This window comes from Dipodomys merriami, unplaced genomic scaffold (genome assembly GCF_024711535.1).
Source record: "Dipodomys merriami isolate MVZ:Mamm:240054 unplaced genomic scaffold, mDipMer1.0.p SCAF_37, whole genome shotgun sequence".
Lineage (NCBI taxonomy): Eukaryota > Metazoa > Chordata > Mammalia > Rodentia > Heteromyidae > Dipodomys > Dipodomys merriami.
In genome coordinates, this window is record NW_027205270.1 from 259,340 (window position 1) to 403,518 (window position 144,179).

General features: G+C 43.0%; 3 protein-coding genes and 1 long non-coding RNA gene across 8 annotated transcripts in view; 1 reads left to right on the forward strand and 3 right to left on the reverse strand.

Annotated features, from left to right (window-relative positions):
* Positions 1–977: 977 nt before the first annotated feature.
* On the reverse strand, positions 978–111,118 carry Add2 (adducin 2). Of its 5 annotated transcripts, none has more exons than XM_069988920.1 (16): positions 110,796–111,118; positions 47,888–48,005; positions 41,200–41,419; positions 39,491–39,629; positions 33,965–34,116; positions 33,459–33,539; positions 31,256–31,405; positions 27,975–28,118; positions 25,701–25,799; positions 22,136–22,312; positions 17,520–17,777; positions 16,565–16,684; positions 15,160–15,249; positions 13,136–13,283; positions 11,764–11,889; positions 978–7,187 (listed from the first exon to the last, which is right to left on the reverse strand). In XM_069988920.1, exons 3-16 carry the CDS (start codon positions 41,383–41,385, stop codon positions 6,883–6,885), a joined length of 2,175 nt encoding a protein of 724 aa, XP_069845021.1. In that variant the 5' UTR covers positions 41,386–41,419; positions 47,888–48,005; positions 110,796–111,118; the 3' UTR covers positions 978–6,882. The 5 variants fall into 5 exon arrangements, with proteins under 5 accessions (XP_069845021.1, XP_069845018.1, XP_069845020.1 ...); XM_069988917.1 differs by having other exon boundaries at positions 978–7,190; XM_069988919.1 differs by lacking the exon at positions 110,796–111,118 and adding an exon at positions 93,400–93,419 and having other exon boundaries at positions 978–7,190.
* LOC138804611 (uncharacterized) lies at positions 41,216–69,558 on the forward strand. Its single transcript, XR_011365306.1, has 3 exons — positions 41,216–41,289; positions 63,300–63,542; positions 65,691–69,558. It is a non-coding gene; the product is annotated as an uncharacterized lncRNA (long non-coding RNA).
* Positions 111,119–126,890: 15,772 nt separating the features above from the next.
* Figla (folliculogenesis specific bHLH transcription factor) lies at positions 126,891–132,558 on the reverse strand. Its single transcript, XM_069988909.1, has 3 exons — positions 132,337–132,558; positions 128,501–128,653; positions 126,891–127,034 (listed from the first exon to the last, which is right to left on the reverse strand). The coding sequence occupies exons 1-3, from the start codon at positions 132,556–132,558 to the stop codon at positions 126,891–126,893; spliced, it is 519 nt and encodes a 172-aa protein (XP_069845010.1).
* Positions 132,559–137,207: 4,649 nt separating this feature from the next.
* Positions 137,208–144,179, reverse strand: part of Clec4f (C-type lectin domain family 4 member F) — an 11,682-nt gene continuing 4,710 nt past the window's right edge. The window contains exons 3-6 of the mRNA XM_069988922.1: positions 143,700–144,179; positions 140,240–140,391; positions 138,649–138,767; positions 137,208–137,623 (exon numbers count right to left, since the gene is read on the reverse strand). The exon at positions 143,700–144,179 is cut by the window's right edge and continues 636 nt beyond it. Coding sequence (XP_069845023.1) covers positions 137,473–137,623; positions 138,649–138,767; positions 140,240–140,391; positions 143,700–144,179 — 902 coding nt within the window. The 3' untranslated portion in view covers positions 137,208–137,472. The remainder of the gene's footprint in view (positions 137,624–138,648; positions 138,768–140,239; positions 140,392–143,699) is intronic.

Sequence of the window (144,179 nt, forward strand, 5' to 3'; positions counted from 1 at the left end):
TAAAAAGAGCTGAGGGCATAACTCAAGTGGTAGAGCATCTGCTAGCAAGCACAGGCCCTGAGTTCAAATTCCATTACTGGAAAGAAATTTTAAAAAAACAAAGAAAACTTGCATTTGAATTTAGGATTCACAACAGATGAATTTGTGGCCCAGGAAAAGGCTTCTTATTTTGGAGCTTGGTTCTCTTCTGTAAAGTCAGTAGTTCTAACAGAATCTCCCTGGAGTTAAGTGGGGTTAAATATGGGGTTAAGAGGTCTTGGTGATATTTTGTTCTAGCATGTGTATATGTGCTCAACAAATCCTGCGTGGTGTGTGTTTTTTAAATAAAGAAGACTTGAGTAGCCAGGTGCCGGTGGCTCACGCCTATAATCCTCAGGAGGCTGAAATCTGAGGATAGCCATTCAAAGTCAACCTGGGCAGGAAAGTCCATGAGACTCTTATCTCCAATTAACCACCAGAAAACTGGAAGTGGCGCTGTGGCTCAAGTGGTAGAGCACTTGCCTCGAACTGAAGAGCACAGGGACAGCACCCAGGCCCAGAGTTCAAGCCCTACAACTGACAAAAAAAAACAACCCCCAAACCAGAAGACTTGGGTAGGACCAAAATAGACTCTTTCCTCTTTTCTTTCTTCTGTTCTCCTGCCCCATTAGCCCCATTCCCCTTCAGGGTGACATCTTACCTCTCCCTAGTTCTCTGATGCAGGCTCACCACTGCATTCCATTCCAGCCCACATATCTGCCAATGACGGAGGCTCCCACCATGTTTGTTTCTGAGTCCCCATTTCAACCCACAAAGTCCCTCTTCTTCTACCTTTTCCCTTCTCAGAGCCTAGAGAGTATTACTCAGTTTTCCACATGTGAATACTGGACATGAGGGCCCAAGGGCCCTATGTGGCCAACGTTTCCATAAATTGACTTCTGCTCCCCTAGGAGCCAGAAGAACCGAGTAGCTGACAGAGCTGAGTCACACACACTGGGGAGCCAAGCACGTTCGATTTACTAGGTAATATCCGCAGGAAGAAGAACAGCACATACATACAGAAATCCACGGGCAGAAACACCACCCTGAAACACAGTCAGACACCAAAGCATCAGAAGGGCTCAGGAAGTGGCTTTGGAAAGTTCTCGTGAAAATCAAAGGGCAGCTTTGGTGCTCAGAGATTCAAACAGAAAACTATACAAAACCAACCCATAAATATATATTATATATGTGTATAGATATATATATATAAAATTGCAAAATAAAAGCCCAAGAGACTAACCATCCCTCTGCACATCAATGGCTCAAAAAGTGTTAGCGTCGAGAAAGGCAGAACTGTTTGTGGAAACGATGCATGATCTGGGGAGCTGGCATTTCAATAGCAGAAAGAGTATTTACATGGAACCCCTATTTGAAACCTCACAATACTGGGAAGAACTAAACACAGACAATGTATGTACAAGGGAAGACAGGAAGTAGTACTCTCATGTGACGATTGTCAGACACAGACATTTCACTGAAACCACCCACTGAACACTCCCTAGCTAGACTGGTTCCTGTGGCCCTGCCCCCCCACAGACCATCCCAGGCTCTGAACTGCTGTGTCCCCCACCCCCACCCCCTTGCCCCTTCCCAGGAGAGAGTGAATATTGGCAATCAACACTTGTAGCAAACTGCAGTAATTTAAAGGTGGTCACTATTGCCTTATCAAAGAATCACTCATAAAGCAGGACCAATAGGCATGAGGTGGAGTTAACATGAGGGGATGGGGTTCCCTCAAATGTATTCCCATTGTACATGTAGTCTCTCCATCCTTGATCCAACTGTTAGCTTCTGAGTCACATTACAAGGGAAAAGCTGGCCTTCTAGCTTGTAAGAGTTATGCAAAATTATTTTCTAGAGGGGAAATGAGTTTAGGGTCTTCCTATAGTTCATCTCTTCTCACCTCCTAAACTCTGGTAATAACTACACTTCTTAGAATGAAGGGAAGTGTGCTGTAACGGTCAGCCTCATTCTGTGCTTGAGAAAATTAAGAATGGAGCCGTGGACCTAAAAAGACTACAGTACCTTCTCACACCAAGACTAACTCCAGCTTTGTCCCCAAACCCCACCTGCATCAGACAGGATCATCCTCCTCCATCTCCAGGCCCTGAAGTCTTAGTGATTGTCCATCTTTGGAAAAAATCTTGAAGGCAAGTGGCACCAATCATCAATTTGGCAAAACTTTCTACCACCCAAGTCTGCAAGACATATTTCCAATTGGAGATTCTTCCTAATGCTACGAGAGGCCTACCTATCCTGGAAACTGTCAACATATAAAGGTAAAAGGTGCTTTCTTATCTAAAGGATGCTCAGCCTAAAATCCTCACACTGCCTGCTGGGTGAGTATGCTCCCAGGAGGCCCAAGATATAGCTGTGCCTTGGAGACAGAGCACTATGTGTGGTCTCTCATTTCCCACAAAATGCATGCTTCATCGAAGTAGGTTGGTTAGACAAGGCTTTGGGAAATGATAACACTAATAGGTATGAGTTTCCACATTGAAACACAAGTCGGAGTGTGTACAGATAACTAGTGAGCTTACTTTATGACTATAAAGTCACTGCAGGCCTCTTCTTTTTTGTATGAATTCACCCTTAGGTTCTCACAGTAAGGACAGGTATGATGATGTCCTGTTGGGTTTTAACTTTTGGGGTGATCTGTCCTTACTGTGGCAGCAGAGAGGATATTATCCTCTCTCTCATTCATTGAACTTAAGTCTTGGAAATTCAGTGAGAAAGTTCAATGAGAAATGTATAAACACTGGTTTCTCTATGCTGAGTCATCTGTGACTCTGCTACCCAACCAAGGGATTTGTAGACCCACACATGTGCATGAGTAAGGGCTCTCTTCTCAGCTGTCCAGCAATCAAGAATTGATTACTCTAGGCCTAGAACTAGGACAATTTTAACCTGAAACAGAAGAGCTGGCACACTGACCTATAGTGGGCTATGTATTCTCTGCTTATGCATACCTTTCCAGAAAAATCCAAACTTAAAATTTTGGGGAGCAACTCATGCCATTGAGTGGATGATTCCTTCAAATCCACAGCAATCAAGAAGTGGATTTATAGCATTTCTGTGCATGCTGACAAGAGCAGGAGCCCTCGGTTACTGCATCTGGGAAGTCATCTTGCCACATCACTGTCCCATAGGGGCCAGGATTTCAAGGCTTAGTCTTTATGAGGTGGAGGCGGAGGGAAAGGAAATCGCTTTACCAAGAGGTTATTTCTGTGAGAACCTAGTGCTACTCATCCAAATCCTCTGCATCCTTTAAAAGAACATTGCTGTCCACAAAGGCTACCTCTCATTTTATTTGCAAGCATGTTGGTGGGGTCATTTTTATGTGTGTAATCCAGATGAAGTAGGAGAATTACTTGGGTTAACTGCAGACCAGATGGAAGTCAGTCTGTCAGGATTGGGGTGGAGGGTTTCCCTTGACAGTGCTTTTTATAATCTGGGGAAGGCCACATGGTTGGTTCCCAACATCACACCTGGACACCAGCTACCAGTGCTTGAAGAGCCATCAGAGCCAAGCTTGTCTCTGTAACCGTTTACTCTCTTCTCCACTCTACTCCTGCCCACTTTCCCACAGAAATGGTTCAGAAACCTCTCTGTTCCCAGATCAGGCAAACACAGTACAGGATTTTCTTATTCTTCCCTGTGGCAAAACCAAGCACCATGGCTCAACTAGACATGAACCCTTTGTTTATACATTCTGAGCTCACAGATTTTCATTTTTTTCCAGTTTGATATCAACCTTTCTGCTAAATTTTATGGAAAGCTAAAAAATTACCTTTCCTTCATACTAATAGTCTGGGAGTCCTGCTGCTTTGGGGAAGGGAGAGATTACATTTTGTTTCTATGGCACCGGGCATGTATCCTCTAGCCTGGTGCTAAGTGCATCACATCCTTCATGTCCAAGGGAAGAAGAAATATGGCAGAATAACTCAACACCTTTCCCAGCAATGCTACACCTAGACAAACTGCATACTAAACTGGAACTTATTATTTGAATATTTCCTTCTCCTTGCTCTCATCAAAAATCTCAAGCTATTTTATCAAAAAATGTTGTGGCAAGGAATTCTAGGAGGGAAACTCTATTTGTCATAGAGGATAAATGCAGCATGAGGCAGGCCATCAAACATGTCAGTGTTTGACATTTTCGAAAATTCTCATCATATTTCACACATTTCCCCTTATTTCCAGCCCCATCTCCCTTCAGTCACCAAAGACATTCTTCCACAAGGCCAGTCCTCCATGGCTCCTGAGTCCTTACATGATAAAACCCAACTCCTCCGTGCTTTCAATAAATTTCCCTACCAGCCAGTCCTGTGTCTAGGAAGCAAATGCCCCCCTGCTGAACACTGTGCCATGCAACCTACCAGGGTGTTGCCATTCCCTTGCCGTGTGCATGATCTTCTCCCAGCATGGAATACCCTTCTGATGCTCACTCTTTTTCTTCTGGAAAATTTCTCTGTTTTGAAAACCTCACTCAGTCACTGCTCTTTCAGGAAGATTTCTCTGGCCCCTATAGAAGTCAGTCATTACTGTCTTACATTTCCTTTGTTCCTTTCCTGTTTTATAATTTGTCTACATGCCTCCTATGAATCTCTTGAGGACAGGAGCTGTGTCCTATCCTCATGGCTGTTCCAAAACCCAAGATCAATGCTTACTTTCTGAATATGTGAGGAATGAACACACTGGTAAATTATGAGGTGGACCCATGGCATGAATTCCAAGGATGATGTTCTAGCAAGGCTCCAACATTTTCACTTAAGTGAGGGAGGCCTCGCTGCCATGAAGGGACTAAGAATTTGTTGAGTGGGGGACATCTCTGAGCAACAGCCACTCACACACACACAACAACATGTACCAAGCTCATGTGTGTCCACACCTCCTTTCTCTCAACATTCTTTGCCACTTAGGATCCTAGTTACAATGGTTGATTTTTTTCAATGTCAGCAGAATATGACGGATGCAAAGTGGATGTTTAACAAATATTATGAAGGAATGAATGTAAAATCTACTTTTTTAAAGAAGGCATCAAAGGATTGGCTTTTTTTTTTTTTTTTTGCCAGTTGTGGGGCCTGAACTCTGGGCCTGGGCGCTGTCCTTCAGCTCTTCAGCTCAAGGCTAGCACTCTACCACTTGAACCACAGTGCCACTTCCGGCCTTTTCTGCTTATGTGGTGCTGAGGAATCGAACCCAGGGCCTCATGCATACAAGGCAAGCATTTGTATGCCCAGTAGAGACCAGTCACAGAAATGGCTCAAGGACTAGAACAATCACCCTTAAAACTGTCCATCTACCATAGCTGTTAAGAGCAAGAACTCAGGGCTCAGAACCTGGGTTCAAATCCAGACTCCCGCTCTCTCTGAGCAAGTCAATGATCTTTGGGGTTAGAGGGTGAGTTCAGCTTCCTCATCAAAAAACAGGAATAACTTTACCCATCTCACAGGATTATGATGGGGGTTCGTAGGTATATGTGCAGTGTCTACAGATAGTTCTTAGAATGGAAAACTATGATGAAGAGCTTTCAAAAACATTTTAACAATAATTAGGATAAAAAGGAGATATATTCTTTGAAGACACTGTCTTTCAAGAGAATGGATTGTCTTGGAGCCAGAAATGTTCATTAATTAGTGCCCCAATGGAAGAAGATAGAGAAATAGTATGTCCAGGCCCCAGGATGGACAAAGTGAGAGAGCTGGGGACAACCAACTATTTCTCTGAGAGCTGATTCACAAGGGTTAATCCTGAACACATTTCTGATTCTCCCTCTGCTGGACCCAAGTGACTCAGAGTTGGAATCCTAAAGAAGCCAAGCTCAAGATGCCAAGATTAAGATGCTAGTTCTGGTCAGAGAGCAAGTGCTCCTGGGTTCAAAGGTAGGGTTGTAGGGGAGGCGATTGACCATAGAATGGATGTAGCCATACTGCTCCATATAGCATGCGAAGCTAGACAGACAGAGCATTTCCAATGCTACTTGCATCTTTGTATGATTCAATGTCAATGGGTTTAAACATTCCAAAATTTCTGCCCTGAGCATGAGACAACTTTTTCTTAGACTAATTTAGTATTTGTTTTGGAGTATTTGAGATGCACAATCCAAACAGGGCAAGTTGCTGGCCTCTTACATCAATTAAAGAATCCCCAATCTCCAGTCTTACTTGGCTTGCCCTTATGTCTGTCAACTCTTACAAGCTCTTCCACCCATCATTCAAGAGGTTCCATGAAGAAAGCTTGGGGTTAGTGTCTGGGGAAGTATAAGCTAAGCCATCAGCCTTGGGATCAAAGGGTAACTTCTTCTATGGGAGAGGATGGGTCAATTTGTCTAATTACTTGGAGCAACAGGGCAGGGTTCCCAAATGGAAAAAGAGTAGAAAGGCTTCTTAATGTGAAGACAGCTCCATATGAGATGGGTTTCCTGGGAAGAAACAGACCTTACCCCTGGGAAAGCCTTGACAATCTGATTCCATCTGGGCCTGTGAGAGTTCACAGCCCATTCCTGGCCTTCCTGCCCTGGGCTCAGATTGGAGGGCAACACCCTAACAAAGGTGGCCCATGACTAGGCAGTGTTGTACAGTAGAAAGAGCACTGGACTGGGAGTCAGGGGGCCAGAACTCTAGTGCAGGCTTACTGCAGGCTCTGCCGCTAACCAGCTGAATGACCTTGTATAAGTCACCTGATTTCCCTGGGGTAACTGTAAGATGAGGGGTTGGTGTGGTGATCTTTAAGGTCCCCCTCTGAGTATAATCCTGGGTCCTATTCTATCCCTCCTTGACCCTGTGCTTCAGGGACAGAGTTGGGAAAAGGAAAGGGGAGGCGGGAGAGGAGGCACAGGGGAGTCCACAGTGCCACCCATCAGGACTCCACTTTCTCCTTCTTTTTGCTCTTTTTCAGGAAGGAGGGGGTTCGGAATTTCTTTTTCTTCTTTGAGGGAGACTTGGAAGGCGAGCCCTCTGGGGACATGGGACCGCTGGTGACCGACTCGGTTTTGTCCTTGGAGGTATCCACATCCGTGTCGGCGTTGGTGGTCATCTGGCTGAGGCCTTTGCTGAGGATCTCCTCTGCGGTCTGCTCTTCCTCCCTCCCGTTTACCACCACCCCTTCTGGCTGGGCTGTTTCAGGTTCTGTGGTAGCTTTGCTTGTTTCTATTGGTTTGGCATCTTCTAGAAAAAGAAAAAAGATATGACTTGTAAGGTTTTATTCAGGTGAGAGTGTCCACTTGGGATCAATGAAACCACTTCTAGGCAATTTTGTTTGCTAAGTCTAGAATTATGGGTGGGGCAGTTATGGGTTGAGAGCAGGGTTCTCAGGCAGATGGAAGGACAGGGTTCTCATCCAAACCTGTGCTCCTTCTACATGGCCAGCCCTGGGGCACATGGTGTGGGCAAGGCAGTAACTGTGCTCCTATCTACACACTTAGAAATGTCCGAAGGTGTCAGGGGCCCAGCCAAGACTCAGTTCAGAGTAACTCTAGGGGAAGAGAGGGGCTGTTGGAAGGGGAGAGCATGTCATATTCACCTTGATGGATGCATCTAAGAATCATAAGCAGCTCAGTTCCACAGGTGAAACTGGTGTAGGAATGAAATGGGTTTCATTCCTACACCAGCGAGGAACCTAGGAAATTTCAGAGTATCTTACCACAAGGCATGGAGGTAAAGGCAGAGGGAGGATGAAATACCCTGGTCAGTATAGACTTCACATTTCATGATATAGATGTTGGCAAAAGGGGCTTGGACCATTTTAGTGCCACCAGGGCCCAGGTCTTATTTTGCCTGGAGATTTTCAAGCACCGTGTTCAAAGGCAGAGCTGCTTAAACTCCAAAAAGGAAATCCTCCACCCACCCTCCACCCACCCTGTGTCCATGCAAACTTGGAAATGCCTGAGAGCAGAGGGAGGAAGAAGAACTGTGAAGCCTCAGACTTTGAACAGTAGAAAGCAATGTGAAGCTCCTCTGGCTCCTTCCTGCCCATCTCACGGCTAAAATCAGAGCACACCTGTCCAGTGGTTGCCAGTGTCATGACTTCCTGTCCAGTGTCCTCATCCTAAGAGCTGAAAGGTGTTTCAGTATATGATGTCTGAGAATGTGTTGTGAAAAGCATTTCAGTATATGATATGAGAACGTGTTGTGTGTGTGTGTGTGTGTGTGTGTGTGTGTGTGTGTGTGTGTGTGTGTGTGTGTATGTTTGTTAGAGAGAGTGTGGGGCATGTACTGTGAGTGTGCTGTGTTACCAGGGCACACAAATGAACCCCATCTGCTCCACTACATAGGAACATGGGCAACAGGGAAGATGTAAGATAGTCTATTCCATTTCTACCTGCCAACCCCAAAGGCTGGCTCTAGCCACACTTTGTGCATCTTCTCCTGATTCGACCATTTTTAATACATCTTCAGGTAATTATAATATAAAAGGCCTATTGGCTACACACTGAGAGACGTGGGTTAAGAATGACATCTTTTCCTACATTTGCCTCTCTGTAACTCCCACTCACTCACTACTGTTGAGTAAATTTGACAACACAGTTAAGCACCTAATGGTATTGCTGATATGCAAATATGGCCTCATGCATAGCGCCCTTAGATCTTCACATGCTTGTGTGGTCTCCTCCCGTTCTGAATCCAGGCTGGCCCAGAGGTTCACTAGAACCACTAGAATACAGACAAAGTACTTACAGCCAACTTTGGATCAAAGACTAAAAGTTCCTAGAAACATCTGCTTTGATCATTTTGGAAGAGTTGGGCTGCCATATAAAGTGTCTGACTGCCATAATGAAAACAGGTGTAAGGCCACACCACATGTAGAGAGAAGGAAGAAAATTGTAGGAGAGGAGAGGAGAGGAATGGTGATGGGTGTGGGGTAGCACACCAAGAGCCTTCTGGCTGCTGCTGGCCAGGTGCTAGACATGTGAATGTGCTATCTTGGAAGTTCTGGCCAAGTGAAACTCCCAGTCAACTTCAGGCCCCGCTCACATCACAGGGAGAGAGGAACCATCTAACTAAGCCTAGTCAGCTCTAGTAAATCCACAAAAGAACTAACTTCTACAAAACTCATTCCTACAAAACTCATATTATGAGTTAATAATTATGCACTATTACATAACAAACCACCCCCAAATTAAAACATCAAGTAACATATGAGTTCTCGCAATGCAAACACGATAGTACATAATAACTAATTGATGGAAGCACATTGCAGAGTGTTTTTCTATTCTTTAGCTCATTTCATGAAGAGAATGATCAGTAAGCTATGGAAAGCAAACATCCATGTGATTCTCCTGTTTCTTTCACTTATTTGAGATAGATAAATTATTTAGTGGCAGAGTTGATTGGCTGATGTCAAATACAGGGACATTTCTTGACAGGTTCAGCCCTTGGACTTCACTGGGGGTTGGACTCAGAAGGGGCAGAAGCAGTCAGGGGACAGTCACAGAGATGGAGTTAACACAGTAGCCAGATGTAAAATGAAGAGGAATGTAGGAATCTCCCCAGAGAAGGTGATGGAATAGGAGCCAGGACAAATGAGGAAAGGCATTAAGGTGGCTTCATCTTAAGTTTTCACAAGTTACTGAATTGCTTTTTTTAAAAAGCCACCCCCTGATCAGATGGGTAAGCTCTTTATGAGATGTTGCCCACAAGTGGATCAGCCCTATCTGCCTGGGGAACTGGCCAAGGTCATCCACCCTCACCCCACACTGATCACTCCACACCACTGCAGCCCTTGCCCTCATCATCTGGGGTCAGCTTCATTGTAGCTATGCTCCCCAACTCTGTCTGTGGCATGAGAAGATCCTCAGAGAAGACTATAACTTTTGTTATTCTAACATCTCAAGATGTTATTCTAACATTTCAGTTGCCTGGACTAAGTTTTTTAGGTGGTGGGTGAGCAGTTGATCTACCTATACACACTCTGCTCCTTTCTTCCTCCTAGAAGCTGATGACAAGTCACCACCCTTTATCCTATTCCTCTCATCAACCTCATCTCTATCTCTGTGTTTCATTTCTACAGTTGGTACACAAATCCTAAAGACAGATGCTGAAGATCCTAGGCAGGCCAGGACCCCTGCTCATCCCGAGGAGGAAGCTGGCATCCAAGGGTGATGGCCGTGGTCCATGGCCCTAGAAGTGGCTATGGGTTCCTTAAAGGTATCTGTGCATTATGAGTAGAGACAGAGGTGAGTTCTATCACAGAGGGTTGCTTCCGGATGTGTGCAGGTTGTGTTTGTTCATCTATGTGTTATCCAAGTCTCTAACATCAAAGCCTAGTCCATGCATGATGCAGGTGGAACTGGTCATGAATTTTATATCCAGGAAACCTCCTGAAGGCAGAGTTGTGAGTAGTAAAAAAAAAAAAAAAAGGGAAACTATATTTCTTTTGAAAACTCCTCCCTCCCCCGTTGCACAGGTTGGAGTGCATTAGTAAGCAGCCTCTCTATACTTACTACAGAGACAAGTATTCAGAATCGGAGGAAACTCCTTTGATGAAGGCACAAATGGGAAAAGAAAGGAAGACGTTGTGGAGACAGGTAGACAACACAACATCACAATGAGACACAGTGAACACACACAGTTGTAGACATCCACTTGGGGCTCTGGCCTCAAGCAGATGGGTTTCCTCTGGCAATGTGGGGCTGGTACTCTGAGCAGTGGTTGGTAGGGTGGGAGATCAGGGGTGGAGAGTCTCTGCATTAAACATCTGGCCATTTCACCCAGGAGGGAGAAAGTTCCAGCAAGCCAACCAACTTGCTGCTCTCTAGATGGAGGTACAGCCCTCTCTGATGGGGTACCTGTGGGATGAAGGGAAGGAGTCTTCTAGTTCAGGAGAGAGTCTAGGAGCCCATTGCATGCACTTTTATGATTTAGTGGGCAGAGACACAACAGCATCATTGTCCCACTATATGTAGAACCAAAACTGTCATTAGATCATACAATTAAGTTATGCTTTTAACTCTTTCAAAATATGCTTTCATCAACATTTCCCTTACACATATGAGAACCTTTAGGAGGAAAATATGAGTAGCCCCTTTTGATGGACAAGGAAAATGAGGCTCAGAAACTGTATCTGATTTGCTGAAATTAGCAGTTCAGTTGGGCCTTGAATTTATCTCTCTATACTAGTGTCTCTAATGAAACTTTCCCAACCTGGCATGCACTTAGATATTCCCAGAGAGATTTTACAACTCCAACCTGTACTCTGTTCCCACACTCTCCCTAGATGACTTAACTCAGAAACAGGACCATAACACCTTCCCTGTGTGGCTCTAATGTGTAGGTGAAGTTGAGAAAGATACTATCCACCTCTTCCAGGGAAATTCAGGGTCTCAGGTCCCATCCCAGACCTAATGGGTCAGACCTTCATTTTAATAAGATCCTCAGGTAGCCTCTATGCAGGTAACAGTCTGCGAACCAGGCTAGCACATCTGGAAAGGGCTATCAGCCAGTGTGTCTTAACTGGAGATGAGAAGGGTACTGGGCAATCATTGGCTCATTCATCATTGCTTGGCAGGGGTTACGCTGTAAGGTGTACTGCCATAGCTTTACGTGGAACAAGTTGCAAACTTGTTCTGATCCCACAGAAGTAGCAGGGGAGAAAGCTTTTCTGAGGGCACAGGCAATACCTATTGAAAGGCAGGTACCTGCCATGTGCAGTCTGCAGTGTGCAGACCTCCTCTGCTTCCTTGTAGGTACCTTTCCCAGAAGGATGCTCTTCCCTCCCTCCCGCATGCTCAGCTCCACTCACCCTCTACTGATTTGGTAGGAGAAATTGCAGGGCTCTTCGTCTCTGCCTTTGTTGGACTCTGCACTGGAGAAGCAGGTGTAGATTTTACAGGTGAGCCAGCCTCTTCTGTGGCAGTATCCTTCTCTCCTAAAAATACAGAAAATCACTTTAGCATGGGGTGGAAGGGGGAGGAGGCAAGAGGGAGGGAATAAAAATGATTTTTTTTCTACTTGGTCATTTCTCTCAGCTGAAGTTAGCTGTGTCTCCTAAGCTTTTAAAACTTCCTCAAGGAAAAATAGAACAGAAAGAGGCGAGAGTGATAGCACATTTCCCAATGAACTATGTCACCCTGATCTGGAGGGAAAGAGACAGGAAACATCCATCTGAACAGAGCCTGGCTCTACTCTATGTCTACCTCTGAAGAGGATGCACCAGACAAACACCTTCAGCCGATGAGAGCAGAGCCCCAAACAGTCAGACTTCCCTTAAAAATGTTCATGGTTTGTTTTCGTGGGACTTAGAAGTTAACTTAGCTAATTTGTACTTTCTACTCAAATAATGTCTGGCAATTAAAAAGCCATAGTTTTAAAAAATATGTTTGCAGTTTGCACACTTGAATTCCAAGCCAGGAAGTGTTTTGTGTTGTGCCTAGATGACCAGTCCAGGCTGAAGACAGATAGTAGAGGTGAACTGTGCCCTGGGAGAATGATGGCTTACCCTAGGGGACACAGCCTCAAGTTGGATTATGTATCTCAGACCCTAGGTGCTCTTGAAGCAAGAAGAGACATCTCAAATTGGGTGTGCTAGGGAGGCCTTCCTAGCAGGAGGGGGACTTAGGGTGGAGTTTGCAGTGATGATGACTTTTAATCATGCTAGTCAAGAAGGGAACAGTGCCAAAAAGGCACAAAAACATAAACCAGGGCTTGATCAGCCTATCTGGGAGTCAACATGAAAACAGGATTGACTGAAGACTCTGAAATAAAGGAGGAATGAGAGAAGACATAAAGGTGTAAACTGATTTCTAGGCTAAAAGGTTTACACCAGCTATAGTAAGTCATTAATAATAATTACCATTACTTTATCTGTCTTATTACACCTACCATTTATCTGGTGTTTACCAACCTCACCTAAGCCATAATTACAGACACTATTCTAAGTACTTTGCATTTAAATAATAACTCCTTTATTCCCAGGTGAGAAAGTCAAATGAGGTCACAAAGACACTGTGTAAATGTTAGGTACAGAGCAATAAAGGGGCATTATTGTGGTTAATGATATTCTGCTAATAGGATCTTTTTGGTGATGGAGCAGGAAAATCCTTGATACATTCATTGTCTGATCCTCCCCTACAGCCTGGGAGGTTCTGAAGCCAGGGCTCCCCAGAGTTATTTACCTTCCAGTTCCAGTTTCTTCCTCTCCACCTCTTTCTTGTACTCCTCCAGCTCCTGGTCAGTGAGTTGGCTGAAGGGGTTGGGCACCGTCTCCTCTGAATCATCTTTGGTATCTGCATCACCCTTGGACATCAGCTGGCTCTCTGTAGACTGAAAGTTAACCACAGAGTGTGTGTTGCTCTCTGAACACTGTGGTGGGGGCCTGGGCCCACACTTCCTTTCAGATTCAGGTGGCTGCCAGCAGTCTTGTTAGGAATAGCGTGGCAAGCAGCTCCTTGGAAACAGCTCAGGGCCTTGGGGTAAGTTTTGTTCATTCCTCACCATTGCTATCTTATCCTCAGACCCAGACTTTGCAACTACCTGGATGAATGCATGGGATCACCCTTAATCCCATGAAATAAAATCAAAGGATGCTGCCAAGCAGAAGGACACACACCTTTATTACAATCCCCTTCTATGGGTACTTCCAAGCCATCACTATGCAAATACAATCAGTGGCCCAATATCAATCAGCCAAAGTCCAGCAAGCATAGCATTAGCTCAAGCAAGCTTCATGCCAGCAATTCCTACCCCTCCCCACCCCTCCCCTCTTCCACAGCAATGCAAGCCACAACACACAGCATTAAATTGTATGCAAAACACAGCAGATTCAGCATTCTCAGTCCAGTGATTAGTCCTGTTTTGCAGTCATAAACGACAAAGGGGCCAATGTCCTGAATCTCAGATCTTCAACCTGCCTGTTCTGCAGGTCCCTGCAGGGATACTGGTAAAATCACATCATTTCATGAACTCTGTGGGCCTCTGGTTCTGGGGAGATGGCCAGTTGGACGCTGTGTAAGCTGTGGGAATCCTTTAGCCCCTGTAGCTCAAGGTAATGACTAAAATTCAGATTCTAAAACCTTCCCCCCACCCAATGTAGCATCCTCATCTTGGTCTTTGAGAACGAAGCGCTCTGAAGCTGAGAGGAAGCAAAGCAAAGCCAAGGCAAAGTGAGCCTAGATTGGCCAGGTCTTCTGATGACAAGACCACACTCCTTGCAAAAGGGAGGCAGCAACAGGTCTACTGCAAAGAATCATGGGGTCAAAGGAAGATCCAAGATCCCAGGGAGAGGGTCTCTAAGGAAGATTTTGGTGTAACTGGCCAGACGCAGGTTTTAAACAATCTTGCTCACTATGGTGATTGTTCACCTCCCTTAGAATCATGGGTAATTTTGTGCTTGACCTTGTGGCATATTCACCCTGAGTGGGGTGGATAGCACGGGTGTGAAGATCTAGTGCTCACACTTCTCTTAACAGTGGGCCCCCACCTTGTGGGCTGCAGCCTGATCTAAACTGTCTCCTTTTCTCCATTTGCTCTACAGAAAGCAACATTGCCTGCAGTTCTGAAATTTTACTGCTAAGGAAAACATCATGCCCATTGCTGCCTTGCCATGACTAGTGAGGATTTCAAACACAGATTAGGATTTTGAATTTTACCCTGGCTGTTAAGCACAAGGTGAGACAACATTCTAGCTCAAGCACAGAAGTTCATGCTTTCTAACACTAAGCAGGCCTGTGCAGGTAGCTAGGTGTCCCTCTTGTCTCTACATGCCCCTTTCAGGGCAGGTTAGGAGTATCTTTTCAGAGCTGTGGCTGAATGATACCATATCTATGCAGACAGGTTGAAACACTCAGAGCTGGGCAGGCCCAGGGCACCTGGGAGCCACCAGCCTCAGTGGGGCACTAACAAAGGGCCACGTGGACTTCCACAGTGGGAAGTATGGAGTTTGGAGCCGGCCAGCGGCACTCCTGTGGGCAGCTGGGCTCTGCTCCCCACCCCATGCCCACAGGGGCAATTAGCCATTGTCCTTCTAGGACCTGGCAGCCCCCCTGCGGGTGGATCTCTATTTTATAGTAGGAGCCCCGGTGCCCAGACCACAAAGGAATGTGGGGATAAGGACTCAGGGGTCCTGCTGCCCAGTCTCAGGCATGGAAGACCCAGGAGGCAAATATGCTTCCCCTCCAGCCAGGGGCGGACTCTGCTGTACCGGGCTTCGGCTCTTCTCAGCAATGACGCTTGCCAGGAGCTGGGACTGCGGCCCTGCTGACTTCACATCTTGTCGGTTTTGCTCTCGAATCTGTGTGGAAAAGGGAGAGGGAAGGTTCATCATGGAGTGTGAGTGGGTATGTTGGGGTGCAGTGTGTCCTGTGGCTGGGATCTAGAAAGGCCCTCAAGTGGTGCAGGATCCTGGACACAACCGATCTATCCTACAAGATGGTTTCCAATTATCCTCTGGAGTGATTCCTAGTTCATGCAAAACCCCAGACATGATTAGCTTTAACAAGTGTTTGTAAGAGGTAAATACTCCTAAGGAGCTCCTGAGGATTTTTTTTTTTCAGTACTACGGTATAAAGTCAGGGTTTTGAGCTTGTTAAGCAGATGCCCACTGCTGAGCCATGTCTCCAACCATTTTTTGCACTAGTTATTTTTTTTGTCGGTCATGGGGCTTGAACTCTGGGCTTGAACGCTATCCCTCTACTCTTCAGCTCAAGGCTAACACTCTACCATTTGAGCCACAGCACCACTTCTGGTTTTCTAGTGGTTTATTGAAGTAAGAGTCTCATGGACTTTCCTGCCCAGGCTGGTTTTGAACTTTGATCCTCAGATCTCAGCATCCTGAGTAGCTAGGATTACAAGAGTGAGCTTTGCACTAGTTATTTTTTTGACACAAGGACTCTCTCTCTCTCTCTCTCTCTTTCTCTCTCTCTCTCCCCCTCTCCCTCTCCCTCTCCCTTTCCCCCCCCTCCCTTTCTCAGGTGCATGCCTAGACTGCAGTGCTACTATTTAATGATTTCCATGGTAGCAGGAACATCAGGTGTGTACCATCATACCTAGCTTCTTTCATTGAGATGAAGTCTCACAAAATCCCCTATTCAGGCTGGCTTGGAACTACCATCCTCCCAATCTCAGCCTCCCATATAGTTGGGGTAATACGTATGTGCCACCATGCCCAGCTGTTCATTGAAAAAAACGTCCTGGAAACATTTTGCCCAGGCTGCCCTACTGAAGGTTGTCTATTACAACTCAAGTTCTTAAAAGTCTCATTAAAAGTATAAGGGAGTGAACTTTCAGGCAAAGCTCCAGAATAATTACAAAGGATCTCACAATCTTGAACATAAGCCAAAGGAATACAGCATAGAACTCATAAGAACTTGTTTTGTTTCTAGGTCTTTCAGGTGTACGTGTAAAGTAAGTGTCAAGGACAGTCCAAGACTATGTAAGTCTAGCTCCCAGGACAGTGTCTAAAACATGGTCTATGCACTATCATTTCTTCCTCTTCTGATACATGGGGGTATTGGTGAGTGACGCCTTTCCTGAGAGCTCAGCTTATGTTTGCAGGACCGCAATCCCCTTGCAGGCAAAGAGGGTGACACAAATAACCACCACCTTACCTTGTTCCTCATGTCCAGTACTTCTTGAGGGTCGGTGTAGAGAGGCACAAATTGGTTTGGGTTTTCAATCCGTATTGGCATGCCACTGCTGGATTTCTCTACCTCATCAGCTTTCATCCACTGCACAAGGCAAACCAGCTAGGTAAGGAAAGGAATAAGACCTCTGGCCTCCCCCTTGAGATCTGGGCCCACCAGCCTATATGGAAGGTCAGAAAGACTATTAGAGATGTTCTCTCTTCTTTGGTCCCTTTTGAGATCAGTCTTCCAGAACAGATATGGGTGACAGATGAACCAGCTGCTAAACAAGGCCCTCATAAAGAAGATGGGAGAGCAGGGGACAAAACCTTAGTGACCAGTTTCAACAGGAAGCCATTTGGGCTTCAGGATGAATCCAGGTAGCTGGATTGGAGTTTCAAAGGACATCATGAACAACTAGTTTGTTTTGCTGCCAGTTACTTTTATGTTAGTGAAAAATCAAATTGAGAGTCTGTATGTGAGAGGAAGTAAAATAACAAGAAGATAACTTGGTATAAAATGGCAAGTGCCCATTTCCTGAGTTTGAGTAAGACTTGTAGCCTAAATGTTGGATGCCCATCCCAGGAATTTCTCAGAAGCTCTCTGCCTCTGGACAAAAGAGCAAAGAAGCAAAGAAATGACTGTCCCAGATCTTGTGCTGTGGGAATAGACTAGTCTGACTTCCCTCTGAGGAGAGCTACCCTGTAACTGCCTCCAAACAGTGAAGAAGAACAAAAACAGGTGGAGGAGTTTGGCAGAGTTGAGCTGCTGCTCCCAGAGGCCCAACAGGAAGCCTTATGAGGAAACTATACAATCTTAGGCAAAGGGAGATTTGCTCCGTTCCCTTTGTAAAGTTGCTTATTCTCTCAAGTGGAGCCAGTCTCCCCTCAACTCCTCCCACCCCCATGTCTCCCCAGGCCTGTCCTGGGCTCCCCCTTACTGTGGTCTTGGGCCTGGGACTGCCCATGTTCCTCTGGACCTCATCAGCCACATTGACCCGCAGGTAGGTGTTGGGTGTGTTGAGCCAACGAGTCTTCTCCTTCTGCTGCTTCTGGGCATGCTGACGCAGAGCAGGGACTGGGGCACCATCCTCTTCAAATACAAAGGCTGTGACTGTGGCTGGGATTTCCACTTCACTTTTGTGTTTGGCTTTCTCTTGGACAAAGGGATGGCGGTATGTGTAGCCTGTTCTGTAGCCCTAACAAAGACAAAATCAGAAGCACTTAGTGGGGAGGAAACAAAAAGTATATGCATATGTTCACACACATTCACACTTTATATCCTTCTAGTTAAAAGACTCAGTTTAAACCCAAATCTCCATGAGATAACTTGCCACTCTTATGGCAGATTTCAGAGCTATGTCCTTCTGGTCTCTAACTCAAGCTGTCTGATCAGGACTGAGAGTCCCTAGAACATAGACACAGGCCTGATCTGTTCTAGTGTATCTTGAAATTATCAGAGGAGCTAGAAAAATGCTGATGCCTGAGCCCCCACTTCAGAGTTGCCCACTTAATGGCACAATGACATGGCCTAAGAATTGTTCAAAGCATACAGTTGATTCAGTCACCTCTCCCTTCCTTAACTCTAGACATTCTCAGCTATTTCTCTCTAGGAGCCCTGAACCCTACTCAAAACTCAAAGCAAGACTCACACCCTTGAAGGCAGAGTGGATGGCTGTGCAGAGAGAACAAATGGGAATTTTGGTACCTGTTGGAGTAACACTTGACTCTCTTTTTCCTTCTTTTATTTTTTTAAAAATTAAAATTGCATTAATGTATTTATCTAATTTTGAATGAAATATAAGGTCATGTGGAAAACTTAAGCAATATAGAAAAATACTTGGGTAAAAATAAATGTTAGGCAAAAGCTCACCTCCAAATCAACCACTAAAAATCTTCTGTCAGCTCTGTATAAACATATGTGTGCATGTGTACTTAATTATATGTAAAACTGGATAGTTTTAATTACATATAGTTGTCACTTGGTTCTCTTTCTTGGTAAATTGTTTTATGTTCTCAGCCCACATTTCCACTGAGATGGTTTTCTTTTTCACACGGATATATATCCTTTTCACATTAAGATTATTAATCTTTAACTGTCAACTGATGCTGCAAATATTTTTCTGCACAACATATCTTTTAGCTTTATTTATGGCAAGGGAGTGGATTACAGAAATGTAAGTTCTGAATTTTTAATGTAACGATATCTATCAGTATTTATCATTACCTTGTCATCCTTTTTGAAATTTACCTTACTGACAAGGTCTTCCCACTACCAAAACACCATAAATATAAATCCGTGTTTTTTAATAACTCTGTTTGTTTTTTATGCTTTAATTATTGAGAGGAAAGTGGCAGCCATTTTTACCTCGCTTTCTTTTAGAATGGCTAGAGGTCTATCTTTTCCATGCTTATTTATAAAATATGTACTTACCCTGTGCAAATTCTCATATAGCCTGGGTCTATTTATGGATTGCCTCAGCTGTTGAATGGGTTGGCTGTCCATTTTGCTAGTGTCCTACTGCTTGGTTATTGAAGTCTTGTCACATTTTACCATGGAGTGAAATTAAATCCCCAGTGATTTTGTGCGTATGAGTGTTTGTATTGATTGTGGGGCTTGACCTCGGGGCCTGAGCACTGTCCCTGAACCCTTTTGCTTAAGGCTAACACTCTACCACTTTGAGCCACAGCTCCATTTCTGGTTTTTAAGTAGTTAATTGGTTATAAGAGTCTCACAGGGACTTTTCTGCCCAGGCTGGCTCTGTAGCATTTTCCTAGCCATTCTGAGTTTCATGCTAGAAGTGTATTGGCTTTTTTTGTCATTATTATAGAAGTATATTTACTTAAGTCCTTGTATCTTCTCTTTCTCTCTCTCTTTTCTCAATCACATTGAGATTATACATATATTTGGGGTCTATGACTTCTTTAACCTTCTTGAAGCTTTTAACCAAGAACAAATTATACCTCTTCATTGATTGCAAATTTTCTCTGATTTCTATTAGAAGCTTTATGGTTTCCTTAAAATGAGATTTGCTTAATTTTTGTAGCTTTGCTGCATTTACATGTAAGATTATTTTCTCTGATGATTGTTTTTATTTTGCAGTGCTGGGGTTCAAACCCAGGGCTTCACACATCATGCATGTTGGGAAGGTGCCTCTGCAGCTGGACTATGCCCCCAGCCCTTGTTATCTTTTCAAAACAGTTAACATTAAGATACTGATTTTTGTATATGTTTTCATAACTAACTGCCTCAAGATGTCTTCATTGCTTCTAATTGTTTTCCAGTTGATTTTCTTGGACTTCACAGGCTTGTAACTATATTATTTGTAAAGATTAGCAACCTTATTTTCCTTATACTTCTTACCGTTTTATCATACTGCCTGGGTTTCAGTTTCAATATTATTCCAGAATATCCAAGAATATTACTAAGAGTAGGAATCATTATTTTGTTAAAGTTTAATGGAAATACTTATAGTAATCCCATACTTCTACTGGCTCTTGTTTTAGGGAAATCATTTTCTTCATATTAAATAAGTATTCTCTTCTAGTCAGTGATGATGGTTTTTATAAATTGATGTGAAATTTTTGTCAAATATCTAAATTATTTTTTGTTATTATCTGGTTTGAACTCAGGGTCCAGCCTTTGCTTGATTGGGCTTGCTTGATTGGTATTCTATCACTTGAGCCACATATCCAGCCCTGTTTTGTTGCTGGTTATTTTGAAGACAGAGTCTCAAAGACTTTTCTGCCTAGGTTGAGATCTTCAGTCCTCTAGATCTCAACCTCCTGAGTAGCTACTAAAGTATCTAGGACTTTAGGCAAGAGCCAATGGTATCTGGCTCAAATTATCTTTTGACGTTTATTAAAATGATAAGAGCCAAGCATTCGTGGCTTACTTTTGTAATCCTAGCTACTTAGGACACTGAGAGTTGAGGATCAGGAAAGTCTTTAAGACTCGTATCTCCAATTAATCAGCAAAAAGCTGGAAGTGGAGCTGTGGCTCAAGTTATAGGGCACTAGCCTAAGCAAAAAAGCTCAGGGGCAGTCTGAGTTCAAGCCTCGGGACCAGAAAACAAAAATAAGAATTTTTTTTCTTTTGAATCTCCAAAATAATGAATTATATCTAAAGGATTTAGAATATTAAGCCATTTTTGCATTCTAGGTAGGAGGCCTTATGTGGTTATTATATAAATCAGGATTCTAATATTATATGGATGTTGCTTTCCAGTTTTTAGGTGGTGTGTGGTATAATTGCCATGGCTTAGTAATGTTTCACTCTTCTCTAAAATAGTGTCAATAGCATAAAGGTTTGAAGGAATTCCTGTATGAAACTATCTAGTCTTGGTGCTTTATTTAGGGATAGATTTTGTAGCACACAGATGGTAACAGGAACTGCAGTTTTACTGTGGACTGCATCTTTTCTCCCTATAAAGTGGTCCTCATGGTCAGCCTGGTAATAATGGAAAGATGTCTTGGAGGAAAGAAAGCAGAAGAAAAGTATTGATCACTGCAATCCTTGACATAAATAGTATTAATTGTTACAAAGATCTCAGGGCAGTAGCAATGAAGGAGGGAGAGAGAACCCAAAAGAAATGTTATGAAGATTGCCGGGCACTGGTGGCTCATGCCTGTAGTCTTAGCTACTCAGGAGGCTGAGATCTGAGGATCATGGTTCAAGGCCAGCCTGAACAGGAAAGTCCATAAGATTCTTATCTCCAAATAACCACCAGGAAACCGGAAGTGGTGCTGTGGCTCAAGTGGTAGAGCACTTGCTTTGAGCTGAAGAGCTCAGGGACAGTGCCCAGGCCCAGAGTTCAATCCCTATGACTGACACAAAAAAAAAAAAAAAAAAAAAGGAAAAAGAAAAAAGAAAAGAAAGAAAGAAATGTTATGAAGATAGATTCATCTTCATTTTCTGAGCAACCTAAGAAATGTTAGAGGTTTCTTTTCCTTATAATTAGCTTTTCATGGTTTATGCTTGTCTTTTGTTTTTTAATTGTCTCCTGATTATATCCTATGTCATCGACTAAATTAATAGCTCCTGGAGGAAGGAAAAATACCTAGAAAAGTTTTGGATATCTTTAGTGAATCAGACCACTTCTGACAGCAGTTTCTTTATGTGACTCATTCATTTATTCATTCACTTGTTCCAATAAGATATTATCATGAAGCTGCTGCCCAGAAATAAGGAAACTGGTGTCATTATGTGCTTCCTGCATTGAAGTCATAACACTTCAGAAAGAAGGCAGGATTGATTACATAAGAGGCACAGACGAGGCTTCAATCTGAGAGAGGCTCCGAATGTAAGAGGTCTTATTTCACTGGATTACTACTTTCCCTAGAGCACTCAGCAGGTATGGCTAGAGGTCATAGTAAGTGGTGGCAAAGGCTATCACTTAAGACAACTCAACTACTGTAAGAACAATTACAAATCCTCAAAATGCTTATCAATGGGGCCTTCAACAACCTAGCTGTGACACTGGCAGTGTTCATGACCTCTCCCCTAATGCCTTCGAATGAAGGCTAAACTTCCAAGGACTGGCCTCAGAGGACTCACCAAGTTATCCAGCATCCTCATGAGGGCCTCGAACTCATGCTCACCCAGCCGGCTCTTCTGCATAGGCCCGAAGGTACTCCCAGCCCACTGCACAGAGCCCACCTCATGGGGCCGGTGTTTCTCCTGCTCCAGGAGGATAAGGTTCTCCACTCCTCCTGCACTGGACAGAGCCGACACCTGCAACAAGGAAAAGATGGCCCATGGGGCCTCACCTTCTCATATGCTCCTGCATGCAACTGAACAATCACCATCATGGAGGAGAACCAGAACTCAGGAAGTTCTGGGAAACTAAGAAAAACTATCCATATTCAGAAAATGCATTATTAATCATCCTTTTCTGATCATAGTTCTTAGAGACCTCAGAGAAGAAAAAAGGAATAGCAAGGGTTAAACCTTAGGAATAAAACAGTGTAGAGGACTGAAAAGTTCCGGGATAGATCAACTTAGAATTGTTATTATTTCTAGGGAGGAAGGATGAGATTGGAAAGAGCTCCAAAGGGGACTTGAATTTTTCTCTGTAATGGGTTCCTTCTAAAGCTATTACTATTTGTTCAATCTGAATGGTGGGTGCTCAGGATGCCTATTATGTTATTATCTGCATTTTTCTGCATGTTTGAAATCTCAGTCTCTACTCCCGCTCCACTTCTCTTGTAACTTGATAAAAACAGGTTGACTTTTAGGCCAGTGGAATGTGCGTGTAGCCATATGGAAGGTTTAACAGGCCTAAAGGTACAATGCATCTGCCATGACAGGATGAGCCAGTCATGAAAACCCAGGAAAAGAAAAACAATCATATGCCCAAAGTAGTGTTTAAGGGCTCAGACTTGGACACCACGATGCCTGCGTTTGAATCCTGGCTCTGACATTTCTTCACTGAGTGACTTTCAGCTACTGTTTACTATCTTTGTGCCCCAATTTCCTCATCTGTAAAATTAAAATAGTAATACCCACTTTGTGAGGAGTCCTTCATATTATGGTTGTGAAGCAACAGAATAGCCCTGGTATCTTCAGAATGCTAAATGAATGTGGCTGATATGTGAGTTCTGAGCTGCCACTTACCCTGGGACTGGCCATTTATGGAGAAGGAGAGAAGGAAGAAAATAGTCTACAATCTTGCAAGAGCTGCGTCCTTCCAACTCCCCCTTCTTCTTCCAGTTCCCATGGTGATGGGTAGCAGATGGAAAACTGCCTGCACTTGGTCCCATCTGCCTATCAGCAATAGCCTGCCTTTGTCAGGTAGAGATGACACAGTTTCCTGAAGCCCCAACTTGATGGGGAATAAAGAGAACACTGTACCCAGGAGAGCTTAATAAGCACTTGACCTGGAACCATAACATGTTCATAGTCACGTCTGCTTTCAGCCAGGGTCATTGAGAGAGAAGACTGGGCTCATGATGGAAGCAGAGCTTTAGGGATGGCTGCTCTGCCCAAAAGGACCAGGTGCAATTCCAACAACACTTGCAGATTGAGCTACCTGTGCTCTTCCATGATCCAGCCAACCGGCTCTGGTTTAATCTTCCACATCTTCTAGAATCATTCATCTCTCTAGGAGCCCCTCTAACCCATTGGCTGTTCAAAAGGCATTGGAATGTTTCTAGGGGCTGGCTGCCTACACTGCCTAAAGTACCTTAACAAAGTCATATTAAACATATCCTGAACAGAAAGTGGCAGCAACCAGAAGGTCTGACAAAGTTGGGAGCTGGCATCTCTGCCCTTTGATCATAGATGGTTATTCTGCCTTTCATTAAATTTCCAGTGGCCACTTTTGGGGTCTGGAGCCTAGAGGAGGCCTCAATTACTATAGGGAAGTAAGGGGACACACAATGTCTCTCTCCATTCATGTTTAGGTTCTGGGATATCTCTGCAAATATATGAGGTTTTCCAATGATCTGTTTTACATGGAAGCCTCTTCTCCAGAGGCCCTTAGGGGTGCAGGTATGAAGCAGGTGCTAGTGGCTTATATCAATCCTTGCTACTTGGGAGGCTGAGGACAGGAAGAAGGCCAGCCCAGGAAGAAAGTTTGTGAGACCCCATCTCAGACCATAGCTAGGTGCAGTGGTGTGTGACTGCCATCCTAAGCTATGTGGGAGGCTGATGCTGGGAGGATCACAGCTGTAGGCCAGCCCCAGCAGAGAAGTCTGTAAGAGTTCATCAAAATGGAGAGATGCTAGACTTAGTGGTATGTACTTGTCACCCCAGCAATGATGGGAAGCTAAAATAGGCAAATTACAGTCCAGGCATATGTCTGGGCAGAAAGACTAAATCTCAAAAATAACCCATGAAAAACAGAGCTGGAGGTATGGCTCAGGGATTGAGCACCTGCCTAGCAAGTGTGAGGCCCTGAGTTCAAACCCCGGTAGCTCCAAAAGACAAAGAGTCTGGGCATGAATAGGTCAAGTGCCTTCTCTCATTGCAGGAACTCCAACAGATCCTGCTGCCACTCAGTGGTTGGGAGGGGGGAGCACTCCATCAGACAGAGAGGCATACCTGAGTCCTGTGTCTCCCTTCCCCTGGTCTCCAGTTGACTGCTGATGTTCAGGGAAAGAGGAGGCTCACACCATTTCCTATAACACCTCAGCACCCCTGGCTTCACAACTCTTTTTATATCTCATTCGTGACTCAGAGAGGAAGGCAGGCAGCTCTCCACAGAGCACCGCTCTGTCAAGCCAGCCAGAAGAGGGCAGATGGGGCACCAAAAGGCCCTGCAAAGAACTGACTCATCCTGGAGCAACCAGCCTCCCCTTCTGTCCTAAAATACCACCCACACCACCTCCCCCTGTCTGAGAAGCCTCGTCCTCACAGCAATCTTCTCTACGGTACAAGAAATGGGTTCATGGAGGACAAGTCCTCTCCCTAAGGACACACAGCCAGAGCTGAGGATAATGGAGTACACTCTACCTGCTAACAAGTCTTCTAGGACTGGGTAAGGCCTTCCCCACCACAGAATCACACCCTCAGTGGTCGGGTGTTCCATAGCCTCACAACCACCTTGTTGTCTACAGAATACCATTTGTTTTCCTGTTGCTTCTGCACCAACTGCTCTAGAGGGTTCTATAATCTCTAATGGTCTCCAGCTGCATGATGGGCCCCCTGCATACACCTGGAGGCTGCCCTGGCTGTTCAGGCTTCCATGTCAATACTCCAGCTGGCCTGCTCCCACTTCTCTTCCCGGATTTAACTATGTTCTTGGCCTTTACACACCCCCATCCTCACTCCACTCTCTTACACAAAATATGCAAACAAACAAACTCACTTTTGTGCCTCCACTGGCATAAGTAGGTGGAGCAGGCACACCAGATAATGCAAGAACACGGTAAGGACTTTCATGTGCCCCATGACAACTTCTCTGGACAAGCCCAGGCAGCTTTCTGGGCCCCCAGAGCTGGGTGGTAGTTGTTAAGACAATGGTGATCCAGTTTGCCTCTGCTTAGAACTGACTCTATGGCAAGTGTGAAGATGATATTGAGGCAGAGAAATAGCAGGTCAGGCTCAAAGGCTTTCACCTTGTATCTCAGACTCACAGCCAGTGGAGCTATCACCAGCATTCCCAGAGGACGTGGCTCACCTGTATCTCACATGCAGCCTGCAGGTGGAAGACCTTATAAAACGCCTCCTCCACGGAGTCGCCGAGAGCAACCACACCATGGTTTCTTAGCACCAGGATCTGTGAAGGAGAAAACAGCCAAGTAAACGTCAAGCCTTCAAAACTTTACTGTGGAGAGAGCTTTCATTTTATTTAGATTAATTCAATATCCAAGCCTAGAACCTCTCCCTCAATTCTGTTTATTCTCCCTAGCCAAATACCCCAATAATACCTAAAGCATCAGAGGGTTTTTGGTTTTGTTTTCTCTGTACTGGGGATTGAACCCGGGGCCTCAGAGGTGCTAGGCAAGTGCTCTCACACTTGCAACCTGTCACCAGTCTGTTTTCATTTTTATTCTGTTTCTGCATCAGGGTTTTATTAACTTTGCTTGAGTTGGCCCAGAATTCCTGATCTTCCTGCCTCGGACTCCCAAGTAGCTGGGATTATAAACATTTACTATTATACAGGCAGTTTTAAACTGAGACTATATAGCTTGGTTGATTTCTTTGGGCAATGCATAGGTTTTCAGGCCTTGGAGAACTCAGAACTCTGAAAAACTGGTATGTGTTATTAAAGTGAATCGAACTATTTAATGTCCAATACAAGGGTCCAACCTAAAAACAAAAGAAAAATCCAACAATCTTTTGGCAGAGCTTTGGTGGCTTACACCTATAAATCCTAGCTATTCAGGAGGCTGAGAGCTGACAATCGAGGTTCAAAACCAGCCCAAGTAGGAAAGTCCATGAGACTCTTATCTCCAATAAACGATCACAAAAGCAGAAGTACAACTGCAGCTGAAGTGGTGGAGCACTAGCCTCAAGGAAAACCAAAAGAGGAGCTCAGGGACAGTGCTCAGGCCCTAAATTCAAGTCCCAGTACTGGCACAAACAAAACAAAACAAATCTTTTGTCTCTCTGACTTGGTTGACTTGGGAGCAGTTCTCTGAGAAGTAGCTCTATAGAAAGATGTGATCGCCTCCCTAGGACAGAGGCCTTGTGAGCTTCTAATGTACTTGATTTTACAGGCAAGGAAATAGAAGTTTAAAAAAAATGGAAAGTCTCTCAGCTAATTAGAGGTAGACTCCAAACTAACCAGCAACAGCAGGCATATGAAAAGGTAAGGGGGATCAGAAATCAAGGATCTTCTCCTTGTAGAACCTGGGCTAGGGCTTTGTGGCTCAAAACACCACATCCACACTTGTTAAAAACAGCTAGTTTTCCCTCTCAAATGCCAAAGAAAGAGACAACTCTCATACAAAAAAATAAAAATACTGGCAAACAACAAATACCTATCTCAAATCCTTGTAGTCGTAGATGTAGATACCTCAGCCCAGCACTGCTAATAATATTCTGGATGTCAGAAGAGAAGGGTGATATTTCTTGGCCCAATTAAAAATAGGGAGATGAACTCAGACAGCAAGTGACTTGAACAGTAAGTGATTGCCAAGATGGCAGCAAGCGACCACCATTCCAGGCTCAATTTCAACTGCTGAGCACTCCCAATTTTGTACCGTTATAAGGTAATGCTTTTGCATTAAGCCAGGCAATGATGACTTCCCATTTTTTCTCTCTAGCAAGTTGACAATGAATAAATAAATGTGATAACACTCAAGTTTAAAGAGACTGCAGAGAAATAGCATTCTTTACACTAGACATGGGGGGGAGGGAACAATCTTTGTGGATATATTTGGGCAACATGAATTAAGGGTTCTAAAGTATGTGTCTACAGAAATCTGTTCTAGGGAAATTGCAGTATGCACAAAGATTTAGCTGAAAGGGTTTGCAGCAATTTTTATTTATAGTATAAGATGCAGGCAGCAGGGCCCAACTACCAAAGGATTGTTCAGAGGAGTGGTAGCAGAGCCATTCACAAAGTGAGGTCTAATTTAATCACTTAAAATAGTGACAGAAAGGGTGGGATGTAGCTCAGTGGCAAAGCACTTGCCTAGAAAGCGCAATGTCCTGGGTTCAATCCCCAGTACCAAAAAGAAAAAACAATAGTGACAGGAAATATTTAATGCCATACAAAGTTGTTTACTGTATATTGCTAAGAGAAGAAAGAACTTATTTTACCATCCCAGTTCTGTATGTACATGTGAATAAATTTGTAACATGCATTAAGACTTCAGTAGTGTGATAGGGTATTTATTTCATTTCCTTTTCTTTAAAAAACACTCTAATGCACACAAGTCACATAGGGGGTGTCAGTTCTGGACAAGGCCCTTCTATATCATCTCCCCAGAATTGCTGAGCAAACCTTGCAGGTGGGTCCAAGGCACTTCTGCAGGTTGATGCGATCGGCTTCCTGCTCCATTTCCCCATTGAAGTCATAATAGGCCATGTCCCCCACCAGCAGGGCATTGTGGGAGACAGGCAGGAGGCCACACTTCATGGCTGACACCTGTAGAGAAACAATAGCTGCTAGTGTCTGCAGCTTCAACCCCACAGCACAGCTGCCTTCCCCTCAAAGTAACATAGGCCAGCTCTGCTCTGCAGCTAGTGGGGTGAAGGGAGCAGGCACAGGAGAAAGGCTGTTGCCCTTTCCTCCACTTCCTCCTCTACTGACTGGTGTATGCTTTCATGTTGTGGTCTCCATGGCTTTCCATCACTGCTTTCATAGCAGTTGACAGAACTGATGGAGAGAATGAACTCAGGAGAGCTATTACTGCCACCCGAAGCTTTCTCTTCCTTTGTGATTCTGGGAAGAAACAAGGGTGGTAGAGTCTGTATCAGGTTGTGGTGAAACAGGATCCACATCCCCTGGAATGGGTTTTTGGAGACCCTCTGCCATGGTTTCAGTGCACAATGGCCATGTTGCCTCACTAACAGAAAAGGCCCCATCTCACGGCAATGGGGCAGTGTGAGCACCAGAGACCAGGCTTAAAACCAGTCTATAATCTCTATTCCTACCTCTGACCCTAAAAAGCAATGTGCATGGAGAGGTGTCAAAGGGCCCTGACCCTCCTTCGCTCACTGTGCCCCATGTATCAGCCCGGGGCTCTGCAGAGATGCTAAACACAAATTCATTGTAGCAACTTGGTCTCAATTCTGTGAGGTCCCTGTGCTCGAGACTGCCGTGCTTCCCTAAGGAAGCAGCAGGTTTGTGGCAGGTCTGTTGGATTGTTGTCATGGTCTGGGAGCAGTTGGAAGGTGTGTTGAGGCAATGTCCAGAACTGGCTGTCTACTAACTCTCAAGTGACAATACAAGGTTTTATGCACACATATGAGAAATGGCCAGTGACTATTTGGGGACAACCTTGCCCATTTTATGATTTGTTTGTTAGATTTGGGAGGGGTTAGTTTCTTGAGTTCCCTGTACATAATGGATATTAGGCTCTTGTCTGTTATATTGCTGGTATTTTTTCCCTATTAGTTGGTTTTCTTTCTAGTTTCATTGCTATTTCTTTAGCTGTGCAGAAACTTTTTATTTTAAGATAGTCCCACTTATTGAGTCTCTCTCCAATTTGTTGTGACTCTGGGACTCTGTTCAGGAAGTTCCTGCCTGTGCTTATAAGTTCAACTGTCTCTCCAACTCTGTCCTGCAGTAGATTCAGAGTATCAGGTTTGATGTTAAGGTCTTTAATCCATTTTGATGTTGGTGCATGGTAATAGGCTGGGGTCCACTTTTAGTTTTCTGCATGTGGCCGCCCAGTTTTCCCAGCACCAGTAGTTGAAGAGGCTGTGCTTCTTCCACTGTATGTCTTTGGCTCCTTTGTCAAATATCAACTGACTGTACATATGTGGTTTTATTTCTGGATCTTCTAATCTGTTCCATTGGTCTTCGGGTCTCTTTTTGTGCCAGTACGATGCTGTCTTTGCCTTTATAGTAGAGCTTGACATCCGGTATCATGATCCCTCCTGCATTCTTTCTTTTGTCTAGAATTGCTTTGGCTATTCTAGGTATTTTGTTGTTCCTTATGAATTTTTGGACTGTTTTCTCTATTTCAGTAAAGTACATCATTGGGATTTGAACGGGAATTGATCGAATGTGTATATGAATTTTGGCTATTTTCACTATATTAATTCTGCCTATCCAGGAACATGGGAGGTCTTTCCATTTCCTTGTATCCTCTATGATTCCTTTTTTTAGGCTTTTATAGTTTTCATGAAATAGATCCTTTACATCTTTGGTTAGGTTAACTCCTAGATACTTTTTTTTGAGCTTACTGTGAATGGGGTTGTTTCCTTGATTTCCCTTTCTGCTTGTACATTGTTGGTGTACAGAATGGTGACTGATTTTTGTGGATTAATTTAGTATCCTGCTACTTTGCCAAAGTGGTCTATAAGCTCTAAGAGTTTGGGGATGAAGCTTTTGGGATCATTAAGATATAAAATCATTCATCTGCAAAAAGAGATAGTTTAACTTCTTCCTCCCCTATGTGGATCCCTTTAATGTCTTTTTCTTGCCTTGTTGCTCTGGCTAAGGATTCCAGAACTATATTGAAGAGGAGTGAAGAGAGTGGGCATCCTTGCCTTGTTCCTGTTTTTGGGGGGAATTGGTTGTAGTTTTCCCCCATTAAGTATAATATTGGCTACTGGCCTGTCATATAAGGCTTTTATTGTTTTAAGGAATGTTCCTTCTATTCCTATTTTTTTCCAGAGCTTTTAATATGAATGAGTGCTGTATTTTATCAAAAGCCTTTTCCGCATCAATAGAGATAATCATATGATTCTTGACCTTGGATCTGTTGATGTGATGGATTCCATTTATTGATTTATATATGCTAAACCATCCCTGCCATTTCTGGTATAAAGCCTACTTGGTCATAATGTATTATTTTTATATGTTTCTGGATTCTGTTGGCTAGAATTTTATTGAGGAGCTTTGTATCTGTGTTCATCAGAGATTGGTCTGTAGCTCTCTTTTTTTGTTGGGTCTTTGCCTGGTTTGGGGATGAGTGTGATATTGGCTTCATAGAATGAGTTTGGGATAGCTCCCTCTGTTTCTATTTCTCTGAAGAGCTTGAGGAGTATGGGTATTAGTTCCTCTTTAAAGGTCTTATTGAATTCCTTAGTGAATCCATCTGGTCCTGGGCTTTTCTTTGTTGGAAGACTTCTGATTGCTTCCTCTATCTCATTGCAGGTTATTGGCATCTTTGATTGATTTGTTTCTTCTTAGTTCAGTTTGGGAAATTTGGATTTCTCTAGAAATACATCCATTTCTGCTAGGTTTTCCTTCCTTAGTAAGTATAGAGTCTGGAAATAGTTCTTTATAATTGTTTGGATGTCTTGGATGTAATTTTTCCTGTGGCATCCCTGATCTAAAAAGCTGCTTTAAATAATAAGATTGGCTTGGAGGGGCTCTGTGGCTCAAGTGGTAGAGTGCTAGCCTTGAGCTGAGGAGCTCAGGGACAACGCCTAGGCCCAGAGTTCAGGCCCCACGACTGATCAAAAAACAAAATTGCTGTATGTCAAGTGACTTATGCATCTGACTTATGCCTTCCCTTAGAGAGAATGCAAGGGTACCCTGGATCTGGCAGTCATGTATGGGATGTGATCTGAATGGAGGGCTCATGGATCTGACAGGGCCCCACTCACCGCTGCCGTGGCTGGTGTGTGCAGGTGGATGATACAGCGCACGTCGGGCCTGGCTGCATAGATGGCTGAGTGAAGGCAGAAGCCCGTGGCATCCACTGGGAAGCAGCTGCTGCCCTTTTCCACCACCTCTCCCAGGATGTTCACCTTGATCTAGGAAGGGTGGAAGAAAGGCTTAGAACAAGAAGGCAGAAAAGGAACTTCACTCCTCTCCCAACAAAAATATGAGCCCAACATTTGTTTCAGGAGCAATGGTTGGTCTCAGCCAATCCAGGGACAACGACCAGCCCTGCTCTCAGAGTATATATAGTCTTTAGGGTTCACTGGTGGTTACAGTGCAGTAGAGAAGTTTGATAAAGCAGCCTTTCTTGGATGACTATGCATGGGAAATGACCTGGGGAGCCTGTCAAAATACAGATCTGACTCACAGGAGAGTCTATGTTTGTTTCCCAAGTGGTACCCATGCTGTGGCCCATAGATACTACTGTGAGTAGCAAGGAACTAGAAAGGGAGTCATTTATAGAAATCCCTAAAAGCAGCTAGGAAGAACTGGGGTTTTGCTTGTTTTGTTTTCCTTTTAGGGCATTTGGTTTGTTTTGAGGCTGGCCTCACACTCACGATCCTCCTGCCTTTGCCTCTCAAATTCTGGGATTATATGTATATGCCAGTGTGCTCAGGTATGAGGAATCTTCAATTCCAGCAGCATAGAACACTCAGATGCTTCTCCAGAAGAAGTCTGGTCTAAGCTGAGCCATTTCTTTTTTTTCAACAAGGTTTTTAATCATCTTTAAAGAGAACAAGGGCTGGAAATATAGCTCAGACATAGAGCTCCAGCCTTGCAAGTGCAGTGTCCTGTATTTAAACCTTAGTTTTCTAACCCCCAAATAAAAGGTAAAGAGAACAGTATACTGAACACCCATTTACCACTCATCCAAAACCAGGTCTTAAAAGACAAAGAAAAAAAAATTCACCAGTTGTATCATCTGCCTTGATGTCAAGTGGCCAAAACAAACCACATGCTTATGTGTGCATGCATGTATATGTACACACGCATAAGACAGAACAAGAGGAGAGGGGAGGTGGAAAGAAAGATAATAGTTGGTCATAATGTTTCCTACTTAATATAACCAATTTCACAGAACATTAACATCAGAGGTCACTTTATGACTATCATACAAATGACCACTCCTTAATTGTCTTTAAGCCACAAAAACAACACTGTGCAAGTAGAAAGATGCCAACACTCCCCTCTGCTGGCTTCCAGAGGAATTGCTATTTGCTAGCAAAGACAGCTAAAGCCTCACTCCACAGACCACCATCACGCCACCACCATCCCTCTCTTAGATAGAAACTGGTATAATATCCATATAGCCAATCTTAGATCGTCATGTTATCTTCACAGCACATATTCAGGGCCAGACCCCATGAGAGACCCAGATCACCTAACATAGGCCCACAGGTTATGCTGCTGGCTAATCTATATACTACAGCTGTCTCTGAATAAGCTGGGTTACAGTTTCTAAAAACCACATAACTTTGATCCTAAGAATGAATCACCTGATTTTATAAATCACCCTCATACCCATCCTAGAAAGTCCCACAGACCAGATAGGGACCAAAGGAAGGAGGAAGGATACATCAGGCCCCTGGTGTGAGGGAGGAACATGCTATTGGCAAGAACTAAAGCAGAAGTGAAAATAACATTCTCAAGAAGTCCTCTTAAGAATTTGGCATGAAGTCTACAAAACAGACATGACTTTGAAGTCATGCTCTGCTTCAAGACAGTCCTTTCACTCAGAAATCTTTCCTTATTGATATCACTTTCTGTAAATCTCTACCCACCCTACTTAAGTGGAGTAGTCTGAGAGAGACCCAGAAGCAATCCCTAGCCTGGTGATAGACAAGTTTTGCACTGCTTTGGTTCTTGTTTTAATGGTGGCTCCATATCTAGGACCCCCCTATTGCCAACTTGTATGGTCCAATCTCAGACTTAGCCATCCTATGAGTCTTCCCAGCGAACTCCAGGCCTGTCTCTTTTTCCTTCCTGCTGTGCTTGCTGCCTGCACCTGCTTAGTCTCTGTAACATTCCATGCAGTGTGCATACACATGTTCATGTGTCTTCCCTGCTCCACTAGGAACAGGACAATCGTCGCTAATTTGGAGATAGCCTGTCACTGTAAGAGCAGAGAGGGTGGGCAGTACTCACCAGGCTGGAGGCTGTGACTTCACTGCAGGAAACACCCTTAGGGCTGATTAGGAAGTGGTCCTGCTCCTTGCTGACTCTCAACTAGAAGAAAGACACACCTTCTCAGGGGCAAATAGGGGTAGGGGACATTTCTGAGGACAGTGTGTTTGGATTCTTTCTTCCCCTAAATACACTGTACCCATCTTCTCCCAAAGAACTCCTACCTGCCCCTAAGAGATAAAAGGACCTGGCCTTTTTTTGACTTGAAGAAATGCAGCTCCAAGAGGAATCTCACAATGTTTGAGAACAGCCCCTATATACAATGGCCAGGAGTTCCTCATTCCCGTCCGAAGAAATCCCTACTGCATAAGTTGTTTATTTTTGTGACTATAGTGACTAGAAATCTTGGAAAAGTTCGATGTAGTTTGATGACAGGCCACCAACAGGGCCCTAGCTATGAGTTCTCTCTCTGGATTGTGTGGGGGCCACAAGCAGTGCCCCACTCTACTGCAAGGTGCTCTCCTCACCGTGACATAGGTATCGCTCAGCTGGGCCCAGCCATAGAGGTCCAAGAGCCGGTAGACACTGCTGATCTTGCACCGCATGAGCCTCTCTCCTTTGGCCAGGTTCAGGGAGTCAGCAGTGTGGAGATCGTTGATGGGCGTCATCATGGAGAAGTCTGCAGGGACAGTAGTGGGAACAGTGCAGCGTTCTCATGGTCAGGAGAGTCCATCAGCTCCTCACCCCTTCCTGCCTATTCCTTGCTGTAGGCTTCTCCAAATTTCACTAGCATTACAACTGGCTAAGAACCATCCCTAGGCTGGAAGGTAAACATTCTTTATCTTTAACTCAGGGGGAAAATGGCCACACAATGGATATTTGTGCCTAATATAGTCTTCTGAATATTTGAGCAAACATGAAATTGCTTTTGATTGAAAAACAACATGCAAAATTCAAGGCCATAGACTAAAGCATGTCTGAGATGCCTCATGTCAGGGCAATACACCCAAAGGGCCTTTGTGAACCAAGATATGACACCCCTCCAGGACATGTGTCCATTAAACATTGTTGACAGAGAAAGCAGCAGTCAAAAGGTCTAGTTAGACAAGAACAGCAATACAATTTCAAAATCAATGATTTTTGAATACAAATTGAATAGTCTTGGATCCTTTCCTTCTTCTGTGAATCTTAATGAATTCTTGTATGTCTTGTCTCTTGACAGTTATGGCCAAATGCCATGTTCATGGCACAGATCTAACTGGGTCATTTATTCAAAGTATGTAAGAAGATATAGAGATGAAAATTCTCAATCCAATGAAAACTAATACTAAAAGACCCATGAATGAATGAATAAATGAATGAACAAATGAAAGAAGTGAGTTCTAAGGCAAATGAAGAGAGAACATCTATTTGGCATTTAACTGATGACACCTTAAACTTCCTTTCTCCAAGCCCTTGCTTTTAAGATCCTAGCTACATACTCATCATGAGCTATAATAAATGCTTAGGCTCTGAATATTTCATCAAGATACATAAAGCAAAAATGATCACAAATACAAAATAATGAACAGATATCAAATACAACTTTCATTTGTGACAAAACAAAATGAAAATGGAAGTAGAGATTAAATGCTATGTTGTAGTGATTGCGTATGACTATAAACAATTAGACCACAAAAAACTCAATAAATCTCCAACACAGAAATTGAATATTAGGGCACATTTTCAAATACTTGGAAATTATAAAACATACTCCCTGATAGCCTTTAGAATAAAAATAAAATAGGCTGGGTGGAGAACTCAGTAGCAGAATATGTTCATAGCATGTATGAGACCCTGGGCTTGATTCTAGTACCATCAAAAATAAATATGTAAAAATACAGCCAAAGTATTTACTGCAAACTATGTAGAAAATAGCAACAAAGGAAATAAGATGGATCAAAGTTCATAGGATGAAACCCAAAATCCCCCCCCCAAATCCAGAGCTTTAATGTTTATCGTTAAACTTAAAAAAATCAATTAACTTTGTTTTATTCAATTCTGTAAAAATGGAAAGAACAAAATAATCAAAGAAATGTTACAGAAGAGAATAAATAGAGTTGGAGTGGGGTACCAGTAGCTTAGTCCTGTAATCATAGCCACTAGGGAGGCTGAACTCAGAAGGACTGTGGTTCTAGTCTTACCCAGGCCAAAAAGGTGTGAAATCACATCTCAAAAGAAAAGGCTGGACTTGGTGGTGTGTACTTGCTATCCCCACTGCAGCAAGAAGTCTAAAATGATGAGGGTTGAAGGCCAAGATAGCCCAGGAAAGGAGGCAAACCGTATCTCAAAAATAACCAGGGCTGGAAGTATAACTCAAGTGGTAGAGCACTGCTTGGCAAGCACAGAGCCCTGAGTTCAAACCTAAATACCACCAAGTAAACAATCAACGAAATAAATAAATTGGATGTGGTGGCACACATCTGTAATTCTAACACTTGGAAAGTTGAAGTTAGACGGATCATGAGTTTGAGGCCAATCTGAGCTACAGAGTTACTTGGAGACCAGCCTGGGCTATATAGTGTCTCAAAAGCCAAGTTGGCTCAGTGGTAGAGCGCTTGCCTTGCATGCCTGAGGCCCTGGGTTCAATTCCTCAGCACCACATAAGCAAAAAGAAAAAAGCCGGAAGTGGCGCTGTGGCTCAAGTGGTAGAGCACTAGCCTTGAGCTGAAGGGCTGAGGGACAGTGCTCAGGCCCAGAGTTCAGGCCCCACAACCGGACTAAAAAAAAAAAAATTAAAAAAAAAAAAACAACAAGAATATAAAGACAAAACTGATATATTAGAAATTAGGAGAAATGATAAGAACCATTAAGTAAATCCAAGAACTGGCATACGCAAGATCCATAAATAAACATCAGAATTAGTCAACAAAAATGTGGGAGTGTACAGCAGCAGGGTGGAGATAGGACATCATCTCATTGACTCTGCAAGGTTTAATACAAAGACTAGATGAAGATTGTCCAAGAAGTGAACTGCTACACAATCATTTGCATGCAAATGGACACAAAAATCCTCAGTAAGGGGCTGGGAAGGTGACTCATTGGTAGAGTGCTTGCCTTGCATGCATGAGGCCCTGGGTTTGATTCTTCAGCACCACATAAGCAGAAAAAGCCAGAAGTGGCACTGTGGCTCAAGTGGTAGAGTGCTAGCCTTGAGCTGAAAAGTTGAGGGACAGCGCCCAGGCCCAGAGTTTGGGCCCCATGACCAATCCCCTTCCCCCCCCCCCAAAAAAAAATCCTCAGTAAAATTCTAGCAAATCAAATCCAGAAGAGTATTTTTAGAAAAAATGCATGAAGATCAGGAGTTATTTATTTCTGAAATTTAAAACAGGAGTTCAATAGTCAGAGGTCTCTTACTGTAACTCATCCTGACAACTGTTCAAGGAAAGAAAAATCAATATGTGCCTGCAATGCATTTTATAAAGCTCAACTCCCATTTCTGAGAAAGACTCATTAATGAACCAGAATAAAGAGATATTTCCTCAACATGATAAAGAATAATTATCTCAAATTCAGTGGTAAGAGAATTTCCATTAGAGGCTAAAACAAGACGAGAATGATTATTCTCTAATCTATTATTAAACAGAGGTCTGAAAGTGCTACAGACATAATGTGAGAACTGGAAAAATACACCAAAGGCAAATGTTGAAATTACGAATAGCCATTTACAGATTATGTGATTTTCAATATGCAAAACCCAAAATAATTTATATATCCCCAGAAGAAAATGAAACAGAGAAGTATTCATTGAAAATACATACTAAGCTTTTTTTGATAGATATAAAAGACAAAATTTTGAACATCCTATATGACTGGAAAGATTTAAAATTCATTCATAATAAATTTCTTTAACCACTTCCTATGTGCCAGTCACTACTCTCAGCTATAATATTCTAGAGCCAAATATACTACAGCCTCCCTAGGAAGCTTATCTTCTAATATAAATTTATAAGTTCTCCACAAAGTCAATCTATTCACCCAATACAATGCCAACCAAAATCTCAAAGAGAGCCAGGTGTGCTGGTGGCTCACATCTGTAATTCCAGCTATACAAGAGGCTAATATCTGAGGACTGAAGTTCAAAAAACAGCCTGGGTAAGAAAGTTTTATCTTCAATTAGCCAGTAAAGATTCAAAAGTAGAGTTTGCTCAAGCAGTAGAGAGCCACCCTTGAACTAAAAAAGCTAAGGGACAGTATGTAGGCCCTGAGGTCAAGCCCCGGTATTGGCAAATGCATGTGCGTTCGTGCACACCCACCCACGCACACATAATCCCAAAGGGGATATGTTAAAGTAGGTGGGGTTGGAGTTTGAAAAAAAATTCTATAAAACAAATATAATTCTAAAATATTTTCAAGAATAAACTTTAACAAACAGTTAAGAAAACTCTTTCCACCGGGTGATAAAATCTGAGGAAGGTACTTTTCAGCATGAGACTCAAAGCAGCACACACAAAGGAAAACAACAATATTATTCAAGTGCACAAAAATTAAAGAGTTCTGAAAACAACAATAACAACAAAAACATCTCACTATGAACAGTTAACAGGCAAAGCAGAAACTAGACTAATAATTATAATACATTTGACATATAATAGGGAAATAGCATTCATTTATAAAGATTTGAAAAGTCTATGAGAAAGATAGATCAATAAGAAAATTGACAAAGACTATAAACAGGCAACTTATTACAAAAAGAATATCATGCCCAATATGTCTCTAAAAATGTAAAAGAAATCCAACTGCATTAGTAATAAAATAAATGCACCTTAAGCCAAAATAAAGTATAAAGTGTCATCTGTCCGATCAGGTGGCTAAAGCAAACGGTGGTTGTACTAAGATAGAACAAAGGAAGAGGACCTCCATGGTATAACTGTTGGAAATGTAACTTGGTTTCCTTTTCTCTAGGATGAAGAAAAGATATAATTTGCCAGCAGGCATGAATCTTTGAACATCTTTGATCTAGACATTCTACTTCTTGCGATTTATCTTTAAGGGAATAGTTGCAGATGCTTTCCTCACTGTTGTTCTTAATAGCAAAAAGGAAGTCCAATAATGGGAAATTGATTAAATGACATGCATCCACCAAAACCTACATTGTAGAACAACATTAAAAAAATGGTTGGATGATATTGAAATTATATGTATAATGTGATTTTTATATGTTTGTTTTTATATTTATTTATTTTATATACATGTTTATATTTCTATTTACATGTTTTTATATTTTTGTATAACCTATCTATGTTAAAGAGAAAAAGTTGACAGAATATATACCAAATGATTAATAATAATTATTTCCGGTGTTTGGGTACACAAGGTAGTGATTTTTGTTTGCCTTTCTAGACTACTTCCTTGGGGCTGGGAAGGTGGCTCAGTGGTAGAGCACTTGCCTTGCATGCTTGAGGCCCTGGGTTCGATTCCTCAGCACCACATAAGTAAAAAGCCGGAAGTGGCGCTGTGGCTCAAGTGGTAGAGCGCTAGCCTTGAGCTGAAGAGCTGAGGGACAGCGCCTAGGCCCCACGACCGGACCCAAAAAAAAAAAAAGAAATCTAGCCTATTTCCTAATTTTCAGCCATCATCCTATATGAATCATATTGAAGTGGAACTTTTTTTAATATTTGTTTTTAAAGGCTGTGGGCAGAGCATCATAGCCTAGAAGCCGCAGTTATGCACAGCCCTGAATGCTCTTTGCATTCATTGATGGTAACAGGTTCAGGTGCCTAGTGGGATATGGAGATAGCTTTCCATGGCCTCTTCTCATCTCCTGAAGTCACCTCTATCCTCCCATTTCTGGCATCACTGATAATTCTCCTACGGGTCTTTAATTCTCAGTAACATCAGAAGCAGAGCCGGGCACCTCCCTGGCTTCTGCTCAGCTCCCCCAGGCCTGCTAATGCAACTGTAGGCTTACACCGTTGCCTGGCAACCATGCTGCTTCATGCTGCTGCTCTGGTTCCCTTTCCCACTCCATCCCTCCTCCTCTGGTCCTGGCAGCTCCCTAGGCACCCACTTACTCATGGAAGATGTTGGGAAGACTGTGTGGGAGGTGCTGGCCATGAAGTCTGCAATCTGCCGCAGGGCCCAGATGTTGGAGGAGTTGTTGCCCTTCTTCATTTGCTCCTGGATGAGGCCTTCCAGTTCCTCCCTGAAAGACTGAAGAAAGCCCCAAGAGACTAGTCCACCCAAAGCCTCTCTCAGAGGAAACTGGAGGTCACTTAACTATAGTTGCTAAATAATGAGCTTTTCTACTCCTGGGCCACCTAGGACAGGGCCCTGCTTGGGAACACCTAGGCCTCAGGGGCAAGTCCACTAAGGTTTCAGGGGCTCCTCCGGATGGCTGTGTGGGAGCACCAAGGACATGCTAGGAATGACTCCCTTTTCCTTGTGGGATGGAATCCAGATTCCAGGTCCTTCCTGCATCTGTATTATGGCCAAGACTCATGTCCATCAGACAAGGCAGAACTTCACTATAGAAATTAAGAAAAAAAAATTAAAAGTAAGCAGAACTGAATTTGAAAAAGTGCCACCTTTCCTTTCCATGCTAGCACACTTATGGCTCTTCTGAGCCTGTTTTCTCATGTGCTTAATGAAAGACTAAGAAGGATCGGATGACCTTGAGGTCACTTCTACTTTTGAAATCCTACTCTTCACCCCACCTCACTTTTCACCCCACCAGGCAGTAAAATTGGCATCTTGGCCACCAGGTGGCAGCAGGAAACACTTGGGAGGAAAGAAGCTGTTTAGAGTTGGAGATCCTATAAAGGACAAAAAGAACCCTTCCCCAGTCCCCACCCACCAGAGGCCCTGAAACCTGGCTGGTGCTAATGCAGCCAAGATCCTTGACACTCTTGGGATCTTCTCAGGGACTCCTCACCCCCAATGCCTTTAGCACCTGGCAGTTTTCTCCAGGCTTCCTACACAATGCCATCCAGACCCCATGTCTATTCTCTACCAGGTTTGCACAGGTATTCCTTCCACAAGCTATCCTGAACCTGTTCTGCTGGGGCAGAGCTAGGCCTAGCCTCCAGAGCCAATTCTGACAAGTAGGCGGGGGATGCCAGCTTTGTCTCTGGGCTTCCCAAGCCTAAAGATCACTTCCCCCCATTCCGCAACCCCCACAGCCCCTTGTCTCCCTCCACTGGTCTTCCTGCCCATCCGAGGGTGGCAGCATCCTCTGCCAATGCAGTACAGCAGGCCACACTGCCCTCTTCCAGGCCTCTAGGATGCGTTCTGAAGCCATGCCAGGCAGGCACCACCTGATCTCAAGTCTGGAGAACCCCAAATCTCGAGTTAACCTTCCTGCCTGGGTCCCTGTCCCACGGCCCCTGTGCCCTCTCCTTCTCACCCCTACATGGAGTCTTACTTTGTGGTGGTCAGTAAAGGGAACCCCCTGCTGGCTCCAGTTTACATGGATTCGCTTGTTCCTTGTTACAGGAGAGAAGACTGGAAACAGGCTCTGAAGGATACCAGAAACAGGAGCCGGTGTCCTGTTTTCCCACTTTCACAGCAAAACTGTTGATGGCTCTGGCCATCCACCAGGGACCAGGGAGGAATCAAACACCCATGTAGCCAGGTATTCTTGCTCAGCAGGCCTAAAATGCTACCAACCCTGAGCAAGGGAAGAGGAGTTACTGGTCTTTCAGGTTCCCTAGAGAGTCAGCCGGCCCCTCTCCCCGCCTCCTTCCCGCCGCCTCCCTCCCTGCCCTCTCCACCGCCCACTCACTGGACTCTGCAGGATCATGGTGACACGCTTCTTCTGCTCCATCAGGTTGAAGTCCTGCCGGAGGTCGGCCGCGCGGTTGCGAAGGCGCAGGTACTCAGGGTCGTCCTCAGAGAAGCGGTCAAAGTAGTGCTGCCCCTGGGTGGGAGGTGGCGGAGAAGTGGCCTCGGGGACTGTCTCTTCACTCATTTTCCTGCTGGGGATGCGATCTGATCACCAAAGCCTACAGCAAAAGGACAGGGCAAAGTGCTTGATGGGTGCTCCCGGTTGGGCCACAGGCTTGGGGTCCAGCAGTATTCACAGTGGGCTGTGCCACTTCCCAGGAGGTATGAGCAAACCATGGTTAGAGCGCAGACACCCAGTGGGCAGGCAGGCTGGTCGGCAGGGGACAAGAAGGAAATCATCAGGTGCAGTAAAACTAAGGGCCACACTGGGGGTGAAGTAGGGCTCCTCAGTGGAAACATGGTGTGTAAAACTTTTTGAGCATTTTTGTGATGCCATACCTACCTAACCTGGGGTGGCTATTCACTGGGATTCATTTAAAATGGGGCTGGGGTGTGGCTCAGTGGTAGAGCATTTGTCTAGCATGCAGGAGGCCCTTGCTTCATATCTGGCATTACTGGTTAGCTAGATAGAGATAGAACCCTTCTTTTAAAAAGTGTCCTCAAAAAATGAAAGAAAACCTAACAGCTACTAAGGACCACTGCTACTAAATGTGGGAAACACTGCTTAGCATTTTCCTTTAGAACTTTGGTATTCCAAATGAAAAATCCAATTCTTCTTCCAAGTTAATAAAGAAGTATGGGCCGGGCACTGGTGGCTCACGCCTATAATCCTAGCTACTCAGGAGGCTGAGATCTGAGGATCGTGGTTCAAAGCCAGCCTGGGCGGGAAAGTCTATGAAACTCTTCTCTCCAATAAACCACCAGAAAACTGGAAGTGGTGCTGTGGCTCAAGTGCTAGAGTACTTGCCTTGAGCTGAAGAGCTGAGGGACAGCACCCAGGCCCAGAGTTCAAGCCCTATGACTGACAAAAAAAAAAAAAAAAAATATATATATATATATATGGAATTTTTATTAAAGGAAAATGTATTCTCCTCTAGACAAAAAAATAACACGATTTGAGGAGAGTCATGTTTTCATGTTCTTTTTGTTGTTGGTGGTGGTTGTGGGGCTTGAATTCTGGGCCTGGGCGCTTTCCTTGTGCTCTTCAGCTCAAGGCAAGCGCTCTACCGCTTGAGCCACAGCACCACTTCCGGTTTTCTAGTGATATATTGGAGATTAGGGTCTCATGGAGTTTCCTGCCCGGGCTAGCTTTGAACCGTGATCCTCAGACCTCAACCTCCTGAGTAGTTAGCATTACAGGCATGAGCCACCGGCGCCTGGCATGTTGTCATGTTCTTGAGTTCCATACATTGAGCCTGACCCCCTGCAGTGAGGACCAGGGAAGTCTTGAGAGTCAAACTGGAGAAAAGCTTGATATATTTCTACTAAAGTTTGCTTTAAAAAAAATGTACAAGAGTAAAAAGGGAGAGAATATCTTCTGTTGCCCTTCTGAGAAATGAGACTGCAGTTTTAGCCATCACTTCCCAGCCACAGGACTTGGGATAAGCCCGTCTCCCTTCAAGTGTCATCTCTGCTTACCATTCTTCTAGCCCTTAAGTGTGTGCCATGCCCCTCCACCACCCAGTGCCACAGAGAAAAGAGCAAAAGGCAGCATATACTTTGGCAACAATAATGAGGTTCTGAATGATCTGTGGAGATACAAATAGCATTAAATGGAATTAGAACTCTGGGTCTCATCTGTAACCTGCCTATCTCTTGCTTTTCTTCTTTCAAAAACATTCTTGGGCTCACATTCTGTGAGAAGACTATGTGTGTTGTTGTACTCTGGGAATACATTCCTCCCAGTTCTGATGTGCACTTGACCTTCAGCTGACTCCTATCTCCTGCAGTCCTGTATGACCCAGCCTCAACCCTTATTTCAGCCAGCAGCTCATACAAAGGAGGCCCTGCTGGTGGCCAGAAGGACTTCTTGTTGTTGAATATGAGCTGCCTGTGACTTCTTCTTCCATTTCTGTCAGGAGCCCACTCTCCACTCTTATAGTATCTTTCAGTGGGGTGGGTAGAGGATGGTGCTATGGAAAATCCAAAGAGGACAAATGAGTTTCTAATTGGGTTAGAATAGAAAACCAGAGAACTTGCCGTTGTTACTGCTGTTTCCATGTTTCCTGCTAGGGAAAAATGACTATCAAGTTCAAGGGAAGGCATGTTGTCAGAGTCCGTCAAGGGTTGGTTGACAGCCTGAACCATTTTCCAGAGCAGTAGATCTCAACATTGGCTGCATACTGGAATTACCAGCAGACTTTAAAAACTAAGAATACCAGAGATTCTGATATAAGTCATCTGGTGTGTCCCGGACATTAGAATAAGGGGTTATGGGGTACTGGGATTTAAACAAAGGGTCTTGTAATTGCTAGGCAAGTACTCTATCATTTGAGCCATACTCACATCTTTTTTGCATTCTCCCTCCTTTTTTGTCCTGGTAGTGGGGCTTAAAATCAGCCTTGCATTCTTACTTAGCTTTTTTGCTCTACACTTGAGACATACCTCCACTTCTGAGTAATTGGAGATAAGAGTCTTTTCAGATTTTTTTTCCTCTGGGCTGACTGCAAACCCAGGACCCTTGGCTCTCAGCCTCCTTGAATAGCTAGGATTACAAACATGAGCCACTAGCACCCTTCTTTTTTTTTTCTTCTTACTTTTTGCCTGAACCAGCTATCTTCCTATTTATACTTCCTGCATAGGTGGGAAGTACAGCTCTTTATTTGTTGAGATAGAGTCTCACAAACTTTTTTTTTGTCTGAGCTGGCCTGGAATAATAATTTTTATCTCAGCCTCTTGAGTAGTTAATATTGCAGGCATGAGCTGCCCCTGCTGACTTGGCATCTGGATTTTTATAAGCTTCCTGGGTGATTCCAGTGAGCAGTCAGTGTTGAAATATTATGGGCTACATGGTTGTAACGTAAAATAATGAAATGCCTACTCTAGGTGCTGGCCATTTCTAGCAAGCCTGACAAAGATGGCCCAAAGTCTCATGTCTCCAAAGTACACTGTATGACACTTGTCCCAGACCTGCCCAGAGTCGAACTGCCACCAAACATGGTATACTTGGTCTGAGACGGCAGCCATGTTCCATATACCACACTGGCCTACTTCTTCAAGGCCACCAAACTGTGACCTCTGATCTTAGTTCTTTAACCTGTCATTTTCTGAAAAACCTTACCAGATTGTTCCTAAAACAACAACCCTCCCTTACCAGTTGTGTTGATATTTGGTAATAAGAGTTGGGAAGGACAGACTAGGATAAAGAAAAGAACTGCTGGGAGCAGTTCTCTGTACAAAGATATTGAAATGGATTTGGCAGGTTGGTAGGGCAATTTCAGGTTGTAGTTAGTAACATTTACATCCAGGCCTTTCATCTAAAAATGGAGAGAGGGTGATTGAGTTGTCGGGAATATTTCTTTGTTCAGGGGTAGATTTGCTCTGGCCCAGAAATCAAATGGCCGCAATCTTGCCACTTTCATCACTCCACAGCTGCATGGGCATGGAGAGGTCATTTCCCCTCTCTGGTCTTACCTTATCCTTCTAAAGGAGGGAGTGAACAGAATGACCTCTGGGACTCCCTTCCAGCTCTGACACTATAGGGTCTGTCGGAATTGGAGACAGATATATCTGTTCAGAAAAGGCAAAAGTTTGGAAGATCTAGGGATCCAGACTGAGAGACCTCCTTGCTTCCTTCATGGCCTGTCCCTCAAGCCTGATGCCCAGATAAACATGTGTAAAGACCACACATGTGCAAATGACAGTGGCCCTGTGGGAGCAGGTTGATCCTACGTATGTAGGGTTAGTTAAAATAACTTCACCTCCATTGTGCTCCTATCCAACCTCATCCCTGGACCTTGGGGGCAAGAAGGGACTACAAGGTCGAATCCAATGGTATTGCATTGGAGCTGTGCCTTCATGTGATCACCACCACGCTCTTCTGGGCAGACAGCACTGCAGACACAAATTCTTCTTCGGATATTGCCCTCATTCAACCCTACCAATGCTTGGCTTAGTGACTCACTGAGGCAAATGATTGTCTTTGGCACTTTCAAAGACCTGAATTTTGGGTGTTATTTTTTGAAACAGCAACAAGCAATTCCCAGTGGGCACTTCTGATGTGAGCATTAGATGTAAGCTCCCTCTGTTCCCTAGGACTTCAGGCCACCAACTCCAGAACAACCCAGACTCTTAGGTTCTCTAATATTGGGCTTGTCTGGGCTAGCATAGTCTCATTTCTGGCCTCAATCCTATCCATCCAGGCAAGATGTTGGGTTCTCTCTTCTTCTTTGTGGAGTGGTTGCACTGCTCAAGAACAGGTTTGGGAAGGCTGGAAAGCAACTCACCCCTCCAAAGAAACAAGATGTTCAAGGCCACACTACCATGTCCATAGACACCTTCCCTTCTTAAAGCTCAGCCCATAGGGCTGTTCCACAGGCACTCCATGGGAGGAGCCCATGTGTAGATGCCCTGATTCCATCACCATGACAACAGGACTTGGTTAGATCCTGTAACTTTATGAACCAAAAAAATCTTTTTGTTGCTTCTCCTTTCCCTTCCTGAAATAAATGGGTTCAAATATCAGTTGTGCCACTATTAGATGGGTGATCTTGGACCAACTAATATAACTGCTTTGTACCATTTTCTCCATATATAAAACAGAGATTGTATTCATTTGCCTCAAAAGGAGGCTGTAAGGAGGATCAGACTTTATGAACCTTAAGTACTTAAGTACAGGGCCTGTGATACATAAAAGGTGCTATTAACCCTTTGCTCTTATTAGGTGTCATTTAGGAGCTACAATCATCTTAGCATTAAGAATTTGAGTAATGAGAGGCTTGTGAATGAGCTGTAAACAGGTACACACTAAATAACAGAAACTACTGGCTTTAGACTCATCCTGTCTTCAGCTATATTAACAAAAAGAGGAACCTCCAGAAAAAGATTGATGAGAATGCCTAGTTTTCTGATCAGGTAATGGGAACACAACAGCCTGGTCCAAAAGAGACCAATGATTGTTAGGCCAGGTGTGGTAAAAGAAAGAAAATACCTGACCTTTGTTTTCAGTTCCTGTCATAGAACTTCAAAAATCCTTAGAGTTTTTTTCTTCTAATGTACACAAGACAGTAGAAATATCTTTTATTGTTCATACTGAGCGCCTTTCAAGGAGACCTGAGTTTCCTACAGTGATTCATGTGGCTGCTGGCCAAGCACATGACTAGAAAGTTGGAACTTCAGCTCCACCCCACACACACTTCACAAATTGAGTTCAACCAGAGAGAAAATGATTTAATCAACCATGTCTCTCTATTAAAGCCTCCTGATTTAAAAAAGTAAAAGCCTACGCACTGAGCTTTGAGAAGCGTCTTGATCGTTACAGCCATTGAGAGAGTGCCAGGCAGTGGTGGCTCAAGCCTGTAATCTTAGCTACTCAGGATGCTGAGAGCTGAGGATAGCAATTTGAAGCCAGCCCAGGTAGGAAAGTCTCTGTGAGACTCTTATCTCCAATTAGCCACTTAAAAACTGGAAGTGGCACTGTGGTTCAAGTGGTAGAACACTAGCCTTAAGCACAAAGAAGCTCATGGACAGCACCTAGGGCAAGCCCCACAACTGACAAAAAAAAAAAAAAGATTATAAAGCTCTGTATGTCCCTATCCCTGCCCAGACCCTGTCCCGTGTCTTCATTTGGCTCTCTCTGACTTTGATCTTCTACAATAAAACTATTTAAGTACAGTACTTTTTATGAGTCATTCTAATGAACTTCTGAACCTAAAGAAGGACTATAGGGGCCTTCCCCAACTACTCTGCAAACCTATAGACAGAAGTGCAGGTGGCCTAAGGATCTAAATTGTGACTGATGTCTGAAGTACCAACAGTTTTGTTGGCAACCTTAACTTTATCTTTTGGTAGCTACTTTGTGGGTCCTTTAACTTGGGCATACAATTCTTCTATTGAATTGAACTATAGAACAACCAGTGGGTGACAGAGAATTAGTGACATCACACCAGGCAACTTCTATTCATGATTTATTTCCATACTCTGAAGCACTCTATGAGAAAGATAATATTGTCCCAGCTTCAGGTAAAGAAACCAATTTAAAGAGGTTAACTAACTTGTCCAAGATTGCACAGGCAACAGTGAATTCATCCAAGATGGTGTCTGACTCCTTGTCCTCACTTCACTCCAGCATACCATCTCTGAACACCTGCTAGGCCATCTAGTGGAAGAGTGATTAGGCTGATACCCTGAAGTCTAGAGAACTGGAACTAGAAAGCCAGGTGATGGCTGCAGGCAGGCAGACTACTGCCAGTGATGGAGAATTTCCTACCCACAGGAACAGCTCAGGAATGGGAGGACAGCTGCTTGTAAGGTAGTAAGCTTTCTCCTGCAGGCAGTACCCACCAGAGGCCCATGCTCTTGCTGGGGATGGAACAGAGCTAAGTGGTAGGGCCTAGTGACTTCCCTGGCTCTCATGTCAGCAGGATAGCGGGAGTGTGGAGCAATGACCTGAGTCTCTGAAAGCTCACCCTCACTCAATGGACCCAATTCCATAGTATGTATCACTTCCAAAAGCCATGACTACTTACCAGGTGGCTGGCCCAGACCCGTCCAAGATTCTGTCCCCTCAGTGCTGCGTCTACACACCCTGCTCCTCGCTCAGGACTGACAGCCACATCTACACAACATCACACGTTCAGGTAGAAACTGGAAAATACAAACAGCAAACATCAGGAATTTTTTAATCTTGGCTTTTCATCTAATTTCTTTTATGGATTGCTAGGAGATGCTTAAAAATGAACTGCAAATGAATTTTTATTTTAACGATAAATGATGTCCATTAAAAAAAGGTAAAGTCACCCTTGTTATCTTTCTAGTTTGGACCAATATTCCTTTTCCATCCCTTTGCTGAATGCTGGCTGCAGAGGCCTAAGATATAAGATGGTGCTCTGTACGGTGGAGGGATCTGAATGAGGAAGTCCTGCAAGAGACCAAGGGAGGAAGGCTAGGGTTGACAAGTTGCTGGGCCAAGAGGTGAGACTCCTTCCTGATAGTTGGGTTCCTGAATTGGTCTGGAACCTCAATTGCATAAATAAAAGAGCCTCTAGGAAAAGTTACATTCCTTTCCTTTCTACATGAGATACCTATAGTGTGTGTTGGGGATCTGAATGCTAGGGTAAAGGGATGGCTAATTGTACCAAAGCATAGGTACCTGTCTGGGAGAGTCTTGAGTAAGGGTTCTTCCCAGTACTACCACCCATCAGCCCTACCAACCCAGAAACACGTCACTAACCACCACTAAACTAACAGAGCTGTCAGTGACTCTGAGATTTATCCCATGAGGTAGAAAGCACCTAAAATATATCATTTCCCAGAAATGGGAAAGCCTAAGATTTAACATAGGTCATGAATTGATGGATTCAAAACAATTCCACCTATAGTTCAAGCAGAAGAAAGCCCTCCCCATTAACACCTAGTTCATAGATCATAAAATACTCCTAAAGGAAGATGTTAACATCTTACAAACATAGGGATGTTGCTATTTTCAAGTTTACTGGGAACCAAGTTCTTCAAAAGATTAATCAGGAAAAATTTTCTTTTTCAAGGGATAACTTTTGTTTTCACTGGAGGGCCCTATGGTTCAGCCTCACAGATGCTGGGGTACCTCACTTCGGGCTTGCAGCACCCCTAACGATCCCCCAAATGTGCCCCTGCCTATAGCTCTGGCTCAGCTCTGCTCCATCCCTGACCTGACGCTATTCCTAGTAGAGTCATGGGGGAGCTTGTCTCACTAACAAGGAGTAAGGAGAATGGAATTGGTGGGTACAAGGTGCCTGTCCAGGTCCTGCAGCTGTGTACAGATTCAGCCTCCTCAGCCCAGATATTCAGTGCATTAGTAATTACTTCTAAGAACTAGGCTCAGCATGCAGCATATCTAGTACTACATGTCCAGCCAGTGGTTTAAATTTTGGCTAGAATAGCTATCCCTTGATGCTATATCTGTCTAGTACTCACCAGCATGGGAGTCCTCCCTTCCAAGTGGGGTTGCTTATATCCCCATAAACACACTACTCTCCCTGAAGACCAGTCCTGCAGCCAGGTGAGTTATCTCAGTTCAAGCACAGCTTCCTCCTCTCATCTGATCTAAGACTGTCCATGTCATAAGCAGCTAAGGCTGGAATTGTTAGAACCTGAGCAATTTCACATATATGTGTGTGTGTGTGTGTGTGTGTGTGTGTGTGTGTGTGTGTGTGTGTGTGTGTGTGTGTGTGTGTGTGTGTGTGTGTGTGTGTGTGTGTGTGTGTCTTGTTTTTTGAGCTTTACTGTAAGTAGTGCTCTTTAATGCATTTTTTATTGTAAGCTTACTGTACAGAGGGGTTACATGAGCGAGGGTAATGACGTCATTTCTTTCTTTCTTTTTCTTTTTGGTTGGTCATGGGGCTTGAACTCTGGGTTTGGGTGCTGTCCCTCAGCTCTACAGCTCAAGGCAAGCACTCTACGGCTTGAGCCACAGTGCCACTTCCCTGAGCAATTTCTTTTGTTTTGTTTTCTTGTTTTGTTTTGTTTGTGTTTGTGTCAGTCGTGGGGCTTGAACTCTGGGCCTGGGCTCTGTCCCTCATCTCTTCAGCTCAAAGTGAGCGCTCTACCACTTGAGCTACAATGCCACTTCCTGAGCAATTTCTTATGTGCAATAATGCAATATTTTGTTCCCAGAAGGAACATGTGCTACTCCTATAAGAGGACAGACATCTTCAAAGCCAGACCAGGAAGGAATGTCTGTGAGACTCTTACCTCCAATAAACTAAGAAAAACTAGAAGTGGCTCTGTGGCTGAAGTGGTAGAGTGCTAGCCTTGAGCTCAAAGAGACTCAAGGACAGTGCCCAGGCCCTGAATTCAAGCCCCAGGACCAGAACAATAGATAAATAAATAAATAAAGGAAGACATCTGTCCCTTGGTGAACAAAATAAAGCACTGGACAAAATAATTCCTATACCATTCTCTATCAATATTGAGATTCCACCATAAGAGCTCCAAGAATAAGGCTGCTATTCTGGGGGCCTCTGATGACTTTGCCTAGGAGAACTCTCTGATTCTACAGCAGAATCAAGCCCAGTGTTACTGCCCATCAGCTTGAGATTTCCCAGCACATACTCTGCTCACCTCAGCTTCTAGCCATTCATAGCTCTGAGCAGAGCTGAGAAGCAAGGCGCAATGTGAGGCATGCATGACGCCCAAGTAGGAAGAACAGGTACCGGATACCCTCCTACTTAGGAGGTAGCAATTAGGAAGATCATAATCAAAGGCCAGCCCAGAGAAAATTGTCCAGGAGACTCCCTCTCAATCAATAAAACTTGGTTCTATCTAGCATGCATCTGTCATCCCAGCTACACAGAAGGCATAAATAGAAGAATCACAGTCAGGCTGGCCTGGGCATAAATCCTCTGATACCCTACTTGAAAGAGCCAGAACTATAGCTCAAGTGGTAGAACAACTGCCTCATAAGTGTCAGGCCCTGAGTTCAAATCCCATCAAATAAAAAAAGGCTCAAGGACTTAAAAGGCAGCCTTGACTCTTCTCAATTTTTGCCCTGTGCATCTAGCTGGTCACCAAGATTTCTGGTTTTATGTCCAAAATTTTTGTTTATCCGGGACCCTGAATCATGACTTCATCTATCCTCCTCTCCTTTGATGATCTCTCCTTTGTCATCCTTTCTCCCACACACTATCCACAGTTTCCAGAGTCACTTTCAGAAAGAACAAGTACAGGGGTTCCTTGTACCATTTTATTAAATTCCTGCTCTCCCACAAGACTTTTTGTCAGGTATGCTTTTGCCTTTTCCAAATGTAAATTCTTAATTCTGAATTTCTGTTTTCAACCCAAATGCATATTTCATGGTAATAATTCAAACTCATCACCCCCCAGTTGAGGGGACTGCTCTCTCTGCTCACTCCCTTCTCTTTGAGACTGGCTACTCGTAGGGTGATGGCCCACTGGCCCACCTTTTACTGCCACTCTGCCCTCTCCACTTGTCATGTTCTGGGAGCTACCTGCAGGACCTGAAGGTGCCACATAGATTCCCTGTGGGCACTGGTATCCACCAGGAACACCTTTTCCTCCTTCAGCCCAGGCGTTCTATCTCCTAAGAGACTGTCCTCACAGCCCCCTCTTTCAAGCAGTCACATCTTTGGCTCACCTCTTTCACTCCACATGCAATCTGAAAGAAGCACTGGAGCCCATACCTTAGAGGACATGAACACACAGACACACAGACACACGGACACACACACACAGACACAGACACACAGACACAGACACACACACACACACACACACACACACACACACACACACACACACACACACACACACACAGAGTTTCTGGATCCAAGGTTAGGTTGGTGTTGAGAGGGTGCTAACTGAACTCCATCAATGTAACTAAGAGTGCACTAGGAAATTAGATCTGGTCAGTCCAACAAAATGGGCCTGAGGTCTATCCAGGCTCTGGGTTCCTAAAGAGGAGGAAGGCCTGGGTGAGTTTACAGAACCCCAAGCAGCCCAAGATGCTAGGTGGTGGCATGTGTGCAGGTGACCTGGTGTTTATGTCATAGCTTGCTAAACTTGGTGCCTTTAGGCCCTCCAGCCACTCTTCTACCTTGAAACACAACTCTGACATCTGACCATACCTAATTAGTTCAACTCCACAATGGAACACTGAACATAGGAAGACAAAGTAATAGGTAACATAGCATACCCCATAGCAGGCTCTATAACCATCTGGGCTCTTCAAATGCCCACCTGACCCTCTTCTGTCTCCCCCTCTTCTCCCATCCAGGACCTACCACTCTGCTCAAAGGGCCCCAGAACTCCATTCTGAACACTCATCACCAGTCTAAACACTTACTCATACCTCTTTCTCTCCTCAGCAAAGACCCTGCTTGGCATTCATCCTGGGGCTGTAAGTCATGAACACACACCCTGTCAAGGAGCAATTTCTTCCCTGTACATATGCCCATTGGAGTATGAAATCACATTTTAACAGATTGTTCCTTGTTGCTGTAGAAAGAACAGAAGGTCAACAAGGAGAATAACAGATGCCCAAGTTACCTGGCCTTTTCCTAAAATCTGCTTAAGCTCTGTGTACCCAAGGAGGGGTAGGTGATTATCAACCTGTGACTTCAGTCTCCAGACCTGAACTTGGCACCCACAGCCCCAAAGGAAAGATGCCACAGACTGCCATTTCCCAGCTGCCCACCACTACCATAGGCACAGCGACCACTCTGTGCTGCCAGCCTGTCAGCCTTGCCCTGCCCCCTCCCAGGTCAGCCCTGAGTGAGGAAACACAGTGCTGCTGCAAGTCAAGGGCCTGGAGTCAAAACTCAAACTCACCGATCCTTGACTATGACACTAGAGTCACTCATGGCCATGCTGCTGCTGCTGTTTTACAAAATAAATGGAGGCAGTTGAATAAGGGGCTGGCCACACCCAGTCTGGTGTGTCCAGATAAAGAGGGCCCTCACACCTCCGCTTATCATCATGTCTTCACATGTTTTTGAATTCTTCAGATATTCACTGTTGTGATCATTCAGAACTAGAACTGGACATGAGAGGGAAGACATCTGAGGCTCTGGGAAACTGAGTAACTGAATGTGGGTCACAGAGCTGGTTAAGGGCAGGGCCTGGGTTTGGTTCCAGAGCTTGTTCTCACCTTTTTTCCATCTTCCTTCAAGGGAAGGCAAGTGGATGCCAGGGGGCTGACAGAAGAGTGGGGAATGGAAATCAATAACGGCTACTACCCAAAGCCCAGGCTTAATCCCTGGGTAGATGCCCTGGGGATTTGGTTCTGCTCTTGTCTTGGCAAAAAGTCTCAGAGCTGAGCTTGTCCCCCAACCAAAAAACAAACAAAGATTAAGAGTCAGGCATGGCGGCTCCTCTGTACTCACTCTGACAAGGTGGGCCATGCTTCTGGATGAGGAGGAGGAGGTGGCCCTCCACAGGTGGGTTGTAATGGTGTCAGATGGCCACAGATCACCTGCCTGTGATTCCATGGCTGCTAAGTGAGATGCAAGGTGAAATCTCACTTCTAAGCATTGCTTCATCTGGATTCAAAGACAGTTCTTTCCTTAAATATCTGCTCCAAGCCAGGACTGGCTCACTACTGGGATCCAAGGGTGTAATTCCTAAACCTAGCTCTCAAAGGCCCACAGTGGAGATTGGGACTTTTGGGCAGATAGTTATAAAATCTGATGTGGGGAGAGGTAGACAGTGCTCCAACAAAGGCTCAGGAAGGTTCCAGGTAGTTTCCAACCTAGGGGCTCTAGTGTTGGATTTTAACCCAGGTGGCTCAAAACCAAATTTTCAAGGTGGGAAGATGGCTCAGTGGTAGAGCGTTTGCCTTGCATTCATGAGGCCCTGGGTTCGATTCCTCAGCACCACATAAGCAGAAAAAGCTGGAAGTAGCACTGTGGCTCAAGTGATAGAATGCGAGCCTTGAATTGAAGAGCTGAGGGACAGCGCCCAGGCCCAGAGTTCAGGCCCCACAACCGACAAAACAGAAACAAAAACTAACCAAATTGTCCTCATATCTTCATGAAGGGAAAAGAGGGGGCATTCAGAATGCCCTGGGGATACAGAGGTATCACTGAACAAGCAGGATAGCTGGGCTCAGCCTTCTTATACACAGCCCCTCCAGTGAAAAGGTCAGCTGACCTTGGAGACCACAGAGATAAAAGTTCTGCAAAAGGCTAATTGAGCTGACTGTCCTCTGAAGCATGTTCTCCACTTCTAGATGTCTGCAAATCTAGTCCCAGATCCTTTTCAGCAGTCACCTGTTGCCTCTATGTGAAACTATAACTAAACGCAGTCAATCTGCATGTTGAAAAGTTTGAACTCAATCAAGAATAAACATAAAACAAGGATTCTTCTATTTGGCTCAATCTGAGAATATTTGTTCAGTATGAAAGAAAGATGTGCATCGCACTGAATCATGCGGCAAGGCGGTCCTCACGCCCTTCCATCCCCTTCTTCCCCCCACTCACAACCAAGAAATTAAAAAGCAGCTCTTGGACAATATGTTCCCCATATCTAATGTTATAAACTATATCCTAGCTCAGCAGAAATGGGCCTAGATGCTCTTTTAGCACAGTAAGTGCAAAGTTGCTTGTTGGTTTCATTTTATTTGGATTTAGGAGTATTTTGTTTTACTAATTGGACCCATAAGAAAATAAGACATGTGGCATCTAGGATAGAAGGATATTCTGACTCCATCCTCTCCTCTTTCCCTTGGAGAAGTCTGAAAAGTCATAACTCCAGGGTGATTTGCAACTTGCTGTTTGTGTGGTGGTGGTGGTAGGAGTGGGGGGGGGGTGTAGAGAAAGGAAGGAAGGAGGGGGACAGGTGCTAGGCCCAGGAAATGAAGATGGTGGGAAGCAGGCCTGCTAACTGGCTTGGGTGGGAGGTTCTGAGGGCTCTCATGGGAACTGCTGAGCTGCAGATACCCTTGTGGAGACATCACAGGATGTCAGGAATGAGATGGAGAAAATCTGGTACATGTTGTTGACTTTCCACAGCTCTCCCTGATAAATCTGTAGGGTTTATTATTTTTTTTTACTGTGAGAATATTGGGAGGGGGGAGAGCTATTCCTACCAATGTATATTTTTGAGTCAAAGACAGCGCCATGTGTTCCCCCAAACACTCTTCCTCTTACTTAGGCATCTACAGTCCTTAGCCCCTGTTCTCTCTGGACAGGAGCATATGGAATGTAAGCCATGGAACAGAAGTAGAAGTGATGAGCTTCACCTGATCCAGTTTGGATCTGTTATGTCTCCCAAAGGTCCAAGTATTAAAGGTTTGGGAGAACCTTTAAATATCCAGGACTAATGGGAGCTTTTAGAACACTTGGGGATGTCCCCTCAAGAGTGAAGGTAGAACCTCCACAATCTCTTCTTCTCTTCTGCACCTAGCCATGAAGTGAATGATCTTCCCCCACCCATCATGTACTCCTACCATGATACTGTGCGGCCATAGGGACCAGATCAATGGGGTCAACTGGTCACAGATAAAACCTCAATAACTTACCCTGTTTCTCAGATGATTTCTCTAGAGTAGTTGTTACAGTAACAGAAAGAGGACTAGCAATAAGATCAAAGGTACTGTCTTCACACTCTTTCTCAGGCCTTGGCTCCTGTAGAAGCTCCCAGGCCTGAGAGATGATGTAGCCACCAAATATAAGAAAGCCCACTGAGCATTGCTGTTTCTAAGGTGGCTGTTACGGCACCTAGTTTACAATCACACCTTCACTTTAGCTAGAGATAGTTTACTATTAACTGTATAGTTATTGCTTCCATTCCATTTATTCCACTGTCTTATTCAGGATCACCAATTATCCATGCATTGAATCTCTGATTGATTACTTTTTTTTCTCACTAGTTTCATTGTTGATATTTTTCCTTTCCTTATATGCTAACAATTTGATGTTGTTAGATTTTTTTCCAGACAGTCTCCCTCAAACTCATGATCCTTTTGCCTCTGCCTCATAAATACTAGGATTCAATTGTTGTAATTCAGCAAAATTGCAGTAAATTTTAATTCTTTTGATGGGGCACCACTGGGATTTGAACTCATGGCTTTGTGCTTGCTAGGCACATATTTTACTGCTTCCAGACATGTTTCCAGCCTTAATTATTATATTTAACATTTTATTTTTGAATATTTCCCCTAATCTCTAATTTTGTTTCAGGCCTTTTTGTTTATTTTCTCCTTATAACTATCCTCTTCCATTTTTCAGAAATTATGTTTTCTTACACTATATAAAGACTATCAAATAGTTTCTGACATTTTTATTCTGATTGTTTTAGCAGATTATTATCAGAGATAAATGATTCTTTTGAGTCTTCCAGACTTACTTTCCTCTAAAATTTTTTTTCAAGATACTTCTATTTTCTTTTAGTTTTATTCTCAGATTAGGTGAAATCAGGTCTCCTAAGATAGGACCTTCAAAAAAATATAAGCTTCAGGGAAAAATGGCTTATAGCAAAAGATGATCAGGAAACTATGTGTTTTTAGAAATATAGTGTGATGTTTTATGCAATTTTGGCACCAACATGGTCCTAGCAATTGCCCTAGTGAACAGTCAGACATGAAAGGACAACTACCAAGAAAGCCAGCTTAATCTTACAGTCAGGTAACAAAATTGGTATTTCTTCCACAGGAGACTTAATAAAGTTCAACCAAATTCATTCTAGGTAGTAGAGTGATTGGGCTATTTTAACATCAGATCCAAGGAAATAATTAGGTGAAACCACAAACCTTAACAAATGACCTTCCATTTCATAACTTCCTGAGATGCCACAAACTATTGGTAAGACATAAGGAAGGAATGAAAGATAAACCTTGTAACAATTTGGAACTTTCAGATACTGGTGACTTGATAATGTGGAACTGAGTCAGTGAACACAAAGAAGACATTTGACAGTGAGGGATAAAAAAATAAACACTGGCCAGGTGCTGGTGGCTCATGCCTATAATCCTAGCTACAAGAGAGATCTGAGTATTGCAGTTTGAAGCCAGCCTATGCAAGAAAGTCTACAGGACTCTTATCACCAATAAACTACTCACAAAAAGCCAGAAGTAGCACTGTGGCTCAAGTGGTAGAGCACTAGCCTTGAGCCAAAGAAGCTCAAAGATAGCACCTAGTCCTAGAGTTCAAGCTCTAGGACCATCAACAAATACATAAACAAATGCTGGCACTACCATGTGTTTTTTAAATCTAAGGTATAAATGGATTGATATACCATTATCTTAAATATTGCTAAGAAAGAAAAAATGCTGCCAGTTATATCACTATGATCAGAGGACATATTTCAGTTTGGGAGATTTTATTTAATGCAGGGAACATGTATCTTACAAATGATGAAGTGTAGGAACCCAAGTTAGATGTTAGTGTCATCTTCAGGTCATCTTCAAGGTCAGGAAGCCAAAAGATGACTCAAGAGAAACGGACCATGAAGAATTTGGAGAGCTTCTCAACAGCCTATTGGCAGACATGGTTTGTTACCTGTCTATATGCCTTTGTAGTACTATATTCTGAGATCCTGGATAACAGGTAGACTTATAAACAAAGCTCCCAAACATATTTTCACTCAATGTATATCCATGTTCTGACAAGGAAGGAGCCTCTTCCTTGTGAAACAGGAACATGATGTCATGAGACAAGCCTAGCACAGCATGAGAAGGCCAAAGCTGAAAAGATGAGACGGAAATGCAATGGCTGCTTTACTGGGTAATAAAAGTCTTAATAGAAAGATTCCAGAGGGACTAATACATAGTAGATATTCAACCAATGGTCATCCCAAACAGATATTATCCTTCCAAAAGTCCTCCCAGATCTGCCATCTAATTCTGCTTGTATTTTCTCAATGTTGGGATGCAGGAACTAAAATTAAAAACTACAAAGGATGGTAAATTATTCAAGAGGAGTCCAAAACTCTTCCCACCCTAAAGATCCAGGAAACTGGCTCTACCATGGAGCACCATGGTACGAATCCAACATTAAAGGCCTTGGTTTGGATCCAAGCTCTACATCCTTCTAGCTGTAACTTAATTTTTCCAAACCTCAAGTTCTTCATTTGTACAATGTGAAAAAAAATAGTCCTTCCTCCAGGATTGTTTGAGACAGTATGCAAAAAGCTCAGGCTTTGCACAAGGCTTGAGGAATAGTAAGGACTCAATAGATGTTAGATGCTCCTATTAAATCATTTCTTGAATTACTTATTGATATTGTGTTTTTTTTTTTTTGGTTGGTCGTGGGGCTTGAACTCTGGGCCTGGGCGCTGTCCCTCAGCTCTTTAGCTCAAGGCTAGTGCTCTACCACTTGAGCTACAGCGCCACTTCCATCCTTACGGATATTGTAACGGCTTAATTTTGTAAGTTGCTGCCTGGATTCTATCTTGTCAGCAAGCACACATCTGGGCTGGTTGCCTAGTCGATGTTCTCAAGGGAATGCCAACCTATTTGTGAGATGGAGCTTAATAAAATCAGGAAGGTTAAGCATGTAGCTAGATTTCCGTAATAAACACAGATTTTTGGCTGATGAGCACTTTTTTTTTGAGGTAAATGATTTATTCTTTTTTGTATGTTTTTTATTGTAAGAATATTGTACAGAGGGGTTACAGTTACATGACCAAGGTACCGAGTACATTTCCTATTGAGCATTGTTGCCTCCTCCTTTGTTTTTCCCCTACCATCCCTTCCTTTCCCACCTCCACAACTACCCCTCCCCGACCCCTCACGAAGTTGTAAAGTTCACTTTCAACATAGTGTCTTGTACATCTCATTGTTACAATGGATTAACCTGAATCCTTATTTAAGCATTTTGTTTTTTCCCTTCCCCTCCCCAAATTAGAGAAATGTATATAAAAGATGCAGGGCCCCGACATCAAATACAGTGAAAATGATAAGCATTTTAAATGGTCGGTTCCACTTGCCTTTCTGAGTACTTGCTATTGTTTGAATGTCCCTGCCTCCTGCTGAAATTTAATTGGCATTGTAATAGTATTATGAGGTAGGAGCTTTAAGAGGTTACTATGTCAGAGCACTGTCCTCATGAGTGGATAAGGCCATTATCTCCAGAGTGGGCTCTTGGTAAAAGGATGAGATTGGCTCATTTTTCTCCAAGATCACAGTGCAGCATCTGCTTCTCCTTCTACAACAAGAAGGCCTTTATCAGATGCTGCAAGTATGGTCTTAGACTTCCCAGTCTCTAGCACCATAAACTAAATAAACTTCTATTCTTCATGATATAATATTCTGTTATAACACAGAAAATGGAAGGAGAACAGTAGGCTAGAGTCTCCAGTTGTAGTTACAATGCTGTTTGCATTAGTGGTAAGAATGCCTGGGTTGGGCTGCAGGGTTTTCCAGTAAACTCCTTAATGTCTTTGGCCAAGCCATTTATAATAGTCAGTGAAAGGCTGGTTCAGTCATCTCCTGACATACTCAAGCCTTGAGAGGGGCTTCTGGTGCTTCTTGGGGGACAAGTGTAAAACACAAGAGTTGGGGGTGAGATTGTTCAATCTGAGAAGAAAATAGTAAAGCCTGAACACCAAGACTAAAATTCATAAAGTATGTAAGAAGTGGGTAAATGCAAGGGGGACCCTACCCTTGACCACTCAAAGAAAGGGCAGAGAGCATTTGAACCAAATTCAGTGAGGCTTCATGTACTAGTTAGTAAACAAATGAAATGTGTTAGTCCAAAGAATAGAACAGACCAAATGGGCCAAGTGATAGAGACATATTAAATCCTGTCTAACAACTTCTTTGATGATGCACATTCACATGACATTAGCCATTGCATGCTACCTCAGGGAAATGTGGAGCCACATAGTGTTAAATGAAAGAACCGGTAGGTGGAATAAATGTATACTTTTCAGCATGGGCTATTTCCAGACATCAGGCTAGGGCCTGTCCCATTAGGATCCCATTTGAGTCCACTCTGTGTTATTGGGTGAGGAACTCTGCAGCTGTGTGACCTTGGGCGAGTTTTCCACAGTGTGCATATTTTTACATAGCAGCCCTGGAAGTTGTCTCCTGAGAAATGTCTCACGGCATTTCTGGGTGGTTTCTTCACAGGGGATTCAACACTTACCCTGTCAGCTCCCCATGAAGGTGTATACATGTATAGGATATTTATGTCTCTGCTCTCCAATCCCACACTTGACTCCACATATAGTGCAGGTATGGAGTCAAGCACTGTAGCTGTTACCTCCTATGTCACAGTCTTTGCAAGTGTGATTCAAATAAGGATCTTAATATAATATTATCTAGGTTATCCATGGTAAGTCCTTATAAGAGACAAGTAGAGAGAGAGACAGAGACAGAGACAGAGAGAGACTCAGTACAAATAGGAGAAGATATCATAGAAGCATGAAGGCAGAGAGTGGATGATGTGGCTAAGGAGGTACCAAAGTTAGAAGAGTCAAGGAAGGACCCTCCTGTAGAGCCTTTATAGGGGAAGTGAACCTCTGCTGACATCTAGATTTCTGACTTCTGGCCTCCAGAAGGGGTCCCTGAACTTCACCAACATGAATGTGTACGTAGATCCCCTGAGGATCTTACTAGCTACAGATTCTGATTCAGTGGGTCTATGTGGGGCCTAAGATTCTGCATTTCTCAAAGGTTCCTGATGAAATTGTTGCTGTTAGTCCATGCCACATTTAGAGTAGCAAGGGTGTAAAAGCACCCTGTCATCAGCAGCACCGTTGTGACAAAGGAAACCGCTGGGATGGAGGGGAAGATGTTGTGGATGTAGTTACTCACTGTGACTATGCAGAAGCTCTGCTTTTAGCTATGGGATCAAGAGTGGATGCAAGGCATTGACCTTTTGTGGCACTTGTCCCAGGGCTCAATCGATGCTTCTGAATTGAACTGCTCACCCAGGCAATGCTAATGAGTTCTGACTGCTCTAGCTCAACACTCTAACAGGGTCAACCAGGGATGGTCTTGACCTTTTAGTCAGGAAAACAATTTTTTAAAACCCTCCTTATCTCTGGCTTATATCTCCAGGATCAGAACAACTCCTAGGAGAATGGAAAACTTGTCAATAGAATCCTCTTTTCCTAATTTCAATGCACCTGTTAAAATAATAAACCATTGTTTTTATCTTAATATATTTATAAAGAAAAAACCCTTGATCAAAAAGGAGATGAGAACTTGCCTCTAGTGTAACCTGAGCTCTTTCAGGACGAGACAATAATCAGGGAAGTAGACAGGGAGGAGAGGCTGTGGGCACAAACACCCCAGGATGAGGTGGGAATAACTTTGCCCACTAATACTGCTAATGTGAAAAGAAAATAAACCAACCAGCCAACCAACAAAAAGCTGGCCTACCACTGATCTAGTGCAGGAGTGGGCAGATATTTCTTACCCTGAATTTTCACAGCATGGGCTCTCCCAACCCAGGCCATATAACACATGATTGTATTTCTAATATGCTTCACAAAAATCATCCATGACTTTTCATGGTCTATGCTCAAGACAGTCCCAAGGCTTTGGGTCAGGTACTGACTCCAATCAATCAGTAGCAGACACTTTAAAGAGGTTGAGTGCTTCTCTGATTCAATTAGGAAGAATACTGGGATTGATCTCCAGAGACTGCCATGGGCTCAGGCAAGCAGTGGCACTGTGACTTTTCTTTCAGGACAACAGGATAGTCATCTTGGCTTTCAAGCTTCACAGTGTCAGCCCTCACTTTTGCTCCACATGAAGCTCTCTGATCAGACAAGACCAGCTCCTCTACCCCAGCAGGTGACAGCACTGCTCTGTGGCTGGGCTCAGGTCTCACCTTGCCTACTCCCTTTATTACTTGGTCTTTTCAATCTCTAGCACCTCATCCTTCATTCTAGAACCTACCTGCCTTCTTTATCTGGGATTACTCATCTCTGTAGGTGAGTCAGACCAAAAAATGATTTAAGTATGAACATCCCACTTTTCCATTCTCTTTAGCCCCTTGTCTTCTGTTATGATTTGAAGGCTCCCTTCAAGACCTATGTTGAAATTAATTTCTATTTAATGTTGGGAGTGCACCTCAAGAGATAGAGCTATAGCTTAGTATGCATGAGGCTCTGGTCTCTATTTCTAAAAGAAAGAAAATTAAGGGGGGAGGAAGGGAGAGAGAGGAAGAAAGGAAAGGAAGGGATGAAAGGAGGAAGAGAGAAAGGGAAAAGAAGGAGAAAGGAGGGGGGAGGAAGGGAAGGAAGGAGGGAGGGAGGGACACCAAACAAAACTAATTACCATCGTAACAATATTAAGAGATAATATCTCTAAGAAGTAGTTAGGTTATCAGGACTCTGCTTTCATGAATGGATTAAGGCAATTGTTTCAGGAGTGGATTGGATATCCAGTGAGATAGTTTCTGACAAAACAGGATGAGTTCAGCCAGATGTGATAGCATGTACCAATGGAGGCTGAAGTATGAGGATCACTTGAGGCTAGAAGTGTGATTCCACCATGGACAACATAGCAAGGCCCTTACTATGAAAGAAATGAAAGGCTAGGTGCTGATGGCTCATGCCTATATTCCTAGCTACTCAGGAAACTGAGATCTGAGGGATCAAGGTTCAAAGCCAGCTTAAGGAGAGAAATTTGAGAGAATCTTAAACAGAAAAATGCCAAGAGTAGAGATGTGCCTTAAGTGGTAAGGCACCAGCCTTGAGCAAAAACAAAAAAATCAACAACAACAACAACTAAATAAATAGAACATGAAACCCTGAGTTTAAACCCCAGTACTGGTGGGGGGTGGGGGGAAGGAGAGGGGGAAGAAAGGGAGAAGGGAAAGGAGGACAGGACACAAAGAGGAAGGAAGAAGAAAAGGTTTCACTTGGTATACATTTACACGTATTGTAAGTGCTAGGGATCAAACCCAAGGTCTTGTGCACGTCTACCATTGAACTACCTCCTTAGTCCGCCTAACTTTGTCCTCTTGCCATGTGATATGCCTTCCACTATATTACGAGGTAGCAAGGCTTTCATCAGATGTGCCCTTCTTGGTTAGCCAAATAAACTCCTATTATATTTTGTGATAGCAGCAGGAACAAGAGGACATGGTTCCTCAATTCTAAGAAGTGCCTGCTGTGTTTCATTGGTTCTTTTGATCTTTCACGTGTCAAATTAACAGGGAAGTAAGATGGGGGCAAACAAGAGGATGGAATCTTTAAGGAAGAATGTGGAAATTTAGGGTCCTTGTGTTAACAGAAGCTTTGTCAGGATTGAGGATAACAATAGCAAAGAAAAGTGGACTTGTAAGACATATTGTTCCACATTTCATACACACTTTCAACTCCACATTGAAGAAAGTCAAGCAAAAGCCTTGAGTTTTTACAACTCACTTCTACTCATCATTTAAGTCTATCCTTAAAGCTGCAGCAGCACTCTTTGTCTGGACCTCATGACATATAATTTATATATAAGCCTCATATTAACCTTATGTGCTTTTTGTTTCCATGTAGCTTTTGGGGCCATTTCTAATGCCTGTCTGCAAATGATGGCTCCAAAGTGGAAAGAGCTGAGAAGACGTCCTTAAAGCAAGTACACCCAGCTACAAACCCAAAGAAGAGGGGTGCTTAGCACCTTGAATTCCCTCAGGCCAAAAGAGTGGGTTGTGAGCTGATATCAGGGTGGCTGCAAATCACACCTGAGTCCTGGAAGGAAGAGCCTCATTCAGTGAGCAGATATCAAATCCAGTTTCACAGGTATTGAAGACACTCAATGGAAAAGGTGCTTTGTGTGAAAGTGTGTTAAATATGCTGGGAAAAAACTGCTATGAACACCACTGCATTGTGGATTGCTTTGTGATGAAGTTTAGCTTACACAAGCAGTAACTTTCTCTATTCAGGGAAAGCCCTTTGACCTCTCGCTTTTGGGGCCTCATCTGTCCCACTCCACACACAGGCATAATCCTTGTCCTGTCTCCTCTTTCTCATCTTCTCTCTAGCTTGTACCTTCCCCCCTCCCCCACCCCCCAATACCCTCCAACATAGACACTTCCCTTAAAGGCTTGTCCTGTCTTCCAGGTAGGCAAGTCCAATGCAGAAAAACACAGGTACCATAGGTAATATTTCTGATGGTGAGAATAGGGAGGTCTCATTAAAAATCATTAGGGCCTGTTGGTATGATTTTTCCCAATAAACTTTCAAGGATATGTGAGTATCCAGCTCTCACTGAATCGCAGAGTTACAGGCCAGCAAAGGTGACCTCTCCTGGGCCTATATCACCTAGTCTTCCCACTGCCCCTTGCAGGCTCCCAGGCTGCTGGGGTAGGGCTAGTGGGAGAAACACTGATCCCAGAATTGAGGAAGATGCCAGAACATTTCCTCTCTCATGCTGAAGCTCAAGCGGCATCTAGATAGCCCCAACACCTAATAGAGAGACTTGCCGTTTTCCAGCTTCCAAACAGCCATCCTAGTCCCCAGCTTCAAGGTGGAGACGTCCTTGGGACAACTCTCAGGGTGACTTTACCATGTCCTGTTTGTTTTCAGCTCTTCTCTTATGTGTTCAAACTGCCTGCATAAAATTCCTTCTGTTGAGATACTTGAAAAAGGTATTTCCCTTGTTGGATCCTGGTTGAGATATAGCCCAACCCAACCCTCCTTTGCTTTTTCATTCAACCTATGAAAAAAAACAAGGTCAAAAAGGATGTGATTTGTGTAAAAAGAAAACAAACGTACTTATGGTTAGTGGCGGAACTGAGCTTCTTAGTGTCAGTCCTCTGTACTTGTTCAAAATATGGAAGGACATACTTCCTTTTTACTATTAATTCAGGAGAGCCAAGTCACTGGAGTCAACCATTTTGAAACATGTGACTTCTGAGGAACAGCCACAGCCAGTCCTTCCACTCCCAACAGGCCCTCTGGAAACCTAGGAGCAATTGGAGTACACCAGGCTTTGCCACAATCAGCTCATAGCCTGCTTCCAGCCTTCAGTTCCATTTCTAAGGACACAAAATGGTATGAAATACCATTCTAAAAACATTTAGAAATGTCTCTCAATATAGGCTGCAGATTTTTGGACCAGATGGCTTTGTAACTTTGCAAAGTAGACTTGATTTTATAGTTATTTAAATATCCCATATATTTTAAATACACAGTGCTTCTGCTAATTAACACTTCGCAATTTCTCAAGAGTCCCACAGGCAATTGTTACCACTTGTAACTGGTGAAAGATAGTGTCAAGAAAATGAATCCTATTTCTCTCCCAAATCACAGCCCTGGGATAGTGTATGTGAAATACCTCATCTCTCTCCCTCTGTGAGAATGGAGTGGTGTTAGAAGTCGAGTGTGATTTGCTGATGTGGGGAAAGAGTACATTACATCCAGCCCTTGGACAAATACACTCTTCAAAGCAGACTCCAAAACACACACACACACACACACACACACACACACACACACACACACACACACACACACACACACACACACACACGCGTCTGCAGAGGGCAAAATGACATGGTCTGTGAAACTCACTGAACACAGATGTGGAGTGGGGACCCAAGTCTTGTGCCCCAAATATCACCAAGCCACCTAAACATCTTCTCTCACTCCTTTTTGCCTGAAGTTTGATCATTTACAAATTTAGCTAAATTTCCTATTTTTAAAAGCCAGTGTTCCAGGGAGATACTTCACCCATCCAACATCAATGTGAATCTACTAAGACAGCAATTAGAGATACACAGAGAGGATGGGCCTCCTTCCTTTAACATAACAGCAGGGCCTGGGCCCCTGGACTGTTAGGAAACAGGAGTCCTTAGAATTTGATGGGCACCAAAGAGTGAGGATGTATCTGGAACTTCCTGTCACTGTTCCAGCTCCTCCCATCTCATGGCTGTTTCCTCTTTGTAGGAAAAGAAGACATAGCAGAAGGCTGCCAATGAAGTAGAAACAGAAGTAACCTCAAAGACAACGTGATGCGGGAAAAGCGTGATATTGGGGGAAAGAGTGATATTGGGGGAAAGCTCATCGTGCAAAAACTTTCCTGAAATTCTGAGAATAGCATAGATCTCAGACAGGTTATCTCTGCCACTCCATTGGAAGTCTGTTCATCAGTGTACCCCCAACACCTAGATTTGTCCTGAGAAATGCTCATCAGAATGGGCTCAGTGAATGCAATGCAATGGTTGACAGTGAGGTGACACTTGAGGTCCTTCTAATCAGTCTTGCCCCCAGGGACACTGAGCATGTGCAGCTGCTTGGTCTTAATGCCTGGGGAGAGACCAGAGCTCTCAACAGAACCTCCCCCCACACCAGCGCCCCACCCCAAGAGATGCTGCCAAACCCTGCTGGCTCTCGGCTGCTCCCCTGGGTCCCTCTCCTCATTAGGCATCTGTTCAGTGGCTAGCCCACGCATGTCACATCAGAAAACACAGGATGTCTTTCCTGTGTACAACCACCTTCAGTCACCCTTAACCAAACCTTTTCATCATTAACCAGGCAGCAGGTTTTGTATTGAAAATCACATGGGGAAATTTGTCCTGGAGGACGCATGGGAGGGATTGTTCACTCTTCATTTTTTAATTTTTAATTACCGTGTGCAAAAAAGAAATCTCAGATATTCTGTTGGACTCATTTCCCTAAGGCGATAGTTATGGCCATATTTTCAGTACCTCCACCCCCAGCCTCCATACATGGGGTTAGAGCATGAAGCAGCACAGGTGATTGTGACAACCAGACATAATTCTGTAGGAAGGGAGAATAAAGTTAGTAATTTGCAACTAAGTCAAGAAGTAGCAAAAACAAAAAACAAGAAACCCAAACACACATATGCACAAAGCCCAACAATATGAGGCCTTTAGGTCTTTACAGTTCATGTTTGTTAACTAACCAGAAACAGCTCTGGAATTAACCAGTGACACTACTTCTTAAAGCCACCCTACAAACACTCAGATCCACACACTTGCCCAATGCGAGGCGTACCACGAGTCAGCCATTCATTTCTGTCTATCTGAGACAGAAATGTCACAAGCCCCTGGGGTTAGTGAATCACATACCTATGCAAAACAAAGCTTCTCCTGAGCTTTGGCATACATGTACACACATATGTATGTACACACACACACACACACACACACACACACACACCACTGCCGCACTGAAGTGGCTTTGTCATGGGGGAAAAGCACCGGATGTGTTTAAGAGATGGAGAATCTGGTCCTGGATCTCCCTGAGGCATCCTCAGATGGCCTGCAGGAGTGTGGGAGGTAGGACAGGAAGGTCTCCCTGTCTAGAGCCAGAGCAGCAAACTCACGAGGGTAGAGGGGTCTGCTCCAGACAAAGGGCTCAGCAGACTGAAGCTACCTCTAGGCTGAGGCCACTGTTTGCCTATGGAAGTCAGTGGCTCTCCTTTGGGGACATGAAGTAAACAAAGGAACTGTGTAGAGAGCTTTAGAATGCCACAGTTCACACCCCAGCTAGTGAGAGGAAAGGGAAACATGTAGGAGTTAAATTAGAGCCACAGTGTTATGTCACAAGAAGAATCACTGAAATGCCTGATAGAAAGGTATCAAGCTCTAACTTCTATCTCTGGTCCTCCATCTGTCTGAATGTACCTTTCTCTGCTAATTATTTCCCATCTCATCATAGTCAGTCCTGCTCACAGTCTCCCATCTGTATCATTTAGCGTTCAAGAATTCCATGCACTGACACAGACATTGAAAAAAAGACATGCTTGAACAAATTGGCTATTTTTATAAGCCCAAGGTCTGAGGCCCATCTCCATTTGGTTTGCCATAGGCTACAATTTTGCAGAATCTTTGCCCTGAGTTTTTCTGGCAGCAGATATTGCTTCTTGCAGGGAGATGTGAAATCACTGCTGGCTCATCTTCTCCCCTGTGATCCCTGGCTGCTTTTTGAGGAGGTTTTAATTATGCATAGGAAGGGAATGTGGTGCATGAATAAAACACCAAGCCAAGATCAAGACGTGCTGCCTTGAGATCAAGCCTGATGGTAAAGCAAACCAACTGTCTGTTAGCCAGAGTCTTCTGGTTTGCATCAGAATGAGGGTTTGGATCCCTGACTCTTTGCAAAGGATGCCGTCTGACATGTTCAAGTTTGAGCCAATGTCAGCTTGTCAAGTGCTGATTTTAATTTCCTCCCAGCAGCCTCGCCACATAAATCATTGCTAGCGGACAAAGGAAGAAATGCTATTGATGTGGTCTTTTGCAGTAAGGGTGACTACATATTTGATATTTTAAAACAGGTTATCAAAAAAGTGGTAAGCGTCTGGTAAGATACATTAAGGATCAGAGGCAACACAGTGGAAAGGAATGAAAGACTCTATATCTGGGCTCCCAATTTGCAGATTACATAACTGCTGTTTCTGTGCCACCTAGGAAGGTTTTAATGTTGTTAATAATACAGTAAGGGTTGGCACATTTTCAGAAATGGCTTGCTGCACTGATAAAGAAAGGATTGCCTTTCTTGTCCCCAAGTCCCAGAGCTTTCCACAGACACACAAAAGCCCATCCTGAGCAGCAGATGAGCAGACTTCATCTCTGTTGTCAAGGAAACCAGTCTGTTCATAGCTCTAGAATTAGAAAGCCTGGGCCTGGCTTCGGCAGTGCCTTCCGCCCACTCCTCCTGGAGGAGCCTTCCATCTCTTCCCCCAACACATGCCAGCATGCTAAAGACCCCTTCTCTAGCAAGATTCCCAGCATATCACTGGAGTGGGACTCCACTAACAACCCAAACCAACCAGCAGATGAGCACACAAATAAACTCAAGGGGAAAAAAACGAGTTTTTTTGCACAAAGAAGACAAAGAACAACTAGTAACAGCCAAATGATTAACCTATGTTATCAGGAATGGCTTCGAGTTGCAGGATTGACTGCCCAGTGCCAGCCCAGTACTTTTTCTCTCTACAACTGCCCCACTCCCAGTTTTCCAAATAGGAGCCTTAGCCCATTGCATCCACCAATGGGCTGAACCTAGTATTCAGATCTGAGGCAGGAAGTATAGCCCAGAGAGGTCTTTGAAGTAGACAGTCAGGAGTAACATAGAGATCTTAGAGAAGGGGAGAGGGGATCCCATTGGAATAAGCCAATGAGTATCTTTCGGAATATGCTTGTGAAATTTTGGACAGGGATAGATTAAGGGAGACCCTAAGGGTCACCTAACAAACAGAATCTTGACAAAATGGTTCATCTGAAAACTCCCAGGCTATGTATACAATACATGATAGCACTGCCATCCATAATGGACCACAGATATGCAGATGATCCCATGAGAGGGGTGAAAACTAGGGTTGAAAACTCCTGTTGTCTTACATTTGAGCTGTTCTTTTTCTATGTTTAGGTACACAGATACTTACCATTGTATCACTATGCCTACAGGACTTAGCATAGTAACTTGTACAGGGTACACCATATAGTAGCCTATGTGTAGCAGGCTGTACCAGGAGTGTATAGAAGTATATAAATATGCACTATGCTTTTGAACAATTCTGGAGTCAGCTAACAATGTAGTTCTGAGAATATTTCCTTTCAATAGATAACACATGAGTGTACTCAGTCTTCTAACTACCCAAGCCAACCTGTATCTGAACCCTCTTCCTGACTCACTTGAATATGTATTTTATCTGAAATAAACCAACAGCCCTAAAAAAATCACATGCTGACCCCTCTTCCATCCCTAGAAGCTGAAGAACAATTTATAGCAGTATTATAGAGGGTTAATGAAGTTTTGCTGAATTTTCATGAATGGATGAATTCTTATTCTGGACATTGTGAAATCACCTTCAAAAAGTGTGCAGAAATTAAAAGTTTGTCTTTCACTCTTTTTTAGTTTTTTTTCTAAATTTTATTGTAAAGGTACAGAGGGTTACAGTTACGTAAGTCAGGTGGTGAGTACATTTCCTTTTTAACAGTGTCATCCTCTAGGTGCACAGAATTTTGAAGGCACAGTAACTCATATCTGTAATCCCAGCTACTTAAGAATTGGGACCATCATGGTTCAAAGCCACCCTGGGCAAAAAGTTACTGAGAACCTATAACATAAAACAAGCCAGGTGTGTTGGTTCACAGCTATAACTCCAGCTATTCAGGAGAAAGAGGGGGTGGGAAGTCTCAAGACTGGCCCCAGGCAAAAATGAAACCCTACCAGAAAAAAAAAAATAACAGCCAAAAATTCTGCAGGTATAGCTCAAGTGGTAGAGAGTGCTTGCCTAGCAAGCACAAGTAGGGAAATAATTTTAAGATTTTCATTGGTAGAATTTCAAACAGTATTAGCTAGGATTTCATTCCTACTGGTGCTTTATCCAACCACTCAATTATTGCAGTTGCTTTATTATTGGCAATAACTATGGAGAAGTCCAAGTGAGACACATGATCGGGGAATTAAGGACCTAATAGCTACTCTGAATAAAATCCTTCCAGCCTACACAATGTTCTGACTTGGGATTTGCAAAATAATTAACTGAAAAACAAATGACTTTTGACCAGTAAGACTAGACTTTAATTAGACAGACACACACCTGGGTTACTCCTGGAAATATGCCCTAGTTATGCAACTGGAAATTTAAAACATCTCAAATCCTATGGTAGAATTTCTCAAACATGACAAATATAGATCCCAGCAGTGCTTTTTTGAAATCTCCCTTCCTCTCTGATTCACTACACTCCATGCACAGCTACCCACAGGCCTTTCTCTCCAAACCTCAACCTCCCTCCCCCACAGCCCCCTGCCCCAGGCTCCCTCCCTTCCTGTCACTCCATCCTGACAACCTCAACATTACTATGCAAATATTAATATTCAATTTCTTTCTTCTCTGCCCATGTCGCCTCCAAACCCACTCCCTGCTCCCCCTCTTAACACATAAGGCTGACATAACTCTCTCCCCTCAGGAGGGTGGGACAGACAAAGGAAGAAGCCATAAAACACAAAGCCCAGGGAGGCTGACTGCAGGGGAGCAAAGAACAATCAGACAGCCAGGAATGGCGTCCATCCCATCATGCAGAAAAAAGCAGTGTAGGAGGGAGGATTCCATAGGCACAAAGGCGTAAGTGAAAGAGGCAGAGGTTGGGATGGGGCTGGAATAAGGAGGACCCAGCTGAGTGGAGGTCTGAAGTTTTAACCATCCCACTCTGGCAAAATGTCAAGTTGAAATAGCATGGGTTACTTTGGCTTTCTCTAGGGGACAACTCACATTAGGGTGAAATCTAAACTGCTCCTGCTGCCAATGAGGAGACAGAAATGTTATGACAGCTCCTGGCCCGTACTGGCCTGGGGGTTTTAAATATCTCAGCAAAATACCCCTCCAGGTTCAGGGTGTAAGCATGACTGTCCTCGAAGTCTGTCACCACATCCACTTGATGTTTCTAAACCAAATAAGACTTGACACAGTTCTATGTAATGAGATCAGCTATCTAGTCTATTATATTACTTCTAGAACCTTCCATATGTCTTTGAAGACATTATCCAGTTTAGAAAACCTTATGAATGCTTTCCCTGTTTTAGACATAAAGAAAATCTATTTCTCCACACTCTTGCTTTTTTTTAAAAAAAAGTTAACTTAAATAATCTCATCTTGAAAATAGAATCATTAGTCCATCCAGGATGCTCATGCGTACACAGCCCAGGGGAGAGGGAAGTCATACCTGTGATAAGACTAACACTGCTTTCACGTCTCTCTCCCAGGTTCCCTGTTCTGATTCCCTCTCTGTAAGAACTCAGCTTCTCCCCATCTGGAGGCCAAAAGAGCAAGACTTGGAACAGATTCATTCTCTCAGATTCAGATACACACATGCATGCATGTGTGCGTGCGCATGCGCGCGCGCACACACACACACACACACACACACACACACACACACACACATCGCCTCTGCTCTTCACTATATCCTTGGTTGTCTGTAGTGTTGGGAATTGAACTCAGCACTTCACATATGACAAGAAAGCACACAATATGCTGAGCTACATCCTCAACCCTTCACTCCCATTCTTGTTTTTTGTTTTGTTTTTGCCAGTCCTGAGGCTTCTTTTGCTCAAGGCTAGCAGTCTACCACTTGAGCCACAGCACCACTTCTGGCTTTTTCTGAGTAGTTTACTGGAGAGTCTCACAGGGACTTTTCTGCCCGGGCTGGCTTCGAACTGTGATCCTCAGATCTCAGCCTCCTGAATAGCTAGGAGTATAGGTGTGAGCTACCAGTGCCCAGCTTGACTTCCATTCTTTACAGTGAGAATTATTATCCTTTTTCTAGAAAAGGAAACAGAGGCTCGCCCATGATTTCAGCAAGTTGCTCTGTAATACACAGCTAATGAGCAACACAGCTGACACTGAGCCTGGTATATCTGACTCCAAACTAGTCTCCTGTGAGGTCTTCAGTAGCTTCAATAGCTTGTTTAATTTTTCAAGTTAAGCACTACTTAGGAGACCTACCCATAAACAAAAGCACAAATCTTTACTAAAGAAAGACTAGACTCTTTAAAGTGATCACAAATGTTGCAAGGAATTCCAGTTTAACATACTGTCTGGCTAACAATCCACATCTCACCCTCCCACAACTTTTCACTAAAAGTCAATGTCAACTGACACACAAAGCCAATGAATAACTCCTATAAGCTTCAAGAATCCCACTGGTAATTACCTTACAGGCAGAGGATGGATGAACAATGACTTATCGCAAGACCCATGAGACTGAAGGAGAGGCTGGAAAAGTGGCTGAAGCAGGCACTGGAGGAGAGACAGCTCATGGACTGGAAGGTGACGCTGTACCCCTCCTTTTGGCTAGCCTTCCACCCAGCTCAGGGTCTATATCTCTAGAAAGCTTAGCCACCTTCCACAGTGACAGGAAAGCTGATTCTCAAATGTTACACCATTTCACACCAAACCATCCCTGTGTGAATATTTCATGCTTCCTTCAAACCAGAATGCCAGTGTCAGTAATCTGACATGGCCAGGAACACAAGTGGACTCCAATGCTATGTTGAATGCAGACAGTAAAAGATGCAAATAAAAGTGAAGATGTAAATAAAAGTGAAGACGTAAATAAAAAATGTCTGCAAATCCATCTCCAGCTACTAATAAAGACATTTTTCTATAATGAAGTCATAGACTGAGTAACAAAAATTATTGAAATAAGTATGCAACTAAACAAACGAGGAGTTACAAGACATACATTATAGACAATAAAACTCCAAGTAGAAAGCTCTAGATCCTTTAGTGGTTTGAACCCAGCTGGAAAAGTCCCCATGAAACTCTTATCTTTGATTAACCACTCAAAAACCAGAAATGGAACTGTGACTCAAGTGGTAGAGTGCTAGTCTTGAGCAAAAGAGCTTAGGGACCACACTCAGATCCTGAGTTCAAGCCCCACAACTGACCAAAAAAGAAAAAGAAAAAGAAAAGAAAAAAAGAGCTCTAAATCCTTCAAAGATATTTATACTAAAAAAAAATCAAACAATATTATGTATCAAATAACCTAGTATTAGACTGCACATATAAATCAAAACCCCCAAGAATACATGAAAAACAACAAGTTTACAAAGATAACGGATGAGATGAATATTTTTTTTAGTCCTTGACAGATTATAGAGGTTTGGGACAGGGAAGAGGACAATTAGGGAGTTGTATAGATTGATTAATTAGACTCAGACACGTTCCTCATTATCTACATGTTCCCAATATACCATCAGGACAGATTTATATATATATATACCATTTTGACAGATTCAAAATAGTAAGGTGTATATCAGATAAGCCATTCCACTACAAGTATTTAGAGCTATGTGAGATACCAGTGACCTTGAATGGAAAGAGATAATGAAACAGAGGGATACATTGTCCTGTAGAGAAAGTAACAAAAAAATCACATGGTAAACCATCAGCAAATAGAAAAATAATGGAAAGTATAAGGACAATCAGAGACACCTGCTAGCATGGCAAACCCTGAAGTCCTAGACAAAGAAAGCCAGTCAGCCATTCTGCCACTGAGCTAGAATCATCGGTGCATTTTTGGGAGTTACTAAATTTAAATGCTCAGTGCTCCAGACCATATGACCTTCTCGAGTACCCAATGCTTTGATTAAAAGTGTAACATGAAGGACAGCCTGGCTTGAGGAGGGGGAGGAAGGGCAGTTTAGTGAAGACTGTCCTGCAGGACCTGTTTCTTCTATTTTCTCCTGGAAGAGATGGCCATATGGCTTTTTGTGATCAATGCCACACAAACACAAGTTCTTCTGGGGAAAATAACCTGCAGTGAGCTTCCTCTGCGGTAGCCACTAGTCGCTGTCATGTGGAAGCAACTCCCTTAGGGACATCTCAGGAGGAAAGCCTAGAACAGACCCCACCACCAACAATACCCAACAGCCCTACAGGCAAGAGCAAGAGATCATGTCTGCTGGGTTCAGCTATGGGGATAATAGGGTGGCGTGATGTGCAGTATAACTGTTCTGTGGAGACCAGTGATCTGAGTGAGGTCACCATTAGCTGCAGCAATAGCTCAGAGTAAGAGGCAAAAGCAGGTGGAGCAGCATACCTGCACTCCTAGTACTCCCTATGGCTACTCAGCTACTAGGAGGCTGAAGCAGGGGATAGTCACCTGAACCCAGCAATCGAAGGCCAGGCCTGGCAGCATAGTGACACTCTGTCTCAAAAGAATAAATAAATAAGTAAAAGGAGGTAGACAGAGAAGTGCAAATCTCTCTACCTGAAAGTCTTGGGGAATCCATGAAAGGCACTGACTTTCCTATTGTTAATAGAAGATGGACGTGGGCCATTTTAATTGCATCTTAAAAGGAAAGGAAAACCACATATTAAGTGTAGGCTAGAGGTCTTCAAGATAAGTGGGCTACATGTTAATGAAGTATTTATAAAGATTTATACTGAGCATGGTGTGCACTGTAATCCCAATGATTCTGAAGGTGACACAGAAGGATCAATAGTTGGAGGCAAAGCTAAGCACAGTGGTTAATATCTCTAATCCAAGCTACTTGAGAAGCTGATCAGGATTGTAGTTTAAGGCCAGTCCAGGCAAGAAGTTTTTCAGAAGCCATCTCAACAGATCAGGCTACATAGTGGGCAGCTGTCAACCTAATTACAAACAGAAAGCATATTACCTCTTTTTTTTGGGATTGAAACTAGGTAGTAAGTTTTAATGAATAAAAAATTATCTGCCACCTAGATATCTCACCCCCCCCCAGTAATGTTTAGAAAGGAAATCTAAATGTAAGGAAGTATTGTTAGGAAAAATAATGAATATATATATATATATATATATCAACAATTGGGGATAAGTCAGAGTCATATTTAAAAACAAACTTAGAATCTTTGATAATTTTATTCATAAGAATAAATATTGAGGCAATTTTAAAAGTTAGAAGAAAAAGAACAGAGTAAAGCTAAAGGGAAGGGATTTGGATAGTAAACTTTGCTGATTACTTGAGCCACACTGCAGTCTGAGGGAAGGAATTAAAATAAACTAATGAAAAGACAAAGAAGAAATGGTTTATGAAAACTAAAAGCTAGTTATAAATATAGATACCTTCTTAGCAACTTGATAAAGGATAGATAAGTACCAAAATATAAGGTTGGAGACATGGCTCAAGTGATAGAGTAAGAGAAAGTGAGAGAAATGAGAGGGAGAGAGGGAGGGAAGGAGGAAAGGTAAGAGGTAGGGGACAAGGGGAAGAAAGGGAGGGAAAGAAAATGAAAATGAAAGGGAAAGGAAATGGTAGGAAAAAGGAAAAGGAAAGGGAAGCTAGATGACTCATGCCTGTAATTCTAGCTACCCAGGAGGCTGGAAAATTGTTAAACCACAGGTTGGGCAGAAATCTGTGAGATTCTATTTCTACTGGAGGCAAAAGAAGACCAGGCAATGATACGGGATCAGAAATAGAAGAAAGAACCAAGTGATGGAACCAGACAAGGCTGAGCCTTAGCTACTTACATTGGATGTTAGTATTTAATCTGGAAATCTCTAGAAAAAGTTGGATTTTCTATAAGCCACATTCAGGAAGAGTCTACAAGGAACATAGAAACATATTGATGACTGATTCATCATCCATTACACTGTCTCTGCCACGATGTTCTATTCAACATACCACTCAGTATTAGAGAGGTAGAAGGGAATCACAGTTGACCTGGGAACAACTCACCCCAAGATGTAGTAGAACCAGGATGTGCTACAACACAGATGAGCTGGCCTTCTGTGGATGGCAGGATCTAGACCCTTAATTCTCTATGTAGTAGCAAACCAAGCCTCCAACTCTGAGCCCAGAAGTATCATTTGCACTCAGTCTAAAAAACTAATTTACTGCCTTCCCTTGATAAAAGTCATACTATAATTTATAACAACATGTAATTATTTAGTATAATTCACATTATAACTTACTATTCCCTCTCTCTCCTCTTTTCATACATCTCTCTCCATTCTCCTCTTCCTCTTTTTCCTTCCCCCTTCTTCTCTCACATCCCTGATCCCTCAACCCCGCACTAACACTCTGGACTCAGGAGGCCAGCATCATAATCACAGCTGTACACACTCATCCACCCAGCCATGGGCTCCCAGGCAAATCTGTTACCTGGTTTTGAGATATCACTAATATATCAGAAATAGAATAGGAGGTTGGGTTGGAATGGAAGATTGTAAACTGTGAGAACTCTAACAGATCAAAAAGGGGTTTACCAGAGAATCTGTGTTTGGTTCAATTCTGTTTTAACTATTTGAGTACCATACTAATCAGTACATGTAGTATTTCTAATATTAAGAGATTGAGACCACAAATCCCTTATTCCAATTCATCTTTTCCCTGGCATCCCTGATACTCTCTCTCTCCCTCCCTTCCTCTCTCTCTCTCTCTCCCTCCCTTCCTTTCTCTCTCTCTCTCTCTCTCTCTCTCTCTCTCTCTCTCTCTCTCTCTCTCTCTCTCTCTCTCTCTCTCTCTCTCTCTCTCTCTCTCTCTCTCTCTCTCTCTCTCTCCCTCCCTCCCCTCCCTCCTGAACTGGATCTTTTATGGAGATACAAGTCTGCTCCTGTCTGTTCACATGAAAATACATGATCAATTATGTCATCTAAGAATTCATACACTGAGAATGTGAAGGGTAAACAAAGGAGGAGGCTACAATGCTTGATAGGAAATGTACTCATTATCTTGCCCATGTAATTGTAACCCCTCTGTACAGTATGTTCACAATAAAAAAAAAGTAAAAAAAAAAAAGAATTCATACACTGAGTCCAATGAAACCATGAAAACTTAACCACATCTCCTTAAAACCAGCTCCTGAAATAGCAAAACTAAGTTTTGGGTGTTACTTTTTTGTTAGGGAGTGGTTTTCCTAGATTTTGAACTCAGGGCCTCATGCTTACTAGCCAAGCACTCCACTACTAGAGCATCCCCAGTCTCTTTTTGCTATTTGTTTTTGGTTAGGGTCTCCTTTTGCCTAAGCCACTGACTTCTGCCTCCCAAGTAGCTGGGATTATAGGCATGTACCATCAAACCTAATATCTAATTTCTTTCAGGTGAAGTAAAATAGTCACCCTCAAAAGATAAACAGACTGCTAGTTGGAGAGGATTTTGTTGTTGTTGTTGTTCTTGTTGCTTGGTTGTGGGGCTTGAACTCAGGGCCTGGGCACCGACCTTGAGCTCTTTTGCAAAAGCTTACCATTTTGAGCCACAGCACAAGTTCTGGTTTTTGATTGGTAAAAATGAATGCTACTACATTCATTTTTGGTTAAAGTATAAATTTGTTCAACCACTCTGGAAAGCAGTATGGACTCAAAAGACTAAACATAGAGCTCCCCTATGACCCAGCAATCTTGCTTCTGGGCATTTACACAAATGACCACAGACAAGGCCATACTAAAGTTACCAGCACAACCATGTTCATTGGTGGAATTATTTACCATAGCTAAGATATGGAACCGACCCAGATGCCCCTCAGTAGATGAATGGATCAAGAAAATGTGGTATATAAATACAATGGTAAATTAGAGATAAGAGTGTCACAGGGACTTTTTTTTTCCCTGGCTGGCTTTGAACTGCAATCCTCAGATCTCAGCTTCCTGAGTAGCTAAGATTGGCGAGAGCCACCAGCGCCCAGCTTGAAGGGAAATTTTTTTTTAAATCATCTTTAAATAGTTGTACAAAGAGGTTTCAATTCAACATGTCTGTTCATAAGTACAATCCAATTTGATCAATATCACTCCTTCCATCATAAAAGAGGGCAATTTTGAAGAAAAAATGATGATGAGGCAAAACATCAAGCCAGACTTAACTGATATCTACTGAGTCTTCAACTCTTGGCTGTAGAACAACAGAAAATGAAAGAAAGGGAATACCATAAAGCCTCAAAGACAAGAAGATACAGTAGCCATTCTGTGTCTTTGGGACTTTCCTGTTTTTTAAATAAAAACCATTCAAGCCCCTCGTGTGCTCCATATAAGGGAGATCTGGTAACATCAACAGCCACCACGACTTGGAAGCAAAGGTAGGTGGATCACAGTTAAGGTCAGGCCAGGCAAAAGCACAAGACCCTATCTGGAAACACAACAATAATAAAAGCACCAGGCCTTCAGTACTAGAAAAAGAAAAGTTTTCACAAGAAAAGAAAAAAATATTTTCCTTTTTGGTGTATAACATTTAAACAAGTGTGTACAATTCTGATGGATTTTCTGGGTTTATTTTTTAAAGAAACACAGGAGTAGCAGCTTCCTGGAAGCTGCTATATGACATTTAAAGACAAACACAAGTTCTTGGGAAGGCAGCTTTGCCTTTCAAAGCAACTTTATAATTTGCCAAGCAAATTAATACATAGTCTTTGACTTGCTTCTCAGAATTACTCATACTACTTTGGATAGTGAATTCTGGAATACTTTTGTTTCATTAAAAAAAAAGTTTGTTGGTTATTCCAAGACAAGCTCCAAATGTACCAAGAAATTATTTTTATAAGAATTTTCTTTCTTTTCTTTCTTTCCTTTTTGTTTTTTGTACTAAGGTTTAGAACTTAAGGCCTATTGCTTACTTGGCAGATGGTTGTTTTTTTTTAAATCACAGAGCTACATCTCAATCTCTGTTTTTGACTGGCTATATTTGAGGTAGGGTCTCCCTTCCTGCCCTGTTAGTCAGTCTATGTTAGGTTCCCTATTGTAGCATGTGCCACTAGATCTCAGTTGAAAAGGGATCTTTCAAATTTTTCTGCCCACCTAGCCTTGAATTACTATTCTTCCACTCTTGGCCTCTCAAGTTGCTAAGATTAAACAGTTTAACTACCAGACCTAGAAACTCTTAGCTGAAAATACCCCCAGAACATAACAAGGGTATACTAGCTTCTATATGTTGTTGAGGTTTTTGGGTTTTATTTTTACTTTTGCTGGTCCTAGGGCTTGAACTCAGGGCCTGGGTGGTGTTCCTGAGCTGCTTTTGTTCAAGGCTAGCACTCTACCACTGGAGGTACAGCGCCATTTCCAGCTTTTTCTGTTTATGTGGTGCTGAAGAATCGAACCCACAGCCTCATGAATGTGAGGCAAGTCACCTTCATAGCCCCTTTGTTGATGTTTTTAATAATTCAAATGAATTTAATTTGGCAATTTAGGGTTGTGAGATCATCTGTTTACAAATTCATTTAGCATCGATCATGAAGACATTCAGACAATATTCAGAACAAAATACATTTAGCTATTGTAAAGCTGGGCAAATACGTGACAGAAGTAAAGGCTGAGGAAATTTTAAATAGCATTATTAAACATTTCATAGTATTAAAAGCACATTGAGGATTGTCTACCAAGCACTGATGGTTTAATTGGCTGAGAAGTTCATTTAATCATCTCTGTCTAAACAGAACATTTACATAAAAGAAAAGAAGGCTGTTATCATCTGTTGCCAGTGATCTGGCTGAGAAAAAAAATCACTCAGCAAACACCACCTAGAATGCAGAATGGTAAACAGAGCCAGGCAACATCCCAGTGAGAATGGCACTTAGCCTGGTTTGGCCTGCATACCTACAGTCACGGTCTCTTAACATCAGAGATATGCTCAGGTTTGTTTTTCAGTCAGGGTCTTGCTCTTTAGCACTAGCTGGCCTAAAACTCTTGATCTTTCTGCCTCTACCTCCCCAGTGCTGAGATGATAGGTGTACACTAACACTCCCAGACTGTGTGCACACAAACTTATATAAGAAGCCACTACACACCTAGATAGTATATATTGTGTATGGATACATCTGTTGGCTGAGACATTGTTATGCTGTAGTTGGCGAATGTGGCCTCCTAGTTAAGGAGGCCAGAGAGAGCTTCCTTAAGAAAGTGACAGCTGAGCTGTTGTAGGGATGAATAAGAATTAACAATAAACAGGAATAAAAAGTGTTTCAGGCCACAGCACTAGCACATAGAAAGGCTTTGTGGTGGATCAGAGCATGGCAAACCCACGGAATCAAAGGAAGAGTACTTGAGGTACAGCAGAGTTGAGGAGCCTTGAGAGGCCAGGTGACACATGGAGCCATCCAACTACTTTATCATTCACTCACCAGTCAAATATTTACTAGTAACCTTCTATGTATCAGACACTGTTCCAAGTCCTAGAGGAGTCCCTGGTGCAACCAGGATGGGTAGGGAACCCATTTTCCAAGTTTATATTCTAGATGGATAATAAATATCATTCTTTCAAAACCTTGGGGATTAAGCTCTGAGGAGCACTAAGAGAGTGACTTGGTTGGATGAAAAAGGGAGAGGCAAAACTAGGGTGACAGACAGGATGCCTATACAATCACAAAGAACCTCTCCCACAAGACTTAGAAATATCAAGAGATAAACAGTTTCACTCCAGGACAGAAGTCTGGCATACACCAGCTTAATCAAACAAAGTCAGGGTGGACCACCTGTAGAGTGCTTGGAAAGAGGGCAGAGCCCCCTCTTCACGACCTGCTCAAAACACATAATGTGAGCTCAGTTCTGAGACTGTCCCAGATAAACCCTACTTGAAAAATGTGACACAAGCACTGCCCTGCAACCTTAAAGATGTTAAAAGTCATGGGCTGGGAAGGTGGCTCAGTGGTAGAGCACTTGCCTTGCATGCCTGAGCCCTGGGTTCGATTCCTCAGCACCACATAAGCGAAAAGAAAAAAGCTGGAAGTAGCACTGTGGCTCAAGTGGTAGAGCGCTAGCCTTGAGCTGAAGAGCTGAGGGACAGCGCTCAGGCCCAGAGTTCAGGCCCCACGACCGGACCCCCCAAAAAAGTCATAAAAGCTAAGGGGAGATGAAGGAAGTGTTCCAGATGTAAGGAGTACAGATAGGCATGGTCTAAACTAGGAAAAACGTATTTTACTTTGCTGTAGAGAATATTAGTAGAACTGTCCATGGTAGAGGTCAAATGTCAATGACAATGGTCACAAATGGCATTTGACTGTGTAAAAGAAAGTCTTTGAAAGACTCACTGAAGTCTTGGGCAAATGGGCAGCAGTGTGTCTGCACTTTGCTCAAGCAATTCGAAAAATATGTCTATACAGATATACAGGGTATGTATACATGCGTGGATGCACAGCACACATAGATACACAGTAAGATTGCCCCTGAGGAGGTAAAAGTTAGGATGCTGCACAAATGGCAAGAAAGAAAGAAGTAATGAAAACCCAAGGAAGAGCACTGCAAGCCAAGGGAACAGCTAGCACAGAAGCACAGCGGTCAGAAAACATTTGGTGAGTTGAAGGATCAGAAAGAAAACTCAACGATGGCTAAAGCTGAGCGGGCAAAGGCATAGGTGCCATGAAATCAGGACAAAAAGGACTTGTGCCTTTTTACAAAGAACAACAGGAAAGCACCAATGGGCTTTAACCAGGATGACATGGTTCCATTTGCATATTGTCTGCTTATGAAGTGGAGAGTATGGGGAAAGGGCAGGGCACCCATGGACATGAAGAGGCAGTTAGAGGCAGCAGTAGGTATCTGGCAGAAATGATGGTGCTTGGCCTTGGGGCATGGGAGCCAAAGTCAGTTGACTTGGGGATATTTAGGAGACAAAGGTTCAAACAGGACTTGGTGTAACCTCAATGTGCCTGCTGCTCAGCCAAGAGAACAGAATCTGCTATACATGTACTCCCATCCCATCCCTGGTGCAGGGTGGTTGCTCTGGATGGTGACACAAAGCACAGAAGCAGAGCTGATGTCATTCATGCTGGGAAGGGCCTTTAGATGTGAGGGTTTCCTTCTCAAACCCACACACCTCTGAGGGCACAAAGATGTTTCTAATATCCCAGCACAAGTGCTATGAGTAGGAGCAGGTGGGAGAGGAGAGGGCAGACTCCACCCTCACCATGGCCCTCCCAAGAGAGCAGCTGTCTGTGCTAACAGCATATTGCCTGTCTCTTTCTTGAGAAAGCACAGCAGATGTGATGCTTTTTATGTAATGTCCGATTACCCCAAGGAATGTCACCATTTTTATGATTAATCAGTCACATGCACTCAAGGACATATGTGAGGTGTGCTTTGAAGGATGACAAAAGACCCTGCAGAGAGGAGATAAATGGAGCCTTACCCTTGTAGCCAATAGTCAGAGAAACAGATTAACTGCATGTTACATAATGACCTCTCATTGCAGATGCCATGATAAGGGTGATTTTCATCTAAATTCACTGTGAAACAAAACCTACAGGTTATGTAAATGATGGGGGAGCCTGCAAACAACAGATACTCCCTTTTCAGAACCCCCAAAATAATGAGCTATGGCTGTTGTGATAATCACTTCTAAAATCCCACCAATAAATAAAATGGCTCATGTACTTGAAAGGATTCTTCCAAGAGGGAAAGGAACCAAGCTGAAATATTCCAAATCTCTTTGTAAGGCCCAGCTCAGATGTCACCCGCTTTGTCCTGTTTTCTCTGATCTTTGGAGCAGAATTAATGGGCTTCTCCTCTGAGTGCTTATAACACTCATGAGCGAGAATTATTTATCATGGTAAATCTCAGATGACTGTCTTTGATTGCAGTACCTGGCATGCCACTCAATTTCCTTTTTATTCCGGGGCTTTTAAAGAAGATGCAAATAGGAAAAGCATCAGCCGCCATGGAGCTGGCAGCTGCTGTCACTCATGAATCGGTTAATGGCACCAGACATGCACACTGCACATTAACCCTGTTAGTCCTCACTATTATCTTTAAAAGGTAGGAACCACTTTTCCAGATATGGTGCCACACACCTGTAATCCCAGCTATGTGGAAAGCAGAAGCAGGAAGATCACAGTCCAAAATCTGCCCCAGGCAAAAACATGAGACCCTATTCACCCCCTCCTTAAAGTCATTAAAGCAAAAACGGGCTGTGGAAGTAGGTCCAGTGGTAGAACACCTACCTAGAAAACATGATACCCTGAGTTCAAAGCCTAGTACAACAAAAAAGAAAAAAAAAGTAGGAAATGTTTTTTCTTTCTTGCGATTGTTTCTAACATATGTATAAGATGATTTCTTTATTGCTTTGTATGTCCCTCCCCCACGGTATAACCCCTGCTTTCATTGTATTTGATGTTGGTATAATTTGTGGAGGGGAAGGGAAAAAACAAATCGTTTAAATATGGATACAGGTGGACCCATTGCAGCAATGAGATGTATAAGACATTATGTCAAAAAATGAACTTTACAACTTTAGAAACAAAGGAGGAGGCAACAATGCTTGATAAGAAATTACTCATTATCTTGCCCATGTAATTGTAACCCCTCTGTACGGTATTTTCACAATTAAAAAAAAATGTAGGGACAGCCACAATGCGGAATGGGAACAAGAGAGATGAGGAGACATGTCCAAAGTCACAGCAGTAATTGTGGCCATCAAGTCAGGTAGCTTGACTCTGCCACCTCACAGATGGGTTAGGATGGCAGCACAGTAGCCTAGAAGGCAAATACCTGGAAGCAACTCTTCTTATTTGCATCTGTGTGATGGTCAAGATCACACTCAGGGTCTTGTCCACTCTAAGCAAACACTCTACCACTAATCTTCAGCTATGGCTCTGGAGTTTATTTGCTGTGCAGTACAAGGACACTTACTGAGCACCCTGAAGTACTGCTACATGTGAGAGTTCCTTCATTCCCAAAGTTCTAGCTGTCATCTGAGATTCCTGGAAGACAGGCCTCTGCCTGGCCTTCTCACCCTTTACTACAACCTGAGCTTCCAGATTAGCACCTGAACCAATTGGCTTTGATGAGACAAATAACCTGGGATTTATTTACTTGGACATCATTGCTCTACAACTGTCTTTACTCACCTCACAACTGTTTGTCTTATTTTGTGTTTGACTATTGTGGGATTTGAACTCAGGGCCCAATACTTGCTAGATAGGTGCTCTACTACTTAAGCCATACCCCAGCCTTCACAGGCTTTAAAGACAAAAGGAGGCTTTAGGGTAGGAGCCGGGAGACAACAATGATTTAGCAAATGGCCACTATGCTCTGGAAGCTTACAGACTAAAAATGATTCGCCCAGGAGGCGACCCCCCCACGATTCTACTGCAGAGCTATAGAATAAATGTTCTCCCATCATGCTGTGGGCCTCCCATCACCACCCAGCAGTCACTCAGGCAAGAGAAACTCATCTTGTCTTTTGCGATTACCCTTTCTATCTCCACATGCATCTTTTGTTTCAAATAACTTAACTGTCTCTCCATGGGCTGGTGGTTGAGAGCCATTTACAATTTCAGAGTGACCTTCTAAAACATTACTCAGTGATTAAAATAAAATTTCCTTCATGTTCAGTGGATTACCAGTTTAAATTTTTCTTTTGTATAGCTAAGCCAGCTATCAATGCTAAAAGGACCCTTTTAGCCACTGCCTCCAGATGTGAGGTCTGTGATGACCTGGGCTTTCCTGTAAATTTCTAATGGCATAAGTTTATAATGGCTTTTAAATACTCTTGAGATGGTGTTGCAGGTAGCAGCAGATGTCCTGTTGCTGCTGACTGGCTACTTCTGCCCAGAACCCAGGGGAGCTTAGAATCCTTCACGACAGGCTGTGGAGCACAGAATAGTCTCCATGATGCTTGCCTAGGGATATCACTCTTCCTTGTAAAGAACAAGATGGCAAGAATACCTTCCTCCCCACCCAAACTTTCCACAGGTAAAATTAAAAATGGCACCTATTCAAATACAAATAAAAAAAGAAGTCTTTTTTAAAATCTGTACTATGTTTCTGTATCTTTTGTGTTTGATGTTATTTGTCAGGAGACCTAGAGTTACCCCAGTGCAAGAGGGAAGGAAGAGGGAGGGAGAGAGGAAGAAATTCAAAAGGAGAGATTTGTGGTTCTTTCTCCTACCTCAATAGGATCCTCACTTTGGGCCCACCTAGGATCCAAGACAGAGCACTCCCTATCTGGGAATGGGGAGCTGTGCTTTGGTGATTGGAATGTTAGGACCACTCACATGGTCACTACAGGCCCTAGCCACTGGCCAGGGCTCCGAGCCCCCTGATGCATCCATTGTCTAAGCAGATGGAAGCTTCTGTTTTTCTGCCTGAATGCTGGCCAGCACTGCTCCTGTAAATGCATTCTGCATGTGCTGCTTTCACCAAGGCAGCAATATGGTTAAGAGATTTGGGAGATTGTAGAGAGGTACGTTCCAAATTCCATTAGAACACATTAAAGAAAATGACATTAGCTTAGGAGTGCAAACATACATCAAGCCATTAAATAATTTAAAAAGCTCTTAGTATTACATGGAGCCTTGTAAGCCTGGGCACTCAAAATGCCTGAGTTGTACTGAGCTAAAATGTTTGGAGGATTAAACTAGAGGTTGATGCTAGAAACCTGAATTCAATCGAAAGCAATCTCTTGGAAAGACAGCTGAGACCAAGTATAACAAGAGCCCTCTTCTGGCCACCTCTACTGACCATGGACTATTACATGGGGAGTGTGTGTTGGGGAGGGGGTGTTAGCTATCTAGAGAGTATTCCTTTCCCTAACAGAACCTAAAGTTTGTTCAGGAAACAGCAAGCTTGCTTAAAAACTGCATCAACCAATCTTCCCTGACCTAAGAAGCAACCATTTGAAACAATACTGGCTCAATAATGTACAGGCAAAACTCTGCTGGGAATTCTGAGACAGTCTAATTTCCTGATGGAAATACCATCCCTTCTCCCTCCCCAAGTGCTCCTCCTCTTTGTGTGGAAGGTAGACAGAAGGCTGGGAATGGAGTAGCTGGTTTGCAAGCCTTTAAAAGAAGCAACACCACTTGCTGAGCATAGCAGGCAGAGGACAGCAGCCTCATATGGCCGCACCACCCTGCGCTGCTACCTGAACCAATTGCTGACTTGCTAGGTGGGACAAATGAATCCTTCCTTGGCTAAACTGCTATGGCTGGGTTTCTGCTTCCTGTTGTTGAAGACATTCCTTAGCCAATAGAAAGTGTTATGCAGACAACAGATACCTGTCAGACACATTCTGGAATCAACAGGGTAAACATGGGTCCTCGTGGGAGAACCATTCTGAGCTCTTTTGTGTCCTTACTTGCCTGATGCACCAAGAAATTAGTACAATGTTGCTCAAATTGTAATGGCCAGGGATCCTTTTCTTTCATTTTACAGCTTTTGGGAATGATGTTCCACCAAATATATTTCAGGCAACCATATTCAAAATGTACTCATTCTCTGTCTCCTGGACCAAAGAAATAGCATACCCCTCTATGACATACAAATTCTTAGCAAAAACTGAAATAAACACTTTGCACAACAGTGCAATGTCTACCAAAATTTTGTGTCTGCCTGAAACCTATGAATATGTCCTTATTTAGAGATCAGGTCTGCACAAATAGTCCACGTTTTCCTATATGTAGGATATCTTGAGGGAAGAGGGGGACTAATAGGAGGTGAGGGGGGGGAGTGAAAGGGATGGTGAATGTAATTTAAGTACATAGTATACAAGTATGAAAATAACATAATGAAACCAATTATTTTAATTTTTAAAAAGGAAAAAAATTAGGGAGGACCTGTGCAGACTAATCAAGATGGAGTCAGTGGATTAGGACAAGTCCTAACTTAAGCTGTCAGAATCCTTATAGGAGAGGGCAGGTTGCACCTACAAAGTCACAGATATGGTGCACACACAGAAGAGATCCAGGGATAATACAGGCACAGGAATTTCTGCCTCCTACCTAAAGGTAGAAGAGATAGGGAAGGATCTACCCCTCAAGTCTCCAGAGGGAGGATGGCCCTGCCAACACCTTGATTTTAGACCTGTTTCCTTCAGAACTGAGAATAGATTTTTGTTGTCTGAGCACACCTGAAGTTTTCAGTATGTGCTAAACTAATATACTTTGCAAAATTATGACAATTTTCCCCGTGGGGAAACATTGAGGCCAACATGGACCCTCCCTTCTCACAGTTCCTCCTCCACATTTTAGCTGGTTGTAAGGGATGGATATTCTTCCTCTCACTTCCTTGAGACCCAGTAGTATCTTTGAAACTGAAAAAGAGTCAGTGAATACGTAAATAGCAATGCCTTAAAAGAGCAGCTTCTCAGGAACTCAAGATTTGCCATTGAGCACCTGGCTTGAGTCATTGTGTCTCAGCCCTATGGTTCAGTTACTGGCACATAGCTTTGGGCTCTTCTGCTCAACATTCTAGAATTCCAGCGAGGATGTTTTACATGGATCACATCTGACATGTTACTCAAAAATATGAAGATGGACAGGGATGGTTGGGATCAGGCTTAGGGCTCTTTATAACAGGAAAACTTGAGCAGTCATTTGTGAGACTGGGAACCCCAGGCCAAGAGCATGAGCCAATGTTCCAGGAATGTTCCTGTTATGGGAAAGTATAATCAACATCACACATCCCAGAAACTGCAAATGAGGAAAAACCTTAAATATAATTTTCCAGAATGTCCCATTTACTTAGCTGTTAATCACGATCTAGCAGTTAAATTCTACATACTACGACAGTGCTCTTCCATGCAAAAATAGAATCCATGTTATAGAGCTAAAACAAATTTTCAATATGATCATCCATGGCATTGATTTTCCATTATCTATACATCAAAAGACTTCCTCATAGAAAAATTTTTGCTAGTGCTTGTTCCAAGTCTAATTTTATGAGTAGTTTAGCAAATACATTGCATCCTTTCTTGATTTGGATAATTGTGTGGTGTCTGGAGCATCTTTTGGGTATTGATTACTGTTAGTCTGGTTTCTTGCACATTAACATTTCTCCCCCTCCTCCTAACCTACTCCTTTCCCCCTGCTCCCCTTCAGTTTCTACTTAGGCTTTTAATTCCAGCCTCTGGATGGACAAATTGGCTTTATTGGATTTGGTGTCTCCTACTGGGATTTCTTGTCTATTTTGATACCAAAGCCTTCGTAACAAACCTCCTTGTCTCCTTTTGTGTCTTCACATCTGATAGGCTCTCTGCTGTTTAATGCCTAGTTCACAGTTTTCTCTGCAGAGGTTATCTTTTTTTTCTTTTTTTATTGTGAAAATACTGTACAGAGGGGTTACAATTACATGGGCAAGATAATGAGTACATTTCTTATCAAGCATTGTAGCCTCCCCCTTTGTTTCCCCTTCCCATCCCTTCCCATCCTCCCCTTGCCCCCCACCCAATCCTCCCCGCTCCCTCTCCCTCCCCCCCCACACACTAAAGTTGTAAAGTTTGTTTTCGACATAACGACTTGTACATCTCATTGTTGCAATGGGTCCACCTGTATCCCTATTTAAACTATTTGTTTTTCCCCTTCCCCTCTACAAATTATACCAACATCAAATACAGTGAAAGGAGGGGTTATACTGTGGGGGAGGGACATACAAAGCAACAAAGAAATAATCTTATAGATGTGTTAGAAACAATCGCATGAAAAAATCAAGAACTCTAACAACAACAGATGCTGGAGGGGATGTGGACAGAAAGGAACCTTACTTCATTGTTGGTGGGAATGTAAACTTGTTCAACCACTTTGGAAAGCAGTATGGAGGTTCCTCAAAAGACTTCACATAGATCTCCCCTATGATCCAGCAATCGCACTTTTGGGCATTTACCCAAATGTATACAAACAAGACCACACTAAAGCTACCAGCACAACTATGTTTATTGCAGCATTATTTACCATAGCTAAGATATGGAACCAACCCAGATGCCCCTCAGTAGATGAATGGATCAAGAAAATGTGGTATATATACACAATGGAATTCTATGCCTCCATCAGAAAGAATGACATTTCCCCATTTGTTTGGAAATGGAAAGGCTTGGAAAAAATTATATTAAGTGAAGTAAGCCAGGCCCAAAGATGCATAGGTCCCATGGTTTCCCTTATTTGCAATATCTAGTATAGGTATGAGTCAAGCAGAAAAGGTCAGATAATGTGATGTTAGGAAAATGAACCCTTAAATATGTATTTTAATGTTTTCGTTTCTTTCATGCATATGTTTCTAACGCATTTATAAGATTATTTCTTTGTTGCTTTGTATGTCCCTCCCCCACAGTGTAACCCCCGCTTTCACTATATTTGATGTCAGTATAACATGTGGAGGAGATGGGGGCAAACAAGTCGTTTAAGGATTCAGGTGGACCTGTTGCAACAATGAGAAGTACAAAATGTCATGTCAAAACCAGCTTTACAATGTGGGGGGGAGGAGGGGGGTATAATTGTTTGGGGGGAGGGGGGAGGCTGGGAAGGGAGGTGAAGGGTAAACAAAGGAGGAGGCTGCAATGCTTGGTAAGAAATGTAGGCATTATCCATCCTGCCCATGTAATTGTAGCCCCTCTGTACAGTATGTTCTCAAATAAAATAAAATAATATTAAAAAAAAGAAAGAAACAATCGCATGAAAGAAAAAAACATTTGAATACATATCTTAGGGTTCATTTAAGAGGTTATCTTTTTTGTACTAATCTGCTAAGTTCATTCCATTTCTTGGCAAGTTGATCGTTTTGTTTTCTCATCCTATGACTCTTTTACATTTGTATTTAGTACCTCCTTTGGTTGAAAAGCAGGACCAGTTGTTGGTAACCATTTTTCACCTTCAGCTAGAGCCTTTTACAAATATGTGTTGTTCTTTAAGGCCTGTAGTTGGCTTCATATACTTTGACACAGACTCCTGTCTCTTTTCTTCTATTGCTCCATAATCTTGAGACAAACTTCCTTTGGTGGCTCATCAGGTATTTTTTAAATATAAATGTGGCTCAGTACATATGAGAAAATTCCAGAAAGAAGGTATGATGGCCTTAACAAATTTTGTTCATGTAGCTGCTTCCTGTTTCGTTGCACTTTAAATCTTTTTTTATTGTATAGGTAATATACCAAGGAGTTACTATTGCATAAGTCAGGAAATTAGTAACTTTCTTTTTGGATAATATCATCCCTTCCTCTGCTTTGTGCCTGTTTTCACTTCCCATCTCCACCCACAAGTTGTATAGTTCACCTTTATTCCTCCATTTCTGTGCCCCTCTTACCCTCCCAAAGACTGATAAATGAACAAACAAGACAAAAAGAAAACAATGACAACAAAGAAAAACCTCATTTCCATTTCCTGAAGTTCATTTTGGTAAATATTATTTTATATATTCAGAAGCACATAGGCATTGTGCCTTTATGCCCCTAAGAGTATCCCCTTTTGGTCTGTGTGTGAAAATGCCTAGAGACTTGTATAATTTATCATGTACTGGTGTATTTTAGATCTACCTTTTGTGTATGAGAGAAAACATGTACCATTTGTGTCTCTGAGCTTAGCTTACCTAACATGATTTGTTCTAGGTCTATCCATTTTCCTGCAAGTGACGTTATTCTAATGGATATATAAAATTCCATTGAGTATAGGTACCACATTTTTTTTGGGGTCCGGTCGTGGGGCCTGAACTCTGGGCCTGGGTGCTATCCCTCAGCTCTTCAGCTCAAGGCTAGCGCTCTACCACTTGAGTCACAGCGCCACTTCTGGCTTTTTTCTTTTTGCTTATGTGGTGCTGAGGAATTGAACCTAGGGCCTCAGGCATGCAAGGCAAGTGCTCTACCACTGAGCCACATTCCCAGCCCCCAGGTACCACATTTTTTGAATCCACTCATCTACTGTAGGACATCCGAGCTAGTTCCATGGCTATTGTGAAAAGTACATGGATGTGCAAGTGTCTTTATGGTACTGTGGCTTGTGATATTCTGGGAATATGCCCAGGAATGATATGGCTAGGTCATAAGGAAGATAGATCTATATTTAGATTTTTGAGGAATCTCCAGACTGCTGTCCAGAGTGGTTGTACTAGTTTACATTCCCATCAATAGATGGCACCTCTTCTTGACAGATTTAAATTTGTTTCCTGAATGCTTATCTTTGTTGGTGTCTCCAGTTTTCCTAGTTATCTTCCAATTTGGACAATTTCTGTAGTTTGGAACAAATTTTATTTTGATCACTAATATTTGGTGTATGTGGTTGACATCTGGGACAATCATGAAGTATGTCTTTGCCTTGTTTAATGTACTCTACTGCTGAATTACTTCCAGCAGCCTGGATTTCAACAGCTCTGACCTCAACTAATTGGGGGCTCTCAGTTTCTTGCAAAGCAAGGTGGTCCTGCGTTGTTTTCCTTTTTTGGCTATAAAATGAAACCAAGCTTTGAATCCAGAAGTTGTCTCTGAATGGGCAACTCTTTACTTCAGGCCCCTTCTTGGTGTTCGAGGTGGCCTGGCACAGTTAGTGTCCTCTGCTGTCGACTTACCCCTAGCAGCAGGAGGTTCAGCAGCTTTTTTGGGGTTGCAAGTCAAATTGTATTGTCTTGGTGCCCTCTGCTTTTGGGGGGCACAGTTTGGTAATCTTTGAGGATACCTTGCCCTTGCATGGTTTAATCTCTTTGGCTACTGAACATTGCTCAGCAACCAGGTTTCCAATTCTCTCTCCTTCAACTAATGGGGTACTGGAGGTGTGTTGCACACTGTTTGTACTCAAAGCAGACTTGTGTAATTTAATCTTGTCAACAGCAGATTTGGCCCTGGCAGACTGGAGTCCAAGAGATTGGCCCTTAACTGAGGGATTAACTTCTGAAGCTAAGAGCCCAGAGGTCTGGCCTCCTCTTTGGGGGCTCACAGTAACAATGCCCTTTCTTGTTGGAAGAGGTGGGTCTTTGAGGTTTAATCTCCTCTGCTGCTGATTTAGCCTTGGAAGCCTCGAGTCCAATAGCTTGGGCCCACTGGATTTCAGGTTTTAAGCTGATAATAATGTTGGTCACTGAGGTGGCTCTGCCCACATTTCCCTCCTATAAGGCAGAGATATGAGCCCAGTAGATCCTTAACTATTTGAAGGCATACAGTGGGGACAATTGCTGTTATTGATCATCAGAGAGGGGCTGCACAGATTGACCTCCTCCATGGCAGAGATATGAACCCAATAGAATGACACCTTGGAGGCTCTCTTCTCCACTACTTGGGAGTCCACGGCGGTTAAACAATCATCGCCGTTGGTTGTCCAGAGGATCTAAGCAGAAGACTCTCTGCCCTATACAAATAATCCCCAGTGGAGTGCTGGCTGGTGGGTGTGACCTCTGCCACCTGGGTGTGCAATCTTCTAAAACATGCTGTTGGTAGTCCATGGGCGTCTGTGCATTGCCATTCTCCATGGCAGAAAGAGGAACACTGGTAGGTGGTGGTCTTGGGACTCTGCCCTCCACTTGGAGGCCCAAGTACTTGCTATGGCTGATAAACAGAGGGATACTATGTAGGTTCACTTCCTGAATGTAGATGTTACCCCTGCAGATGGATGGGTGGTGACTTAGCCTTCTGCTCTTTGCCCTTTGCGCCCCATTGCCCTGCCTCCCCTTGCTTAGGGGCTTTGTTCTTCCCTAGTCCTTCCCTATAGGATGCACCCCAATTGATATCTCACTAAAAATAATAATCTCATAAATAATAATCTCACAAAAACAATTTCAAATTAACAGCTACTGTACCCTAGGTTATATGAGCTGTAGCATGTGCCATGACTCTCATTCTAGAACCTGAAGCAAAGTGAATTCTTTGAACAATTGGAACCTAGAATGTGAATATCAGGTGGTGACTCTAGCTACAAAGTACCTCTATGATGCTGTGGGTGGGAATGTGTGGTGACACACATTAATGGGACTGAACCTGTGTTTGTTCGTAATTTTCCCTTGGTTCCTTTGTGTATCAGCTTAAGGAGTGACATCCAAAGAAACATGATTTCTAAGGCATGGGTGTGGTAACTGTACAAAAGAGCATGCCTCTAGCTATCAGAAAGCTCCAGAGAAACTGAAGGGTTATCTGTCTTTGGGCAATTGGAGGCTCCAGACTTTGGGAAGGTTGTCATCAACTCTACATCAACTCTTCCAAAATGCTCCAGATCCTAGCCTGGGTCACTTAGGGCTATCTTCTGCACCTTCAGTGCATGGTATGGCTGAGCACCTTGGACTTGAGAACTGCTTGTTTCCAAACAACTTTTAATTTTATTTGTCAGATAGTCCAAAAGGAATGTCCAGATATCCAAACAATAAGTAACCTTCATGAGTAGGTGGATGAAATGTATACTTAAAAGAGCATGGCAGAAAGTCCAGCACAGGGAATTCAGAGTAGGACTCAACACTCACCAAGAGCTATAGAAAGTCAATAAACTTCTTCATGTACCTCTCATGGAGCTAGCCAGCTTTTCACTGCATGGGTATTGTTTTACCTGGAGATCTTCTGCAGAAGACAGAAGGTCTGCTGGAACATACACAGTTCTTGGCACCCGGTTCTTGGACATGAGTTCATTGATGCATGACATGGTCAGCATTCCAAGCCGACTGCCCCTCTGGCTCCTGCCATTCACTGATGCCATCTTTCTGGCCCAGACCTCACAGCCAAAACATGCAAAGTAGAAGATGGTGGTAATGAGGGACAGAGTGATGCTGGCAAACAGAGGAATATAACTGAAGAGATGGGCCAGATACTCTCTCTCCTGTGTCTGTCCTGTAAATTCTCCAAGATACCTATCTCATGTTTCCTTTCATTGGAAAAATTCTGTCATCAGGCTCTCCAACATACTGAAGGAGGCTTCTTCCCATGTTATGCTGACGGGGGTGTGTGACTCAGCTAAGCTGGCTCTTACAGTTCAGGTCATGGGCCCAGCAGACTCGGGAAGTCCCCACCCAGGCAAAAACAACCCTTACCCTACCTGGGTACTAGGTAGAGAAGCACTAACTCCTGGTTTTCCTCATTGGAGACTCCCCAAGAAATTCATCCGGCCCCTTTGGTCTCTCCCAAAGGAAACTGAAAACACAGTTAGTGGGATTTGGAGGCTAATAAAAAGAGCAGCTGCAGACCCTCAATGTGGTGGCTGCAGGCCCAGGCAGGGGCTCTCTAGCCTCAGAAGACAAGAGGCAAGGTGACAGCAGGCCCGGCCCAGAGGCTTAAGAAGCAGAAGCTGAAGGGCACTCAGTGGTATTGGAGGCAGCTTCAGGAGACAGGCCTGCAGGCCAGTGCTGTGCTCACCACCATGACTCACTCTACCATGGCCACCAACCACCCCAAGAGCATCCCTGGGTGCACCTGCCACAGAGTCGTTTGCTCCAGCCACACCACCTCCAAACAACCAAAACTGAGCTATTTAAAGTCACAAATTGCAGCTCTGTGTAGAAACACTTAAATATATTATAAATTTTATTCATTTACTCAAGCCACTACTTATTGCCTATGATGGATCTACTTTTCTCATCAAAAGAAATTAATACCACCTACTCCTATGAAGTGGTTGTGATGATTAGACTTGTAATACATATCAATATAAATATATATCATTAATATGACTGGGCATGCAGGAAGTAGTGACTAATATAACCAGCCAACAGGATTTGCTGATGGACTGGTTGAAAACTGAAGGAAAGAGAGAACCAAGGACAACTCCAACATATTTGGCTTTAGCAACTTTAAGGACAATATAAGAAAAGTGCAGAGAGAAAAGTGAGGAGAGAAATCAGGAGCTTTAACAGGGCCATGTTAGGGTTGGCCTGAGATGCCTGGAAGACCTCCCCGTGGCAATGTCAGGAAAGCACCTTTACATGACTCCATACAAAGGAAGGATCCAAAGACCAGTACAGCAGCAATAGCACCACCATCTGGGAATTTGGTGGCTATGCAGAGGGCCAGGCCATACTCAGCACTGTGGAATTGGAACTTGCATTTTAACAGGTCAAACACCTCCCCAGATGATCAGTGATGCACATTAAAATCCAAAGAACTACTGAGCTTGAGTTGTGGGGAGAAGTACTTCAGACTCAACACCATATAAATATAAAGACAACCTAAGCCAAAGGCCTAGGTTTCCAGAACAGCATGTACAGCAAAGACAGGTCAGAGCCCGGAGCTTGCTCAAGCTTAGAGTTCTGGTAGGAGGAGAAGGAACTGCACACGGGAAGAGGAAAAACAGCCAGGGAAGCAGAGGACAGGCAGGTGAAGAAGGTGTTCTAGATAACCAGAGAGCAGAATGTTCCAGGAAGTGGTCAGGTATGTTGAGTGCTGCTCATGGGTAGAGTAAGTTAAGCGAATATTCACTAGATTTGCTAATGTGAGCATCATCGTATCACCCTTGGCAAGAACAGGCTTAGTGTTATAGGACAAGCCCAAGTATGGAGGTGGGAGGATCAGGTAGAAGAGAGCAATGGCAAGTAGTTTCACCAAGAAAAGAGTAATGAAGTGGCTGGAGATGTTGAAGTGGGAGACACTGGAGCATGCTGACTGGAGCTGCCAATGAGAATACTACAATCTAGAAAGATATACAGATGAGAAAGGGCACCAAGAGAAGAGGAATACTGGGGCAGAGAAAGGCCCATTGCTGGGATGATGACTTTGAGAAGGTGGGTGGGAAAGGGCTGCGACCTGGAAGTCCTTAATAGCAGATCACTCACCTGAGCAGCAGGTCAAGTAGTGGGTTGGACAATGGGAAGATAGGGGTACTCCTAGCTCACTGTTTGTTTTTATCTGTCAAGTCAGAGGCACTCTGAAATCTTGGGGGTGAGGAAAAAGTTTTAGAGAAAGAAGAGGGGAAAAAAAAACCAGTCATCATTTTGGAAAGTGGAAATGTCTCAGAATTTCCAGGAGCTCTTTTGAGATTTTTGGCCATACATTTTTGTCTTTTTGAAAACCAGGCGCTCCTTTAGTATGCTGCATTCTTCCAATACGTTTCTGTAGTAGTGTACACAGACATGACTCAGGAGAAAGAGCGGCTTTCCCATTAATTCTCATTGTTCCTGTAAGCATTTTCTTATGTTAAAGGTCAGGAGCAGCAGAGCAAAGCCAGGCAAGGGAGTCATCAGAGCAAGACGGTGATACAAAAGGACAGGAGCCTTCTGTCTCCTCCATAAGGTTTATGACTGAGGATGATGTGGGAATTAGAGACGGGAAAACACAAGATGCCTCAAGGGAGGAGTCTACTCTCCTTCTCACAATGCACAAGAACTGCTGGGAGATCTCTCCTGAGACAAAATACTGTGGTAAACACCAGAAACTGTTCAATGTCTGTGACTGAGTTTTGAACATGCCTGAAGTCAGTAACACCTCTTTGGTTACCTTCCTGCTTGGAAATCAATTCAGATTGACCAATCATACTTCTTGGCAACACTGTCTAATACAGCTACTTAAAACCCATTTCTGTAAAGTGTAAATTATAAAGCACACTATCACCACCCTGCAGTACTTTCTCCTACCTTGTATACTCAGGGCCTGTCTGGGTACAGTGTACATGCCCTATTTGAACTTCCCTCCATTTCTCCTCTTTCAAAAACCCATCTGCTTGGAAGTTCACATCTTCCTACTAGCATTGTGTCCCTTCCAATTAGCTCTCCTTGTCCTGGTCAATCCCCCCATTCTCTGACAACATCGGCTCCTGGTTGATCATCCCCCCTGCCATCACCATCCTTACTCATTCCTGATGGCTTCCACTGCCACACAGTGACTCATCCGACACCAGCCTCACATCCCCATGACCTTAGATGCCAGTCATCCCCTCATCCTCCCACAACCTTGACCATTTCTTACCATGATAATACCCCACATGTTTTTCTTTGGGGGATTTATTTTGGACAATACTGAGGTTTGAACCTGAGCCCAATGGTGCCAGCCCTTTTTGCTTTAGTTTGTTTTTAGATAAGATCTTGCACTTTTGCCCTGGCCAACTTTGGACAGTGATCTTCCTACTTCTACCTCCTGAGTAGCTAAGATTACAGGTCTAGTCCCATACAGCCCATCTTGCCATCACTAGTAAGACCACTTCCAACGTCTGGTGTCAATGTCCCATTTTTTAGCCCTCCCCTTCCAGTCCACTGCTCTGGTATCCCCAGCCTAACAATTATCTAATGTCGCTGAGACCTCCTAGTCACTTTTTCACTACCCCCGAAACTTGACTTTTTTCACTCCTCCCTATAAAGTTTAAATTAAATGGTCCTGATGTAACCCCGCCCATAAATAGCACCTCCAAATGCCCTGCCCCTCACTCCCTTCACTGTTCTCAGTTAGCAGAGCCCCACCATTGGCTAAACACTGCATGATCCTGCTCCTGACCTGCTCCTGAGCTGCTGTGCAGGAAGGACTCACTTCACAAATGCCCTTCATCTCTTTCACATGATTTCTTACCCCTGCCAGGCAATCTGCCCTTCCCTGGCATAGACTCTTCAAGAGTCTGCTCATCTCACCTCAGATCCTTGTATGCTGCTCACCCTACCTTCAGCTGATAAAGTCACCTCAAACAGCACGGTGAACATGCCCACAGTTATCCAGCACCACTCATCATCTGATCCATTGACCCAACCACTAGAGATCCGTACCACCTCCCAGGGGCTTTCCCCGGCCACAAAGGCTAGCCAGCCTCCTCCTGTCGCTCTGTGCTGCCAGAATCCTCTTCTGCATTGCAGTTATCAGTGCTTGGCACTGTTCATTCCTTTGTTTGTATGTTTAGCTTTTCTCTGACTGGAGCGGGAACTCCTGGCTGTGGGTAGCATTCTATCAACTGTAGCAATGGCTGCAAATGAAGGGGTCCAGTAAGCTTGTATGGACTGATGGGTTGGTTCACAATCAAGCCACCCAAACTTACCTACCACTGTGACAAATTCCTTACTGCTGCTAGTATGCCTCAAGTAAATTTAAATGTACATTTCTTCAGCATCTCTCACTTACCTCAACCTGTAAAAATTAATAGTGAGGCTGCTATCTAAGGCAGACTTATCTAATTTGCAAAGGTATTTGCTGAACTAACAATATAACAAACAGAACTCAGAGAAAGCAAATAAAATGGAATCAGTATTCCTCTCTTCCTAAGGGACCATGTGCAGCCCCTCACAATACAAATTGCAAAATCCTCCTGTAAAGAATTCTGGAAACTGCTTGTGCAGGATGTAAGGATCAGCTGCTGACTTCATCTCCTGAATATCACTTTCATCTTAAGCAGCTTCTATCCTCCCTCTGCTATGCTTCTGTCCTGTCTGTTTTGAGACTAAGTAAACACCCACCCCTTTGGCTGAGAATGAATGGTACAGACTTACTGACATTTAAAAGACAAGTAAGCAATCAGTACTGATCATTGGAGAAATACAAATGAACACCAAACTTCTCTATACCTACTACGAAGGCCAAAATTGTTTTAAATTTTCAAAACTAACAATAAGCATGAGTAACCAAAACTCTCCTACTTTGCAAGTAGGAAAATAAAATGGCACAGCCATTTTGAAGACAGGTTGCAGTTGTGTATGAAGTTAAGCACCTATCACACTACCCTGCAAGCCTGCTCTCAGATGTTTACCCAAGAGAACTGTACTGGTTGTTCATATAAAAATATATATGCCGGGGCTGGGAAGGTGGCTCAGTGGTAGAGCGCTTGCCTTGCATGCATGAGGTCCTGGGTTCGATTCCTCAGCACCACATAAGCAAAAAGAAAAAAGCCAGAAGTGGCACTGTGGCTCAAGTGGTAGAGTGCTAGCCTTGAACTGAAGAGCTGAGGGACAGGGCCCAGTCCACAGAGTTCAGGTCCCACAACCGGACCCCCACACACACACCAAAAGAAATGTATATGCCAAAAGATAGAGGCTTTCTTTATCAGCTAAATTGGAAACATTCCAACAGCTAACCAATTGTGGTACATCCAAAGGCATGTTACTCAACAATCAAAAGGAACTATTAATGTTTATAACAACATGAAGGAATCTCAGAAACATTATGAAGCATTATTATGGGTTGAATATTAAATCCTGAGAGCCCTGACCTAATCAAGATTAACTTTTGGGGGCTGGGAAGGTGGCTCAGTGGTAGAGTGCTTGTCTTGCATGCCTGAGGCCCTGGGTTCGATTCCTCAGCACCACATAAACAGAAAAAGCCGGAAGTGGCGCTGTGGCTCAAGCAGTAGAGTGCTAGCCTTGAACTGAAGAGCTGAGGGACAGTGCCTAGGCCCAGAGTTCAGGTCCATGACCAGAAAAAAAAAAAAAAAAGATTAACTTTTGGTGGGTTAGTAATAATCTAATGGCATATTGAGAGGTAAGCAAAGCAGGAAGTGGAGCCTAACTAAAGGAAGTAGCACTATGGATATGACCTAGAAAGACATACCTTACCCCAGCCTGTTGCTCTGTTTTCTGGCTGCCATACAGTAAGCAGCTCTGCTCTGCAATACTTTTTCACCATCATGTTCTACCCCACCTCAGGCCCAGAAACATGGAGCCAGCTGATCATGGACTGAAACTTCTGAAACTGTGGGCCAAAATAAATCCTCCTTAAACTCTTTTTTTCTCAGGTATTTCACAGTGATGAAAAGTCTAACACAACATGAAAGAAACATGACACTAAGCAATATTCAATCCCATGTACTTGACATTCTGTATAGACAAAAACAAAACAAGGTGGGTAATTGCCATGGCCTCCAAGATAGGGTCACTACACAGGGACAAGAGGGCACTTTATTTGGGTGCTGTGAAAGAATCTTGCCATATAACCCAGGCTAGCCTGGAACTCATAACCATTCTGTCTCAGCCTACCAAGTATTAAGATTACAGGTAAACACCACTGTGCCTACCCCAGAGGAAGGTTTTAATCAATCTTGATTGTAGTAATGTTTACATGGTCATACATTTACAAAATTCATAGAAATATACATTACAAAAGATGAATTTTACTGGATGTAATTTTATCTCAATAAGCTTGGCTTAAAAACATAAGTACATACAAATTCAATGCAATACCTATCAATATTCCAACCTCATTCAATGAAATAGAAGAAGCAACCCAAAAACTCATATGGAACAGTAAAAGACCCCCAAATAGAAAAAACAATCCTTAGCAGAAAGAACAGTGCTGGAGGAATATCAATACCAAATTTCAAACTCTACTACAAAGCCAAAGTAATCAAAATAGCTTGGTACTGGCACAAGAACAGACCTGAAGACCAATGGAATAGAACTGAAGATCCAGAAATGAACCCACAGACCTATAGCCACCTAATGGTCAATAAGTGAGCTAAAAAAATAGAATGGAAGAAAGAAAGATTCTTCAGTAAATGGTGCTGGCAAAATTGGTTAATCACCTGTAGAAAACTAAAGCTAGATCTTTATGTATCACCCGCACCAGAATCAACTACAAAAAAAAAATGGATCAAAGACCTCGAAGTTAAAGTAGATACCCTGAAAACATTACAGAAAAGAATAGGAGAAACCCTAGGTATCCTTGGCACAGGCAAAATTTTCTTACTGAAGACCCAGAAACACAACAAATCAAAGAAAGGTTGGACAAATGGGATTGCATGAAACTGCAGAGTTTCTGCATGGCAAAGGACATAGCTAGCAAGATCAATAGAAAGCCCACGGATTGGGAGAAGATCTTCACTAGCCATACAACAGACAATGGTCTCATATCTAAAATATACTTAGAACTCAAAAAATGAAATCCCTCAACAAATCCTGAAAGAAACAACTGCCCAATAAATAAGTGGGCTAAAGACTTAAAGAGAAAACTTCTCAGAAGAGGACATAAGAATGGCCAATAGACCATAAAGAAATGCTCAACCTCTCTAGCCATAAAAGAAATGCACATCAAAACAACATTGAGATACCACCTCACTCCAGTTAGAATGGCTATAATCAAGAACTCTAATAACAACAGATGCTGGAGGGGATGTGGACAGAAGGGAACCTTACTGCACTGTTGGTGAGAGAGTAAACTTGTTCAACCACTTTGGAAAGTAGTATGAAGGTTCCTCAAAAGACTCCACATAGAGCTCCCCTATGACCCAGCAATACCACTTTTGGGCATTTACCCGAATGATCACAAACAAGGTCATAGGAAAGCTCCCAGCACAACTATGTTTATCACAGCATTATTTACCATAGCTAAGATATATAACCAACCCAGATGCCCCTCAGTAGATGAATGGATCAAGAAAATGTGGTATAGGGGCTGGGAAGGTGGCTCAGTGGTAGAGCGCTTGCCTTGCATGCATGAGGCCTGGGTTCGATTCCTCAGCACCACATAAGCAAAAAGAAAAAAGCCGGAAGTGGCGCTGTGGCTCAAGTGGTAGAGCGCTAGCCTTGAGCTGAAGAGCTGAGGGACAGCGCCCAGGCCCAGAGTTCAGGCCCCATGACCGGACCCAAAAAAAAAACCTGTGGTATATATACACAATGGAATTCTATGCCTCTATCAGAAAGAATGACATTGCCCCATTTGTTAGGAAATGGAAAGACTTGGAAAAAAATTCTATTAAGTGAAGTAATCCAGGCCCAAAGAAACAAAGGTCCCATGGTTTCCCTTATTTGCAATAACTAGTATAAGTCTAGGACAAGCAGAAAAGGTCAAAAGCTACATACATATGACCATATAAGATGATGTTAAGTGAAATGAACCCCAAGATAGGGACACAAGTGGTTTTTTTCTTGCTTGCTATTGTTTTTAGAATATTTAAAATGTACCATGTGATTTTTTTTTGTTTCTTTGTATGTTCTTCCCCCACAGTATAACCCCTGTTTTCACTCTATTTGATGTCGGTGCCCTGCATCTTGTATATACATTTTTCTAATTTGGGGAGGGGAAGGGAAATAACAAAATGCTTAAATAGGGATACAGGTTGACCCATTGTAACAATGAGATGTACAAGACACTATGTTGAAAACTAACTCTACAACTTGTGGGAGGGGGAGGACTTGGGGAGGTGGGGAGGGAAGGGATGGTAGGGAAAACACAAAGGAGGAGGTAACAATGCTCGATGGGAAATGTACTCATTACCTCACTCATCTAACTGTAACCTCTCTGTACAGTATTTTTATAATAAAAACATATAAAAACATAAGTACATAAATTAACAAGAAGCCTTCTGTGTAATACTAGTGGAACACAGTAAATAATACTAACAACACAGCCTCCAAAATTAGCAACTTTAAAGACCTGGTGTCAGATCCTACAGTAGCTGCACTCCACCCTTGGAGCACCTCCATAATGATGTGGGGTCTTGCCTGGTAGCCCAGACTCATTTCAAGGTGCTACCTTGCTGCCTGCCATAGGGAAGCTGGGCAGTTGTCCTCCTCAGCTCTTCCTTACATAGGCACAACAGACCTCACTCCCAGTCCACCTGGCCTAAGAATGGCAGAATCACGTGACTGACAGCCTGGAATGTGGGCCCCACCCTTGCAGCTTTTTCCAAGTGAATTCCCCTTTACCCTACCACAAGTCTAGCTGTGAAAAACTTCAGAAAACCCCGCAATAACCATGGGAATTACAAAGGGGTAGGGGCAGTGAAACCTTCTTCTTCAAAGTCAGACTCACTTTAAGTGAATACTTTAGCAAGGGAAAGGTCATGGAGACTGTCAAATATGAGAGGCACTAAGACAGTTAACGATTAGCACATGGACTTGTTCTGCAAATAGAAACGCTGCTTTCTCAGTCCTGTTATTGTTCTAGCAGATTAGCTGGGATCCCAATGCACAATAGCAACCAGGCTCTTTTGCATAAAATGAAGCTATAGATCACTTTATGACATGTCCACTTAATTAACTACTGCTTGCAGGGTGCCACTGTTGCAAAATCTGTGTTTCATTATCAGTCAACTTAATAGATCTATCCTTTAACAATCTTCTCTAGTTGTTTTCATTTTGTGCTTGAAGTTGACTACTAGTTAACATAATGATTCAACATGAAAAGTTTCAATTTTAGTAAAACAATAAACATTATAAAAGAGTAGCTTTTAATTATGGAAAAATAAAAAATGCATGAACTCTTAGAACGTGCTACAATGAACTCCAAGGACTTGTCACTTCATCACCAGCAGTTTGCCCAGAAGATCCAGATTCTGCCTCCTGAACCAATGTTATTATGCAGAGCACACCTCCCTGTACCCTAAAAAATTTACCAGGTTAGATGATATATTACGCTTTGCTTCAACATTCCACTTCATTGTCAATCCTAATTTACCTCTAGCCCCATCTGTCATCCTGTCCTGGCCCCACCATACAAAAAAATACTCTGAGATAAATTTTACATTTCCCCATGAATATAATAAACATCTTGAGTTGTAAGGCCTTTGATATCCTTAAGCTTGATGTATCTTTAGTTTGGAACTAAAGTAGCAAATACAGTCATCTGTACTAACATATTTTGCAGCCTGTAACATTAAAGTTAAGTTCTATATAGGAGGAGATCTAAACCTGTTTTCAGTCTTAATTGTTGCTAAGACTGAAAAGTGAGGCCAATTATCACTCAGGTGATGGAAATACAAAGAGAACTGTACTTTCCTGTGTATTATAACACCAAATTTCCTGAATGGACTCTGGCCACCAACTAATCCAGCTTTCTCTTCCAGGTGAAAATGCCAGTAGCTCCTCCCTGTGTGGATCCACTGTAAGGTCACTTAACTTTGTTCGTTTCTCACTTTCTGGGACTAAATCTAGTAAATCCATCTTACTGCTGGATTTATTACACACAGTTTTGACCAAGTGCAGTTAAATTTCAAAGACAAATAAATAAATAAATTCCCCCACACATTGTGCAGCTCTGTTGGTTGGTATGGAATGCAGTCAGTTCTGCCTTACCCTCAGTTGTGTTGAAATTGCACCATCTGAGCATTTCCTTGCCCTCAAGCTTCTGACAAATCTGCCTCCCAAAAAGCAAATGATGTCCAAAAACAGCAAGGTAAAAGTGAATGTGCTTCATTGAAGTGATAAACATTTTGAGATTTGTTGAAAGGTGGCATGCCTTTTGTGGAAGTTGGGAGGTGTTTGGAGAAAACAATCAAGCACACACGGAACAGCAGTGAGCTCTCCATCGTGAGCATTCTGGGATTTTCCTCAACAGCTGTCTCCTTGGAACCACATACCTGTGGACACCAAGGATCTATAGATGTTCTTCCACAGCATTGTGTTCCTAGGAGAAGTGTTCAACTCTCATTTCATCCTAATCTCTTTTATAATATTAGCCAAACTTTTTAACAATCTGTAACTTCTGTTTTTTCTGCTTTCTAATGAGACATGTGCTTATTAGAATTGTATTAAACTAAACAGCAACAATCGAGTGGAGTAAAAGAATGTTCTGATGTTTCTGTGCTACTCGAAATGGGAGAACATACTGAAACTGAATTATTAGGTACAAAATCTATATGAGGCCATTTTTATACAAAAAAACCCACCAAACTTTACCAGGCTTAGAATTTAAATTAATAGGGATTTATCTTACTACTCTGCATGGATAGGTTGAAAAGTAATGCACCTGGCTTTGGTTTCAAGATAGCAGGGTCAGCTCATGTAATCCTTGCTGGACTCCATTACATTGATCATAAGGAATAAAAACAGAATCCTACGACAAAGTGAAAGTAGGACATAACCAAAGGAAAGACCAACAACTTCCTAGAGGATAACAAAACATATGGTGACTAATGTCTAAGAAGACTCAGCCTAGATTCCAAGCAGAGGAGTCTAGAGCCATGGAAACAGTGGCAGAGCTGTAAAGATGTCTAAAAGTCTGAGATGGCAGATACTCTACAGAGAGCTTGAAGGGGAAAAAAGATGCTGAACACAGGCACAAAGTACAGATCAAATACAACCTCTCTCCTGGTCCACATATAATGGTCCACATTCAAGCATTCAAACATGGCTTACCTTTTTATTTTAAAATGCTAGGCATATGCTGCTTTTTGAACTCATCAGCTTTGATCACCAATGGGCCCTCTTAAAATGAGGCCCATCATTCATTGCGGGAGGGGACTGGAGTAGGGGTGATGGTGCCCTCAGGGCAAGTCCTTCTCAGGGGTTGTCTTTGGCTCTCCAGATATTCTGTTATCTGTTATTCACCTACTTAGCCCAAGGGTTGCAATATTGGAGCCCTGGATAAGGACATAAGATCCTAGCACGTCACTTACTGTGCAGTATCAGCCCACATACATAATGAGCACATTAGAAGTTTTCAGCTTTTACAATTAGCTTATGGACAAACCATACAGACCAACTATGATTGTGAGACAGAATGAATATTTTATCCACTTTGACAATACAAAAGTAGATGTAGAACTAGAGGGAAAGAGTAGATAGTAGCAAGAGTAGGTTGCAGTGAAGTGTGATCTTCTGAAGTAAAATTCAAGTGACACCAAAAACAGTTGAAGGAATGAAAAGTCTGATTCTAAGATATACACCATCTGGTATGATCAAGAGAAAGGCAAGGAGGAGATGGAGGCTCAGCACAAATAAGCTTCATCTTCCACTTTCATGACAGAAAGTCACCAGATGATGACTGAAGTTAAGCAATTCAGAAACAGCTTATGTACAGATTAAGATACAAAGGTAATCACAAACAAAAGCCAAAACTAAAAGTGGTTTGGCATGGGATGAAGGATTAGGAGTGGAGCAGGGATTGTTGCTTTACTTTAGAACTCCCTTTAGTCCTATTTGATTTATTAACTATGTGCCTGCCTTGCCTTGAAACTAAACATTTCCCAGGCAGGGTGATACACACCTGTAATTCCAGCAGGACAATCAAAAGTTCAAGGTCAACCTGGGCTACACAGTGAGATCCTGTCTTTAAAAAAAAAAGAAAAGGAAAAAAAAGGAGACAGGAGAAAAAAGAAAATGATCTATTTCATAAAATAAGAAAAAGGAAGTCTTGCCCAGCAAAGTCAAAGCGAGCATGGAATGGTTAAGTTGGCTACTGCATAACCATGGTAGCAGATGTAGCTAATTTAGGACACAAATGAGGGTGTTGCAAAGAGCGAAGAGAAACCTTGGCGTTCAGAGGGAAAGAGAATTCTAAATAAAGGGATGCTGAGATAATCAGTATGGATGCTCTGCCATCTGACACAGTGAAGAGGAAAGAACTGAAACCGCCCTAGCTTCTCCTGTGTCTTTTGACTGTAGGTTTTTTTTTTAAGTAAACAACAAATCCTTATGGGGGCCTTGTGCCAAGTAAAGAAAACAAACATGAGGAAATTCACATTCAATAAAATAACACAGATGGAAAGCTATGTCCATTGTCAATGCAATTCTGTCTTCATAAAGTCCCCATTGCATCTCAAAGTTCAATAACTTCATTTGTTCTTCCACAAAAACAATCTGTCAGTGACATTCAAATGCACTTGAATGGATTTTCCCTTCAATAAAACAGTTCACTATTGAACACCAGCATTTAACCACTCTTTCAAAATTCTACAGAAAAGTACCAAAAGAGTGTGAAAATAGGAATAAATTCGCTTCGCTCTGGGTTACCAGGAGCTGCCATCCACGCACAAGAACTGTGGGGATTGCATCTTTGCAACATAGCCCTCCCCACACAGAAACATGACATTCTATTCCTTCAGTGTATAAAGAAGTTAGTACTTTCTGTGAAAAAAATGTCCTTTTCATTAAGAACTTCACATGTTGGGATTCAATAAGGCAGCATCCTTATGGTTTTAAATCTTTCCTTTCCTTTGATCAGATGTTGTTTCCAGCATGGTGAATTTTTTTTCCTATATTAATTAGTATTGCTGGAAGTTTGTCTATTTCACTGACTCTCTGCAAGAACCAACTTACTAGACAAAAGATATGGGAGGACACACAATGGGGAAAAGGGCTCATGAGAGAGCCTGAAACAGAGCAGGCCTCCAGAGGATGTAGTGCCCAGCCCTCCTCCCAGTGGAGTAGAGAGGAAGAAGAGGGAAGATGGTAGTGGGAGACAAGTTCTGGCTTTATCCTGAGAGTAGAGGAATGATAAAACTCCATTTCTGATTCAGAAAAATCAACTATAGATGACAGCGGGAGGTCAGATTAGAAGCAGGGAAAAGAGGAGGGCATTTGAGTACTTCAGATTCCAGCCAGAAATCGTGCAGCTGAATGAAACAGAGTCCCAGGCAAATGAGCCCATGTGGTATGGAGGAACAAGCTCACCTACATGGGGATCAAAGTCTAGCTGGGTCTCAACGAAGCTACTAGAATTGGAATCATTATGTCAAAATGCTTGTCATGTTATCTTGGTCTTAAGGTACTTTTATTGGGGCATTACTTGATCAGCATTAAATGGAAATATAATCCAGTTATGGCTAAAACCAACAACAGCGATTTACTCATTACATTCTTACTACAATACCTGCTGCTAATAAATTGCTGCAACTTGGTCTAAAGGAAAGTCGAACTGGCAGGAGTTCCTCATTCTCTGCCAACACAGCAGTGGTCATCAGGAACTGTTCTTTTGAGTTTGGCAAGCCTATGCCCTTTACAGATCAACCTCTAGCTCCCATATTCAAACTTCTGGCCCTTCATCTATGCTGTCACCAACACACCAGCCCTGCCCCTGGCTCAACTCAAAAGACAGAAGCAAGCTCAGGCCCCAATATCACTATGTGGCTTACCTTCAAGATGATCCAGAGCATATTTTTTATTATTGCTGGAATAAAGCTATGCATTTTAGAGAATATAAGATCACTTAAAATACTTGTATCCTTAAGAGTGTGAGAAACCCATGGTGCAGTATCATGAGCTTATACCCAGGGACACTACAAATTTAAAGGGGTGATACATACCATGTCTGGTAAGATCCCTAAAGACTTTACCTCAAACACAGCATTTGAGAGATCCTGTCTGGTCTTAGAATCAAGAATTATTGTGGTTCTCTGAAGCTTTTATGCTTTTATATTATTCCGCATATGTGATGTTTTATGTTGTGTTTTTCCTACAATAAAATCTGATCATAATTTATATTTTTATTTCGAGAGGGTTTTCTGTTTATTGTGGCTGTTTTGGGTTGTTTTTGGTAGTGGGGTTTGAATTCATGGTTTCATACTTGATTGGCAGGCATTTCATTACTTGAGCCATGTCTTTAGCCCTTTTTACTCTGGTTATGTTTCAGATAGGGTTTTTTTTTTTTTTTTGCCAGAAGAGTCCTGGACCGTATCTTCCTATGTATGCTCTCTGTAGTGGCTTGGGTGACAGTCATGAAAAAGCTTTTTTTGTTGTTGATAACATGAGATTTTACAAGCTTTTTTTGCCTTGTCTAGCTTCAAACCAAGATCTCCCCAACTAGCTAGGGTCAGAGGGGTGAGCTACCAGTACCCAGTTAAGAAATGACTTAATCAATATCTATTTCTTACATTTACCATTAAATGTCATTAGGGCAGAGACCCTGTCTACCCGTTACTTCTTTGTTCTCAGAACTTCTCACAGAACCTGGCACATAATAGGTTCTCACTGACTATTAAGTGAACAAGTGAGTTAAAGAATAAAATGAAGGAGCCATGGGCTGGTAAATTGCCTTTCTGCATAAGCTGCTAGAAGGCTTAGAACAGGATATTATTTCCTGTGCTAGCCAATATCTCCAACCTGAATTTCCTTTTTCCTACTTCTAAGTTAGACTACCTTGTTATAAACCTATGAATCCTTATAAACTGTCTTAAATCCTCTGTGAACCAAGACAAAAGATGTATTTTCCAAAATTACATATATATATATGCATATTAAAGCTTAACATTAAACCTTCTGCCAACAAAAATATTTGATCATCTGTAAACCTTAAGAATCGATGAGCTTAGGCTGGGCACCAATGGCTACTCAGGAGGTTGAGATCTGAGGAGCATGGTTCAAAGCCAGTCCAGGCAGGAAAGTCTGTGAGATTCTTATCTCCAATTAGTCACCTGAAAACAAAAGTGGTGTTGTGGTTAAAAGTGGTAGAGTGCTAGCCTTGACTGCAAAAGCTCAGGGACAGCACCCAGGCCCTGAGTTCAAGCATCAGGACTGACAAAAAAAAATAGCTGTAGCTTCACTAACTCCAGTATTATATTAATACTTAAAGCAAGTTTCAAACCATATCCAGAAACTCCAGATGGCATGATGGTCCAGGTACCACAAGCACATTTCCAATAAGGCCCCCCAATTCTGTGCACAAGAAAGAACATAGGGTTTGCTATTGTTATGGATTTAGGGTCAAAGAATGATTAGCTTTTGATGTATTTTCAAAATGTGTTAATGTCATGCTCATAATGGAAAGTTTGCTTTCACTTGTGCTCTATGTTAGGGATATGGAATAAGAGTGCTGGGTAGGATCCTGGCTCATAGGTACTGAGAAAAGTCTGTTTGACAGAACAAAGATAGAGTGAAAAAGCAAAAATACTGGGCTGGGAATGTCTATCAGTGATAGATTGCTTGCCTAGGCTGAGTGGGTTCTAGGTCCTGGGTTCCTAGTATGGTAAAACAAAGAAATAGCTAAATAAGTAAAAAGCATTTAGAAAGGAAATTGTACAAATACTGAATGGTTTAGCCCCCAACTTATATTTTGTTAATCACCAACTTACGCTATTCAGCTGTCACAAGACAGAAATTTCTCTGGTCATACTCATTTAAAACACCTTCGCTTCAAACGTTGACCAGCTAATTTTTTTCCTTAAGTGAAATATAACTTCCAAATCCCATTAAAGTGAACACTTCTCACTGCACAAGTTAAAAATCTCACAAATCCCACCAGGCTCCACAAACTAGATGAAAACGGAGCTGAATCTCTCCTGTTGGACCCTCCACACACACTGTACCAAGGTAACCCTTCCTTCTGGGCTCAAGCAAAAGGTCCACACAGGAAACTGAGCTTTGACTTCAAGGTTTATGAGGCTCATTTGAATCTTGGATGACAAACTGCCAGAGGAGGGAAGAGTGGGTGTAAAGAAACAGATGGGTAATAATCATGTGTCATAGATAAATGACATTTTTAAGGGAATTTGATAGGGTGTGGGCTGGGACTCTTTTTTTGTGTGCAATGTTTATTTATTTTTGGCAGAGGGTGGAGATGAGGTTTTAGAATAGGAAGGAGGAGAAAAAGCAAGACAATAGACCAGACAAGCGTCTGACCAGCATCCCAAAGCAGTCTGCTCCTCCCTCCCTTCCCTACAACCCCAGGTAGCCAGTGGATGAGATTTTCAAAACAAGCAGGGGACAAAAAGGAGGGAGAGAGGGAGAATGAAAGAGGGAGGGGGGGAGAGGAAAAAAAGAAGACACTGCCTCCTGAACTGAAGGTAGCCTCCTCTCTGGTGGCAAGGAGAGATGGAAGCCAAAGACCAGTAACACGTCCTCAGGCACAGTAGCCTTCACCCCCCCCCGCCCCTCCCAAGTGGTAGAATCACATAAAAATTCAAGCCATGGGGGTTGCTCACGTGCCAGTCGCCCCAGCGAAATGTGGGCAAACCGCACGCACCACACCTGCTCCGCGCGCACCCCTGCGCCCTGGGGTGGAGCACTGGCCTCCGGGAGAATGCGCCCAGCCCAGGCTGGACGGAGCCCACAGCACCACGCACCAGGAGGGCGGAGGCCAGCCGAGCTGGAAGGGAAGGAACGATTAGGGTGGGGTGGTCCCCAGCCTGGCAGGGCAGATCAGGATCGTGGTAAAAGCAACATCCCATCGGCCCCATATGGGGCCCTGCATTTGCAGCCCCCGTTTCCAAAGAGCTCCACGTTACAGGGTCATCGCCAAAAAGCTTTAGGTGTAAATCACTCGCCGCACAGCCGGGCTGCACCACAGATGCGCACGCACACAGCCCTTCTCCCGCTGGACCAGCGAGCAGTAGGATGCTGACCGGTCTCCAAAGCTATTCACCACCGCCGCCGCCACGGCCCCTTCCCAGGACGGCCTTACCTCCGGCACGCTGCCGCCGTCTCCATCTCCGGTCTGCCTCTGCAGGTTGGCGTGTGTTTCTGTGGCTGTGGGGAGGGAGCGGGGCGGGGGGTGCGCTTCTTGAGTCCGCCCGCTACTCTGCAGAGCAGCATTTCCTACCCATCCCGCAGCCTCCCGGGTCAGATCTGCCCGGAGCCCCGCAGCGGAGCAACTCCAGCCCTCCTCGCCCGTGGGTCGGAGGGAAGTACTGCGCGGAGGCTGCCACTCCTTGACAAAAGGCTGCAATTCCCGCGCCTCCGTCCCTTACCGCCCTGCAGTCAGAATTAAATCCATTTCCCGCAGGAGGCTGGGAGGAAATGAGAGCTCTGGGCTGTGCGCGCTGACAAAAGGCAGCCCGGCAGCGCCCACAGCGCCCCCTCGAGCGGGCCGCGGCTGGCGTCCTGCGCTGCTGCTGCTGCTGCTGCTGCTGCAGTGTCCCCGCCCGCCGGCCCGCCCGCAATGCCACTGCCCTGATGCCGCAGACCCCGCACAGCCCTGGGCCACCTCCACCTCGTTCCGCACAGCTCGCTGCTCCAAAACCCAGCGCCTGCTGGCACGAGGGCCCGTTAGTTGGGAGAACACAGAAGTGGGGTTTTTGCTCAAGCCTGTCCCATCCAAGGATTTTTAACACAAAACAAAACAAAGTCATATTTGAGAGGTTGGTATTTTGTGTTTGGAGGGCAGGGCCAGGTCTGGGAAAGACATCTTACAAAGATAACTATTAAGTGATGTTAAGTGGCGGTTCTCTGAACTCCAAACCAAAATTCTCCTTGTTCTAATTCTGACTCCATTTCCAACTAGGACAAAATTTCTGTGGGGGCCCTGCCTGCCCTTCCAGGCTGTGGGCTCAGCTGGCTCCCCAGGCCCCTTCCCCTCCCTCTGCTCTCTTAGGCCACAGAGATACCGGTGAGGCGAGTAGGTAGCTGAATGGGGTGCTAGCTCCTGGCAACACTCAGACCTGCTATTAATCAGCTGTGTGACCTTGACGAAGCCATCCAGGCCCCTAGGCCGTGTTGTCTGCCCCCAGAAAATGACTATGCACTTAAGGAGTTACCTAGGCTATTTTGTGAGTTTTCGGATGGTAATTTTCTACTCCTGACTCTCCGCGAGTGGGATGTCCAGCGCTTTACATCTCCATAACCTGCACCAGCTCTCCAAATCTCCCCCAGATCACCTTTGCCCTGCCCGCCTTGCTCCGTCTTTACAGGTTCTCACTACATAGCTCAGGCTGGCTTCCAATTCAGACAGCTCCAGCCTCCCAACTGCTGGGATTACAGGGGTTGGACCACCATACCAGGCCTTCTAAATGCTTTGTTTGAGGTAAAAGTGTCCAGACAAGTCTTCCAAATTAAACTACAGCCCCTCTTCTCCTTCTGGGTTTTTCAGCATCAAAGCTTTGAGATAATTTTTGTGCATGAGACATAAACTCACTGAACTCCATCACAGTGCTGTTAGGCAACCAGAATCTCTGAAATAAATTTTTAATGCCCTATTCTTTTAGCATTTAAGAGTTATCTCTCTCTGAGAGCTACTTTTGATTTAGAACAGAGAAAATGCTATCACAACCACCCTGGAACACCTGGCTAGCGTTTGGTTCCAGATGCCATGGAAGATTTGATCTTTCTTAGTCCCTCTTCATTACTACCCTGACATACCCATGATCCCCTCCATCAGAATCCAGAGTTGATAAACCTTCCTCCATTCTCCACTTGAAAACTTGTAGACAGTAACAACTAGCACTACAGCGCAAGGTGAAACTCCTTCCCTTTTCCAGCCCCAGGACCTGAAGCCTGCTAGCCAAGGCAATCTGTAAGTTTATTGAGACTCTCCTGAGGGGCTGGCTGTATCATCACTGATGCCAATGGCTATTGTGGGGCACACCTGTAATTCCAGCTGCTCAGGAGGACCACAGCTCAAAGCTAACTTAGACCAATGTTAGTGTGAGACACTGTATTTAAAAAACTAAACTAAAAACATAATGATCACAAAGACTCAAAGAATAGAGTCCTTGCTTTGTAAGTACAAGGTCCTGACTCCAAACTCCCATAAAAAGGTCTGGGGGGCTCAATATGCTTCTCCAGTGTGTAGAAATCACAGGTAGAGTAGACTATTCCTCAATAGAACTCCAAAAAGGAATAGAGACATTTTGTTTAGTTCTGAAATAGCAGGTTTCATAAATCCTTCCAGTCATCTCTATCACTCAAAAATTTTCTCTTCCTAGTTAGTATGTTACTTCTCAAATAATAGCAAACACTCATTAGCCTCAGGCACTGTTCTGAAAGCTTTACCTGCATTTTTAATTCTGTGGTAGCCAGGTGCCAGTGGCTCACACCTGTAATCCCAGCTACTCAGAAGGCTGAGATCTGAGTATCCAGTTCAAAGCCAGCCCAGGCAGGAAAGTCCACAAGACCGTTATCTCCAATTAACCACCAGAACACCAGAAGTGGCACTGTGGCTCAAGTGGTAGAATGCTTGCCTTGAGCTGAAGAGCTCAGAGACAGTGCCCAGGCCCAGTGTTCAAGTCCCATGACCGACAAATAATTATTATTCTGTGGCAGTAGTTATTATGAACTCCATCTTACCAATGAAATATGGCACAGAAAGGTAATTTGCCCAAGGACTCACAACTATAAGATGATAGAGCCAGGTTTCAAACTCAAGCACTGTGTCTCTAGAGTTTATGGATCCTGACTGCTGCGCTATATGGGCCTCCCACAGAGGGAGGACAAGAAATAGTTCTTTCAAAGAACAGATAATGTGTCAAGCAGAAACATTTTCCTTTACCCCAAAATGATTCTGCTCCTCTAGCCATCACAGATTTTCAAAATTAAAACACACACACAAACACACAAATGTGTTCTGTTTCTAACAACTCTAACTGAACACTGATACTGAGAACAGAGCTGTCCTGTGGCTTTAGGAATTGTTCAAATGACAGGCAGGAAACAAAATTTCCTTTAGTTCTAAATTAGTGGTCTATATGAAACTTACATTGGAGTTCCAAAAATCCCCACCTCATTCAATTCTAACTGAAGGAAGTATAAAGGCTAACTCCACTCAATTTTATCAAACACTAACCTAAAAGATTAGGCTCCAAAACAATAGTGGGAGGTTTAATATCCTATAGTATAGATTAAAAATTTAGCATTTACATTCCATCTAATAGCGACACAACATATACTAGTCCATAAAAAAAGTCTCAACAAATTAAAAAAATTGAACTTATATCCTGTTTATTTTCTGATCATAATGGAATAAAACAAGAACAATGAAATTTTAGAAATCATACTGGATATATGCATGGAGCCTGAACATATTCTTAAAAGATCAGTAGATCACCAGAGAAATATAAATTTTTCCCAAATACATGCAAATGGTGATACATGTCTATAATCCCAGCATGTAAAAGGTTGAGGCAGGTGGATTCTAAGTTCTAGGCAAGTCTGGCCTATATGAAAGGAGAGTGTCTATCCTTTCCTGTCCAACCATTGTATTTTGGAAATACATAGGTCTGCTTTTATAGATCACAGCTGGGGAATCATTTTTCCTCTGGATAGGAACCATATTTTAATTCTTACACATACCTTAGATGATATTTAGATAGGGCTTTGCCTTAAGATTTCAGATTTAGTGATACTCACTGGACACTATATGGAAAATGAACTATACAACTTGTGGGTGGGGATTGGAGGGAAAAACTGGGAAAGAGCAAGGGAAGAGGGGGACATCCAAAAAAAAGTATTCTTTACCTGACTTATGTAACTGTAGCCCCTCTGTACATCACCTTTATGATAATAAAAGTATCTCTGCATTTAAAAAAAGACCTTAGATTTGATTTCAGAATGAGTTAATGATTCCATGCTGTTGGCATGGAATCAAAGTATGATAAGTCATGAATTTGGGGGAAGGTAAGTGGCAGAATACTCCAGACTAAATTGTGTTTTTTCAAAATTCATAGATACTAATTCCAATGTGACTACACTTACAGTATCTTTGCGGAAGAGTGGTGCAGAAGGGACACCCTGAGTCTTGAATTCAGGGCCTAAGTGTTATCCCTGAGCTTTTTTTTCTGAAGGTTGACATTCTACCGCTTGAGCCACAACTCCAGATCCAGCTCTTTGGTGGTTAATTGAAGAGTCTCACAGTCTTGCCGGGCTGGCTGTGAACTGCAATCCTCACATCTCAGCCTCCTAAGCTAACACTTGTTAAGTGTACAGTATCTTTTAATTAAGAACAAATCAAGTCCTACGGGTATAGCCCTAATCCCTATAAGGTATGTCTTTATAAAATGGTAGAGACCAGACCTAACCAAGTCCTTACTCTATAAAGACATACGGAGAAGGCAGACATCTTCAAGCTAGGAACAACAGACTGTAAGAAACCAAACTCTGTCCTTGATGTTGAATTTCCTGATCTTTAAAATGACAATTCTGATATTAAGTCACCTAGTCAATGGTATTTATTATGCCAGACTGAGATAATATACTTGTTGAGTCTTCCTATATGCAAGAGAAATGATTATACCCATCTATTTAGGACTGCAATAGGAAGAAACACAAAGCGAAGAGTGCAGACCCAGTTTATATGAGGTACCAGGTCTTTGTGAGCAACTATCAAAGGCCAACATTCTCCTAATGCTCAATGTGCTTGGGGCCATTTGTCCTTAGCTAGGCATTTAGAAAACCTTGAAAAATTTCACTCTTTGAGCCAATGCATCCAACTCCCCACCTTTTTTAACCCTATATTCCAATTAAAGGTTAATTTCTTAAAGTTTACTCTTATTCCTCAAAGTGAAGAAAAACAGATGAAATAAAAGATGTAGTAGGTATAGTCCTGAAAATATTAAAATGGAAATCCTTTGAGCAGCAAAGGCTGAAGTCCTCAAAGTCTAGTTCCTTTTCTCATTATGCACAAAAATGGAGTTGAGTGAATGTGACAGGCAGGGCCATTTGAAGAGTAAATATAAAGTTTGAATTATTGTAATAATTTTTATTTTTAAAAAAGACTTCATATAAGATGATTTCTTTGTTGCTTTGTATGTCCTTCCCCCACGGTATAACCCCTGTTTTCACTGTATTTGATGTTGGTATAATTTGGGGAGGTAAAGGGAAAAAACAAATTGTTTAAATAGGGATACAGGTGGACCCATTGCAACAATGAGATGTACAAGACGTTATGTTGAAAAAGGAACTTTATGACTTTGGCGGGGGTGCATGGGGAAGGGAGATGGGAAGGGATAGGAAGGGGAAACAAAGGAGGAGGCTACAATGCTTGATAAGAAATGTACTCATTACCTTGCCCATATAATTGTAACCCTTCTGTACAGTATTTTCACAATAAAAATAATAATAAAATAAAATGTTAAAAAAAAAAGACTTCAAAAACTTTCATGGTTACATTTATTTGTCTCCTAGAAGGTAACCTGGTCCTTTTCACTCTCATACTTGGAGTCTGAAACAGAAAAAAATTCATTATTTGTAAGTAGCTGAATGATAAGAGCACATAGTTCACAAAAGAAATATAACTAAAAGAAATACAAGAACTTGGGGTGTAGCTCAGTGGTAGAATACACTTAGTATACAGGTACTGGGTTTGATCTTCAGCACCAAAACCAAAAACATTTTAATTTAAATATACCTTTTACTAATTTTAATAGGTCTCACTGTTGGTGAGAACGTGATGAATTTGGCATGATGGCCTTAAAAAAATGGGCATCATGTCAAGAAATGTACCAACCTGTGACTCAGCAGTTCTGAAAACTCATGGGGGGAATATATATATATATATATATATATATATATATATATATATATACATATGTGTGTATACACACACACACACACACACACACACACATATATATATATATATATATATATATATATATATATATATATATATACACACACATCTATACAGGAAGGACTAAGAACATCAAGTTATTTGCCATTTTTATAAGAACAAAAAGCTGAAGACAAGCATCCAGTAATTAGGAGACATTACAGCCAGGTGCAATGGTATCTATAGTTCCAGCTTCTTGGGAGGCTGAGGTAGGGAAATCATTTGATCCCAGGAGTTCAAGACTAGCCTGGGCAACATAGTAAGACCCCAACCCTACAAGACAAAAGCAAAATACTATCTCAATTAATGGGCCATCTAAGCATTCCCATGACAAAAAAAATAGTATGTAAACACAGGACACATGATGTAGGGATAATTTCTAAATTTCATTGCATAAGAAAAATATGGAAACATTTTATTAGATCTCTAGCAGAGGTTTTTTTATGGTGGTAATATATTTTCTGGATTCTCAGCTGAAAGAAAAAAACTTGTGACTGAAAATACTCAAATCGTATCAGATGACTCAGATATTTGAACTCACTAAATATATGTATGAATGACAAAATACATCAAATGCTTTAATATTTAAATTTTCATCCATTTTCTGGTCCATTGTCAATTATATTTCACAGTCAAGCTTTGTTAGAAAGAGACTGGATACAAAAGTGTTCATACTACTTACCAGTCTCTCCCAAGTACACCTCACTGATGTGCTATTCCTAAGCTTCCTCAATGTAAAGGAACATAACTGTGTGTCATGGAATCATAGTGGGAAAAAAATTAACTAGGTTCCCATACAGAGTGCTGTGAGCAGTGTCTGCCACAGAATAAATAGGAGCAAATATTTTTAAAATCTTGATTCTTTGCATGTCATTGAAATTGTTAATATTTAGTTCCTTTCTGGAATTATTTTTAGTGGTGATGATGCTATTCCAGTGAGGGAATTGAACCCAGGGACACAACATGCTAGGGAGGTGTTTTACCATTGAGCCTTACTCCTCCTAGCCAGAACTTTTGTGTAAAAAAGAAATGAAGTTTTAAGGCATCTAGGATGTTTTTAAACTTGAGGTAAATTCATATACTGCTGTGTTTACCTAAAGGGTAAAAGAATTGAATCCTATCCGCATATAGTCTAGTATATTTGTCATGTTTTTAGTTTATTCTTAATAGTAGAGATTTTCAACAATGTAATATCTATGTATTGAAAGTAGGAAAACTTGATAAAGTTTATCAAAGTTGTCTTTAATGCCACAATTTACTAAAAAAAAAAAAAAAAAAAAAAAAGATGGCTGTTGGCCTCATCTAAGTCAAGAAGATTAAGGTACAAGAAAGGGGAAGTTAAGGAATAGAAACCCAGTTGTTACTCAGTTTCTGTGATGGAGTGCAAAAGTGGATGCTGGCGACTCACGCCTTTATAATCCTAGCTCCTCAGGAAGCTGAGATATGAGGACGCAGTTCAGAGCCAGACGGAACAGAAAAGTCCATGAGACTCTCATCTCCAATTCACCCCCAAAAGGCTGGAAGCAGAGCTGCGGCTCTACTAGCTGTGCTAGTCTTGAACAACAACAAAAAAAACCTGGGATGGGGGGAGGAGAAGGGGAGGGATGCTACTGGGAGAAAAACAAAGGAGTGGGTAACAAAGTTGACAAGAAACGTACTCATTAACTTACTTATGTAACTGTAACTCCTCTGTACAGCACCTTTACAACAAAATATAATTTAAAAAATTTAAACATAATTTTAAACCTAGGCCCTGAGATCAAGTCCTAGTCCTGACACAAAAATAAAAATGTTCAGTCCTATTGTTGGTTCAGGAGTTGGATAATTTTGTATTCACCCACTGAGCCAAAGCCCGATAAGGGGATGAAAGCAGATAGAAGTCCTTGTTCTCGCAGCTTTAGTAATTTAGTCTCAAGCCTCACATAAAGCAAGTTGTGGGATGCAAGTAGTCCACATCTATAATCCTAGTGACTAAGGAGGCTAAGATTGGAGGATCGTGGTTCAAAGCCACCTGGTCAGAAAGGTCCATGAGACAGACAGACAGACACAGACAGACAGACAGACAGACAGACAGACAGACAGACAGGAGAGAGAGAGAGAGAGAGAGAGAGAGAGAGAGAGAGAGAGAGAGAGAGAGAGAGAGAGAGAGAGAGAGAGAGAGAGAGAGAGAGAGAGAGAGAGACATAGAGCTGTGACTCTAGTAGTAGAGTATTAGCCTTGAGCACAAAAGCTCAAAGACAATGCCCAAGCCCTGAGTTCAAGAATAAGACCTATGTCTCCAAAAATGGATACAAAGTTGAAATAGTATGAAGTAGGAATTCTAGAGGGTATGAACTAATGTGTAGAAACTGCCTATCTCTGAGAAGGGCCCTCCATGCTGCTCTCACAGACTCATCCAAAAGTATGCTTTACTTACCTCCTAGGCATTGCTCTATCCAATTACAGTGACAAACAAGATTAACCATTATAGCCACCATGATCACTGTAGCCACATTTCTTCTTTTGGGGGTTCTGGTTTTGATCACATGATTCACAAGGACTCTGTCACTTGGTTCCTGGCCTCTATCACTGAGAAATCTTCTATCCAATCTGCATTTCTTGTCTACCTATCTGGAGCCAATGAGATAGGCCTTTAATAAGGCCCCTTTAAAAAAATCCCATAGGTGGACTGGGAATGTAACTTAGCAGTAGAGTGCTTGCCTAGCATGCATGAAGCCCTGGGTTTGATTCTTCAGTACCACATAAACTGAAAAAGCCAGAAGTGATGCTGTGGTTTAAGTGTAAGAGTGCTAGCCTTGAGCAAAAAGCAGCTTAGGGACAGTGCCCAGGCCCTGAGTTCAAGTCCCAGGACTGGCAAAAAAAAAAATCCCATAGGTGAAGACTTGCTGTAATTAATTTTACTCCAAAGCCCATTATATGTAGAGAAGAAAAGGAAGGAGTTACTAGTTCTTTCAAAGGATGTTCTGCTTATTGACAAGCTTAGGCCACATATACCAAGAGTTCTTGTCACAGAAACACCAAACTTCACATAGATGAGTATGCACACAGAAATCACATGAACCATCACCAATTCAATCTTCTGTACTCATATAAAAATTTACATTACAATATTAAGAAGCCTGTTTTTATTTTCTTGCAGAAATAGGAATATGTCTTCTTAAACACTTTCCTATCTCAGGTTTAAAAGTCATCGTGGGCCAGGAGTGGTAGTACACAGCCATAATCCTAGTTACTTAGAAGGTAAAGATTCTAAGGATCTCATTTAAATCTAGCCCCGGAAAAAAGTTAATGAGATTCTCGTCTTAAATAAACTTAGTCTGGTGATTTACACATACAACCCCAGCTCCTGGGAAGGCATAGATAGAAGTCAATCCAGCCCCAGGCAAAAGAATAAGACCCTATCTGAAAAATAAAGCAAAAAGAAAGGAGTGAAGTTGTGGCATTAGTGGGAGAATCCCTGCCTAGCAAGCCGAAGTCTGGAGGTCAAAACCTCAGTACTGGAAATTTAAAATTGAAAAAAAAAAAAGTCTTCTTGTAATGTCCTGTTGGATTTCTTCCTCAGTAGCATAATTCTAAAGATAGATCCAACCTGTCCCCTTCTTACCTTTCTAAAGTCCAGAGAACTATGAGCATATGTACCATAGCACTGATTCCTAGACATCAAAGCTTAGAAGATAGTCAAGTCCAGAGTAAAGGGCAGGGAATGGCCAAGGCTTTCAACATCTTGCAGCCTAGGCTGCAAATCACTGGCCCAAACAGGGGAGATGTGCCAGTGCTGCACGGTGAGTGGGGAGACCGCTGCCCAACCAGAGCACCAGCCCCATCGAAAAGGGAAGCTAATTGGTCAATATGCATTGTACGCACAAACTGACATGTGTAATTGAAGTTCAATTTACCAACACATTCAGCTAGTTAAACTCATCAGAGTGCACCACCTCAGCAGCCACCAGTAAACTCTGGGCCATCAAAAATGTGCTTCCCATGCAAAAACCTAGACACTAGCTAAGGTCGTGGCTCAAGGTATAGCATCTGCCTAACAATCATGAGGCCCTGAGTTCTAACACCAGTAATGCCAAAAATCTCAGTGTGTCACTGTGGAAGAATTTGCACTCTAACGTTTAGCTAGCTGGAAGAAGTAAAAGCTGGAAAATGAAAGCAGCTTCAGGCCTTCCCCCAAGGTGCTAATAAATTCCTCCCAACTAGTCAGACCACTTTATTTCAGAGCTTGAAGTGCTATTAGAATATAAATGTCCCTGAAGACTAATTTCACAGATTACAACAACCTAGAGAGGGGGTAATGGGAATCCCTATTCACCAGGCTTCCTTCTCATGAAACTCATTCAAGGACCATGCCTCTGACAAGCAAAAACTTAGAAGTGTGTGCTGCAGATGACATGATCTTGTATTTAAAGAATCCCACAGACTCTACTCCCAAATTACTCGAGCTGAAACTTTGGCAAAGTAGCAGGGTATAAAATTAACCCTCAAATATCAGTGGCTTTTCTGTATGCCAACAGTGAGAAGAGCACGGCTGAAATCAGGAAAGCAACTCCTTTTGTAATAGCCCCACAAAAAATAAAATACCTAGGAATTAACTATAGAAGTAAAGGACTTCTACGATAAAAACTTTAAAAACCTGAAAAAGGAAATCAAAGCAGAATTTAGAAAGTGGAAAAACCTCCCATGTTCCTGGATCAGAAGGATCAACATTATGAAAATGACAATACTTCCCAAGGCTATCTACAAATTCAATGTGATACCTATCAATATCCAACCTCATTCTTCAATCCAAAAATTCATATGGAACAATAAAAGACCCTGAATAGCAAAGACAATCCTTAACAGAAAGAACAGTGCTGGAAGAATATCAATACCAAATTTCAAACTCTACTACAAAGCCACAGTAATCAAAACAGCTTGGTACTAGCACAAGAACAGACCTGAGGACCAATGGAATATAATTGAAAACCCAGAAAGGAACCCACAAACCTATAGCCATTTAATCTTCAATAAATAAATAGAATGGAAGAAAGACAGCCTCTTCAGTAAATGGTGCTGGCAAAATTAATCACCTGTAGAAAACCAAAGCTAGATCCTTATGTATCACCCTGCACCAGAATCAACTACAAAAAAAAGGAATCAAAGACCTTGAAGTCAAAGTAGATACCCTGAAAACATTACAGGAAGGAATAGGAGAAACCCTAGGTCTCCTTGGCACAGGCCAAAATTTTCTTACTGAAGACTCAGAAACACAACAAATCAAAGAAAGGTTAGACAAATGGGATTACATGAAGCTGCAGAGCTTCTGCATAGCAAAGGACATAGCTAGCAAGTCAATAGAAAGCCCACGGAATTGAGAGAGCTTCACTACCCGTACAATGAACAAGGGTCTCATATCTAAAATATACTTGGAACTCAAAAAATTAAATCCCCCAACAACAAATCCTGAAAGAAACAACTGCCCAATAAATAAATGGGCTAAAGACTTAAAGAGAAAACTTCTCTGAAGAGGAAATAAGAATGGCCAATAGACCATGAAGAAATGCTCAACCTCTCTAACCATAAAAGAAATGTACATCAAAACAACATTGAGATTCCACCTCACCCCAGTTAGAATGGCTATAATCAAGAGCTCTAATAACAACAGATGCTGGAGGGGATGTGGCTGAAAGGGAACCCTACTGCATTGTTGGTAGGAGTATAAACTTGTTCAACCACTTTGGAAAATAGTATGAAGGTTCCTCAAAAGATTCCACATAGAGCTCCCCTATGACCCAGCAATCCCACTTTTGGGCATTTACCCGAACAATCACAAACAAGACCACACTAAAGCTACCAGATAACTTTGTCTATCTGGTATTTATTTATTATAAGATATAGAACCAACCCAGATGCCCTCAGTAGATGAATGGATCAAGAAAATGTGGTATATATACACAATGGAATTCTATGCCTCCATCAGAAAGAATGACATTGCCCCATTTGTTAGGAAATGGAAAGACTTGGAAAAAATTCTATTAAGTGAAGTAATCCAGGCCCAAAGAAACAAAGGTCCCATGGTTTCCCTTATTTGCAATAACTAGTACATGTCTGGGACAAGCAGAAAAGGTCAAAATCTCTTTACATATGATCATATAAGATGATAAGTGAAATGAACCCCAAGATAGGGATACAAGTGGTTTTTTTCTCGCTTGCTATTGTTCCTAATGTATTTATAATGTACCATGTGATTTTTTTGTTGCTTTGTATGTTCCTCCCCCACGGTATAACCCCTGTTTTCACTCTATTTGATGTTGGTGCCCTGCATCTTGTATATACACTTCTCTAACTTGGGGAGGAGAAGGGAAAAACAAAATGCTTAAATAGGGATACAGGTTGACCCATTGTAGCAATGAGATATACAAGACATTATGTTGAAAATGAACTTTGCAATTTAGGTGGGGAGGGAGGTGGGGGAGTAATGCAGTTGTGGAGGAGGGAGGAAAGGGATGGTAGGGGAAAAACAAAGGAGGAGGTAACAATGCTTGAAACGTACTCATTACCTTGCTCATGTAACTGTAACCCCTCTGTACAGTATTTTTACAATAAAAATGTATTTTAAAAAAAGAAGTGTGTGCTGCAGCATACCCAAGCTCCTGGACAGACAATTATGTTCATTCATATGTCCCTTTCCAAAGTTCCTGGAACTCAGGCACTTTTGGAATCCCAGTCCAAAATTGAGGGTGGTTTGCTTTAGTCTCTGTGGTATCACCAGTAACTCTAATCACAGTTCAGAGCCACAAATGACATAAAAGCCTGAGCCATAGTCACAACTAACCAAAAGGAACAAATAAATGACAGGACAACACCTTTGATCCTATCTTTATCTATACCTCCTGAGTAGCAGGGATTGCTGTGTAAACCACCATAAGAATGCCCAATCATAATACAGTAAAAACAAAAATACCTATACCTCAATTCCCTATTTTAAACCAACATCTTGAAATGAGTCCTTCTCCCTATCAGAAACAGATGTGTGGCTTTGCGTGGCTCACAGCCCTGGTCTTTCTGCACCCATCACTTGCTGTTTCTATTTCCAAGTGAACCTGCTCTGGCCCCAGAAGCTAATCTCTCTCCCCGCCATCAGCAGATTCTTCTGCACATCCATTCAGGAGCCTGCCTCCCAGGAATGTTGTTGATCTTGCACAGCCTGTTCCAATACCATCTCCAAATCCCCCAAGAAGGCCCATCCCTGCCAACTCCAGAAATTCTACTCCCAACTCCTCCCTGAAGAGAAGAAGGTGCCACTTCTGCAAACTGAAGATGGAAAGGACTACCTCCTAAATTCTGAGCCTGTCTGCCAGTGAGCATTTCTGTCCAATGAACTACACCAGCTATCGCAGAGTCTCCAGTTGGGCTATCTGATCAAGTTTGTGAAACCCTCTGTAGTCACTTCTTCAGATTAGTTAGGCTGAACCTTTATGGCCCTCTTTTTGTCACATAAAAGCTAGCCTGAACATTGCTTCCTTGGTCCCTTTATCTTGGATCTATCCTGGTCCCTGACTATAAAATGCAAGCCTTTTAGAAAGTCAGTAAAAAGTGATGCTGAAAAACTTCTCAACTCATATGCAAGTCAATTGTGCTAAGAAAACTAGCTGGGCAAATGGGTACATGAACAAGAACTTCAAAGAAAATGTGATTTCCCTTCCTCCTTCCCACTCCTGAGCAAGTCAGTCCTAGTGCCAGTAGCTGGGTCAGAGTAAGGTAGGAGGAGCCACAGTGACCCAGAATGAGGTCTCAGGGCCCAAGAAGGATGAGTTAACACCCATGTGTGAGGAAGCATCAAGGCCTGATGTGGGAGAATGGCCTGAGAGCGTTTTTGTCAAGTGTAAAATATGACAAAGACCATGAGAGAACAGTTATGTAGGGAGGAGATGCACCAGAGACAGAGAGATGATGTGCCAGCATATTCTTAGAAAAGTGAGCAGTTTCAGGGCTGGAAAAGTCCAAAAGTAGCTTGGGAACTCCTCTGATCAAGCAATGACAATAAGAGACCAATCAGAAGATACAGTAGTGTTAGACTTTTCACTGCTATGACAAATGCCTGAGGGAAACAATTTAAAGAAGAATTTGGCCCACTATTTCAGTCCATGGCCAGCTCACTACTTTTAAGCCCATGACAAGGAAGAAATATAATCTAATCAGGAGAAATCTGTGAACACCAAGAAACATCCTACATAAACTGCTGGGTAGCAACCTTCAAACTTGTCAAGAAAGGCCAAGACTGAAGGAAACTAAAGACATGACAAGATGTAATTCATTATTCTCGGCCAAGTCTTTTTATTTATGCAGGACATTACTGAGACTACTAGTAAAACATGAATATAAGGACACTAACTTCCTGGTGTTTGTGATTGTGTTGTGGTTTTATAAAAGGAAAATGGCCTCACTTGAAGGAAACCCACATGGAAGTAACTGTATACTAGGGCACCAGGTTGGCAATTTGCCTTCAGTTAGAAAAGAAGTTACTTTGAACTACATTTGCAACTTTTTTTGGGGGGGGGGTCCGGTCGTGGGGCCTGAACTGTGGGCCTGGGCGCTGTCCCTCAGCTCTTCAGCTCAAGGCTAACGCTCTACCACTTGAGCCACAGCACCATTTCTGGCTTTTTTCTTTTTTTGCTTATGTGGTGCTGAGGAATTGAACCCAGGGCCTTGAGCATGCAAGGCAAGCGCTCTACCACTGAGCCACCTTCCCAGCCCTGACATTTGCAATTTCTATATGCTAGTGTTTCCACATGTTTGTGTACCAGTCCTGGTGCTTTCCCTGAGCTTTTGGGCTCAAGGCTAGCTCTATCAGTTGAACCACAGCTTCATTTTTGTTTTTGTTTTTTGTGTTTAATTGGAGATTAGGAGTCTCACAGATATTCCTGTGTGGGCTAGCTTTCAATCATGCAGAATCCAGCCTCCTGAGTAGCTGGGATTGCAAATGTAAGCCACCAATGCTTGGCCAGATTTTTTTATTTAAAAATAATTGATTTGGGGGGCTAGGAAGGTGGCTCAGTGGTAGAGCACTTGCCTTGCATGCCTGAGGCCCTGGGTTCGATTCCTCAGCACCACATAAGCAAAAAGAAAAAAGCCAGAAGTGGTGCTGTGGCTCAAGTGATAGAGTGCTAGTCTTGAGCTGACAAGCTGAGGGACAGTGCCCAGGCCCAGAGTTCAGGCCCCACAACTGGACCACACACACACACAAAAATAATTGATTTGGTACAGGTTGACCCATTGTAATAATGAGATGTACAAGACACTATGTTGAAAATGAACTTTATAACTTGGGGGGGAGGGAGGTAGGAGTTGGGGAGGGAAAGGATGGTAGGAGAAAAACAAAGGAGGAGGTAACAATGCTCGTTAGGAAATGTACTCATTACCAATTACTCATGTAACTTTAACCCCTCTGTACATGATTTGTACAATAAAAAGTATGTAAAAATAATTGATTTGGATGTCAAAATATGATAAATCCTTAACAGATGAAAATCCCAAAATGCTCCTGCAAAAATCTAGCTTTTATAGCCAGGCATTGGAAGTCAGATTTGAGAAAATAATGTGTCTAGGAAATAAAACTCTGAAAGTATATATTTGTTCTTTGTTCGGCCTAAGAATCAGCACACTCTTCTAATTAACAAATTTTGTTAGCTACAAAGACCAAAAATCGATGGGCACAGTGATGTACACATAATCCTAGTATTTGGGAAGATTAAGGCTGGAGAAAAATTCCAGTGAGAACTTTTCTATTGTTATAGAAAACATTAGTTCTCACTTTAAATTGGTAAGTGGCCAACCACATAATAATTTTCCAAACTATCAGGCTTACTTCCCATGTAGGTCCTTTCCCAAATTATCTTGGTTTAATCCTGTCTAAGTGTGGAAAATGCCACACTAGTGGCAGAGGAGCTATCCAAAATTTGATCTCATATATATATATGTCAGTTGTGGCACTTGAACTGAGCCTGGCTGCTGTCCCTCAGCTCTTCAGCTCAAGGCTAGCGCTCTTACAGCATCACTTCTGCTTATATGGTGCTGAGGAATTGAACCCAGGGCCTCATGCATGCAAGGCAAGCACTTTACCGCTGAGCCACCTTCCCAGCCGCTGATCATATATATTTTTAGCCTTTTGACATCTACATAGCTATATAAGAAGGAATCCTTTACCAGATTTATTAACCAGGGAAATAACTTATAGTCACAGTGCAAGCCAGCTCACCACTGCCAGGGCCCTTCCTCTTCACTCTTCAAGACAATGGCATTGCTGGTATGTTGGCTATTTCTTGACAGCTCTATAGCCAAGGACATATGTGGATCAGAAGTATTGTTGCTGTGGTTCTGCATATCTGGGTCCTGTTTCTAGAAACCATATTTAAAAAATTGTCAGACAATATAGCATGTCAAACTTTACAAAGCTTCAAATCAATCTACTTCAAACTTTTAACAAGGCTTTATTTAAGTCAGAGCCATGCAGACAAGTTCTCAAGTATTGTTTCATGAGCTTAATTTTGTTGGGCAATGAACAACTGAATTTAAAATACTATGGCATGCAAAAAATAATGTATTTTATAATGAATGCCTTAAAGAATGCAGCACTTCCATTATATAAGACACAAAGTGAAAACAAAGGTAGCACCTATGCATGTCCAAACTACGATCATGCCACAACCCAACCATCCAATTGAGCCAATAGAACAGCTTATTCCTGCCACTGCAAAATGTTTTCTAAGTCACCTGAGATGAACAGAATGCAAGGATGAAGGAAGAGACTATACTATACACACATTTCTAGAACGTTTATGTTTCTCTTCTCTTTTCCACCTAATTGTGATCACATTGCTGCTTTAAAAAGATTTTTCGCAGTAAGCTCAGGCCCTGAGTTCAATTTTGATCCTTCTTTAATTTTCAAAGTAGGTTGAATGGACTTGAAGTTTACCACTTCCCTCAATAATGCATCCTTGACCACCCATTTGCCCACCTTTCAAATGCTGGACCTGTTTGCCTTCACATCTTGGCCTTCTTTAGTCTTCTACTTCCCTCCCTGTTTCTTAGGTGTCTGTCCTCTTCAATGTTATGACTCCATCTTCTCCCCTGACCTTGCTTCTCTAATAAATCCCTCCTGCTTGTTTGAAGGTCTTATCTCTTCATATTTTATGGCCCCTAATGGCAGATTTATTTTCAGCCCTTCAGTGTTTGCCTCTTGGCAAACAAGCCCACAAATCCAGTCTACAACCTCTATTGCCTACTGGACACTTCTACACCAACCCAGATAATGGGGATGATGGCATCATAGAACTTCACAGTTAACAGGTTCATTTGTATCATCCCATTGAATAACATAAAGCTCTTTTCTGAGTCCTGTCTGGTAGATGATCTGCTCACAGGAAAAATCTGCCACAAGGTGTTTCTATGGAAACTTATGTCCTAATCTTGCATCTCATTAAAGATTCAACAGTTAGCAATGAGGTGCCCTGAAAAGTGAAGGAAGTAGACTTGGCTAGCTCATCAGGATCTGAGTTCTAATCTCAGTCCCATGGGCTTCTTAGCTATGTGGTCCTATATTTTGACTTCCTCCTTTATCAAGTGGGAATCATAAAAAGCTAAGGTGACTGTTTTTCATTCATTTTGTTTTGTTTTGCAGTACTTGAGTTTGAACTCAGGGCTTTGTATTTACTATGCGGGTGCTCTTCCACTTTTGCAAGTCCCCATCACTCAGGATGATAAATTACCTGGGAAGTACATGTAAATTATGTGGCATGCTATCTATACATAGAAAGGGCTCAATAAATGGTGGCTACCCTTGTTCCAAATTCTTAAGCCTTTACCTCCGAGTCTTTGGCTCCATCCAAAACATCACTGAGAACTCGTATATATTCAGTTGCACCCTTAAGGATATCAACTTTACTAGGCTTCCTGTTTTGGGGAAGAAATGGCACTAGGGCTTTCAGCTTGGCAAAACCATGGTTGAGGTTTTTTATCTAGAAAACAAAAAGTCACAGTGACATAGAGAACAGCTAACTTGTATAGACATTCCTTAAAGCCACAGGAGGGGGTTAGGAGGGATGAACTCCAGCATTCTGGGAAGTGAATCTAAGCTGGCACAGGCCAAAGAGTCACATTTCCTCTACAATAAGGTCCATTGCAAGGGTAGTGAAGGGGTGCCCTCGCATCTCTGCAGGTTCGCAGGCTGGAAGATGTGTCTGTCTACACTGACCTCATTCTTCCTCCACTGATAACATACTCACTGTTCTATCCTTTAGAAGCAAGAGTAGTAGTTACCATTAACTACACTTCCCCATCATTTATTAACTTTACAAAAGTGTGTGAGATATTTCTGCTAAGCCTTTGCTCATCTGCAAAGTGGAAAACACCTACCCTCTATCTTTTGGGGTAGTGGCAATTATGTGACATAATGTACACACAAAATGCCTCACTCGGATCTGGAACATTTAAAATCCTCAACAGGTGCTACTGCTTCTGATAAGTACAATGTACCAATACCGACCTACTGAACCACTGCACCCTCAACTCAACCTTTTGCCCAATGAGGTAATGATACAGAGCCAAGTATGAGGCTGCCATGTTAATGCTCACATCCTTCTTCCTTGTTCTATAGGTTCTAGTACTCCAGCACTGAAGCCAGACCAATTATAATCATCTCCTATAGGACTCAGGCCTGGGACAGCAGATTCCTACTCCACCATAAAGCCAAAATATACCATAATGCCAATAAATATACTCAATAAAACTAACAGCTTCTCCTATCGTGGACCAAGCAGGCAGTGAATATAGCTAATTCACAAAAGAACTCAATAACTAGAAAAGAGTTGAAAGATTACACTTCAACAAATCAAAATACAAACTAAAATTAGATACCATTTTTCATGTGCCAGAATGGCAACATTTTTATCATGTCCAGCATCAGAAATAGCTTCAAAGAGAGAGACCATTCTTGTATTTTATAATGGGGATAGAAGTTACAAACTATTTTAGAAATCAACTGGACAGGGCTGGGAAGGTGGCTCAGTGGTAGAGCGCTTGCCTTGCATGCATGAGGCCCTCGGTTCGATTCCTCAGCACCACATAAGCAAAAAGAAAAAAGTCGGAAGTGGCGCTGTGGCTCAAGCGGTAGAGCGCTAGCCTTGAGCTGAAGAGCCGAGGGACAGCGCCCAGAGTTCAGGCCCCACGACCGGACCAAAAAAAAAAAAAGAAAGAAAGAAATCAACTGGACAATTTATATCAAAAATCATGAGCTGGACCTGGCATTACATGCTTTTAGCAATGGCCTACTTATGAGTCTAACTACTTGAGAGGTAAAGAGGATCTTATGTTGAATTCAAATCTCTTTGCACAGCTACTAAAATAGGGGATCTCAGTCCAAGGACAGCCTAGGTAAAAGTTCAAGACCCTATCTGAAAACTAATTGAAAAGCAGAAGGACTAGTAGTAGAGTTTAGCCTACTTGGAAAGCTCAAGGCTGGGAGAGTTCAATTCCAGTACTGAAAACAAAAACATGAAATTGTAATGTCTAGTAATTCTAATATTTTATTCTTATTTTAAGGCAATTGTCACACATACAAATTTGTATAACAGCAAAAAACTACACACATCACACTTTCCTGGTGATAGGGGAATACAATAACATGGTCCATTATATTAAAAACTCTGCAACCAAAAGTTATTCAGTCAAAAGACTGATATCTGAGTATCAAAGTTTGAACTAACCCTGGTAGAATATGTCAGTAAGACTCCATCCCCAATTAGCCAGTAAAATAATGGACTGGAGATGTGGTTCAAGTGGTAGAATACCAGTCACAAGCAACAAAAAATACCCTACTCTGTAAAAGACTACTTAAGAATGTGAGAACTGGTGCCAGTGACTCATGCTGTAATAGCTACTCAGTAGGCTGAGATCTGAAGATCATGGTTCAAAGCCAGCCCAGGCAAGAAATTCTGTGAGATTTTTATCTCTAACTAAACAGAAGTGGAGCTTTGGCTCAAGTGGTAGAGGGCTACACTTGAGCACAAAAGCTCAGGGTCAATGCCTAGACCCTCAGTTCAAGCCCCAGGCCTGGCACAAAACAGAAAAAGAAAATGAGAAAATGCTTTTCATAGTGCTAGGTGCAAAAGCTTAAATATTTAGTAAATGATCAATATTTATTAAATGATCATAATTTTATATACATGTCATCTAGAAGAAAGGACTAAAAGGATATAGATAGAGATGTTCACCACCATCTATTTGTGGTATGAAGCAGCTCATTCCATTCCCTCTTCAGGTACTTTGGTATCTTCCAAGTGTGTTAATTATCACAGAATAATAACTTTTAGTGGATAAAATTGATGTTTTTTGGCCTGAGCCGGGAACTCAAACTAAGTACCCAAGGCTTGCTCATTGGCTACCTCTACCAACTGAGCCACGCCTCCAACCCCAAAGCTGATTCTCCGGGAGGCAATTCTTTCCTGATAGAAAGGGCTGCTTCAAATATTAGATCCTAATCTCATTTTAGGGAGACCAAGTCAGATCACAGGCTTTTATGAAATGTCTGATAAACGTGTACTTCACTCTTGGAATTTTCTGTTTCCCTTATGCCTTCTGGTCCCTTTTCTTCATATTTTCCCCACACAAAACTCCATAAGTTGAGGTGGGAAGGTGGCTCAGTGGTAGAGCGCTTGCCTTGCATGCCTGAGGCCCTGGGTTCGATTCCTCAGCACCACATAAGCAAAAAAAGAAAAAAGCCAGAAGTGGCGCTGTGGCTCAAGTGATACAGCCTTGAGTGCTAGCCTTGAGCTGAAGAGCTGAGGGACAGCGCCCAGACCCAGGGTTCAGGCCTCACAAGCGGACACCCCCCCCCAAAAAAAAACTCCAGTAAGTTCACTGAGGCTAAATTATACATAGGCATCTAGGAAGAGCTCGAGTAGAATTTTCCCATCCTATGCATAAAGGTACTACATGTTCCCGTGTCAGCCTCCCCCTCCCCTCTCTAGGATAACCTCTGTGGGAAACCAACCCAAATCCTCTAACAGTTAACAAGGAGTTCAGACTTGACAAACCCGGTTCCTAAAAGCTACCCGCTGATAGAGCACAGGACCACTCAAATTGGTTTAAAAAGGTTCAGGCCCAGTATGACTGGGAAGTCACTTTCTCCTGATGGGTGGAGAGTCTGAATGCATCCTGGGATATTGTGCTCCATTTGGATTTTTAAAATGAAAAGTAGCTTCCACGCAGGCTCCTTACACTCTCTTGGCTTTGAGACCGGGACACAGTAGGCAGAGAAAAGAAGCAAGAGTCCCATTTGCACCCAAGTTCCCTAAGTGCCCACAGCTGAGACTAAAGGCAATGCCACGGGCCAAGCATTTTAAGACACCTGCTGAGGGGCTCTGTTTTATCCTCAGGCCTGTCTCCTTCATGAGTTCCGGAGGGTCAGAGGCCAGCGGCCACCCCAGTGACCACGGGCAAGCAGTCGGACGTGGATGGAGGACCAAGCCACTGTGATTCTTCTGGCCAGCTGGAGACTGCAGAAGGGATTCAGGGGGTCGAAGTCGCCAAGGGGGATGCACCAGGGGGTTGCGAGATCTACGAGGTGTCAAGTGGGGAGCTGGCCCCTTCCTGGGGCACATACACGAGGCAGCCGTGCCCAGGTAGCCCTGGGGCCCCTTACCCGCTCGCGCTCCTTGGCGTTGGCCACACGCCGACGCTCCAACACCAAGCCGAGGTCCTCGGTGGACGAGTAGCCGCCGGAGGGCATGCGCTTGAGCCTGCAGATGGCGGCCATCTGGGGCAGTGGGCCAAAAAACTGGTGGAGCACCTCCTCCAGCACCTCGGGCTGTGGAGTCACCAGGAGCAAGGGCACTTCAGACCCGGACTCCAGAGCAGCGTCCATGGCGACTCTGGGACGCATAGGCCGCGGTCGAAGCAGCCTTTTATCTGCTGCACCTGGGGCGCACGCGGCCTGCACGCGCGCGCATGGGGCCTGGCCCACCCCTGCACGAAGCCTACACAAATACACGAGGCAGGATACGCTACAGGTGTAAGGGGCCAGGCGGGGTCTGTCCAACTAGACTGCAAGCACTCTCCTCTACAGGCGGCAGGCTTAGAATCCGCTAACAAACCAGCTGCACAGGTGATTGTGGTTACAATGACTCGTGAATTACAGCATGAGTTCTCCAATGTGCCAGCTTACTACTACTGCGGTTGCTGTTGTTTTAAAGCCACATGCTGCGATACTGAGCTCCCCCAAATTCTGACTTAATCAGTTTGAGCTGAGGCCTGAGCTTCTGGATGTAACTGTGCACATGTAGGTGGACATACATTTATACAGAAAAAAAAGTACACAGTTTTTTGAAAAATTATTTTGAAATAAAAGCTGAAAAGCTACAAAAACAGTAACCAAGTGCACCTGTGCTCCCTTCAAGTGGGATTCCACAGAATCTCACATTTGTTTCAAGTCCTTTTCCCCCTTTCTTTCCCTCCCCCCCCCCCCGTGGCTATTACCATTATTCTTTTTCCAGACTATTTGAAAGTTTTTTTTTGGAAGGTAGGGATAGCAGAGTCTCACTAAGCTGCCCAGGCTGGCCTTAAATTTATGATCATGTCACCCTCCTGAATGCGAGGATTGTAAGTATAAACTACCACACCCAGCCCATCTTGATTTCTGTTGCTACTGTTTTGTCTTTTTCTGTCATAAGTATCTTCAAGAGAAATGAGAAAAGTCTTAGGTGTCCTTTTGAAGAGAAGAAATTATCTCCAGTATAGACTTTAAATTTTTTATTTAAAATTAACAAAGTAGCTTCTTCACCTAGGGAGAAGACATGCAGTAACTCTTCACCTTTCCCTGGGCGCCTCTCTTCCTGCATGCCCCCCTCCCCTGTCCACTGGGCCGAAACTGGAGTTAATATCTTTTTAAAAAATTTGTGTATATTATTTCACAAAGATGTTTCATTGTGAGAATTCCATACATTAATATAATTTACTTTGATCAATTAGGTTAGTGTCTTGGTTATACTGCTGATGGGCTTAACAGTGGATCAAAAGTATGCCTTCACAAATAAGAGAGAAGAAAGAGCACACCCTCCCATACTCTGGCTTGGTCCCTAGAGGACTGCTAGAGGTCATTTCCTCAAGGGACCCTTAGCTCAAACTTTTATTCTCATGCTGTTGGACTTCAAGCCATATGACACAGGAAGATCCCTTGAAGCCTTGAGAGAAGGTAGATGGAAGCATGGAGGGCTGTGGGTTGTGGTGGCTATAGAGGAGCGAGGCCTAGGGGATATAGCAGAGGGTAACGGTCAAGAGGGAATTAGCTTCTACAGCACTGGGTTGACCTTGAGGCAAGTCACTCAAACTCTTTAGGCCTCTTCTCCCCATCTGTTAGTGAGAAGAAGGTGAAGTGGAACAAAGCCCTCTAGAGAGGCAAGTAAGGAATCAGGCAGTCCACCTGAAAACCAATTGCAGTTGACCCTTGGACAGTGCCATGTATGACTAGCTGTCATCCTGTGAGGTAAGTCTATTTTCCCCCACTCTAGGTGTAGTCCCTTAGCTTTTTCACTCAAAACAAGTGCTCTACCACTTGAACCACAACTTCCTTCTGGCTTTCTGATGGTTGATTGGAGATAAGAGTTTCATGGACCTTCCTGCCCAGACTGGTTTGTACTATGATCCCCAGATTTCAGCCTTCTGTGTAGCTAAGATTTTAGGTTTAAGAAACAGGCACCCTGCCTCTATGTATTAATTCTATTTCCACAATAGGCCCAAGAAGGAGATGCTTTAGCTATTGCTATTTCACAGAAAAGCAAACATATAAAAGTCAAAAGAGAGAGAGAAAAAAATCTGTCTTTTTCAACTAGAAAGGGCAAAGCTGCTTCCTCTCCCTCATGTTATAAGTGATGGGTAAAGGGCAATGACAATTTCTGAGCCAGGGAGAAAGGTAGAAACTCTGCTATTGTACTCAAACACTGAGGGGCCCAGGTTGAGGGTGGCCTGAGCTCCAGTGCAGAAGCCGCTGCAATCATAGCTGGCTGAAGGGTCTTTGCTGTTCTGGTGACACTGTTTCAAAGATGAAACACATCAAGTGTCTTGGTGGGGGACACTTTGAAGAGGGCTTAGATTCCTAGTCCTGGCATCAGCTTTAAGAAAAAAAGATTTATATGGCAATGCAGGTACAGCTGGGGATTATTGCTTTTCCCTTTGATGGAGGTGGGGTAGTTAGATGGAGCAAAAAAAAAAAAATAGCTGTGCTGCAGACCCTCTGCTGCTTGGGGTCTCACCCTACATGAGGAAGTCAGATTGGCCTCCCCAAGAGGCCTAGCTGGCAGGCTCTTTTGCTATCCTAAAGCTCAGGAGCCCTCACATCAACTAGAGCAGCCCAAGTCTCCTTGTTCATCCTCTCACTGGGGCTTGGGCCCTCACTGGAATCTGAAGCTCAGGCTTTGAGCTGCAATGGGACTTGCTGGAAATAGTGGCAGAGCCATTTATAACTGGCACTTGGAGGTAAGAGCAACACAAAAGGGGAGGATCCTTGTAATAGGTATGATGCAGGCATATAGAAAAGGTTACCCTGAGCTCAAATAGTGCTTTAAAAAACACCATTCATTAGTTGTACAAGGTGGGGGTTCATTGTGCCATTTCACACATGTATCAAATGTATCCCAATCAATGTTTATCCCTTCCATAACTCTCCTTCATTCTTAAAACAATCTACCAGGTTTCACTCTTTTATTTTCATACATGCAAATAAACTATATGGAGCGCATTCATCCTCATTCACTCTGTTAGGCCTTCTTGATCCCATCAGTACCCACTCCCATCCAGGCCTGCTTTACTTTCTTTTATTTTTTGGGGGGGAGGCCGGTCGTGGGGCCTGAACTCTGGGCCTGGGCGCTGTCCCTCAGCTCTTCAGCTCAAGGCTAGCGCTCTACCACTTGAGCCACAGCGCCACTTCTGGCTTTTTTCTTTTTGATTATGTGGTGCTGAGGAATTGAACCTTGCGTGCAAGGCAAGTGCTCTACCACTGAGCCACCTTCCCAGCCCCTGCTTTACTTTCCTATCTCTCCCCCCTCTCCCTCTTCCTTCTCCTCTCCCTCCCCTCCCCCTTTTATTAATTGTACCAAGGGTATCTGGTATCTGAGTTTTAATATATGGACAATAAGTGTACACATGCAGAGTGGGAGGGGGGATTATTTGGAGAGGACAAAGTTTCTGACCAAGATCAAGCATAGTAATTATATCTGTAATCACAACTCCTTCAGAGGCAGGATAGAAACTTTGCAGTTTGAGGCCAACCTGGGTAAAAAGTTAGTGGAACCCTACCTTGAAGACAAAGCTGGGCAAGGTGGTTCATGTCATGGTTTATGTCTGTCCAAAGTCAGGCCTAGGAAAAAGTAAGACTATCTGAAAAATAATGGAAACAAAATGTCTGAAGGTAGAGCTCATGTAGTAGATCATTTGCCCAGCAAGCATAAAACCCTCAGTTCAAATCCCAGTACTGACTCAAAAATAGTAACTATAAAGCTACTTGTTAAACAAACTTTTTCTCTAACCTATTGACTTTCCTCATCCTCAAAATCCTGTTAACACATTATGTATAATGTATCAACTGTCACTCTAGTTAAACTTTTCTCTGTCCCCAGAAAACCAGACCCAGGCACTTCATGACAACTATGGGGTCTTTGCCTGCTCATTTTGTGTGGGTCAGGTGCTTCCCTAAATCTCATGTAGGACCCAGATTTCCATCAGGTTGGGTGCTCAGACCAAGAGGAGACTCAGGCACTGGAGTGTCAACAGCATAACTCACATGCTGGCAATTGTCAGCAATCCATGTCCCAGCACGTGGCAGCTTTGGGTGGCGTTCCCACAGTGGAGGCAGGAAGGCAGGATTGTCTAATCCAGGGTGGCAAGCTGGCCACTTCCCCAAGTCAACTGAGGACTTCTGGCTCCCCAGACAGCTCCAGTCAGTCTGTGAAGAAGTTATCCTCTGCCTGTGTCTTTAGGAAACTGAGAGTGGACAGCAGGACATGAAGATTGACCCTGGGGTGTTTGCAGGAAGGGCCCCTTTATATTTGTCTGCTCCTGTCCCACAGGAGGAAGATCCACCGGCCCAACAGAGACATTCAAGCTAAATCCCTTGAAGGGTGAATGGAGGCCCCTGGAAGAGGCTGGATCCAGAGACACAGCTCTCAAAGTTTAATCATGAAATGAGACCAGCTCACAGGATGGAAAAAGAAATGTCTTCAGAGTAGTTTAAAGGCTGGAAATCCAGCCCTGGGCCCATCTGGACTCCAAGGAAATCCAGAGAACAAACAGGATGGCAGGAACTTCCTGGGTCTTTATATTGGGAAGAAGTCCCTGGAGTCTTTCGTAAATCTCTGCTGTTTTCCACAAAGTAGGTAAAAATTACTAGCTGTAAAGCTCTTAAAGAAAGATGTGCTTGTTTGGAGAGAGAAGGGACAGTCAAGGAAAGAACCGTTTAGAGAGAAACGTGTGATAACTGTCACAAGAGACAAACAAGCACAAAACCTTGTTCATTCAGTGAGACTTTATGGAGGATCTACAGCCTCCCAGGCCTGGCAGCTGAGGGGATACAGAGGCAAGGCAAGGGTTCTGCTCTGAAGAGTCATTGATCCCACTGGGTTACATAGCACAAACATGTTCAAAAGTGTTCAATAAAAAGACAAGGCAAGAAATAACGAACGGCCAATGAAAAGCCCTAGAGAACAGGTTGGGTTCAAAGGCCTTTAGAAGTGGAGTGGAGCGGAGTCCAACATTGCAGGTAGGAGTGACCCCTCAGTTCTGGGCAGCCTCAAGCCACAACGAAGTCCCTGGGCTTCTTGCAGACCCAGGGATAGGAGGCGCTGCAGTATATGTCATTCCATTTCTTCTGAATTTGCACGCAGTCTTCCCTCTCCCCGTTCTTGTGTAGCCAGTTGTCTGGCTGATTTGTTTCCCAAAACCTGGAAACAACACAGCTTTATTCTGTTAGACAGAGCAAGTGTCCCTTCCTTTGCACTGGCAGAAGGAGCTGACACAATACTGATGTAGATCCCTCATCCCTTATGTCCCAAGATGGGAGCAAGGTGAGGGCCAACAGAACTCTGAAGATGGTTCACTGAAGCTCACTGAGGCTGCCCTTAGTTATTGAAGATCTGGGCCAGAAACGAACCTATGATGCTGCGAGCCCACCCCAGAATTCGAACTAAGAGGCTATCCAGTGAGAGTAGAGGCCCTTGGGATCAGATAAAGTAGAGCATAGGGTAGAAAGCAAAGATTTTAAAAACTTTAAAAAAGGTAGCGGGGAGCCTCAAGCAGAAAGATCACAAGTTTAAGACTAGCCTGGGTGACATAGCCAGATTAAAGCCAGCCTGGACTACATAGTGAGACCTTGTCTCAAAAACAACAACAACAACAACAAAAGAACAAAGAACAAAAACCAAAAATGCAACAAAACAAAAAGCAAAAAGACCCACCCACAGACTATCAGCTATAGGACCTATCCTTTCCCCAAGGCTCTCTGGGAGAAATCATGCCTCACCACACATGGTTTACACCACATATGCATAATACACCACACATACCACGTACACATCACACATCATATACATGATCATATACACATCATATACACCATACGCCACATGCACGTCATACCCAACACACACCACATGTACATTATACATCATATATCCAGACTACATACCCATCACTCATGCATCATGCACCCCACACACACCACACACCTTATACATGTATCATGCATCCTATACATCACACAGCATACACCACAAATACCATATATGCATCACATATAAATCATATTCCAACTCATATACTACATACACATCCCACATCATATGCCACCCCATATCATACACCACATATACCACATGCAACACTAATACTCACTGGGCATGGACACACAAGACAGGGAAACATGAGTCTCTAGCCAGGCCTGCCAAAATAATATAGCAACTTGACTCACTCCCTGCTTTCTGTGCTGTTGAATGGTGTCCCATCCACCCAGTACCAGGAGTCCTCGGTGTCCTTGTCAGTGAGGCCGATCCAGTGGTGTGCAGAACTTGTGAAATATACCATGAAGTCCTATGGAAAAGAGGTAGGACTGTTCATGTGTGCCAGTAGCTGGTTCTCGAGGCTGTCTTTTCGCTAGCACTGGGACATGAAGCCTGCTTCTCTGCAGGAACTAGGCCACTGCCTTTGCTTTCTATGTTTTGTTGAGGCATAGGCCAACAACCACACCCTGCCCATGAGAAGCCCGGCTTCTCTTGTACTGATTAGCCATAAAAAGCTCCTGTTCTTGATGAGGGGTATAGCTTTACTTGGACAAAGATGCATTTGGCAGTTGAGAGTATGGCTCGTGGTATTTGTCTAGCATTCATGCAGTTCTGGATTCAGTACAACCAAAAAGAAAAAATACGAGGAGGGAAGAAATGTTTTACAAACAATATAACCTTCACTGACCCGATAACAATAGCCTGATTAACTTCAAGGAGTGGATCATTCTATAAGTTAATTGAACCAAAGCTATTGCAGCCCTTGTTAATAACCTGGCAGGTTCTGGTAAAGATCCTTAACCTTTATCGGATAAATAGATGGTCTTCCTGGAATATTGCTTATTGTGGTCCTCAAATATGGAGTAGTGCATCAGCTCTCTAGAAGGCTCAGATCTCGTGCTCAGGAGCCCTTCATAGCCATTGGGTTAACTGACACTTACATCTATACTAAAGGCCAGAAAGGAAGTTTATCAGGAACTCCATGGCACAGAAAGGACACACCTTCCCAACAATTGAGAGCAGTCACTTGGTACCACCTCTCTCTGCCCTCCCTTCTTTCCTGCTCACCTCTGCTGAACCCTGGACATCTTCTTTCATCATTGAGTATGTGCCAGGTACTGTTCAAGCTTCCTCCTCCAGTACAAAGCGCTCCTTGGAGCTCAATAAATATTACATATACATGTATGCACACACATTGGGATATGATTAATTATATAGTAGTCTAGTCATTCACATACTGAAGCCAAAGTCAGATATGCTTAGGAATGGTGGACAAAGGCTCAATCGCTATGTAAAGATAATCATATAAAATAATATTCTATGAAATGGACCCTAAGAAAAGGAAACAGGAGACATTTTTTAGTCTCCACTGGTGCTGTTTTTGTTCTCTTTTCCTTTTATCTTGTTTGCTAGTTTGTTTGTGTTTGGGAGGATCAGGGAGGGCACATAAAAGATGGAACAAGGGTGAACAGTATTATATGGAAAATGAACTGGATATCTTGTGGGTGGGGAAAGAAGGGAAAAACTGGGAGAGAGCAATGGAAGGGCAGACATGGTTCAAAAAGAATTGTACTCATTACTCATTACCTGATTCATGTAGCTATAACCCTCTGTATATCAACTCTACAATAGCCATAAATATTCATTTAAAAAATCCCACCTGACTTGGAGAGTTGAAGGTCTCCACAGCCACACCACTGAAAGGATAAAAACCAAAGCACCCAGATCTCTGGTCACACACCAACATCCCCAGCCGATGCCACCCTCACCCACATCCCGCACCTGCTCCTCCTGAGAGGTCACTGATGCCAAGTGAGCTCCCTGGGACACACAGAACTTCTCAGCCTCGTGCCAAGACTTCTTCACTTGAGAAAAATAATACAAGTTTCCCTTGTGGGCCTTCCAGCCTTCCAAGGCCAACTGGAGAAGTTGATCTGGAGCAAAGATTGTGGAGAGAGAGAATCAGAAACAGATAGTGGGTGATCCAATGCTGACCTTTCTGTCCCAGAGCTAGCCACTTAGGTTCAGGAGCCCAGGCCATTCCTGAAAACAGAGCTCCAGGGCAAGGCCAGAAGGCTATAGCCTCATCTCACTACACAATCCTGCAAGCAGCTTTCGGCATCCAAGCGTGGAGGTCCCTCCTGGGAGACTGAGCTGTGCCACCAGTCAACACTCTTTTTCAGATGCCTGCTTTCTGGCTGTGCTGGAGCCACAATGTCCTCTCCATCCTTGACTCTTTCTTGACTTTTTCTTTCTTTATAGCCTCCTTCCAGCCTTCCATCTTTTCTGATTGCATCTCCATCCATTTCAGCTGCTCACATCATAGCCATCACATTCAAAACACTGATTTCCCATCTTGCCAGCTGAAGACTGGCTTTCTGTGTGCCCCCTGGTCTTCTCCATGCTGTCTCATGTAGCCACATCCCACTGTAGAAACCAGAACCAATAATATCCCATGTCTCCAGATCCATGCCTGAAACCAGGCCTGTCTCCTTCTCTAGACGACCTATAAAATGAGAGCCATAACCACCCCCCCAACATCCCAAACTCAGCAGGTGAAATCACCCCATTCCCATGCCTCTTCTATTTCCAACCTCAGTCTGGACACAGCCTATGGAGCCTCCTCTTTGAAGTTCCTGGAGAGAAAACACAAGTCCCAGGCCCTTCCCCATCTACCCTGTGTCTCCCAGGCTACCCACTTTCCTCCCTAGCTCAGTGTTATTCAAACTGTACTCTCCAGCCCATTAGTAAATTGTGAAAAGCATACATATTAGATTGTAGTGGCTCTCGCCAATAATTCTAGCTGATACTCAGGGGGCTGAGACCTAAGGATCACAGTAAAAGCCAGCCTGGGCAGAAATGTCCAGGAAACAACTATCTCTAATTAAGGAGGTGTGGCCATCCTTAAGTGAAAAAAGTAAGCAATGCATGAAGCCCTGAGTTCAAGTCCCACTACTGACCAAAAACTCAAAAAAGGAATAGATTCAGATTGTAAAGTATCAGAGTGTATTGACACAGTAAATTTTGCTTTTTGTAAAAGTGTGTCTGTAATTCGACTGGCTTACAGTGTAATATGAATTTCATGCTATGATTTCATTCAAACTGAGACCACCACTGCTGGAGCCCCTGTCTTCTATGCTTTTAGTCTTTACCTTATGAAGTTGCCTTCCTTCACCAGGCTTTCATGTCTCCATACTTCTGAACTTACCATTCTCTTACCCTATTATCTGGCAAATAACTACTAATCCTTCAAGACTCCATTCAAAAGCCATCAACTCAATAAAGTACCATCTGATGTTTTTTCATGAAAGATGTCTCTCTCTCTCTTTACACACACACACACACACACACACACACACACACACACACACACACACACACACACACACACACACACACACCTTCAGATTTCTTCTTTGTTTTTGCCCCTCCTTCACCCTGGTTCCCAGTATCAGCTTCTTACTCCTTACCTCTTACACCTGTCTTCTATACAAGTCTGCCAAAAACTTGGCAAAACTACAGGACACATCATATTCATTTTTCTTCCCCTGGAACTTGATAGGGCCTCAATAAAATGGCAATGAGTGCATAAACACAGAGCACTTTATTAAAATTCTTTTATTATGTTCCAGTATTGGGGCATGAACTCAGAGCCTCATGCTATCACTCGTTTTTTCTATGTTTTTGTGCAAGGCTAGTACTTTACCACTTGAGCCATGTCTCCACTTCTGGCTTTTTGCCAGTTAATTGGAGATAAGAATCTCACAAATAGGCTAGACACTGGTGGCTCATGCCTTAATTCCAGCTACTCAAAAGGCTGAAATCTGAGGATTGTTGTTTGAAGCCAGCCTGGGCAGGAAAGTCCATGATATTATTTCCAATTAATCACAGGAAAAAAAAAATGAAAGTGGTACTGTGGCTCAAGTGGTGCTAGCCTTGAGCAAAAGGTGCCTAGGGACAGTTTCCAGAGTTCAAGCCCCAGGACTGGCAAAAAAAAAGAAACATAAAAGTGATGAAAGGGATGGATTGGGAGAGATGTATAAGAATGTTGAGGGCTGGGAAGGTGGCTCAGTGGTAGAGTGCTTGCCTTGCATGCATGAGGCCCTGAGTTTGATTCCTCAGCACCACATACACAGAAAAAGCTGGAAGTGGTGCTGTGGCTCAAGTGGTAGAGCAGCTCACCTTGAGCTGAAGAGCTGAGGGACAGTGCCCAGGCCTAGAGTTTAGGCCCCATGACCGGCAAACAACAACAACAACAAAACAAAAATATTGAAAGGGGTGACATTGGTCAAGATGCATTGTATTCATAAACTGCTGTGTTAAATGGCAACAATGACTTAAAGGTTGTGGGAGAGAGGGAGTACTGGGGTTTGAACTCAGGCACTGTCCCTGAGGTTTTGTGCTCAAGGCTGGTGCTCTACCACTAGAGCCACAACTCCACTTCTGGCATTTTTGGTAGCTATTTCAAGATAAGAAGAATCTCATGGGCTTTCCTGCCCGGGCTAGTTTTAAACCTTGATCCTCAGATCCCAGCCTCCTAAGTAGTAGGATTATAGGCATGAGCAACTGGTGCCCAGCCTAAAATGCTTTACATGTCACCTCATTTGATCTTCACTGTGGAACAAATATTATTGTCTCCACTTTTAAGATGAGAAAAGCAAGGCTCAGAGTTAGTAAGCAGTTTATTCACCATTCTTTCTTCCTTTTTTTTTTGTCCAGTACTGTGGCTTGAATTCAGTGCCTTGAGCTTTTCCTTGGCTTGCTTACCTGATAGGCACACTACCAGTTTAATTATGTCTCCAAACCAGCTTTTTGTACATTAATTGGAGATGGAGTTTCCTGGATTCTCCTACCTACGTTGGCTTCAAACCTTACTCCTCTAGATCTCAGCCTCTCAAGTAGCTAGTATTAGAGTCATTAACCTCCTTCCCCCAGCTACATGTTCAACATTTCTAATGGCAGGGTATCAGTACCTAGCCCATACATCCTTATTTCAAATTCCTGTCATATGCAGTTGGTTTACCACCTCTTTTGTCCCTGGCCAGATCATAAGCACCTCTGGAGAAAGTATAATGCTCCAGTGTTATCATCACCACTGCCTGTTTCATTGGGTTTGGTCTCATCTCAAGCACCCATTTCCTCCCCAGAGACAAACATGTTAAACAAAAGGACTGAAGGGACAAAAGACTCTAGTCTCTTCCCTCAGGACCCCTCCCCATCAGAACTCCTCCCTGTCACTTACTTTGCTTCCTCAGCTGCTCCTGCAGAGCATCAGTCACAGGGAGGTTTCCCGGGTGACTCTGTTCCTCCTGGATCTTGGTAATGAGAGCCTGGATATTCTTCAAATCCTCCTTTAACCTCTGCATCTCAGCACTGGTATTCTGTAGATTTCTCTCTAACACCTGGGCCCGGGAATTTAAGGCTTCAACATCCTCTTTTCTCGTTTGTATGGTCTGTATCTCTCTGTTGGCATTTCTCAGCTCACTATTTAGTACCTGAATCCGGGAGTTTAAGGTATTGATGTTTTCTAGCTTTGCTTTTATACCTTGAACCTGAGCATCTGCCTTCTCCAGGCGGCTGTTAGCTACTTGCATCTGGGCAGTAACAGTTGCCAATTCTGTTTTTAACAAGTTTATTTCAGGACCAATCTTTTCTAAGCGACCTTTCAGTGCCTGGGTCTCAGCTCTGGTGCTGTCTAACCTGACTTGAAGAAGGGTCTGGG

Coding starts and splice junctions, on each gene's coding strand:
- Figla (XM_069988909.1), bottom strand. CDS start 132,558: ATGGACGCTGCTCTGGAGTCCGGGTCTGAAGTGCCCTTGCTCCTGGTG. Junction 128,654..132,336: donor ACGCCAAGGAGCGCGAGCGG/GTAAGGGGCCCC, acceptor TTTGTTTTCTAG/ATAAAAAACCTCAACCATGG. Junction 127,035..128,500: donor ATGGAGCCAAAGACTCGGAG/GTAAAGGCTTAA, acceptor TATGGTTTCTAG/AAACAGGACCCAGATATGCA.
- Add2 (XM_069988917.1), bottom strand. CDS start 41,385: ATGAGTGAAGAGACAGTCCCCGAGGCCACTTCTCCGCCACCTCCCACC. Junction 39,630..41,199: donor CCATGATCCTGCAGAGTCCA/GTGAGTGGGCGG, acceptor GGCTTTCTTCAG/TCTTTCAGGGAGGAACTGGA. Junction 13,284..15,159: donor CTGAGAAGAGCCGAAGCCCG/GTACAGCAGAGT, acceptor GTTAACTTTCAG/TCTACAGAGAGCCAGCTGAT.